The sequence below is a fragment of the Leguminivora glycinivorella genome, chromosome 12 (genome assembly GCF_023078275.1).
Source record: "Leguminivora glycinivorella isolate SPB_JAAS2020 chromosome 12, LegGlyc_1.1, whole genome shotgun sequence".
Classification (NCBI taxonomy): Eukaryota; Metazoa; Arthropoda; class Insecta; order Lepidoptera; family Tortricidae; genus Leguminivora; species Leguminivora glycinivorella.
In genome coordinates this window covers 721,587-865,765 of record NC_062982.1, presented here as the reverse complement: position 1 = coordinate 865,765, position 144,179 = coordinate 721,587, and the positions used below count along the sequence as shown (strand labels likewise).

General features: G+C 37.7%; 2 protein-coding genes and 1 pseudogene across 3 annotated transcripts; 1 reads left to right on the top strand and 2 right to left on the bottom strand.

The window, feature by feature from the left end:
* Positions 1 to 28,888: 28,888 nt before the first annotated feature.
* On the bottom strand, positions 28,889 to 110,336 carry LOC125231940 (annotated as a pseudogene).
* Positions 110,337 to 130,293: 19,957 nt separating this feature from the next.
* On the bottom strand, positions 130,294 to 132,370 carry LOC125231620. 2 transcript variants are annotated; one of them, XM_048137085.1, is made up of 2 exons: positions 132,273 to 132,370; positions 130,294 to 131,672 (listed from the first exon to the last, which is right to left on the bottom strand). In XM_048137085.1, exons 1-2 carry the CDS (start codon positions 132,304 to 132,306, stop codon positions 130,474 to 130,476), a joined length of 1,233 nt encoding a protein of 410 aa, XP_047993042.1. In that variant the 5' UTR covers positions 132,307 to 132,370; the 3' UTR covers positions 130,294 to 130,473. The 2 variants fall into 2 exon arrangements, with proteins under 2 accessions (XP_047993042.1, XP_047993041.1); XM_048137084.1 differs by lacking the exon at positions 132,273 to 132,370 and adding an exon at positions 131,880 to 131,981.
* Positions 132,371 to 135,371: 3,001 nt separating this feature from the next.
* On the top strand, positions 135,372 to 137,604 carry LOC125231621. Its single transcript, XM_048137086.1, has 2 exons — positions 135,372 to 135,438; positions 136,214 to 137,604. Exon 2 carries the CDS (start codon positions 136,581 to 136,583, stop codon positions 137,424 to 137,426), a length of 846 nt encoding a protein of 281 aa, XP_047993043.1. The 5' UTR covers positions 135,372 to 135,438; positions 136,214 to 136,580; the 3' UTR covers positions 137,427 to 137,604.
* Positions 137,605 to 144,179: the final 6,575 nt, after the last annotated feature.

The following is a 144,179-nucleotide window of genomic DNA, read 5'->3' as shown; positions in this document are numbered from 1 at the left end:
AGAGTGGCACTGAAGCTTTAGTAGTTTCATGTGCTCTGCCTACCCCTTTATGGGATACATGCGTGATTGTATGTATGTATGTTTAGAATCGTTAGCAGACGTTTCTGCTTGTTAAAAATAAACTTCGTATGACATTTCAAACAAGACGTTAATTCGACAAGGTACAGAAATCATCACTTATTTATGCCAGTGACTTGACTGTCCAATTATTCCCGTCAGATATCTGCAACAACTAAAAAACTAACACTAAACCACAGTATAATAAAGAGTACTATCGTACAGTATGGCCACTCCCGCTCCCCGCTGAAAGTGCCACCCACCCCCTCTCGGTTACCTCACAGTTACCGCCTGTCAAAAACACGAACAGTCGACCTGTCATATTTCACTCATACAAGCATAGTACGCGTTCACCTACACGAGCTAAGACTGTGTGCTAGGAACGCGCCGTGGTGTGACTAAACTATCGTGTCAAAATAAAATGGAATACTAAACGAATTCCTAATTACAGAATCGTTAACTTGTGTATGTAGTACAATATCCCGCAAACCGGTACATTGTACTGCGGTGTACAATGTACCATTTTAAACAGCTGCGTTGCAAACCACTCGCTTCACTCGCCTTAAGACGCTACAGGAGGGGCCAATTCCCCATACAAACGCTCTCGACTATTTCCTCCCTGGTTTTTGAAGATAGAGCAATGATTTTTTCAACACAGATTATTATTATTTTTATTTGTGTCGGATCGTTTTGATTTTTTTCGATATTATTATTTTTAAAGACGCTAGAGCCAATCAAAAATTTCCAAAAACGGCGTTATTGATTTTGGCATAAAAAAGGTGTGGTGTTCAAAATTGGTGACAATTAGCCAAAAAAACTAAACGGTCCGACATAAATTATTTCACTGTTATTCAGATTCTAAAATATAAAAATTGATTAAGTTTTGAAGGAGGAAACAGTCGATACGCTTTCGACTTGATTTTAAAGATTTTTTCACAATATCTTTTAACTGTGTTGTTCTTAATGGACAATTTTTTTGTGATAGATCTAGTTAATAACACTAGCATATTCAACTAGAATAGGCTGTTTTCTAGTCAAATCAGCTTCTTTTTAAGAACTGTCAAAACGATTTTCTAATATGGAATTACTATGAAATAGATGACTACGGTCATTTCATTTACTTTATATCTTTCTCTTTGACTTATTAAATAGAAATTTTGTTTAAAAATAACTACTGTCCATATTTTTCGTCCAATTATGTGGTACTTTATTTCGTGCATTGCATAAATTATTTTATTTTAAGTATAGGAAACTAGCCTATTCCCAAATTGAAAAGGGGGCTCCTTTCCATTTTAGCATTTTCGCTCCTGTATCGTCTTAAGAACAACTTGTGAATCGGAGCTTATTTGAGTCTATTGTGTACTGTTCTAAGTGCGTTTTCACATTATCCGTTCCCATATTTGTATCTGAGCAAAATCTAAATTCATGTATAAACCAAACATATCGAAAAACATATTTGCCAATTACTTAACAAGCTATGCATGAAACAATTACGGCAAATAAAAACGGGGACATGATACATTTTCATAATTGAATCTCCAATCGGCCATATTGCGTGTTTGCGAACAAGTGTAGTCGAATATGAATATGTTATTTGATTTACTAACTGAGCTAGGGCGTGAAATAAGGGTTTTTTGGAAGATTATTCAGCAATATTATTTTTTCACATCAACTAGTAAAGGCTGTCTTGATACATCAAAAACAAATGACAAATTTGCATTTTATTCACAAAAGTGCAAAGTAATTTCATAGCTGTACAAATTTTATTAAGGTATTTCATTTAAACTTGACGCCCAAAACTGGCTGGTAGAATTGGTGTTCAACTGATGATTTTGAATCATGTTAAAAATATTGATGAAAGTGATTCAATTTATTTAGTTTTATTCCATGAGTAACTATTGCGGTAACTTAAGACTATTTAAAATGATTAAAGTTAAATGTCATTGATATTTGCCAGTCGCTTTTCGGTGAAGGAAAACATTGTGAGGAAACCGGGTTAATCCTAATAAGGCCTAGTTACCCTTCGGGTTGGAAGTTCAGACGGCGGTCGCCTTCGTAAAACCTACGCGTAGTGCCTACGCCAAATCATGGGATTAGTTGTCAAATCGGACCCCAGGCTCCCATAAGCCGTGGCAATATGCCGGGATAACGCAAGGATGGTGATGATGATGCTTAAAGTTATTATTTTTCTAGAATTGGTGTTGTGAAAACTTTTGTGTTTAGTCGGAGGTTTAAAATGAATGGTTTAGTAAATAAAATTAGCCATGCTTAGCCTACGTGCCTTAAAACCCTCGAAACGCTCAAGATTCCACATTCTGAACCATTCGCTACGATCGTAGTTCAAAATTTACTTCGATGCTCATATGTTTTTGTTTCTTCATTCTTTCCCCACACTATAATTGTTATTATTCTTAGTAATAATTAAAATTAAGTACCCTTCGAGCAATTCTGCTTTATTCCATTAGTGGAAACTGGTTTGGCTCGTGCATTAGTCATGTAACCTATAATTCTGTAAAATTGCTGTAAATATGTAGCTGTTTGTTTCGCAATAAAGATAAAAATAAAAAAAAATTGGATTTTTTGTTCGCTCGGGTATCAATCACGTGCTGCGTTTGAGCAACGACTTCGCCCCCTTGTAAAACAAATATCGACGGTGAAGTAACAAGAACTCCTAAGTACAGTCGACTACAGAGATATGTATCCACTTTTTCACCTTATTGCATTGTAATAAGGTGAAAAAGTTATACATATCTTTGTAATCAACCTGTACTTAGGAGTTCTTGTTACTTTACCGTCGATATCTAATAATATTATATTGTAAGTAGGTGTTTTTTGCTGCAGTTTACCGGTATTTTGATTAAAATTCTATTTTAACGTTTCTACCAACTCATGCCTTTGTTAGTCGACTGAAACTAAATGCCAGTATGTTTTACTGCAACACGTACCGAAACTCTGTACATGTTCTGAACTAGGTCGACTAAATTCGAACTACACAGTACACACTAATCAGGGCGCTATTCCGACTAAATGTGTATGATTTAGATTTCGTATTGGTTTAGTACTGGTGTATTCGCTGGCGTATCAATAGCTTACTTTTCATATACTTATACCTAAGAGTTCTAATGGTTCTATTTAATTTTTTAAGCAACTTGAAAATGGTACTTAGCGAGTGCCCACAGCGGTGTAACGCTAAAACAGCTATTCGGTTTTCTTTTATGTCCACTCCATTGTGAGCAATCGCAGCAAATGACTGTTTTTTGTTTTAAAATAATTGTCAAACATTCAAAAATGGAATCCAAAAACATTTTCTTAAAATTATGTTCTAAATTTGAAAATAAGGTGCCAGTGACAGAATTTTAGCACCGACTAAGTATCTCCAACGCATGAATATCGTACGAATTCTTCGTTTATCGACAGATCAGCCAGCCAAAGTCACAATCCGACACTAGACACCGCCATTCGCTCCTACCCTGTGCGATCTGATGCCACTCGGTCACTTTAAGGTCACTCAGGTGACTCAGGTCTTTCTGGACCTTATCGATAAAAATCCGCTTTCGGTCAGCTTAAACCGGTGTGGAGCTCCTCGACCCTGACTAGAAGAACTAAACTGAGGATCTTCAACTCAAATGTAAAGGCCGTATTACTGTACGGGTGTGAGACCTGGTTTATCCGCAAAGACCTAATGTCAAAACTCCAAGTGTTTGTAAACAAATGCTTGAGGCAGATCCTGCGTATCTTTTGGCCTAACTGGATCACAACTCTGGTGCTCATCACACAAATAAATGCCCTTACCGGGATTCGAACCCAGGACCGCGGCTTAGCAGGCAGGGTCACTATCGACTGAGCCAAACCGGTCGTTTGTGGTGGTTTGTGGACCTAATTCTAGCGAGAATGAAGTTTACTCGTATTATTAGAGAATAGATATATCACTACATGTTAGGAACTAGGTCGGTAGTAGCTAATTCGTAGCTGCAGCTAAACTTAATTAAAATACGAACTACACACTAATCAGTGTGCGTAGCCGAATAAACAAACGCTCACGATAATCTCTTTCGTAGCTATCTATCTCTATCGCTCTTGCGTATTGGCGCGACAGAGCCAGACAACATTTCTGCGGCGTTTCGATGGCGTTTCGCGTCGCAGAAATGCCATTCGGCTACGGGGCCAGGGCTCAGGGCGTCATTTCATCTTTATTTAAACTTGATCTTGACTTGATATTGACGGTCATAGGTCACGTCATGGCATCGTACTTAGTAAGTTAAAGTTACTATTAATAGCTCAGTGATTAAATAAATGTTTTAATTTAAGTAATTATTTTGTATGTAATAATAAATAGATAACCACCATGTGGGATCTTGATTCGACGATCATTGTCCCGATAGTCGTTTCAGCGAACGGTCTCATAGCGAAGAGTCTCGACCAACATCTTAAGAGACTCTCGCTAAGTGGCTGGATCAAGGGCCAAATGCAGAAGGCGGTGATCTTAGACACGGCGCGGATAGTCCGGCTCTCTCTGCAGCCCTAACCACCGACAGCTTGGGCCCTGCCCCGCTGCTGGCGGCACCCTAGGTTAGGTTTTTTATAATGTGTTTGTATATTTTGTACTGTTTTTTAAGTGGTTTTGTATTTTACTTTTATAATCATATTATAAAATAGCCTAGCCTAAGAATTAATAGTATTTTATGCAACAGGCGTTTAAAGGAGGTCAAAAAAGACGAGTGGCGTGGGTAACAATTTGAGGCGAAGCCGAAAATTGTTATTAAGACGCCACGAGTATTTTTTGACTCAGTTAAACACCGTTGCATACAATACTTTTTCTACGACCATGCACTTACTTTTCGGTTTAAAGAAACTTTATTGTCTAAGAAATTACAGAAATTTCACTTACAAGACAACTTATAAATACTATCTTAAAAATATTACAAGTTAGGTACGCAATAAACAAGCACGTGTGATAATGTTTAACAATAAACAGTTGCATTATTATAACTAATGTAATAATGATACAATAATGTTAACTAGAAATCGACCCTATGCTGTTATCATAAGGTTTATATGTAATTGTCCACTAGTAGGAACTTACGACGAAGTTATGCACTTGTGCAAGTTGTTTACACTGTTTGCAGGGCCAGTTAAACGGTATTTTTAGGCAGTAGTTAATTGGCGGTTTCCGATATAGACTTTTTTTTTTTTTGGAGTGTTTGTTAATGTGTTACTTAAGGAACTAGTTACAATGTGAGTTATTAGGTATGGTCTTTTAGTAGTATTTTAATATTATTATTTTATTGTATTTTATGTAAATTTGTTTATTAATGTTTTTGAGGTATTTATTTTAACAATCATCAGATTTACTAGGAATAGATGACGGATAAGTCGTTTTTTGATATTTTTATTTAATTTTTAGGAAGGTGTAAATTTACAATACATTATATGTTAATTATATGTTAATTATATATATATATATATATATATATATATATATATATATATATATATATATATATATATATACATATATACTTTTGAATAGTTTTCTAGAATAACTTTCGTGAAATACGCACTGTTTCCTATAAGTATTTTGACATGTCCTCTGCAATCTTTCTGCACTCACCCTGTCGCTCGCACTCCCCCGCGCCGCCGCCAGCCCCCGGCCGGCGCCCCGCGGCCCGCTATATCCCTAAAAGGCATCGTAACAATGCTGTAAGAGCTATATCGTATGCGTGGGTGCGCGGGGCGCCGGCCGGGGGCGGGCATCTTTTATGTAGGGTTTTAACGATCTATGCACGACACGGTAAATGACGAATAACAACACGGGAGTAGAAAAAATAAATAAAGAGAACAACATAAAACTACGGCGAGATATCGGGATGATCTCGACGTATATCTCAGCGACTGGCCGGAGATCACTCATAACCGGGACGAGTGAAAATCGAAGGGGGAGGCCTTTGTCCAGCTGTCGGAACAGTATAGGTTTTTAATAATACTAAATATGACATAACTATCTGAAAATTCCGACCTATAAAAAAATAGGGGACACCTTACACAGATCAACCTAGCCCCAAACTAAGCAAAGCTTTGGACCTACTATGGGTGATAGGCGACGATACACTTTCTTATATAGATTAATACATACTTACTCGTATATGCATAGAAAACACCCATGACTCCGGAACAAATATTTGTGCTCATCACACAAATAAATGCCCTCACCGGGATTCGAACCCGGGACCGCGGCTTAGCTGGCAGGGCTAATACGAGCAAAAGCACGCGTTTTTATTGGCAGGGTGCAAAGCGGGTGGAGGGGGTAACTAAAACGATCACAGCGCTCACTACGGCCAAAATTGACATCTTAGTCGCTGACTTACGCTGTCAAATCCATATTGCAGTAAACATTTTCATATCGTTTTTGAGATAAATTTAATATGGGCCTAGTAAAATTTGTTATGGTGAATTGTAATAACTTCAAGAAAAATATCGACTAAATTTTAGCTATTTCCAAGACCGTGGTGGAAAGGAAACCACCGTTTAAGTGAATAGTTGCCGTAAGAAGAAAAGTGTCGTCCAACCTCTGAAGTTTTACTTAAAAGTGCGTAATCTTTTGATACAAGTACTGAATTGAATTTACGGTGAATTTATAGTGCAAATTTTATTGGAGTTAGAAAAGCCAACGTGGAAGCCAATCCCAGTTATGTTCCAAAATCATTTAATTTGTTTCCTTAAGTGTCCTGTGTACAAATCGAAAAACGGATTGACGAAAATGCGTAAATATCGAGGTTTCAATCGGGCGAAGGAGCACGAGAACAATAAAAGCAGAAGTAGTCCATCCGCTGAAGGCTTATCACATTTTAAATAAAATTCCTGAGAACTTATTTCATCGCATTGATGATTACATATTTGATGTGATATCTGCTAAACCTCCAATATTTTCAAGTAAATGAAACAAGTTTTTGTAATGTATACTATAATTAAAAGTTATAATAGCTAGTTTGTTTTTATTTTACAATAAACCCTGTACCCTGTAAATGATATTTATAATAGGTACCTATAGTTAGCCTATGAAAATGACATAGCATAGCAGTGAACTGATCAACAATTTCAAAAGCCAATGATTTATTAATACTTTATTGCACATAGGTACAAATGGTGGAAAAAAGTCTTCAATCTCTAGAAAATGCCCAGCTAGCACCAATTTCTTGTCTTTATTCATCGTCTTAGGTTGGAAAATAATTTCGTGAGCGATGGCACGAAACCCCGTTTTAGTCACCAGTTTGTTAATTTCTCACTGAAAACAACAATTTTAATGTTATTGGCGATAATGTTGTAACCACCATCGTCCAAAATTGTCTAATATAGTAAAATAAGATTTCATAAATTTTTTTACAATGTTTACTTACTTCTCGCTTGACAGCGGCGACAATATTGTCCATAATGGTCACCTGTCACGTGGCGTGTCGTCGCGCACGGTCCCAATAAATCACACAATCGTATGTATTTTAAATCAGTTTAGAACATCCCAGCGTCCGTTATTTCAGCGCTGCCAACATTATATCGATATAAATTCGAGTTAGTGCCAACATAACCAAAGTTCGAAATTCGAATGCAGGTTTTATCGGTTCCTGTTGGTCTGGAATGATTCTACGGTTGGCACGACTGTATATATTGGCAATAAAATTGAATTGTAGATAGAATTAAATTTTTATTTACGAAGCATGGAATCCATACTATCCATACTAATATTATAAATGCGAAAGTAACTCTGTCTGTCTGTCTGTCTGTCTGTCTGTCTGTCTGTCTGTCTGTCTGTCTGTCTGTCTGTCTGTCTGTCTGTCTGTCTGTCTGTCTGTTACGCTTTCCCGCTTAAACCACGCAACCGATTTTGATGAAATTTGGAACAGACAATCTTTAGACCCTGAGACAGAACATAGGCTACTTTTTATTTCGAAAAAAAGGGATGAAGGGGTTGAAAAAGAGGTTGAAAGTTTGTATGGGATTTCTTAATTTTAAATGATAAAACCATGAAACTTTATATTTTAGCACTTGATAAGAAATCATTAAACATATATTTAAAGTCACATACAGGTCGAACGCGATTAATTAACATTATTTTTACCTTTAAAATAAACATGGTGGGAAATAAACATTAACTAAAAGCGGGTAGATTATATTTATTTGTCTACCCCGAACATTTATATAAATTAATATCGGGTAGTTTTGTGTTGTTTACATCTCCGGTGACATTTTGCTGGGACGTCAGTCTTCCGCGCGACCACGGCCAGTGCAACCTGGCCGAAACGTTGGGAAAAAAGGTAAAAATAATGTTAATTAATCGTGTTCGACCTGTATGTGACTTTAAATATGTGTACAAAGCGCGAGAACTTAAAGTGTTATATCATTAAACATCTTGATAAGGGATAGGGATAGGGATAGCGATAGGGATAGCGATAGGGATAGCGATAGGGATAGCGATAGCGATAGCGATAGCGTTAGCGATAGCGTTAGCGATAGCGTTAGCGATAGCGATAGCGATAGCGATACGGATACGGATAATATGGGTATCGTTAGAGGGATACGGATAATCGGTCGGCGGTCTCTTACAATCAATGTGCTCTAAGACGATCGTTGTTTGCTTGCTTGAAGATTACGTTTGCGATAAGTATAAGCAAAATGTAAAAAATTGTAAGGGATAATAGAAAAAAGTACTTTTTACCCACCGATCATAGTGTCTAAATACGGGCTATGTGGGATGTTTATAAAGGTTTCCCCAGCGTATATATAGAATTACCTACGCTGTGGTGTAATATTTCTACAATCATTGCAAGCAAAAGTATTATGTGCAATCGAAATAATCGCATAAGTAATATTTGGTAGTACAGTAAACCAATTTTGGCCGTAGAAAAAACAAAGAAAATCGTACAAATTTAAATATTTAGGCGTGAATTCTGATTCCGGGCCCTAATAGTATTATCATATTTATCTTCAGATATTCTACCAAATTTTATTTTTAGGTATCGTTAATATCTACAAAATAAATATAAATCTTTTGAAAATTAACACTAAATGTAAATATCAATCAAAAGAAATTACAAAATTCCAACAGAATGTCTGAGTCCGAAACTTTTCGCTTATTTTGAAATCAGTGGAAGGGAACAAACGAAAATGATTGACATCGTTTTTACATAAAAGACGGGTAAAAAAGCGTAAAATGTTTTTATTACAATTACTGAACCATTTTAACAAAATTTCGCAGCTCTATTCTTTATAGTGAAAACAAGTTTAGGTAATATAAAAACGTTTTGTTTTTTTAACACGCAGTCTGCGAGCGATAAGGAAAATTGGAAAAATTCACACCTCCGGCAGGACTCGAACCTGTGACCAGAGCAAGGCCAGAGGTCGCAGCTTCGAGTCCTGCCGGAGGTGTAAATTTTTCCATTTTTCGTTTAATTTAAAAATATGTAAAAACGTTTGCTTGAAAAAATACACAACGATGTCAATTCAAAATTTGATGTGAAAATAGTGGACTTCGCCCGTGAGGCCTATTCTGTACATCTATACTATCTATACTAATATTATAAATGGGAAAGTATGTGTGTCTGTTTATTTGTCCATTTTTCACGGCAAAACGGAGCGACGAATTGACGTGATTTTTTAGGTGGAGATAGTTGAAAGGATGGAGAGTGACATAGGCTACTTTTTGTCTCTTTCTAACGCGGGCAAGAGATAGTACGTGTATAAAATGTTAAATTTAAGTATATAAGTATGTATGATCAATTGATTAACCTCCTACGCAATAACGACGGGGTGTTATAACTTTGAAGTATGTCTGTCTGTGGTATCGTAGCTCCCGAACGGATCAACTGATTCAGATTTAGTTTTTTTGTTTGAAAGCTAAATTAGTCGGGAGTGTTCTTAGCCATGTTTGATGGAAATCGGTCCATTGTGTCGGGGTTTTTTTTTTCAAAATTTTAATTTTCTGTTAAGGTCAATACGGGTAAGTGTGCCATAAGGTTAAGTGTGTCTGTCCTTCCCATTGGCCTGTTTAAACAATGATCAGTGTTTATTGACAGTTTAATTCGTCTAAAAACCGTCCGATCGTCACCAAACCCGTTGTCGAAGCAGCAATGTGTAAACCGTCTGCAATAGACGCAAAGGCCTGTGATGATGAGGAATACGTCTACCACTAATCGTGAGTAGCAAAAGCGTGAACACGCAAACCCGCCTGTGAGAGTAATTACCTAACCACAAAATTAAAATTTTGAAAAAGTCCCCGACACCGACATAGTAGACCGATTTTCATGAAACATGGCTAAGAACTCAGATTTCAGAGAAAAAAAAACTAAATCTGAATCGGTTTATCCGCTTGGGAGCTACGATGCCACAGACAGACACACACACAGACAGACAGACAAACAGACAGGCAGACAGACAGACAGACTGACACGTCAAACTTATAACACCCCTTCGTTTTTGCGTCGGGAGTTAAAAAGGCAAAATGTGAAGGCCAGACACACTTACCCTTATGACACACTTAACCATACTGACCTTATAGTAGAACTATCAAGCTCTTTTAATACACTATTTTTAACCCCCGACGCAAAACGACGGGGTGTTATAAGTTTGACGTGTCTGTCTGTCTGTCTGTGGCATCGTAGCTCCCGAACGGATGAACCGATTTGGATTTAGTTTTTTTTGTCTGAAAGCTGAGTTAGTCGGGAGAGTTCTTAACCATGTTTCATGAAAATCGGTCTACTATATATCGCAGGTCTACTATAAGGTTCTACTATACGAGAATAACAAAATGAATTATTTTTATAACAAAGTATAAATTTGAATTGACCTCACTTTTTCCATTAAGTTGATCCCCTCGAGATCCGGCTAAGAAAAGTCGTTACATTGTTATTTAAGTTTGGAACAGCAATTTCAAAACGATGTAAGTTTGTAGGAAAAACAAGGCGCTTACTGCGTTTTGATTTGATTAGTTTTTAACGTTCTTGGCCTACTGACAAACTGGGAAAACTTACAAGGATGTTGTGACAGTTTCCTCGAGAAGAAATAACATTATAAATAAAGTATATCTGATTTTGATTATCTTTTTGGTGATTATATTTTATAATGTAATAACGTGCATATTAATTAATTAGCAATAATTGTTGACTTGTTATTTATCAGAATAATACATACAATCACGCCTGTATCCCATAAAGGGGTAAGCAGAGCACATGAACTACCCAAGCTTCAGTGCCACTCTTGGCAAAAAGGGGTTGAAAAAAACGAAAATTGTTACATTACAGTGACAGGTTGCCAGCCTCTCGCCTACGCCATAATTTAACCCGTATCCCACAGTCGACTTCTACGACACCCACGGGCAACATCAGAATAAGTGCTTAAATATTGTACATCTTACATTTAATTAGTGTCAAAAGGTCCCCTACGTGTTGGCTTCGACTCCGAAAAGCCCGGAACTATGGTGTATGTAATAAATGGGATAACCTAACAACAAAATTAAACTATAAAACTCCCGTGAGACTCATACATATTTAAAAATATTTTAAGCGGGTTACTCACGTATTAAGTCGATATAGCGTTCGACATGTTTCAGTTCAATTTCGAGAACCTTTCTCAAGAGTAGCGACCTCGCCTTTACATGTCGAGAGCGCGACGCATACTGCGGGCGCTGGCTCGGTGCGCGCGGCTGCTGAGGACGGGCGCAGGGGGGGTCGGCGGCGCGGGCGACGTCACCGTGGCGAGATCGGAGCTACCCACTATGTTACTTTTGTCAAAAGCAGGATTGCACACAACACTTATTATGTCACTTGTTAAGGGTGCGTTTACACTGGGGACCGACGTAGTGCCTAGAACTGTTTTCCAACTAGGTGGCACCGACCAACCACTGTCACGCGGGGTCGCTACTCTTGAGAAAGGTTCTCGAAATTGAACCGAAACATGTCGAACGCTATATCGACTTAATACGTGAGTAACCCGCTTAAAATATTTTTAAACAAAATTAAAATTTTGAAAAAACTCTCGACCGAGACATAGTGGACCGATTTTCATGAAACATGGCTAAGAACACTGAATGAGTATATAAGAGGAAGCCTGAAAGTAGCGCCAGTTACAGAGAAATTGAGAGGAAGTAGATTAGCATGGTATGGGCATGTAATGCGGAGGGATGAAAGCAATGTTATAAAACGAGTGGTAAATATGAAAGTTGATGGATACAATGGTAGTGGAAGGCCTAAGAAAAGATGGATGGAATGTGTGAACAACGATATGAGAGTGAAAGGTATTAGTATGGAAATGACGGCTGATAGAGAGAAATGGAGGAAGATGATCTCCTGCGCCGACCCCAAATAATGGGAAAAGGGCAAGGGAATGATGATGATGGCTAAGAACACTGCCGACTAATTCAGATTTCAAACAAAAAAAAAATATTTGAAATAGTCACGTCAAACTTATAACACCCCGTCGTTTTTGCGTCGGGGGTTAAAACACATAATATATCTGAAATCTGAAGGCGGCAGGACCACGTGACCGGGGGTTATTTTTATGTCATTCATAATATAATGTCATAAATTATGACATTCATATTATGTCATAAATTATGACATTCATATAATATTGTCTTCGGTTACCGCGATAGTTACTCATGAAATAAAAATTTAAAATAAATTCATTATACGCGATTTAATCCGTTTCCATAGTTTTATTTCATTCATATAATGTCATAAATTATGACATTGAATCTCTTATTACCTATATCATATTTTTAACTGTGTGGCGTAAAAAAAGAAGAAAAAGCAATAAAATGAAATATGTAGGCAGTTTATCCCGATTTAAATTTAAAATAAAGCTTTTGATGTCAAGGGAAAATACGACGAGGATTGAATATTAAATATCTGTTACCATAACGTAAATAAATAGTAGTAGTAGTAGTAGTAGTAGTAGCTCTTTATTTAGTAGTAGTAGTAGTCGCTCTTTATTGTACAAAAACACATTAAAGATAACATACATTGAGATGTGAAGTACAAAGCCGAACTTATATTACAATAAATACAATATACCTCTATGGCGGAACAAAAATAATGGCAATATAAGAATAATTATTTATACCCTTTGAACTTCGTATTAGGTATTTCGTTTGTGTTTCGTCAAAAATTGATATTGGATTACGTCCTTTGTTTGAGCGATATTGTAAAGGTACGTTGAGTTTACTAGTAAGTGGGTTTTTTGTTTTTTTAAGTTTTCCCATAGTAAACTGAATAATGTGTGGTGACTGTGAGTTGACTTGAACGCTCCATCTAGTCACACCTCGGACACTGGAGTTCAAATATATGAAAGAGGCGCGTTCCTAGCACACAGTCTTAGCTCGTGTAGGTGAACGCGTACTATGCTTGTATAAGTAAGATATGATAGGTCGACTGTTCGCATTTTTGATAGGCAGTAACTGTGAGGTAACCGAGAGGGGATGGGCGGCATTTTCAGCGGGGAGCGGGAGTGGCCATACTGTACGATAGTACTCTTTATTATACTGTGATCTAAATAGTAGTTCAGGCCCCATAGCCGTATGGCATTTTTGTGACGCGAACCGCCACCGAAAAGCCGCAAAAATGTAAGTAGTCTCTGTCGCGCATATACACACGAGCGATAGAGATAGATAGCTACGAAAGAGGTATTATGCTGCAGGGTTAGCACATGATTGCCACGAAAGTATGTCGCCGCAAGATAGACTGAAATGAAATGAAATGAAATTAAATATTTATTTTTCAAGTAGGCATATTACAATGCGCTTATGAACGTCAAATAAAACTACGCCGGCTCTAACCCTACGCCTCAGCCTCGAGAAGATTTCAGTCCCCCCTCAGTTGGAGGGGGGTATCCACTATGGGACCGGCAAGAAACTCGGCGGGCCACTTCTTTTCAAAACATTACATCTTATAATTAACATGCATTAAAAAAACAAGATACAATTTAATAATCAAAAATATTCATAAAAAAAAATTACACTCTGTGGAAATTAATTTCAAGAAATTATATAAAGTACAAAGCTACTAAAAAAAAACGAACTGATACAAATAAAAGATAACTAAAACAACTTTAGACTTTCCGTCCTTATGTCATTAATACAGTTAGAAGAAGACGTGTCACTAATCTCGCGGCGACATACTCTCGCGGCCATCGGCATTTGTGCATTCGGCAACGCACACAGTAGGCCTAGCACATGATGGCCGCGAGAGTATCTCGCCGCGAGATAGATGACACATCTTCTAACTGTATTAATGACATAAGGACGGGTAGTCTATCTCGCGGCGACATACTCTCGCGACAATCATGTGCTAACCCTGCAGGGTGGTGTGTGGAGAGGAATTACACGCAAAGCGGGGGACGGGGTAGACCGGGTGTACGCCTGACCTAGTTGACGCACTCGACTGTCATTGGCGAAATGACTGTACCTGTGTTAAGGGGAAGGCTTTCTGTTATTAATGGTTTTGCATTGCACTGCACGAGTTCATTTTTAGCGGTAAGTAAAGGTTATATATGTACTATAATATTAGATAATAGTTATTAATAGTTACACTATTGTATTAGGTTTGCCTGTAAAAATAGTTGTAAGTGTGGATAATAAATAAAATAAAATAAATAAAATAAAATAAAATATATAGGTATGCCTATATATACAGGTTTTCGCTTACCAAGCAATACGCGTTATGTCGCAGTAAACCATTGTGTTACTGCTAAACATGGAAAGTGGTTAATTCGCCATATTCTGGTTAAAGACATTTATTAATTCAAATGAAATAATTACATTTCACTTAATGAGTAAAGGTATTTTACAAATGTAGTGAGCGCCTACATGCATATGTACATATGTTAAATTAAATAATTAAACAAAGTTATTATTTAAATAAAACTAACTATTCTACCAAACAATAATTTCTCAAAAGATGTATCACATAAATATGTTTTTTTTTCCTCTTTTGAAAAAAAAAAAAGTTATGTTTGTGGTAGGTACTTAGTTAGGTAGATGATAATATATTAATATTTTAAATATGCATATTACAATATGAAAACACAAGTCGATATTGATATCAATAAATATCAATTTGTTAACTCCGTAGATTAGTCGGAATCGAGTTTGATAGCCATTAAATGGCTCAAATTTTGCGTAATTTACATGATCACTTGCAATCGGCTTACATGTAGTCTGCTCTGCACGTAAGATCATTAGCAGGGGTGCGCAACAGTCGGCACATTATTAACACGTGCACTGCCACTAACCCGCCTAGCGGGTGCTAGCGGATATCTCCATCCTCTTAGTGCGTTTAACATTATCCGATCCGATATCGGATGTCGGAAGGAAGTCAATGGCAAAAATCTAAGATGGATCTATGGGATATCGGTCCTACATCTGATATCGGATCGGATAATGAAAACGAAATCGAGGGTTTACTGGTGAAACCCGATAAGTTGAGCAAACTGGTTTTTGAATGAGCAATTTCCACAATGTTGTCATTTCAATCGGGTTTCACCAGTAAACCCTCGTTATATACGTAAGAGTAACTTAGTAGGTAAGTGACTAAAGTAATTTTGTTCTTGTAAGCAACAACACTAGTTTTCCAGGCTATAAAATCAAATCCCCACCAAACCTCGTTACACGTAACTTTCACATTGTGTTTCACGATGTATATACATCGTGTGAAGCTCGTATCACATCTTCTCAATTTACTAAAGCACATTAACTTGGGAAGCGGCACTTATTGCGAAGAACAACTGTCTGTCTTAACACAAATTGAAGAACAGTGTGTGCGCAGAGGAAAATACAGACCAGTCACTGGAAGAAAACCTGCCGGCCTGGACGAAATTTAATAACAATCGTTGGTGCTAGGTAGATCGAAGAGCGACAGAGACAGCTATAATTTATTTATTTATCGTATGGCTAGTTTACAATCTTACATGCAAATTACAAATAGTCGATAGCGTCGCTCGTGAGGTTTTTGAAGTCCGAGGGTGACCCTTAGTACTTAGTTAAGGGGCATTCGCAAAACGATGTGGTGCACAGTTTGTTTAGGGTCTCCGCAGTCACATTTTTTCAGTAATAATGACATTATCGTAAACGGTTTCCGTGATCATGATTCATTTAACTGCGTCAAAATATCGAGAGCTCAACAAAATCAGAAAGGTAATTGACGGTCTATATCTCAGTCAATATAACTCTAATGAAAACAACAGTGAATTGTTTAAAAAATATTTTTTTGTAGTTTGTATTTTAAACTAGAACATATTCCATTGTACTCAAATGCTTATGAAATGTATATTTTCTTCTTTACTACAGCCAATTTATACTTTAATTTATTTGTTACGGGTTCCCTCTATTTGGCATAACTTTAATCCTCCGAAACGATTTTCGCATAACAGACTTCGCATAATCGATTTTCGGCGAATGTTAATTTGGCAGAAAACTTATTTGTCATAAAATAATTCGAACATTACATTTGTCATAAAATAATACGTCAGGGGTGATTCAAGGATCAATTTTAGGACCACTTCTATATTCTATATTTATCAATGACATTGGAAACTGTTTTAGTCATTGTAAATTCGCGATGTTTGCAGACGACCTTAAAATCTATAAAACGGTCAAAAATCAGCAGGACTGCACTCTCGTACAAGAGGACTTAGATCGGTTCAATCAGTATTGCCTAGATAATAAACTATTTCTTGCGCATGACAAGTGTGTTCAAATCACATTCACAAAAAATAAAAATAAAATCTTATCTAGATATGTTATAGGAGGGCAAACAGTCCAAAAAGTTTCGCTAGTGAAGGATCTTGGAGTGACATTTGATGAGAAGTTAACTTTTGATCATCATATAGACAAAATAACAGCCAAAGCTTTTCAAATGTTAGGGTTTATTCTTAGATCTGCTAAACCTCTAAAAAAATGTTCGTCATACCTAATGCTGTATAATGCTCTTGTGCGCCCGTACCTCGAGTATGCATCAGAGGTATGGAACCCACATTACGCCGTCTACATAAATGCGGTAGAAGCGGTACAGAAGCGTTTCCTTAGGGCCCTTCACTACAGACTCGAATGTACAACATTGTCTTATGCAAAGCTTCTGGATAGGTACAATATGAAGACGCTCGCAAGCAGACGTAACGCACAAGATGCTGCAGTGCTGTACAATATATGTACAGGGCATTATAACTGTGCGGAGCTATTAGAAGCTATTAGTTTTCGCGCTTCTAACCACAGGACACGAAACCAGTCCCTATTCGCGGTTCCAATGACTTCCACTAACGCTGGGGTGCGAGCTCCGCTTCGTAGGATGTGTGATAACTACAACAAACGCCTGGTCTCGGTTGACATTTTCAATAACACTAAAATACGATTTAAGCGTTTAGTAAGCTCATTATTATAGTTCTAAGCCTCCAAAATATTCAATAATATTGTGTAACTAACTTCTTAATTTGTTTCTTAATATTTTTCTGTTGGTAACAATCTATGTAGCTTTATAAGTTAAGTTCAAGTCTTAGTATACGTTTGTTAATTAGTTCCGATCACAATGCTGTCCCTAAAACTACTGTCATACCCTACATCCATGTCATGTCATGTCATGTCATGTCATAGCCTACATCCTAACACAATTCCCACTAGGAGTAGTGGGAATTGTGTTAGGATGTAGGCTATAAGTAAGATTTTATAACTTGTCTGTATAAATATTATTGGTCTGTATCTGTTTTTTTCCCCAATAAAGAAAATAAAATAAAATAAAAATTACTTTGTCCGAAAATAAGTTTGCATATTTCTGTTTACGCCGATTGTTTCTATGAATAAAATGAATTCGCATAATTGTATTTGGCACATTTCTTAAAATCAGAATATCCACCCATACTAAATGCTGTCAAGAGAGTCGGTTAGGTTAGGTTAGAACTGCAACCTATAGTAGTATTACGTATGATAAAAATTCTGCGTGGTAAATTTCGACTAAACCGTGTTATGCATAAATAATTTATGCATAAAAACCATTCGGCGAATAACCTTTATGCATGAAATATATTCGGACAAACAAAAATATGCCTAGACAAATTAAGCGTAACTGTACTATGCCATAACAGATTATGCAAAAGGTGAATTATGCCAATATATATTATGCCAAAAAGAATTCTTGATTGTAAAGTTATGCCAAAACAAGGGGAACCATTTGTTACTTGTAAACGGTTGCTTTAAATCTTGCTCTGGCACATTTTAAATGTATCTAAAATCTTGAACTTCTATAGCGATGTGGCCCACAAAAAGGAGTACCGAATCTTGCAACGCTGGTTAAACTAAATGCAATGCAGTGCATCTAGCGTTTTTCTGATAAATAAATAAATATTGGGGGACACCTTTCACAAATCAACCTAGTCCCAAACTAAGCAAAGCTTGTACTATGGGTGCTAGGCGACGATATACATATTTATATATAAATACATACTTTTATATACATAGAAAACACCCATGACTCAGGAGCAAGTATCTGTATTCATCATACAAATAAATGATTATACCGGGATTCGAACCCAGGACTGCGGCTTAGCAGGCAGGGTCACTATCCAGGCCAGACTGGTCGCCAAGTAATGCAATGCATATCGAGTGCATCCTGTGCATCTAACAACTTCTGCGTTTTTCTGGTAGTGCCCCCGCTGTACACTGTGCCCCAAAAACCGGTTAACGAGCATCGTAGCTTGAAATACTGCGATTAAACATAACGCAATGCATATTGAGTCCATCGAACAACTAGCATTTTATAGTTATAGATAGTTGACCACCTAGCCAAAGGCAAAGACGCTGTACGCTGTCCTCGCTGTACGCTGTACTTGTAATAGCTTAAAGCACTGTGATTAAATGTAATGCAAATCATATTGAGCGCATCTTCAGCATTTTTCTGATAGTGCTCCCGCTGAACGCTGTGCCACATAAACCGGTTAACGAGTATCGGAGCTCGTAAAGTCGTGATTAAAGTGCCCGGTTACGGGCTACAACTATACAAACAACCTCGCTGTTTTCGCTGTGACTAGAGTGGGTATCAACATTTATTTTTAAAAGATTCCTTTACTATGAATTGTAACATGGCAAACCTGCATGTTGCAGCCGCCGCGCGCACTGGCCGCTAAGAAGAAAAAGTACGGCCATATCGCGCGTCTTTTGTTTTTTGGACAAAATTTTCTCTGCCGGGGAAGGCTGATATATATTTCAAGTGCCATTTAGTTAATTGTATTTAAAACTTGTGAAATACTTCTATTGTAAAAACAGTATGTTTGTGTTGGGCTGCCTCTTATGCAGCCCTTTCTTCTACTTTAAAATTTAAGAAGAACTTTGCCGAACGTCGCTGCTTATACTACTCAGCGCTAGAACATCTTCAGCCTGGTTTCTATACGACTCCCGCAGTGGCACCCGCGGACAGACCACGTTATACGGCTTGACGAAGACCAGCATAAGGAACGTTGAGGCCAGTGACGATCTTTTACTTGTAAATACCTACTCGCGTACTGAGAGATAGTACCCATTTTATTGTATATATTAGTTTTTATATTATATTGTTTAATGGAAAACCTTCGTTTAATTTCTCCGCTGCTAGCCGGCTACAGAATTTCAAAGAAATCAATTTACATACAAATTTCAATTCATCATGCCAAAGTATTTAATATGTTGCCTAGTTACTATAGTTAATTATAGTTATTTGTTTTACAAGGGGGCAAATTTGTTCTTTAACCGCACGTGGAGTGGTGAAAAATAACACATGCGGACATGTCAAAGCAACGTCTTCATCTAATTAGCTCTTATGCTCACAGTTTGCTGTACATTGAATATCAGATGTCAGATGTCGGAAGGATTTCAATGGAAAAAATCCAAGATGGCGCCTGTAATGTATGGGATATCGGTCCTATACCCGATATCGGATCGGATAATGTGAAAACGCACTTAGGTGGGTTGGATATTTAATTCCCTGTCTGTGTAAGTCATTAGTCACCATACACAACATTAATTACTCCGGCTTGCCTTAAAAGGTACAGTTCCGAATCCTGGCCACGTGAATATTTAACGCCGAGATGTTGACGACACCTGACGCTGGAAATTGCTTTGTGCCTAAATTAATTTCTGCACCCCTGACGTTCGGAGTTTAAAATCGTATAATGATTTGATCCTCCTCCTGCACCGATTTAAATTTCCTATATAAAATTTTAAATATTTTTTTCTACTCCAGCACTTAAATCTGTCAATTAGATTATTGTCAGCGGTATCCAAATTAAGTTCATTTGAGTAACGATGAGAAAGTCTATTTGTCTATAGGTTCATAGGATTACTGCTAGCAGTAATCATATGAATATAGGAGTTCTGTTAATTTTTTTTTAAAAGCACAACTTCCATTTATCAGGTATGTTTTCATTTACAGTAATAAGTAACTTTTAATAAATAATATAATATTTAGGTACATAATTTAAATCAAGATGAAAAAATAAACTTAAATGCGTTTTACATATTAGATATTGCAAAACAAAGGTAAAAATCATAAGTTTATCCAATAATTTTACATTCGACATTTAAATATTCTTGAACGCAACCACATTTTTCGTAATTGAAAACCGGCTTATTTTCTATTTCTCTTGTCTATGGTATGTTTGACATTTGTAAACTTATCACGAAACTATTTGAACTATTTCGGTGGTGTGTAGTTTGTTTTAATTCGACGTTATTGTGCAAAAACATAAGTAATTATGAGTGATTCTGGTGAAAAATGCACTTCCGAAGAAATCAAGGCTATGGGCGCTTAAAGTGACTGACAATTTGTTACATGAAAAGTCAGATAAAGCGTACCAAAAATGTTATGATTGTTTTGACATGGAAATTGCAAAAAAATGTTTCAACTTTCTCTGAAACGGCGTTGTTGGCATATTTTGAAGAATTGTGCAACAAGTTCTCGCCATCAACATTGTGGACAGAATACTCAATGCTACGACGATCCACACAAATATTCCCATTCATTACATGAAGTAAGTAACTAACCCATTTTATTATTCTCGAATAGGTATGTATGTGGCTGTCGTAGAAAAAGTATAGTATACAATCGTAACATTATGAAGGCTATAAAAGTCTCGTACCTTACTTAGGCCACTCGGCAAGCCTTCGTGGCCTAACCGCGGTACTCAACTTTTATAGCCTTCATAACGTTACCGTTATATAATATACTATAGTAGATGCCCCGGAACTTCTTGAAAATATAGATTTACGCGTACCCCGCAAAACTGAACGTAGTTGCCGTCCCAAAATGTTATTTAGTATAAAAAGCAGTAGAACTAAACATGCGCAGCACTCATACATTAAACGCACATGTAGGTTGTATAATGGAAAGTGTCAAAATGTAGATATATTTAGCAATTCATTAAGAATGTTTAAGAAATTAGTTTATTCTTCATTAAAATAAAAATATGTTAAATAGGTAATTTAATAGCTTGAAATTGTTATTAAGATGTTTAAAAAACTATTTTTTTTCTCTCTCTCTTCTTCTTGTATAACTGCACATGCATGTTATTTTTGTAGTAATTAGTCTATTTGTTAATATTTTGCTTACATACAGGAAACTATAGGTCTATTACTGAAAAATTGTTATCCTATATTCATATTTATTCATAAGACTGTTTGTTTCTAAATAAAAAATAAAAAAAATAATGAATGATTTTTTCCCGCTGTATTTAATCGTTTTTTTTTTTTTTTGCGACATTGTCGGTGACAAACTAGCGTATTATGAGATTGTAATCAGTTATTGTTACTGACTATAATCATTATATTTATACATTGTCAGTATCCGATTTTGAAGGCGAGTGTGCATGCCTCTTCTGGTTTTCGGTTGATAGTTTGAGCAATCAGCGCTGTCACAGGCAGGTAATTGTCATTTATAATGAACCTTAATAACTAGGCCTATGATGTTCAAGATAAATAAAAAAAATATTGGGGACACCTTACACAGATCTACTTAGCCCCAAACTAAGCAAAGCTTGTACTATGGGTGCTAAGCGACGATATACATACTTAAATAGATAAATACATACTTATATACATAGAAAACATCCATGACTCAGGAACAAATATCTGTGCTCATCACACAAATAAATGCCCTTACTGGGATTCGAACCCAAATCACTTAGTAATTCATTTGAAATCAACTCGCGTTAAAACACTTTTATATAATATATAATATTCCTATTTCTTAAAAAATATTGTATTGCTATTTCAGTTGCGCACCCCTGGGAACTTAAAACTACTTTCATATAAACAGCGGCAGGCATCGTCAACCTTTCCACTCGTTTAAATATTCACGCCGTAGACGCCAGTGGTCGTGAAACGCTTTGAAGTACCTGTCAGAGGTATACTATTGAACTACCAATACAAGAGTAATTTGGGACAGGGGTCGTCAACTAGCGACGTTAAATATGCATTTGGGACTCGTGTAGGTAGGTACTATATTATTTTTCAGTACAGATGGTGTTTATTTTACGCACTAGTGCGAGAAGTGGTTCATTATTATGCCAGGTCGAAACTTCGGAGACTCATCTGTACTGAAAAACCTCGTACGATACACGTGCGAAGAGGAAATTCGTAACTCGTGTCGATTTAAAACACTCCCTTTGGTCGTGTTTTAATTTATCGCCACTCGTTTCGAACTTCCTTTTTTTCGCACTAGTATCGTAATGTACTATTAGTTGTTTTTAAAATGTAAGGTGATAAAATCTTATACTTTTAAACGAGCAATTCTTGTATATTTATTTATTTATTTATTTATTTATTTATATATATATATTTATTTACACTGACGATCTCGGAAACCGCTCTAACGATTTCGCAGAAATTTGTTATGTGGGGGTTTTTGGGGGTGAAAAATCGGTCTAACTTATCCTTAGGTCCCGGAAAACGCGAATTTTCGAGTTTTCATGCGTTTTTCTTCGCGCGCCATCTCGTGTGCAGTAGTTGTACTGTTAAGACAGAATTCTTTCGGTTGATGTAAGTACTATTTATTGCAAACACTAGATGGCGACACAGGTCAAGGCTAAAACGAATAGAAAAATACACTATTTGAGTTTTTGTGGCGAAATGCGCGCCATCTCGTGTGGAGTAGTTGTATTGTTAAGGCTGAGAATTCTTTCGCTCGATGTAGGTACTATTCATTTTTGAACTAGATGGCGACACATGCCAAGGATACGAAACAGAACCGAGCGAAGCTCGGTTGCCCAGATATTATAGATAAAATATACATCTGTTCTGTTACTATAGTTACACATGTTGTATTAATTGAAGGTTTTCTGAATAATATAATTGAAACTGAACCAAGTAATGATTTTACTTCCTACAAAATATCATAATAGTGACAGCGGAAAATATTTTGTTTCTAAATTTTTTTTTATTATCTGTTTCCGTTACTGACAGCCTCCGACCGATAAGATCACTTTTTGTATTCCTTTATTGTTGGCGATGCGTACGTTTATACCTGTAGCTAGTTTTTGTTTAGTAAATAGTTTTACTTAAGGTGGCTCGTCTAGGTTACCCGAAGCTCAGGCTGCGTTAGATGGCGTTAATCTGCAAATTACCAGTCTTATTTTTTTTGTGGAGTCGTACAGGCATTTATATACTTTCAATTATGCTTCGCGAACATTTAATATTAAAATTGACGTATTACAACAAACATTCAACTTCTCATTGTAACGTTAATCCCCTTAATGTAAATAAATTTACTATTTTACACTATTTTTAAGTACCACTCACACATACAAACAGTGTTTTTGTATTCCTTCTAGTCGATAATTTCACGCGGCGACAGCTTGTTTAAATAGCCTTGCGGTAAATACGTGCCATCGCATGATTTGCATGGAAGTACTGGGTTCGAATCCAGGACTTTTTCTCTTTTTTTTTAATACTACGTCGGTGGCAAACAAGCATACGGTCCGCCTGATGGAAAGCGGTCACCGTAACCTATGGACGCCTGCAACTCGAAGAGTGTCGTATGCGCGTTGCCGCCCCATTAGAAACTTGTACACTCCCCTTTGCTGCGTATGCACAGCAAAAAGGAGTGTACAAGTTCAAAGGAGGGTTTATTGGGTTGCCGACGACTCAAAGGACAATAGACGGAACAAATTAGTTCCGTAAGTCCTCCCGTCGTCAGCACCCCGCACCCTCGTTGAGCTCTGGCAGCCTTACTCACCGGCAGGAACACAACACTATGTGACACTATTTTTTGTTTTATTATTATACATAAATGTATATGTACTCGTACAGTAGTTACTGAGCGTTTTCCACAAAAAAGATTAAAAACCTATTATCTTACATGGTAATAATTTTTGGGTTCGTCGAACTCAGAATTTCTAACATAATTATCCTAATCTGATATTTTAAAAAATTCCAAAAAGTATAGATAAATTTTAGTTTCTAAACTACGATCCGAATGATTTTTTTTTCTAATTGTTTATTTTGGATGGAGCAAGGGTATTCAAATCGCTTTTGAAATCTTAAATTAGTAAATGAAAATGCAATAGTTAACTGAGTAACGTAATGCTTTAAAAACTCAAGTGGACTTTTTTTATCTAAGGAGTGATTTCGATAAAATATTATATTTAGCGAGGGTATTAAAAGTTGTGTTTTATATCTCAACTTAATAAATAGAAAATCAAAATGACAATAAAAAAATCAATATGTTCTCTAAGATAAAATTGATACCTTCGGCTCTCCATTCTTGCTCGGTCAATAAAAAAAACGAAATTTATATCCAAAAAAATACAAAAAGTTTATAGAATCCTGGGAATCGAACGCACCTTCACGGCGTGACAGACGATTGTTCCCCAACGACGCCATTACATAACACGCTGTTATCGACGAAATTGGGCTATACATATATAATTATTTAAATATAAATAATAATGTCAAATCCATACTAATATTACAAATGGGAAAGGGTGTGTGTCTGTTTGTTTGTCCGTCTTTCACGGCAAAACCAGAGCGACGAATTGACGTGATTATTTAAGGGGATTTAGTTGAAGGGATGGAGAGTGACATAGGCTACTTTTTGTCTCTTTCTTACGCGAGCGAAGCCGCGGTCAAAAGCTAGTTTATTATAAATGGGAAAAGCTGGTTACTCTATAATCTGAAGTGGAAGAATTCGTTGTTTCACCAAAGATAATGTGTGTTTGTTTGTTTGTCCGTCTTTCACGGCCAAACGGAGCGACGGATTGACATGTTTTTTAAGTAGAGATAGTTGAAGGGATGGAGAGTGACATATGCTACTTTTGTCTCTTTCTAACGCAAGCGAAGCCGCGGGCTAAAGCTAGTACAGCACGGGAAGCATGGTCGCGCGATAGACGATAAAATATCAGGCCGTCCCTGTCGCACTATTAGTAAGTGCGATTATAGGGACATTAGGGACGGCCAGATGTTTTATCATTTATCGCGTGACCATAATTGCCTGCCTGGACCAGATTATATTGATGATAATTTGATGATAATTATTATTTGTAACCATTTAGTTAATATTGTCTTCAGTTACCGCGATAGTTACTCATGAAATAAAAACTATGAAAACGGATTAAATCGCGTATAATGAGTTTAAAATTCATCCCGATGTTTCGAACACTTTTACAGCGTTCGTGGTCAACGGGTGAGGGTGACTGAGGAAAAATTACAATGTGCAAAAGCTACCCATATTCTTGTATATAACCATTTAGTTGTTGAAGAAAAACATTCACACAACAATAACATAGGTCAAGCAGCTCAGTAAATGCAATACATTACTAATACTATGCCCACACTTTGACCTATGTATAATGTATTATACCAGACGTGTAATATTTTATTTTATCAACAAAGGCATAATAAAGGATTGTATTGTATTTTTGTATGAAAATAAAAAATAGGAAAGCAATATAGTAATAGTCAAATATTCCATTTAAAAAATATATAAAAAAAATCCAAAAAAAGTTCAAATGATTAAAAAAAACTGCGGGATGGAACTCAGAATCACCTGCTTCATAATCGGTGCATTTGACCAAGACGCCATTTCGATTTACATTAGCAGTGCCGAAATATACGATATGTATCTTTATTGACAAAATGCGTCATTATTTCTGAGTCTGCTTGAGTTAACTAAACCAATATCTTTAATAATTACTTGTCAAGAGCCAAGTGTCACTGATGACAATGTCAATTAAAAATGCGCGAAATATGACGGCTCTGTGTCTGTACACAAAATTTGGCACGCACATTTACGTAAAATTAATAAAAAATTCACATGGATTTGTCCATGATTTCTGTATGAAACAATGTATTTCATTCACTACCGCGACGACGGATAATGTATAGTAGATGTATGCGCATATTTTTATTTAGTTGTAGTGTGCGGTGACTAGATAAATGGTAGATGTTTTTTGTATGGAAAGCGAGCCACCTTAAATAAAACACTGCCATGTAAAATAGATTTTAATACTTTAGACTTAAGGTCGAATATTGTTTGTAGCATAAGCTATGCAATTCGTTGCTATGCGCCGCCGGTCAGTCCGCTGCCGGCCGCGAGACTGTTAACATACGCTCTCGTGACATTTTCTGTAATTTTTGAGTGTCTTTCCGAAATACATAGTCGTGATTGAACCTCGGACTTTCCTTCATGAACCCTACCACTAACACTTATCTTTAAACCTCCTTTTTATTTTGTAGTGTAAATAGTATGTTATATGTGTGGTTTCTTTTCTTCTCGATCTCTTCTCTTTATTGTTCTGTGTGTGTTATCTGTCGTGGCATCACCGAATGGGCCCTACGGAAGACCAGCGCTGGCATTCAGCTAGCAATATGCTGAGTTGGGTCCATTTCGTGATGCGCACTTAATGCTCTGTTCTCTGTTTCTTGTTTTCTTGTTGCTTGTACATGTGCGTACGTGTTGTGAATGTCACGAATAAATGTCTTTTATCTTTATCTTTTATCTAAATAAATATGTTTCTTTCTCCTAAGTTGAATATTTTACCGATGTCCACCAATAAAAGTATTCTGCTCCGTATATTTTTCGAAATTTTCGTCGACGCGAGACATTCCAATATTTCTTACATATTTAAAGACCCAAGAAGTATCTTCGCCCGAACCTTCTTTAGCCATAAAAATGTCCACGTGAAATAAAATAAAAATTTGTCCTTGAGATTTTTTTTATACCACGTCGGTGACAAACAGGTAAGCGGCCCGCCTGATGGAAAGCGGTCACCGTAACCTATGGACGCCTGCAACTCAAGGGGTGTCACATGCGCGTTGCCGACCCATTAAAAACGTATACACTTCTTTTTAGGGTTCCGTACCTCAAAAGGAAAAAACGGAACCCTTATAGGATCACTTTGTTGTCCGTCTGTCCGTCCGTCCGTCCGTCTGTCAAGACCCTTTTTCTCAGGAACGCGTGGAGGTATGGAGCTGAAATTTATATCAATTACTCAGGTCTACTGTCCCTTGAAGCTGTGAAAAAATCAAACTTCTAAGCCAACGCAATCAAAAGATACAGCCGTTTATGCCGCAAATTTTCGACACTTGCAAGGGAATCAAAACCTACAGGGTGCTTCCCGTGAACTCAGAATCTTGAAATTTGGTACGAAGCAACGTCTTATAGCATAGATAAAGGAAAAATTACGAAAACCATAAATTTTTAGTTACATCACATAATATATTTTTTTTTAATAATTTTAACCTTACTACCCATTTTTTTTGCAATAAAAATACCATAGTTATGACTCGATTGTCGTAATGAACGAACTTTGTAAACCTTGCAGGTTTGTACGGAACCCTCGGTGCGCGAGTCCGACTCGCACCTGGCCGGTTTTTTTAAAGAACCCCATACTGTAGTTCACCGGGAATATCTGATTGCAATAACCGCTTACAAAAATGGAACGTCAGTATCAAATACGAGATTATAATATCCCACTTGACAGTCCAGCCCGCGCGACCATATTCCGGTCAACCGTCCGGGTTTTTAAGCGACGCGCGCAGCGCGCTGCGCATTCACAACTTTTTACAAAAACGTCTGTATCTTCTAAACTACACAAGGTATAGTTAAAAAAAAAAATACTTCGGTATAAATGAACGTACAGTACTTGAAATAAAATTATAGTGATAGTAAAATATGTATGATTATATACTATAAATCAAGGTTAAACTTATGTAATCGAAAAAAAAATGAAGAAATGTTTTATTTGACTATTACTTAAATTACAGGAAATTTTGAGCGATGACCCCCTTTTTTTATTACGTATTAGAGAAATATACTATTTTACCTTTATAATGATACCACAACCAACACATACAGTTCTCATGAAGATATCCAAAAAAAATTAAACAAATTCAAAATCAAACACAAACACGCGGAGTTTGACAAGGCACTGCCGAATTTATTTTTTCATTCACTAAGTAACGAGCGTACACTGCCATCTATACTTTTTGTAGCAAACTATGTAGTTAGGCTACGTTATTGTATCAAGAGAATAAGTAAATAATGCCGCAATATTTCGCTAGATGTCACTTTAATCAACTGTGTCTCCATCCCCTCTTTTGGATAGTAAGGTATCGTAGGACTGTCTACCGGAATTTTTTTTTGGATACTATGCTATCGTAGGACTGTCAAGTGGATATAGAAATAGTTGTTTATGCAATATAAGAGCAATATTAATATTTGCATCGAGTGAAGAATTTGAGTCCCGAGGAAGCGAAAGATCCTATCATAGAATCACGAGCATAGCGAGTGATATTTATAGTCTACCTATATATTGATGTTTCAAAGGCTATAAATATCTAAATACCTGTATTATGTGGCCGCTCGCACACGAAGTAGTTGTGCTCCCTGCACCCCCTGTCGTTCCACTTGAAGGTGGGCGCCAGCGGGGGTGGTCTAGGGGGGAGGGAGGGGCGGGCCTCCACGCAGTCTTGTCCGGAGGTGCCATCGTCATTGGGCTGGCTGCTGTGCTTGCGCCAGCCGGGGAACCAATCTGGGGACAAAAAAAATGACTTTTTGAAGTGATTCTTCTAATGCGACTACCAACTGACAGCGTTAAACGTTTAACGCTAATTGACAGCGTTAAACATTTAACGCTCAGTGTTGCCAACTGGAACTTTGAAGTAACCCTTCCTATTTTCATTTCCACATTACGAAGTTTCACTTCTTTCGCGCGGAGGGACTCCACGCACTATTTATTTATATCGATTGGGTTCCTTTTTGAAAGGCTGCCGAAAGACAAGAGTGGGGAAAAATGGGGAAGGTTTTCAACATCAGTAAAACGTACTGGGTTTTAAATAATAATAAAAACTTTTATGGATATACACTAAATACTTTAACTGCTTTAGCTTTACTATAACTGCTCCAAAAGTGACGAATAGACTAATATTTTAGACATTATTGTACACGTTGCATAATATATACAACATAAAACCTAAAGGTTTATTTATTTTGTATACTTAGTCAATTTATTCACCAATACCGAAAAAAAACCAAAAAGATTTTTGTCGTGCCGCTTTTTTTTTTTAAATTGTATTTCCCGCATAGAATATTCCCGGGAATAATCAGTAAAGCTTCGTTATTTAAAAATAAAAACACATTTATAAAAACTACATTTAAAAACAAAATCCCGTTTCGTCTAGGGACGAAAAAATCGCACCGATGAATTAGACACCGAAAAAAAGGTTGGCGTTTTCTGTAATTAAAAAAGCGACGTAGTGAATTGGTAATTTATTAACAAAAGGTCCGGGGTGGTCAACAGTTGGTTTTAATTATATAGTCAGAAGGTTTTGAGATAGGTTTTTGTTACTCAGCTAAATTGGTGAGTAAAAATATCAAAGTTAAAAAATTATTACTCAAGCGAAATTTTTATAATGACAATTTTTTTTTTTTTTTTGAAATGAAACATTACAATTGCATCTTGTTTTTTTGTTAATCTAAGTATCTGTCTTAATCATAATTTGATGTGAAAAGTGCTTTAATCTAAACTGAAACATCAGAATAGTAAGAGTTTTGAATGATTCACGGTTATTTTCATTAGACTTATATTGACCGGGATATAGACCGTGATTACCTTTTTTATTTTTGTCGAGCTCCCGACATTTCGACGCAGTTGCATGCATCATGATCACGGAAAACCGTTTCCGGGGTAATCACGGTCTATATCCCGGTCAATATAAGTCTAATCAGAATAGTAGTAGAATTATAAAAAATAACTAAAATATGTAGAACGATACTAAATAATTTCCATATTGTTGCCATGTTTAAGATTTTTACTTCAGAAAATAAATGTTTGTGAGAAAGTTTCTCCTTTTCTATATAATCAGTTGCCCTGGTTACGGAGCTAATATACAAATGCTTACGATAATATCGTTGCCGTAATCTCTTCCGTATTGGCGCGACAGAGACAGACTGCTTTTTGATCGGCTTTTAGCGTCAACGATTGTCATTTCGGTTAGGCCGGCTGTAAATATGAGTCAAGATGGGGATTTCATAATGTTTGCAGATGATGGATGCGCCATTGTGACTGGTGACACTTTTGAGGAGTTAAGAGTAAATATTAGTAATACGTTAATAAAATTGACATGTTGGTTAAAATATTTTTAAATTGAATTTTTCCATGCCTTTCCTCAATTCTCAACCGCCTTACGGGTAGATGTTTGCTATAACGCCACCCTAAGGCGGTTGAGAATTGAGGAAAGGCATGGATAAATTCACACACATCCAGCAGGCCTTCGTGGCGCAGTTGGTAAGCGCGATGGCCCCGGCAAGGCCAAAGGTCGCAGGTTCGAGTCCTGCCGGAGGTGTGAATTTTTCCATTTTTCCTTTAATTTAAAAATATGTAATATCGCTCGCAGACGTTTCTGCATGATAAAAAACAAATGTTGGTTTAAAGTTAATGGGTTTTTAATTAATCTTACTAAGACATCTATTATGCATTTCTGGCTAAGGGGACATTAGTCGACGCCTCTTGACATTACAATAAATGATATTAGACTTCCACAGGTTCATGACATGCGTTTTCTCGGTTTTATTTTTGACTGTGGGTTGAAGTGGGATAAGCAAATCGATGCACTGACCAGTCGGCTTTACAAAGCGTCATTTGCATTGTCCCGACTTGCTCCGGCACTTACATGTGAAAACCTTCGTGTGGCATATTACGCATACGTAAATTCAATCCTTGCTTATGGCATTGACGTGTGGGGGCTAGCGGCTTAAAATTTGCATGAAATTACTTTGCACTCTTGTGGATAAAATGCAATTTTACTATCTGTTTTCGAATGGCAAAGAAAGCTTTTATCAGCTGGTGTGGTGAAAAAAAAATACTGAAATCGGACCACGGGTTTCGGGGTAATCCGGCAACATACATGAAAAATAAAAAAAAACATTAATCCTAATATCACCTCCTTCTTGTTTATTTTCGGTGAAGAAGTCGGTTAAAAAGGCCACAGCAATGTAGCTACGAAGCTACGCGTTTCGTAGCAGTCGTGCGCTACGCGACGGCTACGAACGTACAACTCGTAGCATAAGAAATTGATCGACAGTTGGACCGACTCAGACTTAAATTCATGACAATAATAACTCTAAACACTGTATAAGATGCGTAAAAATACGTCCTGTCGTATCTAATTATTTGGCACTCGAATCGGTGGATAACATGCACCTTATCATTGAAATAATAAGTATTAGCTTTCAGCTAACATTTTCTTTTTTTAATTCCCATTGAACTAATAGCTTTTAGCTTAAATTTTCTTTTTTTTAATTCCCTCCATTCAATGGACTGCTCACGCCATGACTCGCAAAATTCCAGGTGTAATAAACCTTTTCGAATTCGTGGTATTTTACTTTATTACTGTTTTTCACGGCAGCTTTTTGTTCGGAAATTTAATTAAAACATTGGATGAAGCGAGCGGGAACTGATTTTGTAAATAATACCAGGCTTTTCACAACAACATAATTTATTGTTTTATTAAATCTGGTCGAGGAGAAAAATATTGTTTTATTTTATTTTATTTTATTATAAATGGGCTTACTCTTGGCCACAGACGTTTCCTACGACGGAGTGAGCTCGCCCAGAAGATGACATTATCATATTTCGAAAACTCTTAGTCCGTTTTCACATTATCCGATCCGATATTACAGGAGCCATCTTGGACTTTTTCCATTGAAATCCTTCCAACATCCCATATCGGATATGGGAAAGTCCAAGATGGCTCCTGTAATGAATTTGACGACCGGTCTGGCGCAGTCGGTACTGACCCTGCCTGCTGCGCCGCGGTCCCGGGTTCAAATCCCAGTAAGGGCATTTATTTGTGTGATGAGCACAGATATTTGTTCCTGAGTCATGGATGTTTTCTATGTATATAAGTATTTATATATTATATATATCGTTGTCTGAGTACCCACAACACAAGCCTTCTTGAGCTTACCGTGGGCCTCAGTCAATCTGTGTAAGAATTTATTTATTTATTTGTAATGTCCCATATATTACAAATCGGTCCTACATCCGATATCGGATCGGATAATGTGAATCCGGTCGGACAAAACGGAGCAATAAATTGACGTGATTTTTTAAGTAGAAATAGTTGAAGGAATGGAAAAGTGACATAGGCTACTTTTTGTCTCTTTCCAACCCCCCACTTCCCTAAAATGGGGAACAGACTGTAGATAGGTATGTACGTATTCGTGCGTGTGAATTTTAATCTAATGTTTCAAATGTCAAAGTCACATGTTTCGTTATCAAATTTCACGTGCCACATATGGTTAAACCTTGTTTCTAAGACGATAAGGTCCAAGACAGTAAGGTTGTGTTTCTAACTAAGTCAGGAAGTCATTATAAGTCATACATGAGTAATTAATGAGCGCGTGACAAAGTCCTTGTTATTGCGTAGAGTTGTGTTACGGACTTATATGTTTCATGTGGTCGATGTTGACAGGATTGTCAACTTGAAATAAATTTGATAAGATAACACGTGTCGTAAATAGTTAAATGTACACACAATAGGCTACTAGACTCTTATTTAATTTGACACAAGAAATTATTGTTTCCTGTAGTATTTGACATAAGACTGTATTTGTCATCATCATCATAAGACACATTTTTATAAAACTGTATTTATAAAGTGTTGTCTTGTGTACCTACCTGCTCTAGTATCTCAGTCTGAATAATTGTACAGTTATTTGGTATATTCTGTTATACTGTATAAATTTTGTTTGAATAAATAAATAAATAAAAAATAAATAAATAAGAAATCAATTTTTATAGATTTTGGGTATTAAACGTATTTTCGATTAAAAATGTGTGTAATATTTATTTTAATTTTGGTCACCAAAAACGCTGTCAGACGTGTAGTGACGTCATAGAACCTAACTTCATGTCGAGTCAATCACTGACATGATGAACTTTATGCCTCATAACTTAAATGTCAGAAATTTTTGTGCTCAATTCGATTTACGTCATGCGCAGACAATCTATAGATTAACATGGCTAATGATGTTTTTGCCTAATTAAGTTAAAGTAAACTTTATAAATGTTTTTTTGTGGTTTTCAAGTCGTAATAAAATATGGTAGTATTATTTTCGGTTAATTGGACAGTAATATATAATATAAAACAGACTTTAAAAAAGGGTCAAGTAGCCTATGGCTTTTCGCAGGAGTAAAATGAAATGGTGAATTTATTTTTGTGAACAATTTGCAAAACTGGAGGACAATGAAGATAATGCACGTGCAATTGTTGTGATCGAATGATTGAGGAGGCTCACTGCAAGGTTAGGACATACAAAAACCTTGGTGTTTGTAATCTGTGGAACGAAATTTAGTACGAGAATATAAATTCCATAATTTAAGACCTAAACGGAACTTAATAGAGCAACACTTACGTTTATATTTTGCCAAATACACTCAATAAATAAATTAAAATGAATGAATGAACTGTTTATCCATACTAATCCATACTTCCATACTAATATTATAAATGGGAAAGTGTGTGTGTCTGTTTGTTTGTCCGTCTTTCACGGCAAAACGGAGCAACGTATTGACGTGATTTTTTAAGTGGAGATAGTTGAAGGGGTGGATAGTGACATAGGCTACTTTTTGTCTCTTTCTATCGCGAACGAAGCCGCGGGCAAAAACTAGTCATCGTATAAAACCGCGTTGTAAAAAAATATCAATTTTAAATCTTACAAAGCTTAAGTTTAATTAATTATTGCTACCATAGCGATCCCACTACAATAACAACTATAATAACAACGGGACAATGTTGACTTGTTACTCTCGTTAGCGAGAAATATGGCGGTCGGGTCGCCAACTTATTGTTACGAGAGTTTGACTAATTTTACGCTTTAGTAATTACTACGAAATAGGATATCATGGTTATGTATATCTTGTTTATGGCATGTATTTAACATACTTGTATAGGTATTAAGTTTAATAAATTTAATAATACATTAAGCACTGTTTCCTAGGACAGAGGTGCTGTCTAAAACTAAGGCTTCCGCCGCAATCATCTAGCCGAGAGTCAACCAAAGGTGTAGTCGACACACAGAGAACCTCAGTCGACAGTACATCTCTCTTGATAGAATCACAGACCAACCCCTATAGACATCTATTACAAGACGACTCGCGGTGGCCAGCCTTCCTAGTATTTGCACTGATATAAGCGCGGGCGCTCGCCGTGCCCGATCAGTATCGACCAAGTAACAGACCCGAAAGCAGCGCGTGTTTTTCGCACAAAAAAATTGGAAAAGGGTATTTTGATGCCTTAAAGATGTCCACCTGTAGTGTGAAATGGTGTGGAAAGGTAACAAGAAGCTTAAATTTAAAAACAGACGGCATTACATTCCACAAATAAGTCATATTTATAATTTATTCAGAGCCGGCATAGGTCAACTTACATTGGCCACTTACGCGTCAGTAGAGGGACAGTCATACTTCTGTCCCTTTTCATCTGGCGCGACTGCCCGCCGTCCTTGAAACGGCCAATCACAGCGCGCTTAACACATTCCCCGCCCGCTCCTCGCACCCCAAACAGTGGTGACTCGTATCGCGAACCAAATATACAAGACTGCCACTCTATAGGAGGTTCTCTGTGGATAGAATAGAATAGTAATAATACTCTTTATTTGCACACCTCAGCAAAAGATACAGTGGAGACAAAACAAATGATTATAAATAACGGCAGACAACAGGCGTTCTTACCGCTAAAGAGTGACCTCTTCGGGACAACCTTTAAGTAATAAAAAAAAATACAATCAAAAAGATGATTTTGTAGAAAAAATTATGAGATTGATGGTTCCGAGGTAGGAACGTTTTTTTCTTACATACATTAGTCCTATAGATATTATCCGTATATACATTATCTGTCTATACGGAGTTATACATAAGTATGTTTTCACCACACCAACTGTTAAAGGCTTACTTTGCTATTCGAAAACAGATAGCAAAATTGCATTTTATCCACAAGAGTGCAAAGTAATTTCATACAACTTTTAACTTGATGTCTTAAGCTGGCTGGTAGAATTTACCTATAAATGATGATTTTGAATCATAAATGTTGAATAAATTGATGGATTTGATTCAATTTGATGTTTTATAGTAAGTATTTTGTTCGTGTTGGTGTGGTGAAAATTATTGTGTTTCACTCGGTGGCAAAGTTTGTTTAACCTTCGTGCCTTGAAACCCTCGCAACGCTCAAGATTCCACTTTTTGAACCACTCGCTACGCTCGCGGTTCAATATTGGTATCTTTCGCTTGCACGGGTATCAATATTGGCACGTGCGGTTAAACAACTACTTTGCCCCCTTGTAAAACAAAAAACTATTTTAAGCTTTTATTCAACTTGCCTTGTTAGTATGTTAGTGTGTGTCAAAACGTAAAAGCTAAATTTGACCCACTTCCCGGTTTCCCATCGAGTTGAAATTTTGCACACATACACGGTATGTAAATCACATGGCAATGTAATATTATGGTATCATGGGGCTGATCTGATGATGGAGTTGAAAAGTGGTAATAGGAACTCTGTCATGAAACGTCGTATCCCCATCGTGTACCTAAGGGGTTTTTAGAAACGTCTCGGAGAGCAGTAGATGATTGTTGAAAGAAAGGTACAGTCGGCGATAAAAGCTTGTGCGAAAAATTAAAATTTTGCAAAAAAGATTATTAGTTATAAGGATTACTATAAAAAAAGAGGATCGATTATTATAGAGAGTTACTGTCAAAGTAAGTGTAATCACAGTGCATAGACTGCCATCTCTTGACACAGGCTTAAAACTTTTGAACCTCAGTTTTGACAATTTGGCCCATATTCTTAGCTTGATGTGTGTTAAAATATCAAATATTAATATTAGCGCCATCTAGCTGAGCGTACCCTAAAGGTGTAATGCCATCTAGGCCACCGTATACCTTTTTCTGTATGGTACTGAGGTACGTTTTTTTCTTAGACTTTATCTGTCTATACGGAGTTATACATGTCTTTGCTATAAATTACGTTCGCGCATACTGAGATTCCCAAACTTGTCTTATTTATCTAGTACCTACAGCCTGCAAATCGGCAATAAATTGTAAACTAGCGACAACGCTAACCGCTTTAAGCCTGCTCGCCGAGGTAATTGAGCTTATCAAAGCGCGCTGAGCTTCTACATTGAGTTACTCTGTTACTTGGGTCGAATAGAAACTAAACTGGGATACATGTAATATGTGTGAAAACCTTATAAGGGCGATAAATACCAGACAAAATTCGTTAGTCGTAACTTTATTCTGTTATCCTTTTTATTTTCTTTTTTTGACTGTTCTTCTTTTTGTGACTGCTGTTCTTTGAATGTTTTGTTATTCATACTTATTCTTATTTTCCCCCTTTCTTCCCGTGGGTGTCGTAGAAGGCGACTGTGGGATATGGGTTAAATTGTGGCGTAGGCGAGAGGCTGGCAACCTGTCACTGCAATGTCACAGTTTCATTTTCTTTCAACCCCTTACTTGCCAAGAGTGGCACTGAAGCTTTAGTAGTTTCATGTGCTCTGCCTACCCCTTTATGGGATACAGGCGTGATTGTATGTATGTTGTATGTATGTATGTATTCTTATTTTAAATGTCTTTTTAGGGTTCCGTAGTCAACTAGGAACCCTTATAGTTTCGCCATGTCTGTCTGTCCGTCCGTCCGTCCGTCCGTCCGTCCGTCCGTCCGTCCGTCCGTCCGCGGATAATCTCAGTAACCGTTAGCACTAGAAATCTGAAATTTGGTACCAATATGTATATCAATCACGCCAACAAAGTGCAGAAATAAAAAGTGGAAAAAAATGTTTTATTAGGGTACCCCCCCTACATGTAAAGTGGGGGCTGATATTTTTTTTCATTCCAACCCCAACGTGTGATATATTGTTGGATAGGTATTGAAAAATGAATAAGGGTTTCCTAAAATCGTTTTTTGATAATATTGATATTTTCGGAAATAATCGCTCCTAAAGGAAAAAAAAGTGCGTCCCCCCCCTCTAACTTTTGAACCATATGTTTAAAAAATATGAAAAAAATCACAAAAGTAGAACTTTATAAACACTTTCTAGGAAAATTGTTTTGAACTTAATAGGTTCAGTAGTTTTTGAGAAAAATACGGAAAACTACGGAACCCTACACTGAGCGTGGCCCGACACGCTCTTGGCCGGTTTTTATCTTTATCGTTAATTAAGAGCTGTTTTTGAATTACTCTTAATTTTCACCCCATAATTACTACAATTTTGGTGCCAAGTCTCATATTCATACTTAACTCATACTTATGTAGTTCCCTTGTGATGTAATGAAACTAAACATAAAGACAAGTAAGGACACCCTACGAATTCGGACACCATTAAATTCCAATGCCCTCCAACAACGCCTATAAATCCTCGATAATAGTACAATAAACAATTGTGTAAGCACTTAACTGGCCTTTTCTAAATCTTATCTCAACGTATTAAGGGTCAGGAATAATTCTTAGATAAGAAACGGTTCTCTATCTTATATATTTAGGATAAGGACTGTATGTAAAAAGAAGGAAACGATCTTAGAAATTCAGCTGTTTATAAAACCTTTCCCATAGTGGCAACACAATTGGACAAAATAGTGGACATATCACCTTGTACGACAAATGAAAACAAAACTGAATGGAGATGCACTGTACTCTATTGAGGATTTATAAATTGTAATAATTTAAACATAATTGAATGACATATACGTAATATCTAACAACTTAAGTGTAATAATTTGGATGTAAGTACCTAACCTATTGACGTATAAAATGTAAATTTTATGAATAAATCATTGAATTGAATTGAATTGAATTGATGAGTTCGTTAACACTTACAAAAATTGTGAATTACTTAATTAAAAACAGTATAGTGTGTATTTTGACGGGTTATACCTATCGCGCTAAAAACATTATTTGGAAACATCCCGAAGCGAAAGCGTTGTGTACGATCAATGTGCGGACTTAAAGTTAGGGACAGCTGTGTACCCTTTTTCAAATCACATAAAATCTTAACCCTGCCTTCGTTATACATTCTTGAAGTAGCCATATTTGTGAAAACCAACACAAACCTTTTCAGTAACGTTTCTGATGGCCGGAGATTTCCACCACGTGAACAATACAGTCAGAATCTAAAAACTCTGCAATGTTGCAATACGGCGCTTATGAGAAATAGTATCTTTGGCATGGCTTCGACAATATATAATAGTATTCCAATCCATATTAGAGCACTTGACATATATAATTTCAAAATACAATTCACTTCATTCCTCATTGAAAAATGCTATTATACTATTAATGAATTTATTAATGATAATAATGACTCGACATTGTGTTAGAATTTTATTTTTATGTATTAAATTGACATGTATTGTGAAAATTGTAATAGAATTTTAAGTGTTGTATTAATCTGCCATTATTTCCTTTGAAGTAACATTATTGAAATTTATTGTAATTGTAACTTAAATAATTTAATTTTTTTTCTTTTTAGTTAAGATATGCATGCGTTTAGCTTAATAATCGCACAACAAAATTTTGTACACCCGCATAGTGGGTAAAACATAGAATAGCGCTGCCATTAATGTATTTATCACCTTTTCTGTAACCTATGTTTAACAAAATAAAGAATTGATTGATTGATTGATTGATTGATTGAAATTTCGAATCTTATACACATAGGTATGCATTGTAAAAAAAAATCCTGATGTCCTGCGTTCAAATATCGGGAGCTCCACAAAAATCAAAACGGTAATCAACTAATCACGGTCTATATAAGTGTAATGACCAAAACCGGATGACAGAAAACCAGCGCTGCGGGTTGCCGCGGCATCATGCTGAGCGAGGGTCCTATTCAGCGTTCATTGTATGTTTTGTTTGCAAGCCTTCTTTTTGTGTGTACTATGTTGTGACGTTAAATAAATGAATTCTAAAAATGAATGAATGATGCCCGTGTGGTGACGGGTTAAGAATTTCACCACCCCCTTTCTTCCCGTGGGTGTCGTAGAAGGCGACTGTGGGATATGGGTTAAATTGTGGCGTAGGCGAGAGGCTGGCAACCTGTCACTGCAATGTCACAGTTTCGTTTTCTTTCAACCCCTTATTTGCCAAAAGTGGCACTGAAACCTGAGTAGTTTCATGTGCTCTGCCTACCCCTTCATGGGACACAGGCGTGATTGTATGTATGTATGTAAAAACGAATTCTATAATTAAACAAACCGTGAACCATTCAAATCTCTGACCGTCAATATCTATTGCTCTTCCGTATTAACGTGACAGAGCGCAATTGCGTTTTGATCGGCATCTAGCGTCAACGATTGTATTTTGGCTAGACCGGAGGACTTATCTATGGCCTCAGGTTAGATTCGAAAGCACGTCTGCGAACGGAGACATGTGCCTTCGGGCGATAACAGAACACATGGGTGGAATACGATTTGAGTGAGAAACTGTATCGATCGCAATAGCTCGAACTTAGTTCATATAATAGCCGGTATTAGTAGATTAATGCAAAGTGTAAGTAAACTTTATTTGAATCAATTGTGACAACGTGGAACGGAAGTTGAATATTGCTAACGAGAGCCAGTTCAATCGCGGTGGCTTTCCGGAGCGTTTTAAAAACAAGTGTGATGAAAAAAATTAGGCGTATGAAAATTTGAAAATCGAAACAAAATAAAAAAAATAGGAAAAAAAATCTATACCATACATTCCGACTCACGTGAAGCCACTCGTTTGTATGGAACTGCCAAATGTTTTTTTGTGAATTCAGCATTGGTCACCCTGTATAATGTATTTTTTATTCCAGATTTTTCGTGTAGGCGCCCGGGAATCTCGGGACGGGCCCATAACACGTGTTCGTCGTAAATATCCGGGATACGGACCAACACGCAATCTGGAGCAGCTGGGACTCTTTTAAGAAGAGTTTATAAGAATGGACCTACTAGTTGATTACTGGCATTACACTGATGGTTCAAATTATTATTATAGACGAAATAGGATCGAGTGTATGGAGAACACTCAAAGTAAAATTTTTAGTACACATATCAGTGTTAAAATTGGCACATATTAATATTAGCGCCATCTAGTTGATGGTTCCGAGGTAGGTACAATTTTACGAATTTATCTGTCTATATGGAGTTACATTATCTATGTTCTAGATGTCATTATTCTTTAACGCTTTACAAAATCGATCTAATTACATAACGTCTTTTAGCCTAGTCCAAAACTAATCCAACTTAGACTTTCTAAAAACTTTCTTAAAAGAAACAATTTTAAAACATTTTTTTCTGACCTTTGCCTAAAGCAGGTCATAAATTCAATTAATATCAACTTCAATCAAACCAGTTAACCTTTTGATTATTTAATTAATTCATACCCAATTAAGCCCTTTGGGGATAAAATTTCTGTAACCCTTTAGTTTCTGAGACCTAACGTTATACTCGTAGAAAATTACGTAGGATGGAGTGCCCATTCCGTACATAGTTTTTAACCCCCGACTCAAAAAGACGAGGTGTTATACGTTTGACGTGTCTGTCTGTCTGTGTGTCTGTCTATGGTATCGTAGCTCACGAACGGATGAACCGATTTAGATTTAGTTTTTTTTTTGTTTGAAAGTTGGGTTAGTCGGGAGAGTTCTTAGCCATGTTTCATGAAAATCGGTCTCACTATGACGCGGTCGGGGGTTTTTTTTTTTTACCAATACGCTATTACATTCGTGGTCGAAATTTAGCGTCAAATAGCTATTTTATTTTAATAGTTCTACAATGACAATAGATGGTGTGACGGACGAAAAGTGTAAACTCTTTATTGTACCACCGCCCCGGTATTCTCGCGAGAACAATCACTGAAAAAAAAATTTCTAAGGTAGGTAAATTTCTTTTTTTACCTACTCAGAATCCCGAACCCCTTCGATCTAGGACAAAAAGCAAGAGACAAAAATTTTATATTACTTCTATTATGTTTTAAAAATGGTAACAAAGTGGAAAACATTAATTTGAGACGCTTTTTTCCTCCTGGTAAGATGAATAGGGCTCGTAATTCTGAGTGAAAAACATTAAATTTACATATTTTAGAAAAACATTTTTTGAATCTTTTTTCGCGAAAATGCCCACCAGCACCAACATAAAATATACAAGACATCAAATATAAAAGAAACCCTATCCCTATCCCTAAAATTGATATACTTAGTACAAGTTTTTATAGTTTTGTTTGAACCAGACGTCCGTTGATGCAATGCAATCCGCTCCCTTTGACTACGCATCCGAAATAATCGCTTATGATGAGCAAGTATTACTATATAAGTATACGAGTAACTATAGTATAGTAGAAACTCGAGTATTTTGAATAAATCTTTGATGAACTCATCTTAGTTTTACGAGATTCTGCGGTAAGACAAAGACATAATACCTATAGCTCCATATAGACAGATATAGACTAAGAAAAAAAAATTTTTTAAATATTATATGTTCGAGTGTCAAATATTGTTTTATAGTTAAAACATTGAAACCCTATTTAAAACATTTCTATCCTATTTATAATGAAATGAAATGAAATATTATTTTTTCCAAGTAGGCATATTACAATGCGCATAATGAACGTCAAATAAAGCTACGCCGGCTCTAACCCTACGCCTCAGCCTCGAGAAGATTTCAGTCCCCCCTCAATTGGAGGGAACTCGGCGGGCCACTTCTTTTCAAAACATTATATCTTATAATTAGCATTAATTAAAAAACAAGATACAATTAAACTGTAAAAAAATCATCAAAAAAATATTAACAGACTAGGTACTCTATGGAAATTAATTTCAATAAATTATACATAGCTACTATGATTAATGAGAAATGTGATGTTAGAGATGTATAGAGTCTCTAAGTATCAAAGTACATCTAAAAAAAAAAGAAAAATTACACATGATGAAGAAAAAAAAACGAACTGATACAAATAAAAGATAACTAAACTTGTATAAAAGATAACTAAAAGTATTCACTTTAAGTAAACCTTTTTGAAATGAACTGCAGTGCACTTCCTAGTTCTTGATATAATGAAGTGAATTTCCTAGTTCCGCGGAAGATGGCGCGATTACGACTTAATGGACTTTGAGTTCAAGGGCTTTGCTTTATTTTCTACATGGATGTGGAAGGCTGAATTCAACCGACAAACGAGATTTAAAAAAGGTAGGTTTCTAATGTAAGTAACTAGTTTCATGGGGTCCATGCCGCAAGCCGACCTTGGGAAGGGGTATTTTCCTTATATTAACTGGGTTATTACTGCAGGTAGGTAATTATTTTTATACAGCTCGTAAACCTAATAAGGGCGATAAATGAAACCAGGCATATAATTCAATATTGTTATCATCAATTAAGAGGTGTTTTTGAGTTACTCTTAATTTTCAGCCCATAATTAATTTTTGAAAATTTCCCAGCAGCAATGTACTGTAAACGTGGTTGCGATGACAATCAATGACAACTGTCAACGAGCGTTTAACGCGAGTGTGTTTGCATTACGTTGCGGGCCGAATTAATTTGTATGGATAAAAAAAAATCTATTTTAAGTAAATGTTATCTACTTCCATTTTTTATGTCCTATACTCACCACCGTTAAGAGGTTCGCCCGTATTAGGTTTACACCCTGTATGTATATAGGTATAGTTTGTTATGTAGTTTTTACTTATTTTTAGATTTAACTTTAGTTTTAATGGTATGTTTAATCTTTTATGTTATCAATAAATCAAGATTTGACATTTTGTCTATATTGTCTGTAGTAATGCAGATTTTCATAGTAAATAGAATAAAAACTATTTATATTCATATGTTATTTTTGTCAAAAAAAAAAAGAAGTTTTATATTTTAATTAGCTTTTTCCCGTGGCTTCGCCCGCGTACTAATATAATCTTGTTTCCCCATACAAACTTTGGACCCCTATCCCACCCTCTTAGGAGACGAATTTTGAAAAATCCTTTCTTAGTGCTCCTTTACACCTCATAAGGAACCCACGGGCCTTTGGAGTTTCTAGGACCTAGCAGACGATTGTCGCGAGAGTATGTCGCCGCGAGATAGACTACCCGTCCTTATGTCATTAAAACAGGTTGGAACAGTTAGAAGAAGACATGTCATCTATCTCACGGCGACATACTCTCGCGGCAATCATGTGCTAGGCCTACAGGGGTTTCGGCTGTGCGCTGATACGTCAGCCAGTCAATCAGTCAGTTAGTTTCATCTTTTATATATTTAGAAAAATGATAGATAGGTATCTTGGCATCAAGTTGCACTGGCAAAAAATTGCCAGTCGCTTTTCGGTGAAGAAAAACATCGAGGAAACTGGACTCCTCCCAATAAGGCCTAGTAACCCGTTGTCAGATGACAGCTTTCATGTGAGCCGTGGCAAATGCCGGGATAACGCAAGGATGATGATCAGTGATCGGTTTTTTGGATTCGACATGGGGTGAACGACCTCAATCATTATGTTAGTATGGATATGCTCCGGGAATCCGGGCTTAATGTTGTTAGAAAACGCAAAAAAATATGTACAATGTCCACAATGCCAAATGGTTTTATTGCTCAACCAAAAATATAAAGCAACAACATTAACATTATAAACTTAAACTAAAAATAGTATTTACATAACGTAATAGGCCTTACTAACATGCGATTTCATAACCACTATTATAATAAATCTCTCCAACAATTTAAAAATGTGAACTCTTTAGATTTTGAAGTATTTTTTCCATCATGAATATCATGATAGATGTAAGGTAATACTTTGTGGAGGTTCTAATATATTTTGCTTAATAGAGTGTAGAGATTAGGAAAAGAATAGAAGTTTTTGTCTCAACTGGTTGCCATGTAAGAGTAAAAAGTTCCTTAGAGATAATTTCGTCGTATCAATATTAACTTTTCTACTTGATATCCCGCGAGGGTGAATCCAAAAAACCGATCATTGATGATGATTGATGAGTGATATTTAAAATAATTACTGCACGCTGAAACCAACTATAAATACAGGGTGTAAACCTAATACGGGAGAACCTCTTAACGGTGGTGAGTATAGGACATAAAAAATGGAATTAGATAACTTTTACTTAAAATTGAAATATTTTTTTTATACATACAAATTGATTCGGCCCGCAACGTAATGCAAACACACTCGCGTTTAACGCTCGTTGACAGTTGTCATTGATTGTCATCGCAACCACGTTTACAGTACATTGCTGCTGGGATTTTTTTCAAAAATTCATTATGGGGTGAAAATTAAGAGTAGATAACTCAAAAACACCTCTTAATTAATGATAACAATATTGAATTATATGCCTGGTTTCATTTATCGCCCTTATTAGGTTTACGCGCTGTATATTTTCAAAACAGCCCTGGTTGTCTAAATTGCCCCACCTTACCTTTTATTCAACGATGGCACACCTCGGACAATAGCGACCATGTAGGTGAACGCGTAATATATGAGATAAGAAGAGCGTGTTCGATCGATATAACTTTTTTTGATTTTTATTCGTTATAACGACCATTTGATATAATATACTGTACGATAGTACTCTTTATTATACTGTGCATGGCTGCATTCAAAACGAAGCGAATGAGTAGCTGTATAAAAATTGATAGGCCTCCTCTCGTGACAAGTACACTCGCGAGACAAAGCGCCTCTCGAGGAAAAGGGCTTTCGAGCATTCCCCCGTTTGATAACCCATACTGCCGGATTACTATTCCTTTGTCGACTGTACAAGAATATTATTAAAAAAACCGGCCAAGAGCGTGTCGGGTCACGCTCAGTGTAGGGTTCCGTAGTTTTTCGTATTTTTCTCAAAAACTACTGAACCTATCAAGTTCAAAAATTTTTTCTAGAAAGTCTTTATAAAGTTCTACTTTTGTGATTTTTTTCATATTTTTCAAACATAGGGTTCAAAAGTTAGAGGGGAGGGGGGCGCACTTTTTTTCCTTTAGGAGCGATTATTTACGAAAATATTAATATTATCAAAAGACGGTCTTGGTAAACCCTTATTCATTTTTTAATACCTATCCAACAATATATCACACGTTGGGGTTGGAATGAAAATAAATATCAGCTCCCACTTTACATGTAGGGGGGGTACCCTAATAAAACATTTTTTTTCCATTTTTTATTTTTGCACTTTGTTGGCGTGATTGATATACATATTGGTACCAAATTTCAGCTTTCTAGTGCTAACGGTTATTGAGATTATCCGCGGACGGACGGACGGACGGGCAGACGGACGGACGGACGGACGGACGGACGGACGGACGGACGGACGGACGGACGGACGGACGGACGGGACGGACGGACGGACGGACGGACGGACGGACGGACGACAGACATGGCGAAACGGACGGACAGACAGACATGGCGAAACTATAAGGGTTCCTAGTTGACTACGGAACCCTAAAAAGCGCTGGTAGCCTAGCGGTAAGTACGTGCGACTTTCGTTCCGGAGTTGGCGGGTTCGAACCCCGGCTCGCACTAATGAGTTTTTCGGAATTTATGTGCGAAATGTCATTTGATATTTGCCAGTCGCTTTTCGGTGAAGGAAGACATCGTGAGGAAACTGGACTAACTCCAATAAGGTCTATCACTGAGAGAAATTTGCATTGTGAATTTAACAAGTTCGACTTGTTGCGGTTTATCCGTTTGAATCAGCCAAACGTATGTTTAAAACAATATGTGTCAGGTTGTTTTTATAAAATCGACTTGTTGATTCAAATATATTGCCGATTCAAATGACAAGTAGCTTGTTGTTTGAACCAAAGAGCACGTAGGCGCTATTTTAACCAAAAAACTTGTTGAACGAACATGAAAACTGGTTGTATTTTCTCTCAGTGTACCCTTCGGCTTGCAAGTTCAGATGGCAGTCCTGTCGCTTTCGTAAAACTAGTGCCTACGCCAAATCTTGGGATTACTTGTCAAAGCGGACCCCAGGCTCCCATGAGCCGTGGCAAATGCCGGGATAACGCAAGTAGGATGATGACAAGAATATTATTAAACAACCGGCCTAGCGCGTAGTGACCCTGCCTGCTAAGCCGCTACCCTGGGTTCGAAACCCGGTAAGGCCATTTATTTATGTGATGAGCACAGATATTTGTTCCTGAGTCATGGATGTTTTCTACGTGTATAAGTATTTGTATATTATAAATACGAGTGAGTACCCACAACCAAAGAAGATCGAGTATTATAGAGAGTTACTGTCAAAGTAAAATGTGTAATCACAGGCTTAAAAAAAATTAAAACTTTTGAACCTCAGTTTTGACAATTTGGCCCATATTCTTAGCTTGTTATATGTTAAAATGTACCGTATACCGTCCTTTTTAGGGTTCCGTACCTCAAAGAGGAGAAACGGAACCCTTATAGGATCACTCGTGTGTCTGTCTGTCCCTCTGTTACAGCCGATTTCTCCGAAACTACTGGACCGATTTACTTGAAATTTGGTACACATATGTAAACCTGTGGCCCAAAGACGGACATGTAATTTAATTAAATGAAATTTAATCATAGGGGTCACTTTTGGGGGGTAAACTTGAAAATTAAAAATCAAAGTTATTAAAACTATATTATGTTATATATCAAATGAAAGAGCATTTTATGAGTATTTTAAATATATATTTTTTTAATTTTTAATTTTGGTACTTTAGAAGTAATTTAAGAAAATAGACAAAAAATGACCATTATACAGGAAAACCTATTAGAAATCTACAGTCAAGCGTAAGTCGGACTTACGAGAAAAAAACTCAAATTAAGATTTTCACTCACTGACGCTGCAAGCAGTTACTAAACGTCTTAAAATTTTGTAAGCGTGATGGACAGGTAGAAAGAAATTCATTTCTGTCTTTTTCTTTTTAGAAATTGTTCAATTTTTTTTTTTCATTTGCCAAAATGACTTAAGTTCCTACTAAAAAGGAGGCGCTTAAGACCGTTTGTAAGTGGACTGAGCAAAATTTTGTTCAAATCGGTCCAAAAAAAGATCTCTGTTGACGAAAACATAGAATTTGTGGCAACGACAGCCCAAATCTGAAGTCCATTTTGCTCCATCTCTTATCGTTTCCGAGATATATACGTAAAGTCTTGAAAGTGCGAAAAGTTAACTTTGCCATCACAGTCGTTCAGGCGCTCATGAGTTCTTTGTATGGAAAAGTCGAAAACCGACTCGCACTTGACCAATGTTCATAGAACGTGTTGTGGTTTTTTACGCGGGTCCGCGACTGACGACGTTCGAATGTTTTGTTCGGAAATGTTTGAGGGTGGTTTCTTTGAAACGTCCCCGGTGGCGGGTGGTTCGACGGGCGAAGGTCACACGCCGCATGCGACGGTCTGTATTCGTTTTGTACAATAGCAACGGACGGCGGGTGGCGTCTTGATATGGAAAATGACTGACTTCACTAAAGATAATGATGAACTCATTGAGGTAATACTAGAGAGGACACTGCGAGCAAAACGTTTGCGCTACAAACATAAGTCCATTGGACTTATGTTTCTGCCTGCACACAAATAAAATGTAAAAATGCCTTCCTGCGCAACAAGATGCTGTTTAAGCCATACGAGAAAATCGAATAAAACTGACGTGTCACATTTCATCGGTTAGTATACACGCTATGTTAATCGATCTTTATTTAAGTAATTATTTCAATGAAGGGACGCGCTCCTCAAACGCGAAGCTATCGCTGCCATTTTGTTGAACGAAATCATAGATTAATCGCATCATAATCGCACAGACTTGACATGTAGGTAATGAAGTATAGTAATTGTGATTATATTCTGTTTGTAATATATAAAAGAGAAATGTTAAATTTATTTCACGTTATACTTATGAATACTACACAGTTCTAACACGAGTTGTAATCGATATTTTCATACAATAATAACCTATGTATTTAAAAATATTTTAAGCGGGTTACTCACGTATTAAGTCGATATAGCGTTCGACATGTTTCGGCTCAATTTCGAGAGCCTTTCTCAAGAGTAGCGACACCCCGCCTTTACATGTCGAGAGCGCGACGCATACTGCGGGCGCTTGCTCGGTGCGCGCGGCTGCTGAGGACAGGCGCAGGGGGGGTCGGCGGCGCGGGCGACGTCACCGTGGCGAGATCGGAGCTACCCACTATGTTACTTTTGTCAAAAGCAGGATTGCACACAACACTTATTACGTCACTTGTTAAGGGTGCGTTTACACTGGGGACCGACGTAGTGCCTAGAACTGTTTTCCAACTCGGTGGCACCGACCAACCACTGTCACGATTGAAATTAGGATGACGACTAATTTCTATAGCTTCCCGTATTTTCCGCTGAACGAAGAACTTTTCTTTTCTTTTTTTTTTTTAAATATGTATGAGTCTCACGGGAGTTTTATAGTTAAAATAATAACCTATGATTTTCTTCAAGGGCAATTAAAGTAGGTATATGAAAAAAATCAATAATGTATTTTTGTTTCACTTATTAGAACTTAAACATAGCACAATGTATGATAGTGCTAAAATTAAACTGCTTACCCCCTTATTTATAAACGTTCACTAAAGTTATCAAGCCGATAAAGTTCGTTTGTCCCTTTCTATTACACGAATACGCCGAAAAGGGACAAACGAACTTTATCGGCTTGATAACTTTAGTGTGCGTTTATGAATAAGGGGGTTAGTATTTTACAAAAACTATACTCGTCATACTCGTGAACGGGTGCTGTTTGTGGAGACTGGTCTGTTCAAGCTTACCTGGGCCACATGTTTTGTTAGATTATTTAACTTTACTTTTGAGCGGATTGCGAGACACTACATTCGGTTCTTGTAAGAATTAAACTTAAGTAAGTAATGTCTTAAGGATGACACTAGAGACCATCACGTTGTCGTTTAATTTAGTTAATTTTAGCTTTTGGACACTTAGAGACTTTATACATCTCTGAGATTTTGATTATATTTTATTTTAAAATAGACTCCTTACTTTAATGACCTTGTTGTCGTTTGATTAAGTTAATGTTAGTTTTTTGGACACTTAGAGACCTTATACATCTCTGAGATTTTGATTATATTTTTAAACTTAATTTGTAACCTTGATTGGCCCTTATTTGTAAACTTGATTTGTTCTTTAATGATTGACAACTAGAGACTTGTACATCTCTTGAAATGTGTAATTTAGCTGTTCATTTTCTGTATTTTTTATTTTTTTTTGTATTATTTGACAAAGGTTTTTACTTTTAAATATTTTAATTTTATAAAATTTGACTCTTGGAGACGCTATACATCTCCATGGATTATTTGATTAAGTATAATATTTTTACTTGTAATATTCAGTCTTTTACAACTATTGAAGTATTATAGATTTCTTTTATCTTTGTATCTGTTTGCACTTTCTTTATGTATTGATTATAGTTAGTAATAATATGACATTTAGAGACTTTATACATCTCTAATTCTATATCAGTGTATAGCTACTTTGCTTATGATTAATATTTTTAGTTAATATTTCTATTAATTTCATTTGTTTAACTTTAATGAATACTCTGTAATGTTGACATGTAAAAGTGCCCCCGTGGCCTATTTGCTGAATAAATGATTTTGTATTTTGTATTTTGTAAAAAGTATAAAAAAAGGTCTACACTAAGAGTGTCGCGTCTAGGTGGTCATTAGTCAAGTCTTAGGCCGTTTTCACATTATCCGATCCGATATCGGATGTCGGAAGGATTTCAATAGAAAAAATCCAAGATGGCGCCTGTAATGTATGGGATATCAGTCCGACATCCGATATCGGATCGGATAATGTGAAAACGCACTTACTCTATGACACGGTACCTCCCCACGCATGCGCCGCGCGCTGCCGGCCGGAGCACAGACTTTGTTTGGGGTGTAATTTCTAGTATGTTAGTAACTTAGTACATAGTAATTCAATGGATGAATTGTACTTCTGTGAACTGTTTTCGATATACTTAATCGAATATATGATGTAAATTTTTCTTTACTACAATGAAAGTGTTTGAGTACCAAGTTAAAAATTTCACTTTCTTTTTGCCGGTTTCATACAAAAATATCGTTTGACTGTCTCTTTTTTTGGGTAATATCAATGTTTATATGGAAACGGATTAAGTCGCGTATAATCTTCTTCCTCTAAGAATTACAATGTAAGTATTTTTGCATTCATTTTGATCAGAGCACAACACAACAGTTCAAAAATCAGTCTACCAGAGCTTCTGAGTTCCGTCGCCGACGACGGGTGACCAAGGGTCAGAAAACCCACGCACCCGCGACCGACAGCGTGTGGCACAGCGGCACATGCGGCTCACATCCAAACATTCCAAACGCCGCCGGGCGCGTGTGACGGGCCAGAGAAACCAGGGCCTTAGGGCTAGGTGATTATCGCCGCGCCGCAGAGGACGCGCTGAGGGGGGGGGGGGCGCTGCCTACAGCAGTTGTAGTTGTATGGCTGGCGCTGGCGCCGCCAGGGGCGGCTCACTCCGCTATCCTATCGCCGCGCTACAAGTACATCCTGGCGGCCGCGAGCTGTGGCCGCGAGTTCGCGGCCTACTCAGGGGTGGCGCACATTCTCACGGAATGCACGTTCGCACTTTCTATTGTTACTTTACGTCGCGAGGTTTTTTAAGCGATGTCCGCGGGTGGAATGGCTAATAATACTTAATTAAATAGACATATTGAATAAAATAAATACCAAAAGATATTCTTATACAGATCTACTACTGATTAAGTCCCACGGAAAAGTTCAATAAGGCTTGTGATGTTGGAACCTTGAACAAAAATATATAAATACAGCGTATATACCTAGAAAGTACTCAGGACTTGAATATAATATTATATAATATAACATTTAATGTGAGTATTAATTCGTTTGGATCCATTGGTAACCCTATCACCGGACGCCGCGCACGTACGGCTCGTTTCTTTGTAAGAATGTTGTAGGTATTTAAAAAGGCGACATTTCGGAAACATCAAAGCAGTGGGCCTTCTTTACTTGTGCTATTATATATTCTGTGGCGCCGCGCCGGTGTCCACGTGCGCTCTCTGCAGTGTGCGCTGCCGCTGCCACGAAACGTTTACCTACTCCGTGTAATACTGATAAAAGAAAGTATTGACATGAATTCACACGTTTCGGAAATGACTGTAGGTATTTTAAATATTTTAGCACAATATGTTTTTTGCCTCTTATTGCCTATTATACAATATAGGTATACATACCTACTATGGCAACTCTATCACAGCGCAGAATATGCAGAAGCCACATGGTGGTCTGCGACAGAAACTCAATAGACATTTTCAGAGTTTTTAAAATAAGTACCTAAGTAGGTACGTGAAGTAACATGGTAAATTAAAAATATATCATTAGATACTTATTGCGAAGGTGTAAACAATTTCCTTCGTTTTGCCACATATCAATAATTACCTATCTATATTAAATTCATTAATCCGTATACAACTATACATTACATTTTTACAGTACGGTAATACTCACCCCGTTATTCATAAACGTACACTAAGTTATCAAGCCGATAAAGTTCGGTTGTCCCTTTCCGACGTATTGGTGTGATAGAAAGGGATAAACGAACTTTATCGGCTGGATAACTTTAGTCTACGTTTATGAATAAAGGTGTTAAAATTTATAGCTACGAAATTTTACATAAAACACCTACTTTAAAATAAAATAAAAAATGTTGAATTTGGTTAACATTATAAAAGACCTCACGCAAGCTGCGAATTCGTCGAGAGATGGCGCTAAACACAATTATGCTCATTAGAGAACCTATACTTCTAGCCTAGCCCAGTCTTTAGACTTATGTGAGTAACGTAAAAGTACCTAATAGTTTTGTAGGTACGGAACCCTCGGTGGGCGAGTCCGACTCGCACTTGGCCGGTTTTTTCTGTATGGTTTTGAGGCACGTTTTTTTTAGACTTTATCTGTCTATAATATACGCAGTTACATATGTCTTTGCCACAACACAAGCCTTCTTGAGCTTGCCGTGGGACTCGGTCAATCTGTGTCCTATAATATCGTCACTAATTTAAAAAAACGTATCTTCGTCTGTCAATGAAAAGAAAATTGTAGGAAGTATGTATGGAATGCATATAGACTTACTGCGTTTTAACTTTGATGAACAGCGCGAGATACGAGATTTTTTCAAAGTAGTGACGATATTTATTTCTTTATTTAAAGACGCGATATAAAATTACTCATTAAAGGCAACGACTGTAATAAGGGTTAAAAATGACTTTTCTCAAACATGCAATGAAATATTGTCTTTACGTTCCTTAAAATGGGCTGGGAAGTATCGCTTTTTGGGCGCAACAACTCGAGAGGACTATAAAGGGATTTCATATTATTTTTTAGGCCCAGGCCTGCAAAGTAACTTTTTTTTATAAAATATTGTCCTTTAGAGCATTTTTTTTATTTCATTGTATGTTTGAGAAAAGCACTATACATGCCTCAGCGTGAAAACGGATTCCCGGCCTCGTATCCCTATCCGGGATCCTCATTTTCCCGGCCTCTGATGTAATGTACTATTCCTAAGAAAAAGAGCGTCGAGTGGAAATTTTTGCACACTCCATCCATCAACACAAAATTCTCTTGTCAAGCATGCATTGTGATAAAACGAACATAAATACCGAGTACCAAACTAATTTCAATTACATTAAGAGCTTCGAAGGTCTACAGATAACTTGTAATTGAATTACAGCTGGCTGATAATGGAGAAGGCTCTCGAAATAATTTATTAATTAACGTTGTGCTTATAAGAGTCTAGTTTGTATAGCGCGATAAAAATAATGTTATTCTACTTGAGAAAACGAGCGTTTAGTTAATTATTTCACTAGCCCGATTCCACATTTAAGATAACTCTAAAATTAGCTCTAGATGAGGGCGATTTTTGAATCTCGCATACGAGATTTTGTCACTAAAATACCGGTTGAAAACGGTGACTTGCCTATTATTTTCAGTGACAATTTTCTGAATTCGAACGCGTGAGACTCCAAAATCGGCCCGACAGATCTTATAAAGTGTCGATAATGAGATCCCTTCAAACAAAACAATCACTTTGGCTTTGATATCATAGAGTTCGGATTGTAGACAATGCTAGCAGGATGTAAAAAAAATACATGATTAATGATTGTTATTATAGTGTAATTTAATTTTTCATGATAGATGACACAGTACGCCTAATGTAAGCAACAATTTTTTGTTGACAAAACCTGATAAGTTTTTACCTAACGCAAAGAAAAAGTTTTTAAAGTAGCTGTTATGCATTAAAGTTGAAAAAAAAAAAGAATATTTCTCCCGTCACAATTTTATTTGCTTCTAATATCTTGACTTGACGCCCTTTTAAAATGGAATACCGTAATGTAGCGCCTAAAATAGCAAAACACACAAAGCACAAAAAATGAAACAAATAGTATTTGTAGTCGCCACTAAGTCTAGACAGTCTTTGCAAAACTAGAATGGTTTCATTAACCCGAATATTGCAATAAAACTTAATTATACCAGTTCGCGTTCTAGCATTTGAAATTAGATTATTTGATTAAGTTATAATTCATAAAAAAGTCTGTATTTCATTTGTAAAAAAAATTGTTGGCGAACAAATATTTAGTAAACATTTTATCAAGTGGGTGAATATACTTTTTCTTGCCCGTTATTGCCATGGTTATGGTCTCCCGAGTCACGCTGGTTTTATCCAAAGTTATGCTACTGGAATTATGCAAGCATTCATGCAAGCCTTGTTTATAAGTGGAAAATTAATAGCAGGGGGAAATTAGCTAAAATTACGGCATAATTAATGGAAGGTTTTTTTAAATTGAAATATGTACGTTATAGACCGAAGTTATTTTTCATCAACCCTCCCCACTCCTCCCTCCTCTGCGTCACCCCTCTACCCTCCCTTAAAGTGCCGAAAATGCGGTTTTTCTCGATTTCTGACAAAACTGTTGAAGATACAGAAAAAGCGCGTAGGAACGAAGTAATCCTTAATAAATTTACTACAAATCATTCATTAACACTTTGGTTCTAGCACTTATAGTTTACGCGTGATCCGTCACGAAAGTTGGTCCTTTGCTGCAATCTTCTTTAGTGAATGTTAAGTTTTCGCCCAAAATGCATACGAAATCGTCGAAATTTGTTTGATGTAACTAAAATATTGTAACTCATGACTAAAATAAAATTAAGGGGGAAAAATCACTACCATGGGTGGAATTTCCAATATGTCTTGGAATTCCAGTAACTATTTAAGACGTAATATTTTCACGGTAGTAGTCGCTAGGAGTACCATTGATCTATATAGTGTATCTATGACTGGGGATGAGCTTTTGGTAGCTGTTGGTAGAGCCCTGGAGTATCAATCCAGTAGCCGTGAGTTCAAGTCCCACCCATGGTAGTGATTTTTCCCCCTGAAATTCATTTTCAGTTTATAATATTTTAGTAATATCAAACAGATTTCGTAAGCAATTTGGGAGAAAACTTAACATTCACTAAAGAAAATTGCAGTAAAGGACCAACTTTCGTGATGGATCACGCGAAACCTATAAGTGCTAGAACCAAAGTGTCAATGAACGATTTGTAGTAAATTTATCAAGGATTACTTTTTTCCTACACGTTTTTTCTGTATCTACAACGGTTTTGTCAGAAATCGCGAAAAACCGCATTTTCGGCTATTTAAGGGGGGGAAGAGGGGTGACGCAGAGGGGGGAGGGATGGGGAGGGTTGATGAAAAATAACTTCGGCCTGTAATGTACATATCCCAATCAAAAAAAATCTTCCATTAATTATGCCAACATTTTCATATATAACTTTCCAGAAGCAACGGACTATAAGGAAAGGGCTTGTTAACACCAGAAAAACGCATGTTTGCATAGTTTAAGTAGCATAATGCCCGACCCTCAGCTTCTTTTCCCAAACGAGGTAGGCAGAGCACGTGAAACTTCACTGCCACTCTTGCAAATTAAGAGGTTAAACGAAAACGAAATTGTGATTGTGAATTGTGACAGATTGCCAGCCCTGGCCCCGTAGCCGAATGGCATTTATCCGACGCCAAACGAAAGCGATACGCCGCTGGCTCTGTCGCGCCAATACGCAAGCGCGATAGAGATAGATATCTACTAGCGCTTCGTTTCGTGAGCGTTTCGTGAGCGATTGTGCCATTCGGCTAGTCACCCTGTTCTGGCAACCTGTCACTGTATCACAATTACGTTTGCTTTTAATCTCTTAATTGCTAAGAAGAGTGGCCCTGACCATTGAGTAGTTTCATAAGTTTTGCCTACCCCGTTTCAGAATACAGGCGTGAGGTTATGTATGTATGTGATATAGGTACAAAAGGATGCATAAATTAAAGAAAAATAACAAAAGTAACACCACAAACACAGACCAAATTCGCATTCAAGCGCATGTTGAGCAAGTATTTCCTTGACAAAGTTTCTTCATCGTCATCTTAATGATTCACACTAGGTATAGTATAGGTATATCAATGTAAATATATATGTATGTTTATTTTTATTACGTATATATGTAAGTTTATCTTGAATATGTATAGTTTAATATTCATCTATCCATAGTTTAGGTTACAGTTTCCTTTTCCTTCTTTTTATTAAGACACTGCACCTACTTACTTAATCTTTCTGGTTTAGCCCATTGGTTGACTGGTAGAGAATGCCTTGAGGCATTAAGTCCGCCATATGTACCTTATTTTGTTGTGCAATAAATATTAAATAAATAAATAAATAAAAGTACTTTTCTGCACGTGCGAAGCCGCGGGCAAAAGCTAGTGTTGTATAAAACCAGCGTGACTCAGGGGACGTAACCATGGCAATAACAGACAAAAAAAAAGTTGATTCACCCAAGTGTACTGAAATGAAATTTCACTTTTATTTGATTACGAGTAGATATCAAAAATTTCAAAATAAGTATACAAAGAAAATTGATGTTTGCTAGTAATTTTGACAATATCGAATGTAAATTGAGACTCCAGTGCCTGTTAAGATCTATTCTTACGGGTAGATACGGTACGGTACGGTAGAAGAGGTTTCGCATTCAGAATGAAACCTTTTACAGCAGTCATGGTCGCTGACTGGCAGTCCCTGATTTAAAATTGGAACAGTATAAGAACGTCAAGGAAAACAGACACTTCAATGGGGCATTCATATAGAAGCAGCGATTGAGAGTGAACGGTTGTACTTAGCTCCTAAAATATAAAAAAATATTGATTCAAAGCGTTGTTTAAATGTTTGGATGCTCTCCACTGATAGGCCGACTCTCTTACATGGTGGAGGCACTAACGTCTGAAAGTTTCCCCTAGTTTCGGTTTCAGAGTTTTCAGACAACGAACCCCGACCTCACAGCGCGAGAAGCGCATGCCAAGCGATAAGCCAAACGCGCTTTAAGAAGAAGGAAAATAAAGTGACCATCGTCGCCAATACGAAGAGCTATTCCGGGTGATATATTTCTTATTATCTAATACTCATTATCACCCATTCCGTAGTTAAAATATAGCTGTGCAGAATTGACGTAAAAATGGAATGCGAGACATTCAACAGAGCAACGGGCGCTCAAGATTGTGTTATTCAAGAAACTCTACGACTCCTCTTCAGTGACCATGGGCGTCGACGCAAATTGCGTGAACATCAGCTCCATCATACCTATATACTTAATCATACACATATGCAGTAAATCTTCCTAGATATGTAGGTTACATTAGATAGGCAATGTAAATTTAGTTTCAATCTTTTAATTATACATTATATTGTAGAACTTACGGAATAATTGTGATTATTGAACTAAAATGTACATTATTTCAAAGGAAAAACGACTTGTGACAGAAAATGTCATTTTGCCTATCCCTAATGTTAAAAAGGATAATTATTTGTAAATAACCACATAGAACTAATTATTTTGGCGCAATATATAACATGTAGAATACTATACATATTATTTATGCAATGTTTATATTAGAATAAAAACTATTTGATAGGCTTATTTATTCCATAATGTTTTCCTATAGCTACCAATAAGGTTAAGTTATATGAAAATATGTAAACTGTGGAATAAAACACACCCCAAACTGTAAATATTTAATAAATAGATATAATTGTTTAAAGTTATAGAGTAATACGTCACAACACCCTTATAATTTCCTGACTACAAAGAACAATGTTCATACACATTTCTTTTACATGTATCAAGACAAGGCCGACTAGATGACCAGTTGATCCAGCTGTTCACGGTGTGGCGAGATGGCTGGCGGTCATATGCAACCCCCACTTCGTCGTCATCACCAACGTGCAGCGCACTGCAGCTGCAGCAATCTTCATGAGCCGTTCGGGCTCCACTTCACTTCGCAACCGGCGCGGCGGGAAGATTGGCGGCCATGAGAAGCCCCCACTTCAACGCCACCGCCAACAAGAATCGGCATCTTCAAAATTTATTATGTTTTTTCATGTGAAATAAACGTTTTGCCTTGTTTTTTTTACTTGAAGTTAGGTGAATTTGCTAACAGCTGTCATGTCAATGTCATCTAGTCATGGCCACAGACAATTAGCTGTCAGAAAGTTCAAAATAAAAGGGTTTAGTCGATGGGCAGGGGTTAGGTTTTTGCCATTGGTTTTCCTAACCATAGTCCATATCTGACTAATTTGCGAGGACCTTGGCTATAGTCCAACTATCCAAATTATGGCGGTCTCAACCGTGGACTAGGCAACCACGCAAAGAGCGTTAGATGTTGGCTACCTTGAATGAGGCTGTCACTATTGGGTGTTAGGAGATTTTTTTTTTTTGTGTGTAGGGGGGCCTGGCTTAGGTAGGGCCAACCGGTAGTTAGGGTAGAATAGGATAGGATAGGGTGTAGTATTGTGAACAATGGCTGCTTCTAACATAAGGGGAGGGATATGTAAGAGGTTTCGCATTCAGAATGAAACCTTTTACAGCAGTCATGGTCGCTGACTGGCAGTCCCTGATTTAAAATTGGAACAGTATAAGAACGTCAAGGAAAACAGACACTTCAATGGGGCATTCATATAGAAGCAGCGATTGAGAGTGAACGGTTGTACTTAGCTCCTAAAATATAAAAAAATATTGATTCAAAGCGTTGTTTAAATCAGGGACCGGCCCGCTATCCCTTATACGGGGTTTTGTATGGGTATTTCGTTAGGCTTAACTTACCCTACCCTTTTGACGCGATACCCTTTCATTTTGCTTTTAAAGCCCTAACGAAAGCGCTTACCTAAAATAGCCCAATACCCTTTCAAAACCCTTATCATCGGCTCAGCCTAACGCCATAAGGGTAAGCCTTATATTGGGTTTTATTTGCTTTCCCTTATAGAGCATATCGTGCGAGTTTAAATCCTGTACCTCGCTCATAAGGCACACATTACTCCGAACGAAATAACATACGATCGTTACCTACGGCGGTACTGTGTGTGATATTTGTGCGTTTCTGTTTGATGGAAATGGCTGTAGATAAAATAAGGTTCAATTTTCAATACCAAATACAATAAATAAATAGTTATGATAGGCTCCTGCTTTGCTCAGGTGTCACACAGGCAAACGCTGCTTTTTAGGGTTCCGTAGTCAACTAAGGAACCCTTATAGTTTCGCCATGTCTGTCTGTCTGTCTGTCCGTCCGCCCGTCCGTCCGTCCGTCTGTCCGTCCGCGGATAATCTCAGTAACCGTTAGCACTAGAAAGCTGAAATTTGGTCCCAATATGTATATCAATCACGCCAACAAAGTGCAAAAATAAAAAATGGAAAAAAATGTTTTATTAGGGCACCCTACATGTAAAGTGGGGGCTGATAATTTTTTTCATTCCAACCCCAACGTGTGATATATCGTTGGATAGGTATTAAAAAATGAATAAGGGTTTACTAAGATTGTTTTTGATAATATTAATATTTTCGGAAATAATCGCTCCTAAAGGAAAAAAAAGTGCATCCCCCCCTCTAACTTTTGAACCATAACTTTAAAAAATATGAAAAAATTCACAAAAGTAGAACATTGTAAAGACTTTCTAAGAAAATTGTTTTGACCTTGATAGGTTCAGTAGTTTTTGAGAAAAATATGGAAAACTTCGGAACCCTACACTGAGCGTGGGCCGACACGCTCTTAGCCGGTTTTTTTTATCGGACTTGTCTTGATGAGTACCCGAAGTCTAGCTGATGCTGAACCCTGGCTGCACCTAGGGAAACTCGGGTTTAGTGTAACACAGGCAAACGCTGTTTTCGTCATCGGACTTGTCTTGATGAGTACTCGAGTGAGCAGTACCCGAAGTCCAAATGATGCTGAACCCTGGCTGCACCTAGGGGAACTCGGGTTTAGTGTAACACAGGCAAACGCTGTTTTCGTTATCGGACTTGTCTTGATGAGTACTCGAGTGAGCAGTACCCGAAGTCCAGCTGATGCTGAACCCTGGCTGCACCAAGGGGAACTCAGGTTTAGTGTAACACAGGCAAACGCTGTTTTCGTCATCGGACTTGTCTTGATGAGTACTCGAGGGAGCAGTACCCGAAGTCCAGCTGATGCTGAACCCTGGCTGCACCTAGGGGAACTCGGGTTTAGTGTAACACAGACAAACGCTGTTTTCGTCATCGGACTTGTCTTGATGAGTACTCGAGTGAGCAATACCCAAAGTCCAGCTGATGCTGAACCCTGGCTGCACCTAGGGGTACTCGGGTTTAGTGTAACACAGACAAACGCTGTTTTCGTCATCGGACTTGTCTTGATGAGTACTCGAGGGAGCAGTACCCGAAGTCCAGCTGATGCTGAACCCTGGCTGCACCTAGGGGAACTCGGGTTTAGTGTAACACAGGAAAACGCTGTTTTCGTCATCGGACTTGTCTTGATGAGTACTCGAGTGAGCAGTACCCAAAGTCCAGCTGATGCAGAACCCTGGCTGCACCTAGGGGTACTCGGGTTTAGTGTAACACAGACAAACGCTGTTTTCGTCATCGGACTTGTCTTGATGAGTACTCGAGGGAGCAGTACCCGAAGTCCAGCTGATGCTGAAGCCTGACTGCATCTAGGGGAACTCGGGTTTAGTGTAACACAGGCAAACGCTGTTTTCGTCATCGGACTTGTCTTGATGAGAACTCGAGTGAGCAGTACCCGAAGTCCAGCTGATGCTGGACCCTGGCTGCACCTAGGGGAACTCGGGTTTAGTGTAACACAGGCAAACGCTGTTTTCGTCATCGGACTTGTCTTGATGAGTACTCGAGCAAGCAGTACCCAAAGTCCAGCTGTTGCTGAACTCTGGCTGCACCTAGGGGAACTCGGGTTTAGTGTAACACAGGCAAACGCTGTTTTCGTCATTGGACTTGTCTTAATGAATATTTTGATGAGCTGTAGCCAAGATAGAGCTGATGCTGAAACCTGGCTGTACCTAGGGGAACTCTGGTTTGGTGTAACATAGGCAAACGCTGTTTGCGTCATCGGACTTGTCTTGACGAGGACTTGGGTGCGCAATAGCCAAAACAGCGCTATAGCTGAGCCCTGGCGGTATCTAGGGCAACTCTAGTTTCGGTGCATTATAATATAGAAATATTTCATGCAATGTCAAGTTAGGCATAAAACATAATATTAACTGAACAAAAATCTTACCAGAAGTGAATATTTACATCAAGTAATTAGAACAAATTTATTAATTTGCCATACATGAAACACTTTATTTATATCTAAAAAGATACGTATGTATATCAATTTGAATATCAAAATTAAGTACAGTCGATTTCACTAATAGTAACACAGGGAATAAAGAGAATACTGGAGTTCCAAGCGTCCATAGACTGCGGTAACTACTTACTATCAGACGGGATGTATGCTTGATTGCCACCAGAAAAGTATTTCTGTATCAAACGATCTTCATAGAATTCACAACAATCAACAGAAATAATTTGACATATTCTATGGTACTACTCAACTCAACCAAGTACCAGTCATAAAGACGAGTCTAAGATATTTCACACGAAACATACTATGAACAGAAAACAGCGTTTATTTATATTGCACCGAACCTGAGTTCCCCTAGGTACCACCAGGTCTCAGCTACAGCGCTGGCTTGGGTACTGCGCACCCAAGTCCTCATTAAGGCAGGGCCTATAACGAAAACCGGGTTTGTCTATGTTGCACCAAACCTAAGTTCCCCTAGGTACAGCTAGAGTTCAATATCAGCTTTACCTACTCATCAAGACAAGTCCGATGACAAAAACAGCGTTTACCTATGTTGCACGAAACCCGAGTTCCCCTAGGAACAGCCAGGGTTCAGCATCAGCTCTACCTTGGTTACTGCTCACTCAAGTACTCATCAAGACAAATCCGATGACGAAAATAGCGTTTGCCTATGTTGCACGAAACCAGAGTTCCCCTGGATGCAGCCAGGGTTCAGCATCAGCTCTACCATAGTTACTGCTCACTCAAGTACTCATTAAAACAAGTCCGATGACGAAAACAGCGCTTGCCTATGTTACACCAAACCCGCGTTCCCCTGGGAAAAGCCAGGGTTCAGCATCAGCTCTACCTTGGTTACTGCTCACTCAAGTACTCATCAAGACAAGTCCGATGACGAAAACAGCGTTTGCGTATGTTGCACGAAACCCGAGTTCCCCTAGGAATAGCCAGGGTTCAGCATCAGCTCTACCTTGGTTACTGCTCACTCAAGTACTCATCAAGACAAGTCCGATGACGAAAACAGCGTTTGCGTATGTTGCACGAAACCCGAGTTCCCCTAGGAATAGCCAGGGTTCAGCATCAGCTCTACCATGGTTACTGCTCACTCAAGTACTCATCAAAACAAGTCCGATGACGAAAACAGCGCTTGCCTATGTTACACCAAACCCGCGTTCCCCTGGGAAAAGCCAGGGTTCAGCATCAGCTCTACCTTGGTTACTGCTCACTCAAGTACTCACCAAGACAAGTCCGATGACGAAAACAGCGTTTGCCTATGTTGCACGAAATTCGAGTTCCCTTAGGAATAGCCAGGGTTCAGCATCAGCTCTACCTTGGTTACTGCTCACTTAAGTACTCATCAAGACAAGTCCGATGACGAAAACATCGTTTGCGTATGTTGCACGAAACCCGAGTTCCCCTAGGAATAGCCAGGGTTCAGCGTCAGCTCTACCTTGGTTACTGCTCACTCAAGTACTCATCAATATAAGTCCGATGACGAAAACAGCGCTTGCCTATGTTACTCCAAACCCGCATTCCCCTAGGAATAGACAGGGTTCAGCATCAGCTCTACCTTGGTTACTGCTCACACAAGTACTCATCAAGACAAGTCCGATGACGAAAACAGCGCTTGCCTATGTTACACCAAACCCGCGTTCCCCTGGGAAAAGCCAGGGTTCAGCATCAGCTCTACCTTGGTTACTGCTCACTCAAGTACTCATCAAGACAAGTCCGATGACGAAAACAGCGTTTGCGTATGTTGCACGAAACCCGAGTTCCCCTAGGAATAGCCAGGGTTCAGCATCAGCTCTACCTTGGTTACTGCTCACTCAAGTACTCATCAAGACAAGTCCGATGACGAAAACAGCGTTTGCGTATGTTGCACGAAACCCGAGTTCCCCTAGGAATAGCCAGGGTTCAGCGTCAGCTCTACCTTGGTTACTGCTCACTCAAGTACTCATCAATATAAGTCCGATGACGAAAACAGCGCTTGCCTATGTTACTCCAAACCCGCGTTCCCCTAGGAATAGACAGGGTTCAGCATCAGCTCTACCTTGGTTACTGCTCACACAAGTACTCATCAAGACAAGTCCGATGACGAAAACAGCGCTTGCCTATGTTACTCCAAACCCGCGTTCCCCTGGGAAAAGCCAGGGTTCAGCGTCAGCTCTACCTTGGTTACTGCTCACTCAAGTACTCATCAATACAAGTCCGATGACGAAAACAGCGTTTGCCTATGTTGCACGAAACCCGAGTTCCCCTAGGAATAGCCAGGATTCAGCATCAGCTCTACCTTGGTTACTGCTCTTTCAAGTACTCATCAAAACAAGTCCGATGACGAAAACAGCGCTTGCCTATGTTAAACCAAACCCGCGTTCCCCTGGGAAAAGCCAGGGTTCAGCGTCAGCTCTACCTTGGTTACTGCTCACTCAAGTACTCATCAATACAAGTCCGATGACGAAAACAGCGTTTGCCTATGTTGCACGAAACCCGAGTTCCCCTAGGAATAGCCAGGGTTCAGCATCAGCTCTACCTTGGTTACTGCTCTTTCAAGTACTCATCAAAACAAGTCCGATGACGAAAACAGCGCTTGCCTATGTTAAACCAAACCCGCGTTCCCCTGGGAAAGGCCAGGGTTCAGCATCAGCTCTATCTTAGGAACTGCTCACCCAATTAACTCATCAAGGCGAGTTGAATGACGAAAACGGCTTGTTTTTATGTTGGCAATTAACGTTTTCAATATGTAATGTTAATGGTTAATTGTATTGATTTTCGGCCAACACTCTATATTTAAATGCATACATACATATTTACATAATTATATTCATACATACCTACATACATACATACATACATACCTACATACATTCATACATACCTACATACATTCATACGTACGAACAAACATACTGATCTATGGGCGACGACGATCATTTACCAGTCATCAGACCCTTGTCTCCCAGTTCATTAAAAATAATTTCTAGCCGTGTTCTACTTTTATCCAACGAAAACATGTTTCGTTGCAAAATTAAAAATGGGGCGCATAGTGCGGAGTGGCAACAGCGCATTTTCCTTCCTGTTCTTACAATAGCTTAGATTCATAATCCTGTCTCTTTCACGCAAGGCTCGACAACGCTTTAACAAAAGGGAAAGCCTTATAAATAGCGCTTAAAATAAGGGTGACCCTTATTAAAGGATTGCAAGCCGTATCGGATAGCGGTAAGCCAATGCACAGGGCTAGCTTTATTGTTTTGCTGAGTTTTTTGTAAGGGCTAGTCAAATGAATGGGCTTGCAGTTCGAAAGGGAGAGTCTCTCGATTGGGTCGTCCTTACGTTAGGGATTCCCAATGAAAGGCTTGTAGCGCGGAAGGGGTTGTCCGGTCCCTGGTTTAAATGTTTGGATGCTCTCCACTGATAGGCCGACTCTCTTACACTACGCCACCCTAAGGGGGTTGAGAATTGAGGAAAGGCATGGATAAATTCGCACACATCCAGCAGGCCTCTGTGGCGCGTGGCAAGGCCAAAGGTCGCAGGTTCGAGTCCTGCCGGAGGTGTGAATTTTTAAGTATTTTTAATTTAGAAGTATGTAATGTCGAATGGGTCAATATTAAATATAACTATCACTTTACTTTCTTTAAACCATTTTATAATGATGTACTAATTTTGTTATGGACGAACAACGTCTGAAATAAATCATTTGATTGATGTCAAACTTATTGCTCTTATTATCGGTGTTTCCCCATTCACATTACGCTGTCCCTGTCACACAATATTACATAACATTTAAACAGCCAGCGTGGGAGCATTATTACGTTTTTTCATTAGTTTTACTTTCCACTTTTGATCTCCTCTGTAACATATTCATTATTCATCATAAATCTAACCGCATTAATCCTAGTTTCAGTCAGACTAATTCAAATCAGCACTAGACAGCATAAATAACAAAGATCTGGATCAAATGAAAAACAAAGGATCTCATGCATTATTTATGTTGTTTGTATTCAATCGGCGAATTTGATTTGACTTGAGCCAAGAATAAGGCTTTTGTGGACTCGCATTGTGAAAGTTTTATTCAGTTTTTATTGATATGAGGGTTTTCGAGTGTGTGTTTGGTTTTATGAAGCTAGTTAGATGTAAGTTATGAAGAACTTTGTCTATGGGTTTCTAAATCTATAGACGCGGATTCGGCTTTCGTGGACCAAAAATCGCTCGTTAGTATAAAGAGGCTTGGTACATGTCGTCGTCGCTAAACTCATGCGTACTCATGTTTTATTTATTTTATTTTATTTGTCGATACGTTACCATGACATTACAGTGAACTAATACGTCATGAAACTTAAATAACATATAACAACGTATAAAATTAGATACGCAATATAAAGCTAAGTACATCATATTACACTCGATAGCCTAGCATCCATCACCTCCCAAAACCTCAAGCATTCCTTTCTCACAGCCGCCCATCGCCATGCAATCAGATCGCACTCGGGTGTTGACGCCAAGAGCGCATTCAGTAGTGAGAGAGCGAGGCAGTGGAGAGTTCCTTCGCGACACAGTTCGCGCAGCCGGCACCGCTAAAAGAACGCTTCGCCGAGGCCTGAGAACTATTTTGGACTCCCGGAACATACAGTCGCATGAGGAGGCGGCTAACTAGTTCATACTAACGGTATACTCTTGGGTTGACTCGTTCGTTTTTCGTCACGTTCCTAAAGTCCGATTCTGATTTCGTCAGATGACAATGTTAGATACTCACGTGAGTAAGAGAAGGGTAGGCCATCCGACCACCGGAATTCGCCCTCGTGCACCGCGTCGGTAGCCCCGATCCAGTACACGTCGTCCACTCCCGCGCCGGGCCTGCAAATGTAACAAGGTTAATGGCTACATGCAAAGACTAGCTTTTACCGCGGCTTCGCCTGCGTACTAAAAGTAATATTATTAAAATATTGAAATTTGGACCCCCTTTAGTGCGTTTTCCCATTATCCGATCCGATATCGGATGTAGGACCGATATTCCATACATTTAAGCCGCCATCTTTGATTTTTGCCTTTGAAATCCTTCCGACATCCGATATCGGATCGGATAATGTGAAGACGCACTTAGGATGTGAATTTTGAAAATGCTCCTCTATACCTTATAATGAACCTACCTACGTGCCAAATTTGGAGTCTCTGGGACCAGCTACTTTAAAACTTCAAAAAAATATACTGTAATGCTAATGGTAATGGGAATCTGTCAATCATTAACAAAAGGTACCGTAGGCACAGTCTGTATAATCATAGAGATTATGAACTTTCTCAGCTGAAACTGACATTAAAACTCAACCATTATTTAATGAGATAACTTAACATAAATCTAGTTAATCCTATGAAATTTAAAGCTTTTACTACCTAAGCAGATTAATTTTTGATTAATAAAACTGGTAAGTTATCAAACATGGAGGCTATTATGTTCCAAATACAAAGTTCGATGTTGATATTATCTAGATGAAACAAGTTTAATTTACTTTCTGAACTTGGCTATTTAAAATCGTATTTAAATTCGATTTAAAGTTTAAGGACTACTTAGTGTTAAGCACGGACTTTGTTTATTAAAATTCGCTTTTTTATGCCTTTAATCTGTTATAAATGACTAAACGATAAGTTTTGGGGTTTACACGCAAATTGAAAGAAAAAAAAGGGATTTTTATTACCTATTTGAAACAACTGTAGTCTGTGCGAAATCAGAAGAGAAGAGTAGTTGATAATAGTATGGATTCTCTCACATTTCACTATTAATATCTAACTGCAGATACCTAGGTACTCAAAGAAAAGGTGTCTAAAAATAAAAAGAGGCAAAATTAAGGGTCCTTATCATGTACAAATAAGGAGAAATCAAAGAGTACTCACGCATTTATAAGTAGTTGATCCAAAATATGCTGTTGCCTCTCATTGAGCACACTAGCCAAATGCCCCCCCAGCCTTACGCACTCCGCCTCGGCTTGCCTCCACGCCCGTTTCGCCTCCCGCACCGCCGTCACGCAGAAGTCATCCGACACCACCCACCCGTAGTCACAATGCCCCACCACCTCCTCTATACCTTTGTCCATCCACCATACCTTCAACCACATGGCTGAGGAATTCTTCTTAGCTAATATCGAAATGTTTAGTCTCACTGAGTTTCCTTCAGATATAATTTGTACGGAGCGTAAAGGATCATTAGGTTGAGAGCAATGCTTCCACCTCGAATCCCCATCTTCCAAATTCAGCTCCATCCCTTTACAGAACTCCTGATAATCTTCTTGAATAATATTCGACAGGTCATGTTTAGCCGCGATTGGTCCCGTGCCCATTTGTAAGCGCAGCGCGACTTTGTACCCATAAGGGAGGTGTATTCTGTAGGAGCAGAAGAGTTTGGTGGTTGGTCCGATCTCGAACGAGCCGTTTCGCTGCGTCAGTGTCACATCGTGGCAATGGTCGACTAGACGGTAGGCGACGGCGAACGTAGGTCGGCCGTGGAGGTCTACTGAGTTCTTGGAATCGTGATATATGAATTTTCTATTTGGGGGAGGGATTTGTTCGAGCTTCCCGCAGAGAGGGGGGTGTTAGGGGCGAAGCGGATGAAGCCGTTGGAGCAGGGGACGTTGAGCTTGTGCAGCTCGAGCAGGAAGGCGTGGCCGGGCGCGGGGGGCGGCGGGGGAGGAGCCGGCAGCCGTGCGTGCGCGGGAGCTGGCCGGAGTGGATGCGCCCGCGCGGCCCTTTTATGTGTAACGCGCAATCTGGGAACAAGGGAGAATTATGGTTAATACAAATGGTCAATAAACTGAAATAAATGTCATATACAAAGAAAATATGACCAATGCTTGCAAGCTAGTGCTGAATACAGCTTTGGTCACTTGGTCATTTTTTCTTTGTATATGAAATTTGTTTTAGTTTATAGTTTAATAGTAGGTAATGTGACCACTAAAAATACAAAACATATTTTTTTGAAGAAGAGAATTTAATTTGTTCTAAGAGGACAAACGGCCAAGGCCAAATTTACATAGAAACTATAAATGTAAGGACAGAGTCAAACTGCTTGTGAACAGTTAAAGTACGAGTACAGTTGAATTTCTTAACCTCTATCTAAATAATGGTGTCACATGAAAAAAAAAATCGTTGTAATACCTATCTGTATGGTTTAACGGTGTATAATTTTCTTCACCACTACAATTCGATAATTACAATAATTACGTCTCACTCTGATCGACTTGTTTCATTATATCGATTTCAATTTAGCTATAGCTAGTTATTTCAATGGCTACATATGAATGACACGGTATCAATTTGTTTAAGTGTGTGACACGCGATAATTATCACAGGAAGTCGAAAACACGCCGGTAATTGTCTGTTATTATATAGAAAAAGTAGTCATAAAAAAGAAAAAACAAAAAAAGAAAAAGCATATAAACTGATATCACTTAAATAACATTTCAAATCAATCTTAAATTAGTTTTAAATTACTCGAAAATGGCCTATTCTGCCTGTCACGCCTCCGGACAAGCGCACTTCTATACGTGGTGGAAAACGTCGTTTCACTATTATTTTCAACAACTTTCACGTCATTTTTGACTTGGATACGATTGGGCTAAATACCCAATCGTATCCAAAGTCTAATATTTGTCACACATCATCGGTCTGAATCGGGCCGATTGCACGTTCAAATTATATTCGACTCGATATCAATTTAGGGCGGACCAAGTGTCACGCGATAATTATCACACTGGGTCGAAAACATGGCGTCGATGACTTATTATATCGATGGGCTTCTAATTACGATGCTTGTGAATGGGAGAAAAATATTATTTGAATATCATTTAGCATTAATATTTCGGAAGTTTTTATTGTTTCCTTTAAGTAGTATATTTGAAAAACATTAAAGTTCAGATCAGGTCTTAGATTCGATTCAATTAGGGATTCGAACGCAGGACCGCGGCTCAGCAGGCAGGGTCGCTACCAACTGAGCCAGACCGGTTGTCAAAAAAACATGTGGTTAGGTTTTTCCCCTAAACCATAAAAAGACGTACATAAAATGATAAATGAGTGAAAACATAAATTCTCCGAAGCCGATACCTCTCAGGCGAAACTAATCCGAACTCGCGGAAAGTATAATTAGGTATTAAGCCAAATCCGACCGCAAGAGTTTTCTACGTTTCTGTATGTTTTCCCCTAGATCGCCGTTTTTAGATGCCGTGAAGTTTATAATGATTGATGATGATATCACACATGATGCTTAGATACAACAAATTCTGAACATCAAATTACGACTCTCTAATAAACATTACGAACAAACCAACCCCAGTTAAATTAAAAAAAAATTCTTAAAGCCTGTATAAATATTAAAATTAATTAGAACCCCCGTGACACGCCCGTGTGGTGACGGGTTAAGAATTTCACCACCCCCTTTCTTCCCGTGGGTGTCGTAGAAGCTAGGCGACTGTGGGATATGGGGTAAATTGTGGCGTAGGGGAGAGGCTGGCAACCTGTCACTGCAATGTCACAGTTTCGTTTTCTTTCAACCCCTTATTTGCCAAGAGTGGCACTGTAACTTTAGCAGTTTCATGTGCTCTGCCTACCCCTTTATGGAAAACAGGTGTGATTGTATGTACCTATGTTGTATGTATGTATTAATTAGAACACAGATTATTTATACATAAAATACTAGCATTTTGCCGCAGCTTCGCTCGCATTAGAAACAGAAAAATAAGTAGCCTAAGTCACTCTGCATCCCTTCTTCAATTATCTTCACTTAAAAAATTACGTCAATTCGTCGTTCCGTTTTGCCGTGAAAGACGGACAAACAAACAGACACACACACTTTCCCATTTATAATATTAGTATGGATGGTGCTTATTCATGGGAATGTTGAATTTGCTAAATATATTTTTTGGGTTTACACTGTTCCGTAGATGAAAACACAACATACCTACTTGTTTGATGCTTTGCACTGATGAGCTAAGCTGACAAGAAATTTGAGAATATCAGTAAAGTACAGCGGGGCAAATCTCGACTGGAGGGCAAATGTAACTGGTCAATTTTATCCATGTTTACAATGTTTGCATTATGAAATGGAGTGTCCACCGGTTATATATGGTAGGCGTGTTCAGTGGATACATGTAGAACTCAACATCATAGTGTAATAATGGAAAAAATGCATTAAATACAGTTGCCCCGCTGTACCTTAAATTATAATTTCAATCAAAGCATTTGGTTACGTACATAGGAGTGCAAAAGAAAGTAACATCCATGCAATTCATTTGTTTCCGACCATTTTGTTATAGTACGCCTCCATAACTAAATATTTTGGCTCAATTATTCCAAAATGCTTTCTAAAGCCCCTAAGGACCCCCTCACATCTACCGTCTCGCGAGCGTAGCGTCGGGTCAACTGTACGGAAAAAGACGCCGCGTCGACACGGCGTCAGGCTTTGCCACACAGTTGGCCCGACGCTACGCTCGCGAGACGCTATGTGAGGGGGCCCTACGAGCGCGAGCCACCTGCGCTTCAGTACCTAACTGGCAGAAAGCTGACACCATACTGTCGTAAAGCTGACGCAGGTCAAAAAAAAAACCGCCGTCATACTCGCATCCCAACGATACCAGGGTGGCTAGCCGAATGGCACAATCGCTCACGAAACGCTCACGAAACGAAGCGCTAGTAGATATCTATCTCTATCGCGCTTGCGTATTGGCGCGACAGAGCCAGCGGCGTATCGCTTTCGTTTGGCGTCGGAGAAATGCCATTCGGCTACGGGGCCTGTGACGACCCTCCGGACAGTCTAAATGTCTCTTGTGAGATAAAAATTGCTCGAGTTGTCTATATGCATCATCTGATGTGTGCAAGTCTTCCCTTTCTCGGGGTTTCTCAGAACTCATCAATTCCAGTCCCGATTATAAATTACGCGGGAAAGACAAATCTCTCACAATTTCTACTTGTACTATTATTCAAATAACACACGCACCGTTTATTTGGGCCAGATAGATACACGTGTGTACGTCTTGACTGAAAACGTTTGGATGAAATCTGCACGAGTATCATGGTCGCACGATAGACGATAAAATATCAGGCCGTCCCTATCGCACTATTAATAAGTGCGATAGGAACGGCCAGATGTTTTATCATTTATCGCGCGACCATAATTACCTGCCTGGTAATAAAAAATAAAGTATTTAAAGTATTAATAATAAAACTTTAGGTAGCAGTCCTGTCTCCTGTCGCATGGCACTTTCAAGAAAGAACTTTCGAGTCATCGGCCCGACTTACTTACTTACTTCGATTACTTACCTTCCTCATTGCATCGCTCAAGTCGAAATTGAAAAATCTATGGCTATCTGATTGCTAATCTAAGCGATCGGTTATGAGTTGTGTTGTGTTGTCTCACTGTCTCAATGTCTGTATTATTTAAATTCTCAATTGTTCTTTTACCATTTTTAGTGTAATTTCTCCATTCCTTTTTTTTATGTAATATTTGTTCATTCCCATAAATCATGTGTGTATTTCGTGTATTTATTTAATTATTTGTCTTTCTGGTACCATGTTGTACATGTTGCTGCATTTGTCACCCTCATCTATTTTTATCCTCTCATTCACTCAAAGGTTAACTGGAAGAAATCGCTCAAAGGGATAAGTTCGCCTTTGTACTGTTCTTTACTGTAATTACTGTGTTTTTTTGTTATTAATTGTACAATAAAGAGTTTACTACTACCTACCGATCTATGGAATGAGCCATGCTTCGTGCATTTACGCGCAAATTGAGACTTCTCTTGTTAGATAACCCTCTGTAGGTACTCTGTAAATGAGTACCTACTTACATTGAATTTACTTTGTAATGACATAAGAAATTTCTCTTTAATTCAATGAATTGTTTTATTTAACGTGATTGTATTTTAGAATATGGAATTTTCTTGTTTTGTAGTATTTTTATTATTGCTCGACATTTTAACATTACGATAGCATCGGGTGTAATGTAATTTATTAACTTTATTTTGCTTGACTTGCTTCTTTCTTTGTAAATGACGACCCGACACAATTCATTTTATTATTTAGAATGTAGGTATATCTAGGTCGGCTGATTTTGTTTACCGATTTAAAATTCATGTAGCGCTGTTTGCCAAGTCATAGTCATAGCCTATAAATAAACTAACATACCTATGCGATTCAATAGTAACTTTATGAGGCTGTTTAGTTATACAATAATTTTCTAACTTTTCTGTCATTTCAACTAGAACGGGCAGCAAAAGGCCAACTTCGTATATTTGTACAGTTTCGCATTGTTATTCGCCGTGGCGTCCGCAAATCTCGCCCAACTTTGTTCCCTCTTTGTTTGCTGACTGTATTGACTTGCTGCCCACTGGTGTGTGTGGGAGTGCCATGATAATACCTGTTAAGTTAGGAACTATTAAGGTGTATTGTATGCAAAACTTCTACTTGATATGTGTAAAAAGGTCTGTGCAAAGGTCCGAATGCACAGACGCTCACGAAACGCTCACGATAATATCTCTTTCATAGCTATCGGCGTGACAGAGCCAGACTACATTTCTGCGGCGTTTCGATGGCGTTTCGCGTCGCAGGAATGCCATTCGGCTACGGGGCCTGGCCTAGTGTGTAGTGACCCTCCTTGCTAAGTCGCGGTCCCGAGTTCGAATCCCGGAATAAGCATTTATTTGTGTGATGTATACATTTGTTACTTGTCTTGTTGTTATTTGTTACTGTCCCAAATTCTGAAAATGCCCTATAATAAAATGTGGCCAAGAATAGACTGTTAAAATGTTAACGGGATATACGGGCCCACATTATATTATATAAAAGAGATACCAAACTTATACTCCTGATATGCTCACATCTGAGTAGATGATGGGGCAAAGTTACCTAGTTCCGGCGATATCGACGCAACTTTGCCCAACTTGGGGGTGAGAACATCGAGCCAGCTTTTTATCTAGATTATAACGTACTATTAATGGATTGATAAATAGTTTTAACCTTACTGACTTATATTAAAAGTTCTTAGTGAATAAAGAATTAAGATTAAAGAATATAAATATAATTGGAATAAAAGACCAACCTTGACATTTAGAAACTACTAAATAATGCATTAAACTCTTTGGTAAAATGAGAAGTAAAATTAATAAGAAAGTAATTTTACTAAAATGTAAGTCAGTTGCAGCCCCTCTAGCACAACTTGCCTTATCGCGCGCGAGTCCATACTTGAAGTCGCGCTTGATGTATGGACTCGCGCGCGACAAGGCAAGTTGTGTTAAAGGGTCAGGAATGAATATAGAGCGCGCAACAAGAATCAAAAGGTGAAATATACTTGAATCGCAAGTTATTATAATAGGGATGACGACTACATAAAAAAATGGCATTCTGTTAGTCTGTCAGTTAGATTTAGATCGTCCAAAAATACTGAACACATATTTATCGCTTTTAATGAAAAAATACAAAGATATCGAGCATCAAAGTTCCGGAGTGGGGGCTTGTGACGTCACTTCTAAGTAAAAATTGTACCTTGTAAAATTCTTTGATAATTTTTTTTAGTCGTCTCGCCTATCCTGTTTAGGTACTTACATATACACATTGGTATGATGATTAGGTATAAGGAACATTCACTAAATTGGACAGAAAAAACAGACTTATTAATATTATAACACAACACTTTCTATTCGTAATATTAAATATGTCAATTTTCCTAGTCACCTATTTTTGGAAGAATAACGTTCAACTCTTGTAAAATGTACCTATAGACTACTGAACCGCCACCGTGAGTTATGACATTTTAAAATAAGTTAGTCTTATAGGAGGTAGGGCATAGCGAATGATATTCCGCTTTGTGTGGTAGAAACAACACAGCAGATATCATCTCGCTCGAATCTAGAGCAGAGCCCAACTGGAGAAGTACCTCCGCCTTACAGAAGACCGCAGCCAAATAACACTAGACCCTACTCATTTACTTGTGTTCCTGCCGGTGAGTAAGGCTGCCAGAGCTCAACGAGGGTGCGGTGTATTAGCAACGGAAGGAAATACAGAACTAATGTGTTCCGTTTATTGTCCTTTGAGTCGTCGGCAACCCGAACCCTCCTTAGAACTTGTATACTCCTTTTTGCTGTGTACGCAGCAAAAAGGAGTGTACAAGTTTCTAATGTGTTGCCAACGTGCATGGTGACACTCCTTGAGCAGGCGTCCATAGGTATGGTAACCGCTTTCCATCAGGCGAACTGTATGCTTGTTTGTTACCGACGTAGTATTAAAAAAATGTTATACGAAAGTGTAACGCCAGGAAATATGTATGTTATTTTTGATTGCTGCTTGGTGCTGTGTATTTTCTACATAGATAACGTCATAGATAATGTCACAGTTTCGATTTCTTTCAACCCCTTATTTGCCAAGAGTGGCACTGCAGCTTTAGTAGTTTCATGTGTTCTGCCTACCCCTTTATGGGATACAGGCGTGATTGTATGTATGTATGTAGATAACGTCATTTTCCATCACGTACATATTCTAAACACCTCTAAAACGTCAAAAACGTGGTAGCGGCTCTGGATTATACGGATTACCTTGGCATGTACGTGGATACATTTGTGTAAGTGTGTAACATGACCGCATCCAACGCCGCCATTACGAAGACGCACTAATGGACTACACCCGTAGAGACAGAAAACAGTAGATACGTCACTAAGCGAGCTCTGTCAGTGAAGTCTACTGGCAACGTGTGTGAAGAAGTGGCGCTTTTTGTCACAAATAGGCGACACGACAAAAAAAACTATTTAGTCCGTCAGATTATCAAAAAAAAAAATTGGACACATAATTTTTCTTTTTTCTCGTAAACGAAAAATTACGACAGTACAACGCGTTGAAGTTTCGCGTGACGTCACGCCTAGGTACAATTTTTAATTAAAAGTGACGTCACAAGTCTCCGGAACTTTGATGCTCTGTATCTTTGTATTTTTTCATTAATTATAGATAGAGAGAAAAATATGTGTTCAGTACCTATTTTTGAACGATCTTACCGACGGACTAAACAGAATGCCATTTTTTATGTCGTCGTCATTCCTATTCATTTAGTCTTATAGAGTTTTAGATATTGGATCGTGTTATGTTCCCAGTATACCAGCGTGCCTATCAGGGACGCTCCGGGCCTTTGGCCCTACGCGGAGCTTGCCCATCGGCCTTTGCTTTTCGGTGAAGGAATACATCATGAGGAAACCGGACTAAGTAATCCCAATAGGGTCTAGTTACCCCTTCGGGTTGGAAGGTCAGATGACAGTCGCTTTCGAAAGTCTGGTCTACGCTAAATCTTGAGATCAGTTGTCAAAGCGGACCCCAGGCTCTCACGAGCCGTGGCGCCGGGATAACGCAAGGAGGATGATGATAAGAGTTTTAGCTGTTAATGCAGCCGCTTGAAATGAAATGAATTTATTTGCACTAATTCTACACCAAGAGATTTAACAAAAGCTTACAAAAGATACTTGTAACTTGTTAAATTCACAATGCAAATTTTTCTCAGTGTATGTATGTATGTATGTATGTTGTTAGAATGACGTCCAGTTGTCAGATCTCTGATAATGACTGATGCATAAAGTCACTATGCAGTAATGCACTGGTGGCGAAGCCGGGAAACGAACTCGGGTCTCCAACTATCGCGACTGACGTGATAAACCGCTACACCACCTCGACCGCCGAGGTACCTGTCGTTTCTCTAGTGTATGTTATCTCGGAAGGCTAGGCCCTTTGACCAACTCTAAGGGCGAGCAATTTGTGCCTGCACCTCCTATATGAATCCTTTACAGGATTAGGATATTTTGATCGCTTTTTCTATAGTGTACCTATGGTATCTATTTCAGTTTATAATTTATGATGATGTCCTCACAGACGTATCCATCGACGGCGACATCCTGACAATTTTAATTAATTTATTATTACTATTTATGAAACAAAATTGTTACGAGCATGAGCACGAGCGTGACTTCCAAATCCAAATTCGATTTTGGAAGTCCGACAGCACGGAGCACAGTAGAGCTTCCCAGAAGAGTTGTAATTATAGTTGTAGGAGGGCTTGGGCCGAGATTTTCGGAGCTGACGTTTGGTGTCAAGGTCTTCAAGTCGGGTTAGCTCAAAGTTATTAAGTCCCATTTTGACAGCAGTTCGCCAGTCCGAGTTGCAAGCTCCTCCCACGAATAGCATGATATGCTGCAGGCAATTTATATATAAGGTCCTAATTTATTAGTTGCAGATATTTTAACACATGATACTTTACATTAAAATAATTAACTTTAAATATAAATTAAGAAATCTTTTCATGTAACTTTTTTGATTTCATTTTCCTAACAAAAAAAATTAATTATAATTTCGTCTAAAAAAAAATTACATGTGCATTATCACATGTCACAATAACACTGTCTGTCATGTCAACAATTGTTTGTTGTAAATGTCGTAAAGGTTCGGCGGGAAAACTGCACATGTCATTGAAGTGGCCAGTTACAGTTAAGTGGTACGTAAAAGAGGTACTAGAATCTGTTCAATGAGTTTTCATTTAATAATCACATAAACAGGGTGTTTTTACGTAGCAAATTTGTTTTTCCGTTTTCTCCAATAAAACATCGTAAAAGCTATAATGTTTCACGGTTTAACATACTCCAGAGACCGAGTACTATCAGCTGTAAAAATATCTGCATCTAATAAATTAGGACCTTATATAGTTACTAGCGAATCAAAAAATATTTATGAGTGTGTTTAGTAAAACGTCCCACTTTGTCGGTTACCATTAAGGCGAGATTTACCTCTACATGAATCTTTATATTAATGAACTGACAAAGCGGATTTATAGCAATCGACAAAGTGGGACGTTTTCCCGTGCACACTCACATTTAATCAAATAATTTGATTTGTTACATTCTTCACTACGCAAAGTTTGGCTGGTACTTTTCATTTCACCCTGTATGTTTATATGTTTTTTCACTAGACGCATCTACCATAACGTTTCTTTATTACAAATGATCCTTCCCCGCCAACACCGGATATATTATATGGCGCAGTATTAAATGAAGGCAGTGCATGTTTTACTTAAAACGTGCTTTCAAAGGCTCGGTGACCCAATTTGCGTATTTAAGCAAATATGGGTTTTAAAATGTTTTGAAATACAGGTTATTCAATTCAATTCAATTCATTTACTTCAAGGACCAACTGAGATCATTGTTGTTAGTATGCAATTACATAATAATTAAATATATGGTTAGTATTCTACAAAACTAAATTTTCTATCAATGTCATTACAAAATTAGAATAAATAAATTAATTGAAAACCATGGAAGCGAAATTAAATCAAATATAACTAAAATAAATGTCAGTAAAACAATATTAGTAAATTAATTCACGTAGAATCAAATAAAGTATGATCGGTTGTAAGATAAATCTTAAAAATTTCTCGTGAAAAATAAAGTACAGCTTAGAAACCTAGTTGACTACGGGACCCTAAAAAGAGTAGGTAGGTAGAAACGGAACTTTTTTTATCAAGTTTTATCTACTTTTACTTTTTTCTCATACAAAATTGACTCAATAGTTGCCACATCATGCAAAACGGTTTACATAGACGGTGGTGCCTATTACTTTCTACTAGAGCAACAATCATTTTTAACACCCGACGCAAAAACGACGGGGTGTTATAAGTTTGACGTGTCTATCTGTCTGTCTGCCTGTCTGTTTATCTGTCTGTCTGTGTGTGTGTGCCTGTCTGTGGCATCGTAACTCCCGAACGGATGAACCGATTTAGATTTAGTTTTTTTTTTCTGAAAGCTGAGTTAGTCGGGAGTGTTCTTAGCCATGTGTCATGAAAATCGGTCTACTATGTCGCGGTCGGGGGTTTTCTCACTTTTGGTTAGGTTTTTGACACTGATACACTGACAGCATCCTTAACAATACTTGACATAATTTTAAATTACATTAAAGTTCCAATCGCGCTTTAATTCATTGGTACAGTATGCATAATAAAATTACCTATTTATCATGGTTCATGGTGAACTAAAGTAATAACTTAGGGTAAACGTAGGTCACATTTCCCTAACGATCCTAAAAACTAGCAAAGAAAGCAAAACACGACAAAATACGTCGTACAAATTCACGACAGCATACAAAAATAACACTGGACAATTCGCTTTTATTTTTAAAGCGGTGTTTGGCGAACGGATGAAACGTCGTGAAACGGCAAGATATTTAGCTCGTTTTAAATGTATTTACAATTCTGTTCGGTAAAACTGTGCTTTAGTGTTTTGTTTTTGTGAGCGTTTAAGTCGGTTTACTGTTTAAAGTTGAGTAAAAAAGTTAAATGACATTTAGTTCAGTTTAAAGTTTATTTGAAAAATGTAGAGGTATGTTTATGATCACATAATTCACAAGAGCACAGTGTGTGTAGCCGAATGCCCAAACGTTTCACGATTCGCTCACGATTTGTGCATTCGGCTACGCACACTGATAAGAAATCAATTACTTGAACTTACTCCCCGCTAGTCGAAATTTTCGCCCCTACTGTGCTGTATTTAATATTTTTCTTTTCATCATACGTTATTATTATTTATTATTATTTTTTATTTTATTCGCAAAACCAACAGCTTAAGATCTAAAACTAATTAGCAAAAATGTGTATCTGAAAAGCCAATTACTGGTTTCAACAAATAGGATATATACAATCACGCCTGTATCCCATAAAGGGGTGGGCAGAGCACATAAAACTACTTATATTTCAATGCCACTCTTGGCAAATGTGGGGTCATAGCTGGGCACCGTTAATCAAATAGTTAACTTCGATAATCGCTAATCCGTTACTATAAAAGTTAACTTCGTTAATCGTTAAAGCGATACATTTCAACAAATTTAACGGAAGTTTAGTTAATCGATAATCCGTTAATCGATGTAAAAAAAAATTTACTGTTGCTAATTGCATCAGTTATCAACTATTTAGTATTTGCGTAAGTTTATATGTTACTGTAAATTCTGTAAAAGCCCGAAGTTCGCCAAAATCTGTTAAAAAATCCCAGCTGCCAATTGGTAACAGCGAAATTTTAATAAATATTGTTCTCTTTGGACTTATATCGACATTGGTTAGGTCAATTCTAGGTTTTATATGTTTTATTGGGTCAATCATGCGATCGTAGTCATGGTGCGTAGGTTCCTTGGATTGAGACACCTCTAATCGAAGTTGTGATCTACGGTAACTTGGTAGATAGCGAGGCCCGCCGAACTCTGCACTCTGGCTTGTTACGTCGGTTGCGCGATTTGTGTGTTATGCCTGATGATTTACATTCTATTTCGCAGTTAGTGATGGGTGCAGTATGACTAATAAACTTTAGCAGGCTTCGAACAAGTGATCCAAAGGCACCAATTTGTCTGTAGACTGTGAATTTACGTGAAAATCCTAGGTTTCGCCGTACTCCGGGCTTTTACAGCAGCGGTCAGAGCAAGTTTTACTCGGCGCGTGCAGAACTGGATTAACGATTAACGGACTCGAAGAAATTTAACGGAAGTTAACGAATCCGTTAACATTTTTTAAAGTTAACTTAAAAGTTAATCCGTTAACCGAAATGTTAACTTCGTTAATTAACGATTAACGGATTAACGAGTTAATGCCCAGCTATGTGTGGGGTTAATTGAAAACGAAATTGTGACATTGCAGTGACCAAGCCTGCCTTTCGACTACGCCACAATTTAACCCATATCCCATAATCAACACCCACGGGAAGAAAGGGGGTGGTGAAATTTTTAACCCGTCACCACACCGGCAACCATATTAGTTATTCTAAACTATAACTTATAATTGATTGTATTTCACATCCCCACTCTTCATTTTCTTTTTTTCAGTTGAATCTGTTGGTCGGTGTTCGACAAATTGTATTAACATCACACCGACAAATCTGATAAAGAACTTTGTAAACATCTCGGGGATGAATCCAATCTCGTTTAAACGTGACCACGAGTTCTTTCAGTTATTTCAGCGAAGGAAATATATTTTTCGGTATAGAGATGGTGGTTTTTGCCCGGAGTAGTGAACAGGCATCTTCTGGGCGAGCTCACCCCATCATAGGCCACTTTGCCTTTGGCCAAGAGTAAGCCCGTTTATAATAAAAAAAAAGAAGTGGTTAATTTTTCTTGTTAGGTCAAAACTCCACATCTGTACTGAAAAATAAATGTTACACGTGCGAAAACGAAGTTCATAACTCTTGTCGATTCACACACACACACACACACTTTTCACTCGTGTTTTAATTTATTGCCACTCATTTCGAACTTTCTCTTTTCCGCACTCGTTTCGTAATGTACTATTTTAAATGAATCTTTGACAGTCTTTGAAACCAAACAAAGATTATTTTTTTTATGAGGAACAGGTAAAACATTTGACCACAATCTCACCTGATGGAAAGATTGGAAAGTGCCGATGCAGTCCGGGATGAAGCATGTTTACCCAAAAAATGTCTATTCACTCTTGATTTAAAAAAATCCTAATTATAGTGGGTTGGAAATAGACATGCAGGAAGTGAGTTCCACTCCTTAGCCGTTCGCATGATAAAGCTAGATGCAAATCGTTTAGTGCGAATCAGTGGTAAAGAAACGGCGTAAGGATGAAACGCAAATCCGCGCCTAGTCCGTTGACAGAAAGGAGACGGGGGGATTAGATAGCCAGAAGTGTACCCATCCAACACCACCCGAATGGAACGTTCACTCAGGAAATTTTCAATCCAGTTGCACAGGCCAGCTGGTATCCCGTATGCTGGAAGCTTGCTTATTAGACTAGCGTGCCAAACTCGGTCGAATGCTTTAGAGACATCGAAAGACACCGCAAGGGCTTCACCGTGCCTCTCAATTGCCTCACTCCAAAGATGAGTAGCATGAACCAGAAGGTCACCTGTTGCACGACCCCGCGGAAGCCATACTGAATCTTTTTTTAGCACGTGGAATATATTAACATTAGTTGAAATTGCCCCGATGCACTTTATACCAATCTGTATTTCTGAGTTACATTTTTATGTAAAAGTAAGCAAAAATAGTTATTTGTTATACAATGTTATACAACAACTTTGCCCGTTGTATTTTAACGCCGAGTGTGGAATTGAAAAACGAGCAAGTGAAAGGATTCTATAGTTGAACCACGAGCGAAGCGAGTGATTCGAGAATAGAATCCTGAACTTGCGAGTTTTTTAACACACGAGAAGTAAAATACATTTGCACCCGCGTGTAACACAAAACTTTTCCCCTCACTATAGCGAGGAAACTACAACGCAAAAAATGCGTTTATCACTGCTTCCAGTAGTTCCACAGGTGGTAAATCATCTTTATTACTAGATTCACTTAGTTTTATCAATTTTAGAGCAGTTCATTTGACTTTATTCAAGGTCAAATTACTTTACCCACTAGTGGATAAAATGCGTTTTTACCCGCTGGTATTAACACTTTCGAAACCGGGCTCTACGCGGCGCTACGACATTTTCGCTACATACGGGGAAACCCATGTAATCGGCTACGCTTCTACGAGCGGTGTACCCGACAGTCGGGTTCTTGGTAGCGAAAGTGTTAAAGGACAAAACACGTGTTTCCGAGCTAGTGACGGGAAAAGTCATTAATTTATTGAACAAAGCGTAAGATGCTCAGAGTCGTATCAAATTATTATTAACACTTTCGCTACCAAGAACCCGACTGTCGGGCACACCGCTCGTAGAAGCGTAGCCGATTACATGGGTTTCCCCGTATGTAGCGAAAATGTCGTAGCGCCGCGTAGAGCCCGGTTTCGAAAGTGTTAAACTAGCTTTTGCTCGCGACTTCGTTCGCGTTAGAAAGTTCCCATTTATAATATTAGTGTGGATTGCAAAGCCAGAATGGGCCTTTACTGGGAACTCGTCAAGAAATGTTCGAAAGGGTTATTTCAGAAGTCGGAAATGATGATCCGATCTCAAACAATGTTTATTTATTAGTGCTGCCGGGGAAAGCATTAAGATTTATGAAGGCAGTGGTTTTGCTATATTGAACGCCAATATTTTTACAGTCTTGTGCAATCCCTTCTTTATTTCTATTCTATTCTATTCTAACGCCGTCTTGCGTGGTGTCCGTCGCGTCGCGTCGCCATCGCGTCTTATACTTCCATATCGATAACGTCGCCCACGCAAGTCACGGCGTAAGGCCGAAAAATGTACTTATGTTATGACGCGCTAAATACATAATATGTATGTTTTCTATACGCGTAACCTTAATTGTCATTTACAGGGTCGAGCACATTATCTTTAAAACCCTACCCCATCATCATCATCCTCCTTGCGTTATTCCAGCATCTGCCACGGCTCATGGGAGTCTGGGGTCCGCTTTGACAACTAATCCCAAGATTTGAAAACCCTACCCCATATGAAAACAAAACCATGAACAACAGATAATTATTAGACTTATATTGACCGGGATATAGCCTTAGATTACCTTTTTGATTTTTGTCGACCTTCCGATATTTCGATGCAATTGCATGCATCATGATCATGGAGAACTGGTCACGGTCTATATCCCGGTCAATTTAAGTCTAATGAAAATAACCGTGAATCATTAAAAACTCTAAAGATAAAATTATGTTTCATTTTTCATTTTCATGTCTCTCGTCCGTATTTTTGCTAGTTCTTGAATGTTGTTCTACCCTTAAATAAATAAAAATCCCGGTCAAAGACCCTTGCTGTATTACTACGCTTTATTCACGTTCGTAATTTACTTTTTAAACTTTATTATCGTAGCTGAAATTGAATTTCAAAACAACGAATTAAAACAATAAATCTCGTACAACTTTGACAAAACAAAACTTTACTAAAAACCCACCTTCTGCTAAAACTACTTAAAACAACAACGGATTGAAAAAATAAGTGAGCTAAAATTAAAAGTAGTTTACAAAATTATTAGCTAATGTAGTAATTCAACATTTATGTTATTTAACCATTTTCGTACTGAATACGGCAATGAAATGAAGTTTTATTTTAATTTGGCCGAAAAAATGTATTAGTTTTATTTTAGTTTGTCCTTCTTTGTTTTTCTTTTTTTTAAATGGGATAACCTGAAAATTCGTTGCAGCTACAACAAACATTTAAAAAATTACATAAAACCCCAAAATAATTCAAATTATTGGTTCCTATTTTTAAATTAAAGGAAAAATGGAAAAATTCACACATCCAGCAGGACTCGAGCCTGTGACCTGTGGCCTTGCCAGGGCCATCACGCTCCCAACTGCGCCACGGAGGCCTGCTGGATGCGTGCGAATTTATCCATGTCTTCCCTCAATTCTCAACTACCTTAGGTGGCGTTATAGCAAACATCTACTCGTAAGAATATATCTTAACAGGCACTGGAGTCTCAATTTACATTGAGGATTCGCCAGTAACAATGTGCTAACCCATACTTTGTTTTTTATTTTATCATGCAGAAACGTCTACATAAATACGTACTGGTTCCTGTTCCGATCCCTGCCAAAAAGGGTAGTATTGTATAAATAGAATGACCCATATAGCTTTTAAATTACGAATACTGCAAGTCAAATAAAAACCTCTAAAAACACTAAAGATAACCATCAAAAGCATGGAGACTACCACGAGGTTTCAACGTTTTACAATATGTTACACGATTGCATAAAATTATAGTTACATTCTAATTACATAATTATGTCTATTGTTAATTTAATTTAATTTATAATTTAATCTAAATTTAATAAAATTGTGATTTAAACTTGTGGTATTTATTTATGGCGGACAAGAACCCCTCATCAAGGCTTCAAAGGCTTTGATGACCCGAACTTATTATGTGAGAAATTTTTGTTTGCGAATGTTACAATAATTTACGGGAATACAAAAATAAATGTTGTCATAAATAAAAAACTACGTCTAAAACATATGGTAAAGGTACTGAAAGAGGCGTTGTTATTCCTATAAAAGAGGTTGTATTTTTTGACATATTTCCGTAAGTGGCCGGATGCGGGGCTCGGGGTCGCGGATTCAATTCCGGGTCGCGCCGGGGAGGATGGCAAACATTATTGATATATTAGGTTGGTGGAATGACAGTTTTCTTATAGTTTTGGTATTTCACATGAGATCAAAAGACCGAAAGGAACTTTTCATAAAATCTTTTGGTTGTTAATTTTGCTGGGCTCTGTTAAGTTTTTTTAGGGTTCCGATATTTTGGAGATAATCTCAGTAACCGTTAGCACTTTTTTAATGTTGGGTAAAAAATGGAAAAAAGTAAATTATTTTATTTTAGTTAAAAAGGAAATATTTTTAAAGTCTGAAAATGTTGTCACAAAAAGCAGTTTTGTATTTTTTTAATGATTGTACAAGGTTCGAAATTGCACGTAGAAAGTATGAACCAATTCATTGATAAATTCACCATGCACTTTTGCAGCACACTGTAATTAATATACTGTAAAAAAAATTGTAAAGTTGTGATCAATTAGCCTATTTGAAAGCATGCCGTAAAAAGTAAAGGATAAACTCACCTAGTCTTAAATATTTAGTAAAGAACACTTGGTATATGGTGGCACTCGTTATTTTCCTATAGCGTAACCTGCAACAAAAAAAACACACACATTAACATCATTTCCATCACAAAAGAACATTACGATACAATACTAGTGCGATAAATAAGGAATTCAGAACAAGTGACAATAAATTAAAACACGAACGTAGATAGTTATTCGCGGCATCGTACAACGTTTTACAGAACATTAGCACAGTATAATAAAGAGTACTATCGTACAGTATGGCCACTTCCGCTCCCCGCTGAAAGCGCAGCCCACCCCCTCTCGGTTACCGCCTGTCAAAAACGCGAACAGTCAACCCGTCATATCTCACTCATACAAGCATGGTACGCGTTCACCTACACGAGCTTAGAATGTGTGCTAGAAACGCGCCTCTTTGATATATAATCCGTAATAGTGTCCAAGATGTGACATTAGGCCATACATTTTTGACATAAATGCGTAATGTGCTCATTATCGCACTCATCGTTCAGTCAACAGCGCAGCTGGAAATACAGACAAATATGTACACAGAACTTTATTGCCTGTACATTAAAGTGTATATATATATTTATGGCACTTTGTCTGTATTCATAGCTGTGTTGTTGACTGTACAAGTGTACATTAATAAAGTAGTAGGTAATCGCATCTATTTTTTTTGATTTTGCGTCATAAAACAACGGTACGTTTCAAATACCTGACTGTGGCCCCTAAATACGTCAAAGCCTAAATCCCTTAGCCGCATCTGATGCCCAGAGATAAATCCTATTCATTTTTTATATATCCATCAGGATTACACAGATTAGGACTTTGAAACGCCATTTATAAACCGTAAACCACGTGTCATATTCATGTCGAAAAGGTTATGACAGGTTTTTAGGGTTCCGTAGTCAACTAGGAACCCTTATAGTTTCGACATGTCTGTCCGTCCGTCCGTCCGTCCGCGGATAATCTCAGTGACCGTTAGCACTAGAAAGCTGTGGTACCAATACGTATACCTACAATCACGCCGACAAAGTGGTAAAATGTAAAAAAAAAATGTTTTGTTAGGGTACCCCCCCCCCTACATGAAAAGCGAGGACTGATTTTTTTTTCATTCCAACCCCAACGTGTGATATATTGTTGGATAGGTATTTAAAAATGAATAAGGGTTTACTAAAATTGTTTTCTGATAACATTAATATTTTCGGAAATAATCGCTCCTAAAGGAAAAAAAAGTGTGTCCCCCCCTCCCTCTAACTTTTGAACCATATGTAAAAAAATATGAAAAAAATTACAAAAGTAGAACTCTATAAAGACTTGCTAGGAAGATTGTTTTCAACTTGATAGGTTCAGTAGTTTTTGAGAAAAATACGGAAAACTACGGAACCCTACACTGAGCGAGGTCCGACACGCTTTTGGCCGGTTTTTTATTTATGGTCTCTGTCAGACCCAATATCGATTGTATTACGATGTCAAACAATTGAAGCTCGTACAAGTGAGTCGACGCTGCATAGGGTGGACGCTCACTCGCCCACCCCATTGCACACGTCGCCAAACAGAACGCTCCCAGCGTCCACTCAGGCACTTAGTAATCGAAAACAAGAAAAATTGTTTAGTTTTAAAACACTATCCCCCGTATTCATAAACGTACTCTAAAGTTTTACGTTTAGTTTTTTAGGGTTCCGTAGTCAACTAGGAACCCTTATAGTTTCGCCATGTCTGTCTGTCCGTCCGTCCGTCCGTCCGTCCGTCCGTCCGTCCGTCCGTCCGTCCGCGGATAATCTCAGTAACCGTAAGCACTAGAAAGCTGAAATTTGGTACCAATATATATATCAATCACGCCAACAAAGTGCAAAAATAAAAAATGGAAAAAAATGTTTTATTAGGGTACCCCCCCTACATGTAAAGTGGGGGCTGATATTTTTTTTCATTCCAACCCCAACGTGTGATATATTGTTGGATAGGTATTTAAAAATGAATAACGGTTTACTAAGATCGTTTTTTAATAATTTTAATATTTTCGGAAATAATCGCTCCTAAAGGAAAAAAAAGTGCGTCCCCCCCCTCTAACTTTTGAACCATATGTTTAAAAAATATGAAAAAAATCACAAAAATAGAACTTTATAAAGACTTTATAGGAAAATTGTTTCGAACTTGATAGGTTCAGTAGTTTTTGAGAAAAATACGAAAAACTACGGAACCCTACACTGAGCGTGGCCCGACACGCTCTTGGCCGGTTTTTTTAAGTTTTAGTGCCGTTACAAGATGTAATAGTCTGTCGGTAGATGGCGCTAGACGTCACCCCAAGACGTGTGTACAAAAGGAAAGGCATGGAAAGATTTGCGAAGTCCGGCGTGGCTTCCGTAGCTCAATTGGTAAGAGCATTGCACGGATTGCAAAAATGGTGCGGGTTCAAGTCCCGCCGGAAGCGTAAATTTTTCCATTTTTTCCTTTAATATAAAAATGTTTAGAATCGTTAGCAGACGTTTCTGCTTAATAAAAAAAAATTAAAAAGTACTCTAAAGTTATCAAGCCGATAAAGTTTATTTGTCCCTTTCCGACGTATTGGGCGATAAAAAGGGACAAACGAACTTTATCGGCTTGATAACTTTAGTGAACGTTTATGAATAAGGAGTATGTATTTTTGCTATTCCGCAACTTGAGTGAACTGCAAAAATTTTGAGTGAATGGCTTCGCCATACGAAAGTCCGGAAAAACGGTGAAACTAGACATATATTTGAAAACACGAACGCGAAAAATTTACAGTAGGCTTGTAGGGTAATAGTACATTAGTACAGCGGGCGTATTATACATTCAATTTTATTACTTATGTATGTGGATAGGTATGTGGATAAAGTATCCGTCACGCTTTGGCAAGTATGTTAGTGTGAGAATGACAGATGTCTTATCCACGTGGATAAGTAATGAAATTGGAAACATCGCCGGCAGGCTCTATGAAATTTTATTTTTTAGTAAATTTCCAAAATGATGTATTATTATAGTCCTTATAGCACCTGCTATTTTAATATAATAAATAGCTCTATAAATGTTATTTTTGTCGTTATGATTTTTTAGTAAATTTTCAAAATAATAAAATTTTATAGTTTTAGCACCTGCTATTTTAATATAAAGCGGGGTTGTCTTGACAGTTTGGGGTCAGGGTTGATGAGGCGTATTTCCACTGGCGATCACGCGTTGATGGATGGAGGCCTTGCAGGCTTTGTGACGGTTGTGCTGCCTTCACTAGCTTGACTAGCGGGACTAGCTTCAAGTAGAAGATTGCGTACTGATTGACTAGCACGTTATTGGGCCATTTTTTCAAGTTGTCCATGTCCACCCCACTTTTTTTGTAACATGGGTATTTTATACGCGATTCATGCTCAGAATCGCTAGGTCTTTCGATCCTGATATAGGAGAAAAAAAATTCCCAAGACTTCCATTCATTTTTCTAACCTTCCATTCCGTTACCGCCATAAGTTATTAAAACATGGTTACAGAATGGGAAAAAACCTTGAGACACTTTTCTCCTACTAGTACCTATTGAAAGAGTTTGCGATTCTGAGTGGAAACCACATAAAAAATCCATAAAATGTGGGGGGGAGACAACTTTGAAAAAAAAAATGGCCTAATGGTGCATAAAAAAAGTAATAGAGACCATTCACTTTGGATCACTGAACCAAAATAGTTGAAACTATGAACACGGATTAAGTACATCGCGTATAATGAATTTATATTACATACGCTTCCAAATCCGTTTTTATAATTTTATGTCTTGAGTACCTATCGCGCTAACCGAAAACAACAATATATTTTCATTGTCAATGGTTTTCCTTGAATGTAATGATTGAGCTTGCGTTGCGTTATGTAAAATCGAGATCGATTAATCAATCATAACGAAATTTGAGAATCTGAATAACAATGAAATAATCTGTGTTGAGCCGTTTAGCTTTTTTGGCTAATTGTCACCAATTTTGAATACCACACCTTTTTTTTTACGCCATAATCAATAACGCTGTTATTGGAAATTTTTGACGGGCTCTAGGCGCTCTAGCGTCTCTAAAAATAAGAATATTAATAAAATCAAAACGGTCCGACACAGATAAAAATAGTTATAATCTGTGTTGAAAATATCATTGCTCTATCTTTAAAAACCAGAAAGGAAATAGTCGAGAGCGTTTGTATGGAGAATTAACCCCTCCTGTATTGTCTTAAAGGCTTCTTGCGTATAAATATCTCATACAAACATAGTGTTTATTAGTAATTATTCTTTATTAATGACGGCCTACTTTATTATAGACGGATTTTGTGGCGTGCTACGTACACATAGTTATGGACAGGCAAGTTACTCGCACAGGTAAGTAACTCGCATCGCTTAGTACGGTCTAAACGCAGCACGGGCAGTAACTATAGTGTTTATTGATGGGGTGCCGTGCGTTGACGTACATATAATTATGGACAGGCAAGTTACTCGCACAGGTAAGTAACTTGCATCGCTTAGTACGGTCTAAACGCAGCACGGTCAGTAACTATAGTGTTTATTGATTGGGTGGTGTGCGTTGACGTACATATAATTATGGACACGCAAGTTACTCGCACAGGTAAGTAACTCACATCGCTTAGTACGGTCTAAACGCAGCACGGGCAGTAACTATAGTGTTTATTGATTGGTTGGCGTGCGTTGACGTACATATAATTTTGCGTAAATAAATAAGTAGATACGATTCAGGTCAGCGCGTCCGTTACCCACGGTAACAGGTGGATGGGTGTTTTGTGACACTTTTATATATTAATAGGTTTTTTACAGTTAGGGCATAGCGAATGATATTCCGCTTTGTGTGGTAGGGCACAGCACAGCGGATATCATCTCGCTCGAATCTAGAGCACAGCCCAACTGGGGAAGTACCTCCGCCTTACAGAAGACCGCAGCCAAATAACACTAGACCCTACTCATAGTGTTGTGTTCCTGCCGGTGAGTGAAGCTGCCACACTCCTTAAGTTGCAGGCGTCCATGGGTTACGGTGACCGTTTTCCACCAGGCGGACTTGTTTGCCACCGACGTAGTATAAAAAAAAGTTTAGCTCACACAACTTGTTAGCTTAGAAAAATTAATAGACTTTTTAAAAACTGATTCAGAGGTGGGCTAAAGTAGCCACAGTATGGATGCTGAAAGATGGATGAGGATCTAGCACCGGCGGAGGTGGCGGGATGACCAAGCCCCGTAGCCGAATAGCATTTCTCCGACGCGAAACGCGACAGGTAGTCTGGCTCTGTCGCGCCAATACGTAAGAGCGATAGAGATAGATATCTACATCATCATCATCATCATCATTATCAGCCTATCCTCGTCCACTGCTGGACATAGGCCTCTCCTAATGAACGCCACTGCTCCCGATCTTCAGCTAATCTCATCCAGCCAACACCAGCCAACTTGCGGATGTCGTCACTCCATCTTGTCACAGGGCGTCCTGCACCACGTTTACCGAGTCGCGGTCTCCACTCAAGAACCTCTCCACCGACCGTCTGTCCTGCGACTAACGTGACCAGCCCACTGCCACCCTAACCAGATATCTACGAGCGTTTCCTTTCGTGAGGGTTTGTGCATTCGGCTACGCACACTGGACGTATAATCTCAACCACTGGCCGGAGATCGCCCAGAACCGGGACGTGTGGAAATCAAATTGGTAGGCCTTTTCTCAGCAGTGGGACACAGTGCAGGCTTGTAATTTTTTTTAATAGCCTATATTGTTTCCCACTGCTGGGCAAATGCCTCCCCTGTTTTCCGCCACTCGTCACGGCTCTTTGCATGCTCCCGCCAATCGCCACAAAACGAGTCCAGGTCTTTCCGCCATTTAATTTTTGGCCTACCTCGGCCTCGGGTAATTTGTGGTGCCCATTCGGTCGCTATTTTGGCCCATCTGTCTGGATACATGATAATGCTTGCAATAATAATAATTTAAAAACTGAAATAGGAAGTACACATCTACAAATCAAAGACATATCCATTGGTGGCGAAGCCGAGAGTCGAACCCCGGTCTTCAGCATACACGGATAACGTGGTCAGTTTATTACCAATCTGTTGAATATTCTCTGATTAAAGTTTCTACAGACAGATATGTAGTCACGCCTGTTTCTTGAAGGGGTACGCAGAGACCACAGACTTCCACTTGCTACGGTCCTGACTGTCTGATCTTGTCTTTACAGACTTCGAATATAATCTTTCACCGTCCCGTAATATTGACTGCACCAGTAAAGATCATTTTTTATGAGATAGGAGGCAAACGAGCAGATAGGTCGCCAGGTGGTAAGCGATCACTGCCGCCCATAGAGACCCGAATACCAGAATGGATGGAGGTGCGTTACCAGACTTTTAGACATCAAAAAGGTAATACGATATACTCAAGTTCAATTTAAATATTTACAAAGGATAAATATGAATATTTTGAGGATACATGTTTTTAATAAAAAGCGCTATTTCCTCGGTATTTCCGTATGAGAGTAAAATCAGATCGGTGTCTCACCGAACAGACGTATCTTCTCATAAAAGTTGCGTTGTTCCGAACGCTTACCTCACTTCGTCAAAATCCAGATACTTAATTATTATCCAAAGTTACAGTTTTTTTTATACCACGTCGGTGGCTAACAGATATACGGTCCGCCTGATGGAAAGCAGTCACCGTAACCTACGGACGCCAGCAACTCAAGAGGTGTCACATGCGCGTTGCCGAGCCATTAGAAACTTGTACACTCCTTTTTTGAAGAACCACATACTGTAGTTCATCGGGAATACCTCGGCCTAATACCTAAACAGCCGGAGTGTCCGCGGGAGGAAATTTCACTGAAACCGCACGGTGTGCGGCCATTTAGGTTGCAAGGTGTGTGGATGAGCGCCCTGTCGATGGCGAGCGGTGTGATGATGAAAAGTGGACGTTGGCATCATGTCAAACAGTTCCTTAGAACACAACCCATTGTACAGGCCATAGAACACACATAAGGAGATGAAGTTTCTCTTTAGACTTAAGGGTTCAATACCGCCTGTAAGTTTGGGATCGTCGACAATTCGCACAGGGCGTCTCTGGACCGAATCAAAGGGTGCAAGTTTATAGTCATATTAGATAAGAAATTACCCTGACATTTTTTATACTGTGTTATTGACGGTTTAAGAACTTCACCACCCCCTTTCTTCCCGTGGGTCGTAGAAATCGACTGTAGAATACGGGTTCCATTGTCGTGTGGCCAGTGGGCTGGGTACCTGTCACTGAAATATAACAATTTAGTTTTCTTCAAACCCCTTATTTGCCTATAGTGGCATTGAAACTTGAACAGATGTGCTCTGCCCACATTTGGGCACTGGTCCCACGAGCTAGTAAGCTATGTCGAGCTACCGGCTATAAAAACGATTAAAAGATAATCACTCCCGTGTAAATAAAAGAGACACGGCGATGTTTATATAGTTACTCGCCCAGCGGTGAGCTATCAATATCGCCGTGTCTCTTTTATTTACACGCGGATGCTTATCTTTTGTTCGTTTTTATAGCCGATAGCTCATAGCTTACTAGCTTGCGGTGGGACCAGTGCCTTGGAAATACAGTCGTGAGTTAATTAATGTATGAGCAATTCCCGTTAAGTTTGTTCATTTGGGTCACGTCTCCGATTTGGATAAAAATTGGTAGGCTGATAGAGTCCGTGATGCTGAGCAAGATCCACTAGGTTTCCCAAAATGTCCTATGTAGTTTTTATGAAATCTTCCTTTTTTGTTACCAAATTTCTATACATTTTAGGTAACAAAAAAGGAAAGTTTCATACAATGAACCTAGTGAATCTTGCTCAGCATCATGGACTCTATCAGCCTACCAATTTTTATCCAAATCGGAGACGTGATTCAAATGTACAAACTTAAAGGGAATTGCTCGTATATAATTTGTATATACTTTTTTATAATTAGCGTCTTCCTACTTTCCTCTATCTGTGCGGCGTTGGGAATGAACCAGCGAATATGCTTCCACAATCACAGTCGTAAATGGAAAGCTTTTTATGAATCAAAGTCACAAACAAAATCAACCCTTCCAACCACGGCTTTAAAGCTCAATATCATTTGTGGGAAAACAACCGACTGCAAACTTATCTCTGCGGTTAATAAAATGATCAACGCTTATAAAATAAACCTTATTTATAGATACTTAAGATAAGAAAAAGGTTTTTAGAACGGTAAATAAAAAAGTCGATCTTGTAGACTTTTACAGAAAGTAAATAAAAATATTAAAGAAATTCGTCTTGTGTAAAAATGTAGATTACCTTAGGATATCAAAAACATTATAATGATGTACCAATATCATTACTCAAGATTATCCAATTTATTTTTTTAACCTAAATAAGGTTCTTTTCCATTAAAATCTACTTGAAAAAGTCTCTTTATCATCTAAAATGATTTAATGTTGCGTTGTTTAAAAATATAATGTTTTTTTGTATACCGCAAAAGGTTGTCGTCGTCTGATGTTACATTAATAGGTTTAATATTAAAGACAAAAAGGGTTTGTGATCACTGGTATCAAATAAAATCCTACATGTATTTAGGTAGTTTGATCTTAAATAAAAATGTTGGGGACGCTAGGTATTAATGAAACCTTATATTTTACTGTAAATTAGTCATTAAGCACGAACATCGCTTTTGAACATTGGGAGTTTTTTGCGGCAAATCACGCAAAAGTTGATAACTTCTGATCCCACATTAAAATGTGCAGGACTGAGCTATAAAAAAGAGTAATAACGTTGTTGGTCGTAATTAAACCAAACTTTTAATCATAAATAAGCTATTTAACATGAACATGTACTATATGCCCACAGCCAGTTATAATGAACGGGCAACCACAGGGCAGTCGGACACTCAGCGCGATGGCTGTTGAGCGGCGAGGGCGCTCGAGCACGAGCGTCGTTGTCGCGACACACCACGCAAAAGGTTGGCGACGTCTGATCTCACGTGTATAATGTTAACGACTGGCATGAAGAAGAAATTGTGAAAAAAAGGTTGGTGACAACTGATCTGAATAAGGTCGGACCATAAACGACTGTCCACAAATCACGGATTCACGGAACCACCGTGATTTTCAATATTTAAAATTTGTGTCGAGAAAGTTAAATAATTATCTAAAATCACTGAATTCATGCAAGTTGAAGTTTCTTAAATGAAAGAATATAAATTTATTAGACCAACCATCTTGCAAATGTAATACGAAAAGCTTTTTTTTTCCTATTTTTCCAGAAACGTTCGGTTCGTATTTGTCATGCTTGTTCAGACAGTGTCAATACGTCTTGTATTAAGACTTTAAGACTGACTGAAATAGCATGACATGTTCGTACGTTTCGAAATACGAATTTTTCAAAATACGAAGGGAATTCTTTTCGCACAACATTCTGTACCCATATTTAATATGTACCTATTTAAAACTGTATCTTTCGGTTTTCTGTGAAATTGTACCTAATTTGTTTTCTTAATAGTAAATCGACATTAACTTACTGTTACTGATAACGTTAATCTACTGTTAGCACAAAATATAGACCCAAAGAGCTAAAAATACCAATGATTTAATATTATACTTCTAATTTAAGATCAAAACTCCATACTAAGCAATACTTATTATAGCATTAATCTAAGTATTATAGTATATAATTATGTCTGCTCATACTTTGGCTTACCCGGCTAAAACGTTAATATTTACCAAAGATAATTAATCCGTGGAAAAGCAAACAATCGTTAACGAAGATATCCGGATATCCGGTAAAATATTACCGGCTTGTTATTTATAGAGAGTCCGAGCCACAAAACATTTGATTAATCACTAGGGGGGGAAAGTGCGAAGTCTTAACTACTCGTAGTAGTCGATACAATACTCTTTGTGTAACATCTAGGACGATATTATTATTCAGCAAAATTTCATTGTTGTACTTATGGAAGTGAGTGCTGGGCCACCAAGACGAATGATGAGAGAAGACTGCATGTGAATGAAATGAGAATGTTGCGATGGATGTGTGGTGTGACAAGACTGGATAGGATTCGGAATGAGTATATAAGAGGAAGCCTGAAAGTAGCGCCAGTGACAGAGAAATTGAGAGGAAGTAGATTAGCATGGTATGGGCATGTAATGCGGAGGGATGAAAGCAATGTTATAAAACGAGTGGTAAATATGAAAGTGGATGGATACAATGGTAGTGGAAGGCCTAAGAAAAGATGGATGGAATGTGTGAACAACGATATGAGAGTGAAAGGTATTAGTATGGAAATGACGGCTGATAGAGAGAAATGGAGGAAGATGATCTGTTACGCCGACCCCAAATAATGGGAAGGCAAGGGAATGATGATGATGATGATGTACTTAGTTGGGCCATTCTTTTTCAAAGTTGTCGACCCCACTTTTTTTTATTTGGAAATTTTTATTATAATTTTGGAAATCGCGTTTTTATTATAATTATAATATGGTTTCCACTCAGAATCTTTCTCATGTCCTCTTTCACACAATCCATCCATCGTTGTTTGGGTTTACCCCTTCCTCTCCATCCATCAACATTCATCTCCAACATTCTTCAATTCTAATCTAGGTAGGAAAAAAAGTGTCCCAAGGTTTTCCATTTTGTATGGCGGTAACGGAATGTAAGGTTTGAAAAAAGTATTCAAGTCTTGGAACATTTCTTTTCTACTATCAGGATCGAAAGACCTCGCGATTTTGAGTATGAATCGCGTAAAAAATACCCATGTCACAAAAAAAGTTGGGTCCACAACTTTGAAAAAAAAAGACCCAATTACAAGAAATACTCTTTTAATTTTGATTTTATTGAGTGTGTAGGAATACGATTTTTTTTGCTATGATAAATGGCCCTAGAATAGAAGTTTGATTTTACAGTCTTATAGAAAAAGTATAAGGTCTTTTTGAGGTACAAACGTTCCTTAAATAAACCTTTGCATTAAACCACAATGCCACATAAGTTTTTTATATTAAACTTTTTAAAATAATAAATAGGCATACTCTTGGCCACAGACTAGCCAAAGGCAAAGACGTGGCCTACGATGGAGTGAGCTCGCCCAGATGCCTGTTCATCCTTTGCTTTTATTTATTTTCCATTGGTATTTTGTAATGTAAACCATTTTATTTTTCTTTTCAGTGTTTTATTATAAATGAATAGGCTGGTTTTTTATTAGCATCACAACTAGTCTTAATGTGCGACGTTAGACCTTAAGGTGCGTCAACACTCGCGTCATAAATCCGTTCAGTGTGAACACTCCTTAAGCCTCCGTGAGCGACGGAGCCTACCTACGTCATAACTAGTCAAAATATAACAAACAACTGCACCGTACGGCGACCTTGGACTTTTTTCACGTAAGTGAGAGCGAGAAACAAATCTCTTTCTTGCTCCCACTTTGCAGGATAGTATGTAGATGACCTTGGTGAGGTGCGGTAATGTATTAGCAGCTTTACTATCCACCACCATATTACACATTAAGGCGCGTCTACACTCGCGTCATTAACCCGTTCAGCGAGAACACGGCCTTGCTTCTTTAAGGCGCCGTGATTGACGGAGACAAATTACTAGCGAGTCTGTTACACACGGTCGTAGTGGATACCTACGTACTATTTAAGGATCATTCCCTTGTATATAATAGAATAAATATGTAACAAACACAGGCTTAACAAATTACACACTATAACCAAACAGAAAGGAATGTACAGTCAACCAATTGGAACCCTAGGCCACTGTAGAACTATGTCATAGTGGCGTTATAAATCAGATTGTAAGAAATCTCCTCCTGTTTGTCATTTTGACATGGTTGTACAGTGGCCTAGGGTTCCAATCGGTTGACTGTAGTGCCACGAAATGTCTTCGTCTCAGCGTGTTGCTGATGACCTTTAGCGCTGATACATCCTTGTTAGAATCGTGGCACTATAGATTTTTTTAATTTATTATATTACTGTAGATATATATGTATTGTTGGGAACAGTTAATATATTATAAAATAAAGAAAAACAATAAAAATTAATACCTCAAACAGGATTCGAACCTGGGACCAATTGCTTTTCCGGAGCATTCGCTATGACCATTGACCAATTGAGCCCCGGAGACCTGGGATGCATGAGAATTCTTCCATGCCTAATATAATTATGTACCATATTATCTTACATCAAAATCATATAAACTAGTAAGAACTAAAACAATAATAAATAAATAATAATATTGGGGGACACCATACACAGATCAACCTAGCCCCAAACTAAGCAAAGCTTGTACCATGGGTGCTAGGCGACGCTATACTTACTTAAATAGATAAATACATACTTATATCATAGAAAACATCCATGACTCAGGAACAAATATTTGCCACACACAAATAAATAAATGCCCTTACCGGGATTCGAACCTGGGACCGCGGCTTAGCAGGCAGGATCTCTATGCGCTAAAAAACCTATAAATAAAACTAAATAACAAACGCCTTCTGAGCCGTGTGTCACAATGAGAGAATTACTTGGCACAATTTGCGTTAAACAATATCGAATAATAACTTCACTGCGCCGACTCACGGGCAATTCTATATTTAGCCAATCCTAATGGGTTGTAGAATTATTCAGTAATCAAGAGCTAAATATTAATATCTTTCCTGGACATGAGAACAGGCATTGATATGGCTATTAAACAAATAATAAAAACAAGTTTTTTTTTATTATAAATGGGCTTACTCTTGGCCACAGAATAGCCAAAGGCAAAGACGTGGCCTACGATGGAGTGAGCTCGTCAGCTCGCCCAGACTTGAAGGTTTATATGAGCTCGGGAATATAGCCGCTGGTAAGGAATTCCAGGCAGTCAGGCTGTATATTATAAACGGCGTTTTATCGTGTATTTTTTTTTATTTAAACTAACCATAAACTAGAACGTTCCTTTACTAATCCGCGAATTGATAACGTGCAAGTCAATCAGTGCTAACCTGTTGTACTTACTTGCGTATTTTTTACATGCAATTAATTTTCCCACCCTCCCACCGCAAAAATAAAAATAAATACGCAAATAAATACAACAACCCACAACCAAAAATACGAAACTCGACACGTGTTTCGCCTCTCTACGAGGCATGCTCAGGAGCTGATGTTGACGGTCCGAAGTTCCACAAGTTGGTCAGTTGCGGAACTTCGGACCGTCAACACAACAATTCGCGGATTAGCAAAGGAACGTTCTAGTTTATGATTAATATGGATTTCCGCAAAGTAACGCCTGATTCCATCGATTATTTAAACTAACCTCCGACGTTTCAGAGACGGCGTTGTTTCCGTAGTCTCGTATCAGACTCCAACAATATATCTTGAAAGTTTAAGAGTCGGTTACATCAAACCGTTTGTCACTGATTTAGCGTTCGATAAGTTGTATAATTGTATTGTATGGAATTACCATATCTTAAAGATCCACGGTATAATAAAGAGTACTATCGTATAGTATAGTTACCCCCTGTCAAAAACGCGAACAGTCGACCTGTCTATTTTAGTAAGTATGTCGTCGCTTAGCACCCATAGTACAAGCTTTGCTCAGTTTGGGGCTAAGTTGATCTGTGTAATGTGTCCCCAATATTTATTTATTTATATTTACTCACTCATGGTACGCGTTCATCTACACAAGCTTAGACTGTGTATATTTGATCGCCAGTGTCCGAGGTGTGATAGATCTCTGATGTGTGACTTTAATGTGTCTGTCAGATGTGGTTATGGAATCACATATTTTTCAACCACGTGAAACTCAAAACCATTTATAAAACAGTACAAAAAGCATAAAAATATTAAATACAGTGAAACCCAGCCCTCGTCAACCTTTTTACCACCCATAACAAGTTGAACACAAAAAGAATCTCACTATTCGAGGCGCGACCCAGTTTCTTTAATATAATGCAGGGATCGGCAACCTGCGTGCGGTTTATTCCGTGATTTTAATGTAAAAATGTTGCTTTGAATAAGCGGTCATCAATTTCGTCTGAAGTACAAAAATGTACTATGGATCATTGTATCTACATTGTTTGGGCGAAATATTTTGATTTTATGTTTAGTTTGCACAGGATAAACTAACCTTAAAATTTTATACATTCATTAGCGTAAAATATTGTACCCATTTCGATACACTTGGGGTAATGAAGTGTGATTTGATTTTCTACTTCGACTATCTAACAGCATAAGAAAATGGGTGAGTTTGCAAAATTAAATTTAAATATTAATGTGCTAATATATGACTTAATCAATAAAATTGAGTAACAGCAGCGTTAAAGTGAGCCCATTTTAGACGTTAACTATTTCTAGTAAGCACAAAGGTCAGACGTCGCCAACCTTTTGCGGGCTGTGTCGTGACAACGATGCTCATGCTCGAATCATTTATTTATTTAAAATTTATTGCACAAAAGAACAACTTAATGTACAAAAAAATGCGAACTTAATGCCATGAGGCATTCTCTACCAGTCAACCTTTGGGCAAAGCAGAGAAGATTGTAGGCGGTGCATTAAGATACCAATTTTGAAAAATCAATCAAAACCTTAGACATATAATATATTAACTTACATATAATTACATAGTATTAAAAAGGTCTAAAACTTTTGCTTTATTTCCCATCAACTAGCATTAGTTTTTCAGTGCATATTTATTTATTTATTTAAACTTTATTGCACAAAATATACAAAAATGTACAAATGGCGGACTTAATGCCAAAAGCATATGGTGCTTTTACTGCCGCACCAGAGCGCAATGTAGTTGAATTTTTGTCACGTCGAAACTTCAATGGGCCATTATGTACTCGTGAGACTCGTGTCGATTTAAAGCACTCCCTTCGATCTTATTTTAATAAAATTTATCGCCACTCGTTTCAAACTTCCCTTTTCTCCACTTGTATCGTAATGCACTATTTTCGCTTTCGCCAGCCTCTTATTTAAGAACAGTAATTGCCAACATTTTCTTCGAGTTCAATTAACTTTAACTTTTTTCATGTCAGTCGTGAACATTTTATTTAAGTTTATTGGTTGGGGACTCAGCGGGAAATCAGCGGTCTCGCTGAGTCTCATCCATTTTACTGCACACACATCTGTAATTTTACTTATTAAGTTTTCATAAGTTCTTATATTTCTATATCGTGCTGTGTTGGTAAATAAATATCTTTTTCAGTACAGATGGTGTTTTTTTACGCACTAGTGCGAGAAGTGGTTCATTATATGCCAGGTCGAAACTTCGGAGGGCCATCTGTACTGAAAAACGTCGTACGATACACGTGCGAAAAGGAAATTCGTAACTCGTGTCGCTTTAAAACACTCCCTTCGGTCGTGTTTTAATTTATCGCCACTCGTTTCGAACTTCCTTTTTTACGCACTTGTATCGTAATGTACTATTTTTTGTTTTTTTTTTTAAACGTGTGATCAGACGACGCCAACCTTTTGCGTGGTGTGTCGCGACAAAGATGCACGCGCTCGAGCCCCCTCGCCCGTTCAACAGCCAACTGAGGGTCTCACTGCCCTGTTGGTTACCCGTTCATTAAGGCATAGCTACGATTAAGATCATGTGTCGGGTGTATAGTAACTATACACCGTGTTTTTTTTGTCTTCCGTTAAATTCGACACGTCGTTAGGTTTATTATCAGGAACCATCCTGTATATCACTTTTAGTTAAATTCGCAAAAAAAAAAATTCATCATTTTCATACAATACATAATAAATGAATTCATTAGTGTGAGAGACCCTTAAGAATAACATTCAAGTTAGAGTCAAGTGATTGACGGCACATGTAATAACAAATAACATTAGAAATTGGTAAAGGCTGTCACACACGTGTTCAGTTATTTATTTTTTTTAATAACTCGATAACCGCAAGAGTTAAGCAGCAATTCCCGTCAACTTTGTACAATGCCACGTCAGCAAATTTTAATTGATCCTATTTTGTTACCAACATTTAGTAATATAATTCGACTTTCGTAAGATATATACAGGATAATTGTTATAATTAAGAAAATATAGATACTAGAGAACCTTAATGACGAAATAAAACTTAATAAAATCTCAATTCATTAACAAAATCTTGGTAACAAAATAGGAATTAATAAAAACAAATTTAACTTTTCCCTTAATTTTTGTACAAACTTTTCGAGAACTGCTGTAAGACGCTAGTTTCTTAGAGAAATTAATTGTATTTGATATAAAGGATCTTCCCTTAAACTTAACGGAATTCAATAAAGACAGGGTGTAGTATAACGTCATAGATACGTGTATTTGGCAGTTATAATTAGAGATGGGCTGAATATGGACTGATTCGGCCGAACATTCGGTTCAGCTCTTAGCATTACTTAATCAAACTTCAGTCAGCCAGTTAGACCATATATTTAAACCGGATTTCAATTTCAAAACTATTAAATTGATAATGACTACATATACCTACAATGTTCCTTAATACTGTTATAATTCTAAATAAATTAAGAACGTAATTGGAATAACATTTAGAATATTATTTAGTATAATGGGATTGGCGAATATATCGTTAATTAAACAGTACCTGCGGTAAATAAAGATACAAATATAGGTAGATTAGGATTAATAGACACCACCATCACAAACACAGAACATCCCGACATCCGTTATTCAACAAACCGCCATTGCTACAAAAGAGAAACGATACAAAAACAGTTTCCATTGTGCTTTTGTTTCATATGCCATACCCACGTGAGGGCCACAGAGCAGTGAAATACCAGAGTAACAACTTAATTTTGGCCCATTCAGTGTTAACCACGACACGCTGTCGTTTTGCCTATACGACCTATTTTCGCTACGTATGGAGAAATCCATGTCATCGGCTATGACCGTAGCTCAGAGGTGAATGTGTTAACTAACAGCTTCCTAGTCTAATCAGTAACCATGATGCCTAAATGTGCAAGAAGTCCAAGCTCAAATAGAACTTATATTTTTGTGTATTTACTTATTATAGATTTTTGTTCTATTTGTCACTTCAGCAGCGAAATGGTTAGTAAGATAAAATTTCAGATTCAGATTGTGCCTTTGTGCCTTTTATTTCATGTGCCATACACACGCGAGAGCCACAGAGCTAGAAGTCAAATTAAATTTAACTCAGGTTAAATTTAACTTTTGACAATCAGAAAGGTCACCAGTCGATGCCAACTAAGGTAAAACCGGCCAAGAGCGTGTCGGGCCACGCTCATTGTAGGGTTCCGTAGTTTTCCGTATTTTTCTCAAAAACTACTGAACCTATCAAGTTCAAAACAATTTTCCTAGAAAGTCTTTATAAAGTTCTACTTTTGTGATTTTTGTCATATTTTTTAAACTTATGGTTCAAAAGTTAGAGGGGGGGGGACGCACTTTTTTTTCCTTTAGGAGCGATTATTTCCGAACATATAAATATTATCAAAAAACGATCGAAGTAAACCCTTATTCATTTTTAAATACCTATCCAACAATGTATCACACGTTGGGGTTGGAATAAAAAAAAATATCAGCCCCCACTTTACATGAAGGGGGGGGGGGGTACCCTAATAAAACAATTTTTTCAATTTTTTATTTTTGCACTTTGTTGGCGTGATTGATATACATATTGGTACTAAATTTCAGCTTTCTAGTGCTAACGGTTACTGAGATTATCCGCGGACGGACGGACGGACGGACGGACAGACAGACATGGCGAAACTATAAGGGTTCCTAGTTGACTACGGAACCCTAAAAAGACAATAGAAAATTTTACTGCCTTTCTGGTGGATGACACCCATAGCAGTTATTTTCTACTTTTAAATGTCGTTTTTGTTAAGTTATAAAGTGGTTACTCTGCCATTTTGTATCTCCGTGGTATTACCAACATGCCGGACCTAAACCGCGACTTGCAATTTCCGTAAAATTCTTCGATAACTTACAAAACAAGCCAATATGAACTTTAGACTACAGCAATAAAACCAGTTTTCCAACAAATAATAAAGGTTGGCTTTGTCTTTGGTATTAATTTTTAAGTTTAAATTTTCGAATTCCAATAGAACGAACGCCGAGCGGCTTTGCTTCGATTTTTAAAAGTGGCCAGTGTTTTAAAAAGGAAAAATCACAAACTTTTAATTAAAACAGGTTACCTAAGTCAAACATTTTCGCGCATTTTTAGTCGATTTTAAAAGTAATACACATTGCTTAGGGCCACTTGCACCAACGAAAATGGAGAGTTAACCCGAGGTTAACCCACCGCTTTATATGGAATTTGACAGTTGATAGCCCACTAACCCTGAGTTATGTGGTTGGTGCAAGTGGGCCTTATAGTTTTAAACTTTCGTCTTCGTGATAGGTTAATTATATAGGTATTAATAGGAAAATATGCGTTAAAAATACAATAATATCCAAAATTATAAACTGAAATAGATACCATTCACTAAAGAAAAAGCGATCAAGCCGACTGGTGTTACTACTTAAAAAAACAAATCAAAAAATATTTATTACAATTAGTTGATTAGTTCCCTACGTCAATATCCAAAACCTGGAATTGGAATTACATACGCTGGTCCTGCTTACCATGGAAAAGGGGGTTAGGGGGTTACCATGGAAAACCAGCGTCAAAGTATCCAAAAGGTACCTTGACAAACCGAGTGGAAACCTTTTCAGTGACGTTTAAACGCAATGATATTGACATATTTTTGTAATTGTTTAACCCTTTATAGGGCACCGGTCTCAAAAAAGACCACCCTTTGTTGTAGAGAATTTTTTTACAGGATTGTTTGAACTCACGATTTTTTTGAGTCTTGCCCGTTAAAGGGTTAAGCGTTCTGAATAAATTTTTATTTCTATTCTATTCCATCCATACTTAATATTATAAATAGGAAAGCGTGTGTCTCTGTTTGTTTGTTCGTCTTTCACGAAAAACGGAGCGACGTATTGACGTGATTTTTTTAGTGGAGATAGTTGAAGGGTGGAGAGTGACATCAGCTGATTTTTGTCTCTTTCTAACCCTCCACTTCCCTAAAACCCTTTCCCTTTGTATAGAGCATTCAGCAGTTTTGCAAAAGATATATATAATGCAAAAGATATATATATAAGGAAAAGATAGTTTTAAATATAGCAAGATGACTTTATTTAAAATTGTATGGATCACTTTTAAATACTAAGTATAAGGAAAATATTTTGATCTACTTTCTAAATAGTGCCTTTAAAATATGCCTTCCTTAGTTTCATAATTTCATCAGCTACAATAGACGCTGACTGTACAATTTATGGTCTCCGCTTATCCTCGAAAAGCCAAAAAATACAATAAAAAACTAACAATGTCATCCACACAATCGCGAGCCGTAAAGATAGAGCCGAGATGCGGGTGTCACCATAAAGTCACATTTCCAGGCCTTCGCACACAGATCACTTGTCTCCTAGATTAACCACTCTTGAACTTAACTTTGAGGTCTTAGCACACTATGTCAAGACTCACTTTCTATGGACACACGTGGATGACGCGTGGTAACGCGTAAATGTGCTGTAATTAATTCAATTCAAATTCAATTCAAAATATCTTTATTCATGTAGGCCTAATTACAAGCTCTTATGAATAGTTCATTACATATATATTATGATCTAATCTAACCTAATTATCAGAGCAATTTATTGTTGTAATTATTGTTCATAATAATATTGAGTATATAATATACAATTTCATATAAAAATAATCGTTAAACAAAAAATATATAATTAGGTTGTACCTTGTATATATAAAAATACATGAATTGTCTAGAATATTTCTAGGAAAAATCCAATGTCCAAAAAAATACAATATTAATTTCATCAACAATATTAATAAAAACATAAGTGCCACGCTCTATTGGGATCGATCTATTATCACTGACAGGACTATTGTAGCCAATAAGCCTGACATTGTGATAATAGATCGACCGCAACGCCGGGCCGTGCTCGTCGACATCACCATCCCCCATGATGAGAATCTCGTGAAAGCCGAGAAGGACAAGTCGCTGCTGGCTGCACCCTAGGTTAGGTTTTTTATAATGTGTTTATATGTTTTATATTGTTTTGTAAGTGTTTTATTTTATTTTACTTTTATACTCATATTGTAAAAAACCTAATCTAAGAAAAGAGATAAATAAAGGAAAAACATAAAAATAAGAAACCATTTCGAATAACAAATAATCCCACGTTGTTTTATCATTCATGTATATAATTATATTATACTACATAAGGGTTAAATTTCAATATTTAGCTTTGAATCGAGTTGGTGTTGGAGTTGATATAGTGTGCTAAGACCTTTATGGTGATACTAGCTTTTTCCTGTGGCTTCGCTCGCGTTAGAAAAAGCAAAAAGTAGCCTATGTCACTCTCCATCCCTTCAACTATCTCCACTTAAAAAAATCACGTCAATTCGTCACTCCGTTTTACCGTGAAAGACGGACAAACAGACACACACACTTTCCCATTTATAATATTAGTATGGATTCTTCAATGTAACAGTGATAAAATATTGCGAGTGACTAAATTTAAAAAAAATGTAAGAATTTAATAGGTATTCATAAAACAATTTTGTGGAATGTGGAGTCCATTTGAAATAGTCTTCGCCGCCGACAGCGCGAATAAATATGGAATTTTATCCGCACTAAGGAGGATCGAAGGAAACGCGTTCCCATTTATTTTAATTTGAACCTATTTCATCTTTTCTGAGTTTTTTTGGACTTCGTTTTTCTAGTAGTGTTGAATGCTTATTCCTTTATTCATCTTTCGTCTTAAGTTAGGCTGTTTATAATATGAATATAAAAGTAAAATACAAAACCACTTACAAAACAATAAAAAAAAATTAAACATATTATAAAAAACCTAACCTAGGGTGCCGCCAGCAGCGGGGCAGGGCCCAAGCTGCCGGTGGTTAGGACTGCAAAGAGAGGAACCGTCGGACTATCCGCGCCGTGTCCAATATCACCGCCTTCTGCATCTGGCCCTTGATTTAGCCACCTAGCGAGAGTCTCTTAAGATGTTGGTCGACACTCTTCGCTATGAGACCGTTCACTGAAACGACTATCGGGACAATAATCGTCGAATCAACATTCCACCTGGTGGTTATCTCGTAAACCAAGTCTAGGTAGTTACTGGACTTGTCCTTCTCGGCTTTCACGAGATTCTCATGCTTTATTATTATGAAGGTTGCAAAATACAGGGTATTAAACTATTTGGTAAATATTAAACATTTTGGAAAAATAGAAACTGAAAGTATTTCGGTCAAACATTTTTTATAGAATGGTCTCTCCTGAAGACTCCTGAAAAAGCGCTGGTGGCCCAGCGGTAAGAGCGTGCGACTTTCAATCCGGAGGTCGCGAGTTCGAACCCCGGCTCGTACCAATGTGTTTTTCGGAACTTATGTGCGAAATGTCATTTGATATTTGCCAGTCGCTTTTCGGTGAAGGAAAACATGGTGAGGAAACCGGACTAATTCCAATAAGGTCTAGTTACCCTTCGGGTTGGAAGGTCAGATGGCAGTCGCTTTCGTAAAACTAGTGCCTATGCCAAATCTTGGGATTTGTTGTCAAAGCGGACCCCAGGCTCCCATGAGCTGTGGCGAATGCCGGGATAACGCAAGAAGGATGATGATTTTTTATAGAATGGTCTCTCCTGAAGACATATCGAAGTTTAATATTATCAATATCAAAATATTATAAATGGGAAAGAGTGTGTGTCTGATTGTTTGTCCGTCTTTCACGGCAAAACGGAGCGACGAATTGATTTGATTTTTTATGTGGAGATAGTTGAAGGGATGGAGAGTGACATAGGCTACTTTTTGTCTCTTTTTCTGACTCCCTACTTCCCTAGAATGGGGGGTGGAAGTTTGTATGTAGCAATCCTCAATTTTAGAATTTGTCGCGAGCAAACCGCGGGCAAAGGCTAGTGTTTTTATATTGAAACTGTGATGAAAAACATTGTGTGTAACTAGGCGCGTAAGAATATTGCAAAGTCGGGTCTTTAAATAGCTCCGGTAAGCGATTTAACTTAGTCACGTTATCAATATTCTTCCTCCTCATGTTGCATAATTTTGCAACACATTTGCTAACGATTATGTATGTATGTATGTATGTATGTATGTATGTAAACACTTTATTGTACATAAGACAAGTTAGGACATAGAAATACAGTATAGTTATGGTGTACGAACTTATTGTTAAGTTGACAAGTATAACATGACCTATAACTTTCGAACTTATAAGTTGGTTGAATAAATAAACCAATAAACTTATCCTTATAAGGGATCTCTTCCAGTCAACCTTTGAGCGAATTGAGAGGAAAAATTAAAACATGATAGACAAACGAACACTATGTACAGAAAAGAAAAATTTATAGTTCAATTATTAACCCAGTAATAAGTAGAACCTGCAGCCTATTATACCAATATATACAAATACATATAAATATATACACCTTATATTATTAATGAATGAAGTTCAAATCAAACCCGAGGTGAGGCTGCCTACGAGGAATGCCCAGTGAACTCTAGCTGGCTTTGTCGCGAGTTGAGTAATCCGATTGCGTTACAAAGCGCGCGTTTAGTTCACACCAAATCCAATTACACGAGCTAGGCGTACAACTGTTGTACCACATATCGGTTAACCTTTACAAAATGTAGAAAATTAAGGGCATTTTCTTCTAATCTATTCTATGAGAACATAGAATAACCACAATACAAAATTAAAATAAATAAAAACCCACACACCCGATTCAGCTTTCAAACAAAAATAAACGAAATCTAAATCGGTTCATCGGTTCGAAAGCTACGATGCCACAGACAGACACACACACAGACAGACAGACAAACAGACAGATAGATCCGTCAGACTTAAAGATAACGGCTTACATACTCGCATTTCTCTATGAAAACGTGGACAACATTTTTTCTAAACATTTTTATATTCACGCTTCCGGCGGGACTTGAACCCGCACCATTTTTGCAATCCGTGCAATGCTCTTACCAATTGAGCTACGGAAGCCACGCCGGACTTCGCAAATCTTTCCATGCCTTTCCTTTTGTACACACGTCTTGGGGTGACGTCTATTGGGATTGCAAAAATGGTGCGGGTTCAAGTCCCGCCGGAAGCGTAAATTTTTCCATTTTTTCCTTTAATATAAAAATGTTTAGAATCGTTAGCAGACGTTTCTGCTTAATAAAAAAAAAAAAAAACTTTTTTTCATCATCATCCTCTTGCGTTATCCAGGCATCCGCCACGGCTCTTGAGAGCCTGAGGTCCACTTTGACAGCTAATCCCAAGATTTGGCGTAGGTACTAGTTTTTACGAGAGCGACTGCCATCTGACCTTCCAACTCGAAGGGATACCAGGCCTTATTGGGATTAGTCCGGTTTCCTCACGATGTGTTCCTTCACCGAAAGCCACCAGCGCTGTAGCTTTTACCGCTACATAAGTAATTTGACAAAATAATAGTACAAAATGTTGAAACTAAAAAGCTAACATTTTTTTTATCCAGAAATAGAAAAAATAACCGCTGTTGACATAATGATCGTTAATATTTTGAAGTGGATACATAAATCAATTAAATAAATAATCAGTAATGCTGCTTCGCTCGGAGTTGCGAAAGAAAAACGAATAAAAATAAAAATTCGCTTTTTTTTTGGGATCTAAGACTAAGCTAGATCGATTGTTCACCCCCCAAAACCCCCACATAACAAATTTCAACGAAATCGTTAGAGCTGTTACCGAGATCGCCTATAAACATCCGCTTTCGCTTCAGTCAGTAAGATATTAAAAATCCGAAATTCAATCAAGGTAAACATCATCAGTATTCAGACAGTAGCATGTTATTAACTTATTACTGGAACTTTCATCGAAAACAAAATTATATAAATGTAAATCGGTTGAAATAAGTTTAATTAATGAAAATTTTATAATGGGTTGATGTTTGGAAATGCAATCATGATATATAATGTTACAAAGCTATTTAAAATTTCAGGGTTTCGTTGCATTCCACATGAAACTGGTGACCACAAAGTTGGTTTGATTGTGCGAAAATATTACAAATTAAATTGTCTTTTACATTATTATTGTATATTAGCAGTGGGAACATTAAATAAATGTTTATACTTTATACTTAATTAAAAAACTGTATTAGGGTGAATCAACTTTTTCTTGTCTGCCTTCTCAACTTCTTCTTTTTATTGCCATGGCTACGGTCTCCTGAATCACGCTGGCTTTATGCAAAAATATGCTACTTAAACTTTGCAAACATGCCGTTACAATAATAATGATATTATTGTTTATCATCATCATCATCATTTCAGCCATTAATCGCCCACAGCTGAGCATAGGCCTCCCTTCGTATACTCCACTTATCCCGTATCTTATACTTATTATTATAGTTATGTATATTTATTATTAACAAGCTCTTTCCTTAATTTCCACCTATAAACTTGGACTACATACATGCTTGCATAATTTCAGTAGCATAATTTTGCAAAAAAACTGTGTGACTCAGGGGACCGTAACCATGGCAATAACAGACAAGAAAAAGTTGATTCACCCATTTCCATTTCATGTCATTAAATATTTATCTCAGAATTATAATTAGGTATTAGTTTAAAAAATACCACACGAAAAAATTACAATGAAATATTAGATACTCGAGGTGCCCAGTATATATGTGACAAGAATTCACTATTTCTGAAAAATTTTTACAACTCCCTCCCCCCTACTCATTTGATTATCTTCTACCTATTTCTGTCTGATTTCTACAAGTTTAAGTTATTTCAAGTGAATATATTTGTTAGTTTAAATTTTGTCACTTATCTATTAAAAAAATGTATCACTTACCTAAAAACAACACTAGCATCCTCCCCCAACCGCTCCGCTTCCCCAACGCTCCACAGCAGCCGCACCTCCCCTCTCCCCCCCAACGGCCCGCTCACCACCCGAGCCGGCACAAACCTCCTATACCGCACACTTTTCACCACCCGTGGCCTAAAATACACACTAGACCACTTATCACTACCGAAACCGTCACTTGTTTCGTAGCCGTCACTTGTTTCAAATTCAAATTTGGAATAGCGTCGTTTGTGCTTGTGCTTGGGCACGAACTGGGGGGTGTCGTCATGGCAAGGGCGCTCGAGGGGGGAGGTAGGGGTGAAGTTGCCGCGGACGAAGGGCCCACGATGGAGTAGAGCGTGTAGTCCCGGAGTGTGTCGTCGAAACGGAGGTGGACTGGAAAGAAAAGATTGAATTAGCACTACATAGTACATCGTCTTAAAAGCCACACTAGTGTCCCCTGAGCATTGGAGACATGAGTGGACGCTTGGAGCGGAACATTCGGTGGGGCGTGCCTAGTAATGTAGAAATTGCAGAACATTCCCAAAAAGCGGAAACATTCTTGAGAATGTTCGCAGAACATTCTTGCAACATGAAATTTATTGTTTAAACGAGAGAATATACTTAAAATAAAGTTTAAATGGGCATAATATAAAACTATATGTTATTATACATATAATATTGTCTATTACAGTTAGCTATTTTGTTGATAAGTGATAAGTTTGTGATGGTCGTCGCAGAGGGCGAGCCACACATTTGGCGCCCCACGTTGGGCGCCAAATGTGATGGTCGTCGCCGAGGGCGAGCCACACATATCCTTCAGCCTACGCGCCTTTTATTTATAAAGAACTCTTAGGTCTAATTACACTGGTATCGCTCCAGACGGGAGCGAGCTATATCCAACTATATATATGAATATGATACGTATATGTGATAACCCGAGGTTTGGCAGCGTGCCCTGGAAATAGTGGATAACGGAACGTTCCCCGGGGAACAGGGTCGGGATTAAACCGTCCTGGCTGACTACGCGTGACTCCGCGCGGCCCGGATAGGTAGAAGGGTGCACTGGGGATAACTTGCCCTGGCTAACTACGCGTGACTCCGCGCGGCCCGGGAAGCTATACTACTGGGGTAAGGGGGGGGAGGAGAGTCTCCTGGCTAACTACGCGAGATCCACGCGGCCCGGAGACTTATACCTAGGGGACACCTGGGGCGAACGCGAGGTTCCACGCCGCCACACCAGGCGGAGCAGCCGTTGTGCCTTGCTCGGGCTCAGCACACCGACTGACCGTCGGTCCGCGCTCCGCGCGGTTATATGGGCGCGCGGCGCCGGCGGGCCGCGGTGGTGTGTGTAGCCGGAGTAGTCTGCTCGTCGCGCGTCGCGCTACACCGCTCCGGATGCTGTCCGTTGTGACGATGTAGGGTCGTCACAAGTTACCAATAAGTTGCTTAAATTCTCACTATACTTTAGGGAACATTTCGACTTTCTTTTAGTCCTGACTTTTTTAAATTGGGTACCGAACTATTATTTCTTGATTGATTGATTGATTGATCTTGATTTGGTCATGTCAAAATATAAATTAGAATAATTAAAAATATACTTGTAGACAAAACCACTAAAACTAACTGTAAACAAAATTATTTGTTATTATATAAAAAGTTAAATATATTACCAGTTCATGAAAAAGTTAAGTACCTAATATGTTTAGAGAACTACGGCCTTGATAGTTTTAAAATATGTAGAAAAACAATTCGTAATTTTAGGCTAAGCACAAAACGGAAATATGTACAATATAATGCTAATAATTACTACGGCCAAAGAACTCGCAAATACATAATACCTAAGATTCTCAATCAGCTAAACAGTTCAATTGATCGATGTAATAGTAAACAGATGTTTAAAAAAATATTAAAGTCAACACTATTAGATAATATAACTGCCTAAGTAGTGGATTTTCAGTTAACATATCATGTCATGTAAATATTAGTGGGTAGGAATGCGTAGATATTTCGTTTCACGAGAGCGACATGTTGCAGATCGTAAGAACATATAAATAAGGTTCATAGACACTGCTGTCGTGAGACGAAGTAGGTACGCAAACGCATGCTAGTTGTAAGTTGCATTGTGGTTTGTGGTAAACAACTTAATTAAGGTAAAATATGTTTGAGAGCGCACTATTCGCCAACAAACTGGTTCCAGTTTGGCGAAAAGAAAAAAATGTAATATAGTCATAAGTTTTTTTGAAATAAATAAATAAAAAAAATAAATAAATAAAAAAAATAAAAAGGATCGCTGTCAGGATCGAACCTGAGAACATCGGCATACATCATAGTATAAACTACGAAGTTACTAAGTATTCTGGTAAATTCTCGTTCTCAAGAACATTCTCAGAAGTTACCGAAAATTCTCATGAGAAAAGTTTTGCAACTTTGGAAACTTCTCGTCCGTGCATTGCTAGGCGTGCCTATTCCATCCCATATCCTAGCGTCTGCGCCATGTAAAATATGTATTGCGACAGAGGAGTAAATAACACACGTAAGTGGTTCTAACTGGCTGGACTGATCTTTATTTGTCTGCCTACATATATACATACATACATGCAATCACGCCTGTATCCCATCAAGGTGTCCGCAGAGCACATAAAACTACTCAAGTTTCAGTGCCACTCTTGACAAATAAGGGGTTGAAAGAAAACAAAACTGTGACGTTGCATATAGGTTACCATTCTCCCGCCTACTAATTAAAAGCTAATACTACGATACCCACGGGAAGAAAAGGGGTGATGAAATTCCTAGCTTCACATACGAAAGTATATACATATGACAGGTGCGGACGAGTGTGCGACCACCCTATGCGTCGATTCAGGACTCTTGTATGAGCTTCAATAGTTAGATATGCACGTCACACGCCTAGTGCGTGCTCTCAGACCTTAGAATAAGTCAACTCTTTAGTAGCTGTTTGAAGCAACGCTCAAAAGATCAGCTACTTGACGTAGACGTCATTTGCTATAGCGCCAACTGCGTCGATGTTCAAAAGACGCTAGTGTGGGTTTTAAAGCACAAACTTAAATCTATTCTGCAATAAAATTGAGTAGTTACCTAATAAAAGTTTCTAAAGTAAGAACTGCAATAGTAATAAAAGAACTTAGGGGCATGTTATTTAATTTTTACTGTTAAATAAATTTAATCCATTTAATATTAGTGGTTCTAAAATAAAATACCTGAATGCTTAATCAAATGTTACGCTACGCTAAAACACAATCACATAAGAAATGACAGCAATTAAATTATCGCATTAATATTGGGACCATAATTGTTAACTCATTAGTCATAAGTCTGATTAAAAATACATATATGCAATGTAAACTCAGTATTATACTTCAATAATAAATGTTCTTGTTATGATAATGTTCATGTTATCACGAGTCAACACCAAGTATTAGTCACAAAGACATTACAGAAGGCTTTGTCACCCAAATAAATCCCCAGAAGATGAAAATATTAATAATGCAACATTTAATCAACGGCACTAATCACCTCCAAAATTGAATACTCAGCAAGTGGTTTTAATTATCATTGTCGTATCAGATATATCGGAGCTGCTGAGGAAACATGCTAACGCGGAGGAATTTTGCGGTGAGGGGGGGGTTGGGAAAATTAATTATCTATTCGCGGATTAACATTGGAATGTTTTAGATTTTGATTTTCACGCCTCGATTGTAGAGGATTCAGATATTTTGTGAATGGCTTAGTGCGTTTTCACATTATCCATACCGATATCGGATGTCGGACCGATATCTCATACATTACAGGCGCTATCTTGGATTTTTCCCTTGATTTCAACATCCTTCCGACATCCGAAATCGGATCGGATAATGTGAAAACGGATTAGGCGCTCCTATAGCTATAAATCGCGTTGTGCCTAATCAATTTATAGATGTTCATGGATAAGAAATAAAATCCATACTAATATTATAAATGGGAAAGTGTGTGTGTCTGTTTGTTTGTCCATCTTTCACGTCAAAACGGAGCGACCAATTGACATCATTTTTTAATTGGAGATAGTTAGAGGAATGGAAAGTGTCATAGACTACTTTTTGTCTCTTTCTAACGCGAAAAGCTAGTGTTGCATAATTATATTTTCATAGTTATCTATTATACGACGTATGTTATTTGATAATATGATGAAAACCAGAAATCAGATCTATCCCACCGGTGGCCCATTTCTCAAAACTGAAAGTTACAAGTTACAAACGGAAGTCTCTTTCCAACTTGTCATATTAGACAGTGACTACCACTTGTAAATTGTAACTTGTAGCTTCGAGAAATGGGCCCCTGGAATCATCATAAAGAATATAAATTCCAATAGCATTGCCGATTCCTACAGCAGCGCGTGAAAGCTAGCCTAATACCGAATCCGGGGCAAGTAATCCGTTGTCACCCGCGGCTTAGACTCGTTGCGGTTTGGAACAGGGAAAAATACGAGGAGGGAAAAGTAACAGCGAGTTTTTACGGCAAAGTAATGGTAAACTCGTTAAAAAATCGTATTATTGAAAACTAAAATATATATATATCATATACTAAAGGAAAAGCGATCAAGCCTATGGGTTCGATTCCCGGCTTCGCCACCAGTAGGCTTGATCGCTTTTTAGTGTATCTTAGTTTTTTAACTTTTTTGTTTTTTGTCGAGCTCTCAATATTTTTAGTTGCATACAGCATAGTCAGGGATTTGGTTTTGCAAGTCACGCTCGTGCCCATGCACGTAAAAGCTGATTCAAAATACCAACATACTTTCTTTATATAAAATTGATTATAGCTTGTTAGGCCGTCGCCGTCGAGGGATATGTGGAGGAGGTCATCATCAGTTAGGAATAACTTTCAGGTTTGATATTAATAATGAGTTTGTATCTAGTGTTTCCTACTTCTAGCATAGTGTAGATTTTTTTGTTAGTCAATCTTCGAGTGTAGTGTGAGCTGCAATGTGCAATTGTGCACCGAATTGAACAGGAAGCTGAATGCGATTATTATGTGATATTAACGATAGAAATTTGACATTAATAATGAGTTTGTCACATGACCACACGGAGTTAGATTGTTCCTACTCTTAACAAAAATACTAAGTACTTTAGTACGAGTACGCAAGTCCAAGTATTTCCATTCCCTAACCGCAGGAAATTGCCCCCGGCGGACATTTTTGGGGCACGCCTTCGTTTCCTGGGCCCGATGGCAGGTTCCGGTTCCATGTGAAGTGGAAAAAAAATTTGGGACTCTTTTTTTCGCCTAGTAGGATAGAAAGGGCTCGTGATTCTGAGTAGGAAAACCTTTAAATTTACCTATTTTGGAAAAAAAAGTTTTTGAGTCTTTATTCGCGAAAATGTTCTAGCTTTAGCAGCATGATTTTGCTCTCGAGCGCGAGGTACAGTCGCCATCAAATATATACGTATTGTATATCGGAGCCATCGGAGGCAAGACAGAAATATCTAAACATACTCTGTTAAATATGTGTTCGGATATTTTTGAGCTCCTCAGCATCTTTAATATTATGGCGACAGGACTTTACATAAATAAATATAAATATTTGGGGACAACTTACACAGATCAACCTAGCCCGAAACTAAGCAAAGCTTGTACTATGGGTGCTAGGCGACGATAAACTTATATAGATAAATACATACTTATACGAAATATGTGTGTTCATCACACAAATATGCCCAATGCCCTTACCGGGATGCGATCCCCGGACCGTGGCTTAGCAGGCAGGGTTACTACGCGCTAGGCCAAACAGGCCGGTCAAAACTCAAAACGCAGTAGGTAAGTATAGTTATTTCCACCACACTGCTCTTGATATTTCTAATATGGATGAGAAATTTGCTTTTTATCCCCAAGAGAGCAAATTCATCCCAAGTGCAAAGGTTAATTCTACCGGCCAGCTTAGGAAATCAAGTTCAAATTTGTAGGATATTAAGTACCAAAGACATATAGCTACAGTCTAGGAAAAAAACGTACCTCAGAACCATAATATAGGAAAAGGTACGGTGGCCTAGATGAGAGCGTTACACCTTTGAGGGACGCTCGGCTAGATGGCGCTAATATATTATTAATATTTGACATTTTAGCACATATCAAGCTAAGAATATGGGCCAAATTGTCAAACCTGAGGTTTAAAAGTTTTAAGCCTGTGTCGAGAGATGGCAGTCTATGCCCTGTGATTACATATTTTACTTTGACAGTAACTCTCTATAATACTTGATCCTCTTTGATATTACTTAGCACTCTTGTGGGTAAAATGCAACTTAGTCATCAATCAACTTTAGACGATAAACGCACCCACTACTTTGTCAATAACAATGATTTTATCAGTTAAATACAATTCTGCTGTAAAATACTCAGGAAACGTGCCTTAAGTACTTTTATGTACCATAAAAGTTACAAACTCGCATTGTTACAAAGTTACAAATTTCTTCCCGAACTCCAGGAAAAGATCGAAAACAAATATTTTTAAAAGGTTTTTTAATGTGCGCACATCTCTCACGTCTCCGAATATGCCTACATGCCTAAAGTGCCTCAGATAAAATACTTACCTACTGTGAAAAAGATTTTAACATAAAAACTTGTTTCAATTTAGACTTTATGAAGAAGGGTATAAAGTTAATTTTTGTGTTTGATGGTTGAGTTTCGAATAATTGAACAGTGCCAGTCTTTTGCTAGATAATCTCTATAAACGTAAAACTGATTGCTTTTTCTGAGGGGAAGTCGGGACGGCTTTATGCAATTTTTAATCTTCTGAAACTGGGAGGTTTAAAAATCACTTGTATTAATCGATGGAATCAGGCATTACTTTGCGGAAATCCATGTTAATTATAAACTAGAACGTTCCTTTGCTAATCCGCGAATAGATAATGTGGAAGTCAATCAATGCCAACCTGTTATTTACTTGCGTATTTTTACATGCACTTAATTTTCCCACCCTCCCACCGCAAAAATTAAAAACGCAAATAAATACAACAACCCACCACCAAAAATACAAAACTCGACACGTGTTTCGCCTCTGCGAGGCATCCTCAGGTGCTGATGTTGACGGTCCGAAGTTCCGAAGTTGTGGTTCTCCACTTAAAAATCACGTCAATTCGTCGCTTTGTTTTGCTGTGAAAGACGAACAAACAAACCAACACACACACTTTCCCATTTATAATATTAGTATAGATGCAAGCAGTAGGTACTTCAGAGTGCAATTATTTTTCCTGTGCGGCCTGGAATGCATCAAATTCAGGCCGCGCTTCCCGTCTCTAATAGAAAAATAGTATACACACCTTGGCCTGAAAATAAGGAAGCCTTAGATCGCATGTTTGATAACTTCGGGACAATTAGGTACATGTGATCTTTTTTTTTTACTTTACTGGCTGGTTGATCGCTGATACCCAATGTAACGTTATTATCCTCCTTTTCGCACTTGTATCGATAAAGTATTTGCATTGTTGTATAATATCGTTCCTCTCAAATGAATAATAGGGATTTCAGGGTAAAATTATGGAATCAATTCATTACGGGGACGGAAAAATACAATTTTCCTCATCCTGATTTTATTTTGTGGAGAGTTCTGACTCACACGAGTGTTACTGTAAGACCTTCCTAATGTTATTTATTTTGACGTAAGACATGTGACGTTGCCCGTGTGGTGACGGGTTAAGAATTTCACCACCCCCAGTCTTCCCGTAGGTGTCGTAGAAGTCGACTGTGGGATTTGGGTGAAATTGTGGCGTAGCCTCTCGGCTGGCAACCTGTCACTGCAATGTCACAATTTTCGTTTTCTTTCAACCCCTTAATTGCCAAGAGTGGCACTGAGACTTTAGTAGTTTCATGTGCTCTGCCTACCCCTTTATGGGATACAGGCGTGATTGTATGTTGTATGTTGTTTTGTGACGTAAGATATTTGACACTTGCTTTTATTTTATTGTTAAGGGTCTTTAATCATACTTATTTTGTAGGTATAAAAAAAAAAAATTAAAAAAAAGATATACATAATAGGTAGGTTGATGAGCCTAACGACGTGTCGAATTCAAATGTGAATATATAAGTAACATAAAAAAAACACGATGTGTAGGTATTTTTTACTTAATTGCAGGTAAGTACATTTTTGCCCTCTGTTAAACCCGGGTATGCTAATAGATCACAATTATCTCTCCCTCGTGGGTCCTAATGACTGCATAATGACCTTAAACGAGCGAGGATCAATCCACCGATGATTTACTGTACCGTGTCCGTAGTAGACTGAATTAGCTGTATTACAGGTGTTTAGTTACAAAATCAGTCGATAGATGGCGTTTTTTCATCTTATAATGACTGCATAATGATCTTAAACGAGCGAGAGTTCAATACACCGTTGATTTACTGTACCGTGTCCACAGTAGACTGAATTAGCTGTATTACAGGTGTTTAGTTACTAAATCAGTCAATAGACGGCGCTGTTCTATCTTATGTAGGCTAATGACTGCATAAAACCTTAAACGAGCTGGGGACAATCCACCGTTGATTTACTGTACCGTGTCCATAGTAGACTGAATTAGCTGTATTACATATGTTTAGTTACTAAATCAGTCGATAGATGGCGCTGTTCTATCTTATGTAGGCTAATGACTGCATAATGACCTTAAACGAGCGAGAGTTCAATCCACCGTTGATTTACTGTACCGTGTCCGTAGTAGACTAAATTAGCTGTATTACATATGTTTAGTTACTAAATCAGTCGGTAGATGGCGCTGTTCTATCTTATGTAGGCTATACTAATGACTGCATAAAGACCTTAAACGAGCTGGGGACAATCCACCGTTGATTTACTGTACCGTGTCCATAGTAGACTGAATTAGCTGTATTACATATGTTTAGTTACTAAATCAGTCGATAGATGGCGCTGTTCTATCTTATGTAGGCTATACTAATAAATGCATAATGATCTTAAACGAGCGAGGGTACTAAATCAGTCGATAGATGGCGCTGTTCTATATAATGACTGCATAATCATCTTAAACGAGCTGGGGACAATCCACTGGTGATTTAATACCATTTGGTTGTTTCTCACAATATTTCGATTGTCATGATGTCGCTCATTTATATTTAACAACCAATTTTTTTTGCGATTTGAGCATTGGTCCCACAATAAAAGTTTTTCATTATGACATACCCTCAAAAGTTAGTTTGCAAGGTTTGAACGGTCCTTTTTAGGGTTCCGTAGTCAACTAGGAACCCTTATAGTTTCGCCATGTCTGTCTGTCTGTTCGTCCGTCCGTCCGTCCGCGGATAATCTCAGTGACCGTTAGCACTAAAAAACTGAAATTTGGTACCAATATGTATATCAATCACGCCGACAAAGTGGTAAAATAAAAAGTGAAAAAAAATATGTTTTGTTAGGGTACCTTTATAAAGACTTTCTAGGAAAATTGTTTTCAACTTGATAGGTTTAGTAGTTTTTGAGAAAAATACGGAAAACTACGGAACCCTACACTGAGCGTGGCCCGACACGCTCTTGGCCGGTTTTTATTTCATTTTGCATACTCTCATGAAAGACATGACATGAAAGTCAAGGCACGCATTATCATTATCAAATGATACGGTCTGTCCGTTTTCACATTATCCGATCCGATATCGAATGTCGGAAGGATTTCAATGGAAAAAATCCAATATGGCGCCTGTAATGTATGAGATATCGGTCCTACATCCGATATCAGATCGGATTATGTGAATACGCACTAAGGTTAATGTTGGAAACTAAATAAAAAGCTTTTTTTATGAAAAGTACATTTTAAGAAGGCGTCTTAAATCTACTGGATTTAATTCATTGCTAGAAAAATGTCATCATATTTTCACAATATCCAACAAGAAAAATAATAAAAGATAAGCAAGACAAATAATCTTTCGCATTTGAAAAATATCTTCAATAAAACCCAGTGCTCCGAAACCATTTTGTATGGAAATATTTAGATCTAGAGTCTAGTTTAAAGTACATTGGCCTGAGTCGACTGGCGACAATCTCTTTAAGGGTTAAGCCCGTCATAACGAGCGGCGCGTGCTGAGACTACGAAGCGACATTGAGTATAAATCGATTTATAGCACTAGTTTCTTTTTAGGGCTCAGGCTACCTAGGACGTTTCAGTATTAGAAATAGAAGTAAACTGAAAAAGACAACTTGCGCCAAAGAAAAAGCTATCAAGTCCACTGGTGGCGAAGCCGGGAATCGAACCCGGGTCTCCAGCTTTTGCGGCTGACGTGATTAACTGATTACCTCTAAGGGCCAGTTGCATCAAAAGCAGTTAACAGACACATCATCGTCACGCAGCAGAGGTCTATGGAACTTCTCATACAATAAAATTTAGCGAACGTTTTGACGGTGACAGACGATTTAGTGCAACCGACCCTAAGCCATCGCCACCTCTACTAGTACCTACTATCCATATTTTAATATGGGAAAGTGTGTGTGTCTGTTTGTTTGTCCGTCTTTCACGGCAAAACGACGAATCGACTAATAACTTTTCCTCTAACGCGAGCGAAGCCCTAGTTACCATATGTGGTTTTGGCTATTAGAATGAAAACTGGCGGGAAGGCATTCCGGTACCTAATTATATGAAAACGTCCCACCGGCGGCGCCGGCTAATAATCATTTGTGCAAGCGTCCATTTTTGTGTGGCCAATGTTCTTCACCACAGACATATAAATAATAAATAAATAAACATTACAGAACATTTTTTACACGGATTGACTGAGTCCCATGGTAAGCTCAATAAGGCTTGTATTATGGGTACCCAGACAACGATGGTATAGAGGTATAGGTACACAGAAAACATTTATGACATAATTCATCATTAATTTCCCTGGCTGTGTACATGCGAACTACCAGGGGCCCATTTCTCGAAGTTACAAGGTACAATTTACAACTGGTAGTCAATGTCTAGTATGACAAGTTCCGCTTGTACCTTGTAACTTTTACGAGTCGTGTCATCACGCATCATGCACACAACGACAACTGCATGGCAGCTTATCAGCTCTCTATATTATTTGCTCTGAAGTTCATATCTTGCCAGTCAGACGCCTCTTTCTAAACGTTGTGTCTTAGTGTTAGTTCTTATTAAAACAAAGCAGTTTCATTTCCAGCCAAACTGTCTGTTAGTACAACCACACCTCGGACACTGGCGATCAAATATATGAAAGAGGCTCGTTCCTAGCACACAGTCTAAGCTCGTGTAGGTGAACGCGTACTATGCTTCTATGAGTGAAATATGACAGGTCGACTGTTCGCGTTTTTGACAGGCGGTATTTACTGTGAAATAACCGAAATGGGGTGGGCGTCACTTTCAGCGGGGAGCGAGAGTGGCCATACTGTACGATAGTACTCTTTATTATACTGTGGTACAACGGTCTAATTTGTAAAACACACCACAAATCTCCCGTGTCGGTCGGTCCAGAGCAACGAATTGCTATTATTAATTAGTCCGAGTACCACGAGTTAATATCTAGGGTCTGTACGTGATAATATTGCGATACAGCGAGGAAATGTCGCCAGTACCCTTAGTACAATGCCTCAAGGGCCTATTTTAGACATTAGCTAGCTATTAAGTTTAGTCTTAATTTCTTATATAGTCATGTGAATATGTTCATGTAAATAAAATATTATAAAAGTGATCATAAATATTGAATAGATTGCTGGATTTGATTTAGTTTAATGTTTTTTAGTTTTTGTATTGGTGTGGTAAAAAAATTTGTGTTTCACTCGGCGGCAAACAACAACTCCCCCCCCCCCTTTGTAAAACAAATAAATATTAAAAACAGAGATAAAGTATGCAAGTGTCTGCGGCGGCCGACAGGTAAACTACGTAGCCAAAACCATTTTAGTTACGTACGGTACTTTTAGATTTTCATTTAAAATTTAAATTCCAAATTAAAGCCAGATAACCAAGAAACACTCAAGGAAACACATGTCTGGATACGTTTTAAATAGAACTGATTTATGAAGGTCTGAAAGGTTGTTAACTGTTGATCACGTCACCCTATAGATTTATTTATTTTGAAATCTTTTAAGTATGTAGGGTTTTAAAGATCTATGCATGACCCCGTAAATGACAAGGAGTTGAAAAAAAACACAAATTACGCCCTTTTTAGACGTATTGTAAGGTACATACACAATGTACTAAATCTACTTAGTGCACTGAAGATATTAGTGCGATGAACACGATGTCTACCGCCGTACACACACTAATCACATTTGGAGGTTTGATGTGAGTTGTGTGTACTCTAGTCAACTACAGCACAATACAGCCTTTCACACTGAGACGAGAGATTTAAAAAAATAAATAAATACTCCTTGAAAGTAACCAAATTGAGCATTATTACGAGCATTTGAGCAAAATATATTTTTCAGATGACAGTTATGTCGCCAAATTATGAAAACTACATACAAACCTTCCAGATATGTGCTTTGCTTATTTTTATATGATTAAAGTAAGCATCTTGTGGTGTTTCGGGTGTCCATGGGCAGCAGTGATCGCTTACCATCAGGCTTGTTTGCCTCCTATCCCATAAAAAAACAATGATCTTTAGATTTTTCCTATTAAATAGTGCATATATCGTACTTTATTAAACATATTTTTCTTTATTTTAGACCTTAACCTGACTTTTGGCAACTATCAGTTGAAAAAACAATCTTCATTTTTATTCATACAAAAGTGACATACCTACCCTAATGAAAATCCTTGTAGGTATAACGTGATAATACTATCTCAAAACAGACATATCGTCACTACTTAAAAAAAAACTTGTATCTTCGTCTGTCAATGAAAAGAAAATTGTAGTACGTATGTATGGAATGTATATAGGCTTACTGCGTTTTAACTTTGAGGAACACCGTGAGACGAGATTTTTAAAAGTAGTGACGATATTAATATGGACTCTTTGACTGGTGTATTAAGTTAACATCATCAGATCGAACCATAGACTATACTCTATACCTATCTATGTTTCAGAGATTCTGTGTGGTTTCCACTCCATGATTTGTAGTCCTGTGGCTGCTTATGTGTAGTCTTGCGGTTGTTCGATTGAGTTGAGGCGTTTGCACAAATTCATATTGAAGTAGGTATATATATGGTGTACATGAGGTTGCCATATAATTTTAACATCGTATTTCAATACATATTTCAAGAATTAAATGTCATTTAAACTCTTCGGAGTTCCACCTAGTTTAAGAGTTAAAAAATTATACATATTATTGGGTAAACCTAAACAACGCTGGAGAATAAATTGAGGAAGAAAGATGTGAGTGTTGAGATGACGAAAGAAAAGTGATAAATTACTGCCTTGGTTGAGCTTTGAACTCACGGTCTCTGGATCGATACTCCAACGCTCTGCCAACTGAGCCACCAAGACATCAACCAAGCCAGCGAAAATTTCCACAAGTTTTTCATTAGTTTATGATAATTATGTATTGTATAGGTATAAATTTTTATATAAGTGTTATATTGAAATAAAAAGATCATTCAATTAAAGACCTCTCAAGTCTCACGACTTTAGTTATAATAAATGTAACCTACTAGTATTTAAAATCTACAGTTAGAGTTAGCAATAAAAGCTCGTACCAGAAATAACACTTTGGCCAAAAACTTATTCATCAATAGGTACAATACAACACATTAAAAAAAAAAAAAAAAAAAAACACAAAATACATAGTGCTAATGCCCGGAATATTTAGTGTTGCCAACGTTCGAATTTCAAAAAGAGTCTGTTAAAAAGATAACTTTTTAAATTGTGAGTACAGCTACAACCTACGTCTGGCGGGTTGCCAGCGTAGAAATATGGACCACAGCTTAGTAGATGGATCGTAAGACGTTTCATAATAGTTATTTGTGTGATTGGTGCATAATGATAGACTCGTGTTGCCTTATTATGAAACTCGCCTTTTGGCTCGTTTCATAAAACAACTCTCGTGTTTAATGCCTAATTATGTACAGTTATAAACATACGAGTACTCTTATTTCAAATGCATCCATATAATAAGTGTTCTATATAATAATAAAAGTTAAACGATAATATTTATTTACAAAAAGATAGTTACAAATATTACAAAATATAATAATTATGTGCAGATATAGGCTAATTTTGAATGTAATTATTTAAAGTATCGGTGAGTGATAGCGTAAAACAAAAAATACGATCCACTAGAACATACAAATATCTTAATATAGGCTATTTCGTCACTACTTTGAAATAATCTCGTATCTCAGACTGCTCGTCAAAGTTAAAATGCAGTCAATAATATATGCATTCCATACATACTTACTAGATTTTTATTTTCATTGACAGAAGAAGATAAAGTTTTTTTTATTAGGCTTTTCGATCCGCTACCGCAGCGAAAGTGTGAAAAAGTTATTTTAATATCTGGATCTTCTTGGACGATTGAAAATGCAGCGTCTATCAGTTGTAGTCTGGTTCCACAAATGAACACAAATGAAAAACAGTTTGTCCCGAGCTATTGTTGCTTCAGTACTAAAACCAGTTTTTTTTAATACGGCTGCGTTTCCAAGCTTTTGAAAGATTGTTTGAAAAGAAATATGATCCAACTAGAAATTATAAATCAGATTATTTTATAGAAGTATTTTTTGCAACCGGCGTTTAAAGGAAGTCAAAATAGACGAGTTCGTTGCTAACAATTTGAGGCGAAGCCGAAAATTGTTAATAAAGACGCCACGGGTATTTTTTGACTCAGTTAAACACCGTTGCATACAATACTTTTCAGTACAGATGGTGTTTTTTTACGCACTAGTGCGAGAAGTTGCTCATTATATGACAGGTCGAAACTACGAGGCTCATCTGTACTGAAAAACGTCGTACGATTTTCGTAACTCGCCACTCGTTTCGAACTTCCTTTTTTTATCGTAATGTACTATAACTTAGTTTTCAATAGTTTTGAAAACTTTCGTGAAAATCACACTGTTTCCTGTATTTTGACTCAATTTTTTCATCACTGCACGCATGCGGTAAATACTTTTATGTAGAGTTTTAAAGATCTATGTATTCACGACCCTGTAAATGACCAATAACAGTTCGGGAGTAGAAAAAGTGTATTGTCAGCACAGTTGCTCATAACATTAAGGATATTATTGAACCGCTGACCCACTGAACGCCACACCGGGGATAGAAGACCTTAGACGGAGAGCTGGCAGGATTTTGGAGTAGGTCCTTGAGGCAACCTGGAAAGGTGCTCAGATGCTTCTCTGATCATAGCCAACATCAGGTCTGCAAGTCTGGCAGCTGGGGAGCGGGGCTTTATCGAGCTATGAATTTTTGAAGATTTAATTTTTTGAGGCCCAAAAAAGGTGTTTGAGGCAACCTGGAATTATTAAAAAGTGAAAATAGAGTTCCTCAGAAGTCGCCTAGTATTTATGCCAGATCATTTGGCCGGGTCCTTCACCGTGCCAGAACGGTACAAAGTGGTAAAAAAAAAAATTCCAAAAAAGGTTCTTGAGGCAGTCTGTCATTTTTACCAGTGAAAGATGAGGGTCTAAATAGCCATGGAAAAATAATGCCATGACATGAGGTGGGGTCCGTACCCTGCCATTCGATCTTGAAAGTCAATTTTTTAGTTTTTCGTAAATAACTCGTAAACGGTGGCCCGCAGCAAAAAAATATGTTAAACAGAAAATATCTACATAAAATTTCCTACAAGAAAGGTTATGTACGTTTTTTCGATAGGATCAATATATAAATGGATAATTTAGTAAGAAAGTTTTTTTTAATCGATTACATGCTCCGTTTTTCGTCAATACCTCGTAAACGGTGGCCCACAGCAAAAAATTATGTTAAACAGAAAATATCTACATAAAATTTCCTATAAGAAAGGTTATATAAGTTTTTTCGCTAGGGTCAATTTTTTAGTTGGAAAGTATTTTTAAATAGATTTTTGGGCCGTTTTTTGTTGATAACTCAAAAACGGTGGCTCACAGCCAAAAATAATGTTAGACAGAATTAATCTACATAAAATTTCCTACAAGAAAGGTTCTATAAGATTTTTCGCTAGGATCAATATTTTAGTTGGAAAGTATTTTTAAATAGATTTCATGGGCAGTTTTTTGTTGATAACTCGAAATCGGTGGATCACAGCCAAAAATAATGTTATACAGAATTAATCTACATAATATTTCCCACAAGAAAGGTTCTATAACATTTTTCGCTAGAATCAATATTTTAGTTAGAAAGTATTTTTAAATAGATTACATGGGCCGTTCTTTATTAATAACTCGAAATCGGTGGCTCACAGCCAAAACTAATGTTACACAGAATTTATCTACATAATATTTCCTACAAGAAAGGTTCTATAACATTTTTCGCTAGAATCAATATTTTAGTTGGAAATTATTTTTAAATAGATTTCATGGGCCGTTTTTGTTAATAACTCGAAATCGGTGGCTCACAGCCAAAACTAATGTTACACAGAATTAATCTTCATAATATTTCCTACAAGAAAGGTTCTATAATATTTTTCGCTAGGATCAATATTTTAGTTGGAAAGTATATTTAAATAGATTTCATGGGCCGTTTTTTGTAAATACCTCGTAAACGGTGGCCTACAGCTAAATAAAATATTGACGAGAAAAAATCTACATAAGATTCCCTACAAGAAAAGTTCTATACGTTTTTTCGCTAGAATCAATATTTTAGTTGGAAAGTATTTTTAAATGGGCCGCTTTTTGTTGATAACTCAAAAACGGTGGCTCACAGCAAAAAGTAATGTTATACAGAATTAATCGTCATAATATTTCCTACAAGAAAGGTTATATAAGATTTTTCGTTAGGATCAATATTTTAGTTGGAAAATATTTTTAAATAGATTTCATGGGCCGTTTTTTGTAAATGCCTCGTAAACGGTGGCCCACAGCTAAATAAAATGTTCACGAGAATAAAATCTACATAAAATTTCCTATAAGAAAGGTTGTACATATACGTTTTTTCGCTAGGATCAGAAATTATTTCCAGAAATAATATTAAACAGAAATAATCTATATAATATTTGCTACAAGAAACGTTATGTAAGATTTTTCGTTAGGATCAATATTTTAGTAGGACAGTATTTTAAATAGATTACACGAGCCGTTTTTTGCAAACAACTCGAAAACGGTGGTCCACAGCTAAATCAATCTTCAACGGGAATAACAAACATAAAATTTGCTACAATAAAAGTTTTGTACGTTTTTTCGCTAGGATCAATAATATTTAAATAGATTTATTTATTTATTTACTCAAAGAAAATTACACAGTATGACAGTATACAAAACTAAAGCACCGTGAATTTTAAATAAACATTACAACAAGTAACACAAAATTAAATATTAAATAAACAGCAAAATCAAAACATTACATACCAAAACATAAGTAATAAATAACAGATGCCTTCATTCCTCCAATCCCACACAAAACCTCATGCATTCGTCACGTATAAACGCCCATCTGCTCGCAAGAATATCAACATCAAGTCACCGCTAGTTCGTGCACTGCAAATAGTGAATGAGTTTTTAGACGTGGCGCCTACGTCTAAAAACTCATTCACTATTTGCAGTGCACGAACTAGCGGTGACTTGCGGCAAAACACGGTTCGAGCGGCCGGCACCACCAGTAGGGGCAGTAGGGGTGCCTACATTCACGAAAAGCATATGGGTCTCTATTGGTTCCCATAATTTTTTAAGTCCGATTTTTACTATCCATAACGTTTTCCGTCATAATTTTTCTTAGTCATATTATCACCAGTCATAAAATTAAACGTCAGAAATTGTAGTGCCGATTTTTGAAAGTCATAATTATTGTTAGTCATAAAATTTATTAGCCATAATAATCAAAGTCCATAGTTGTACAAATCCATAATGTTGAAGGAAATAAACTTATTCGGAATAATTGTTCTAAGGATTTTATCACAAGTCATAATGATTAATAAGCATGTGTTTCTTCGCTAATAGCATTCAATGGGATCTCTTTTGTTTCCCATAAAAAATGTTGCAATGTTTTTTCGTCTGCATTTTCGTAAGTTGTAATTTGGCTTACACTTTCCTCTTTTGTTACCTTATACAACATGTACGGAAAATGGTAACAAAATAAGAAAAAATGTATGGGACAATTTTTTTAACTACTAGGATTGAAAAAGCTAGTAATTCTGATTAGAAATAGCATATTTTTTTTAAAAAATATCACACTACATAAAAGTGGCAAAAAAAGAAATGCTCACGCCATGGCTTTCGGGGGCGACGGTCGCGCGATGGTCGCGCGACGGAGATGCGACGCATACGAAATCAAACCTTATCGATATGGAAGTAGACGATGCGATGAGACGCGACGGCGACGGCCGCGACGGTCGCCCCTCGCAAAACGGTTTACATAGACTGTGGCGCCCCTAATAATACTTTCTATTTCTACTCTTTTTTGCCAAACTATTAATGCGGTAAATGTCACCGGTTAAAACTTTGCCTCAAAAAGATTTCAAAAAAAGTTTAAGCGCGGAAATTTAAAAAATTATACCTATATTTGCTCGGATTTATCAAATACCTATGCTTTTCAAATTTCAAAATGAGTTCAGACAAAAGTGATGTGGATGTGGATTTAAACTGTAGTAACCTATAACTGCAGTAACCTTTTCTTATAGGAAATTTTGTGTAGATTTTTTCTCGTGGACATTTTATTTAGCTGTGGGCCACCGTTTACGAGGTATTTACAAACACGGCCCATGAAATCTATTTAAAAATAATTTCCACCTATAATATTGCTCCTAGCGAAAAATCTTATAGAACCTTTCTTGTAGGAAATATTATGTAGATTAATTCTGTATAACATTATTTTTGGCTGTAAGCCACCGTTTTTGAGTTATCAGCAAAAAGCGGCCCATGTAATTTATTTAAAAATACTTTCCAACTAAAATATTGATTCTAGCGAAAAAACGTATAGAACCTTTCTTGTAGGAAATCTTATGTAGATTTTTTCTCGTGAACATTTTATTTAGCTGTGGGCCACCGTTTACGAGGTATTTACAAAAAACGGCCCATGAAATCTATTTAAAAATACTTTCCAACTAAAATATTGATCCTAGCGTAAAATCTTATAGTACCTTTCTTGTCGAAAATTTTATGTAGATTAATTCTGTCTAACATTATTTTCAGCTGTGAGCCACCGTTTTTGAGTTATCAACAAAAAACAGCCCAAATATCTATTTAAAAATACTTTCCAACTAAAAAATTGATCCTAGCGAAAAAACTTATATAACCTTTCTTATAGGAAATTTTATGTAGATATTTTCTGTTTAACATAATTTTTTGCTGTGGTCCACCGTTTACGAGGTATTGACGAAAAACGGAGCATGTAATCGATTAAAAAAAACTTTCTTACTAAATTATCCATTTATATATTGATCCTATCGAAAAAACGTACATAACCTTTCTTGTAGGAAATATTATGAAGATTAATTCTGTGTAACATTAGTTTTGGCTGTGAGCCACCGATTTCGAGTTATTAACAAAAAACGGCCCATGAAATCTATTTAAAAATAATTTCCAACTAAAATATTGATTCTAGCGAAAAATGTTATAGAACATTTCTTGTAGGAAATATTATGTAGATAAATTCTGTGTAACATTAGTTTTGGCTGTGAGCCACCGATTTCGAGTTATTAACAAAGAACGGCCCATGTAATCTATTTAAAAATACTTTCTAACTAAAATATTGATTCTAGCGAAAAATGTTATAGAACCTTTCTTGTGGGAAATATTATGTAGATTAATTCTGTATAACATTATTTTTGGCTGTGATCCACCGATTTCGAGTTATCAACAAAAAACTGCCCATGAAATCTATTTAAAAATACTTTCCAACTAAAATATTGATCCTAGCGAAAAATCTTATAGAACCTTTCTTGTAGGAAATTTTATGTAGATTAATTCTGTCTAACATTATTTTTGGCTGTGAGCCACCGTTTTTGAGTTATCAACAAAAAACGGCCCAAAAATCTATTTAAAAATACTTTCCAACTAAAAAATTGACCCTAGCGAAAAAACTTATATAACCTTTCTTATAGGAAATTTTATGTAGATATTTTCTGTTTAACATAATTTTTTGCTGTGGGCCACCGTTTACGAGGTATTGACGAAAAACGGAGCATGTAATCGATTAAAAAAAACTTTCTTACTAAATTATCCATCTATATATTGATCCTATCGAAAAAACGTACATAACCTTTCTTGTAGGAAATTTTATGTAGATATTTTCTGTTTAACATATTTTTTTGCTGCGGGCCACCGTTTACGAGTTATTTACGAAAAACTAAAAAATTGACTTTCAAGATCGAATGGCGGTACGGACCCCACCTCATGTCATGGCATTATTTTTCCATGGCTATTTAGACCCTCATCTTTCACTGGTAAAAATGACAGACTGCCTCAAGAACCTTTTTTGGAATTTTTTTTTACCACTTTGTACCGTTCTGGCACGGTGAAGGACCCGGCCAAACGATCTGGCATAAATACTATGCGACTTCTGAGGAACTCTATTTTCACTTTTTAATAATTCCAGGTTGCCTCAAACACCTTTTTTGGGCCTCAAAAAATTAAATCTTCAAAAATTCATAGCTCGATAAAGCCCCGCTCCCCAGCTGCCAGACTTGCAGACCTGATGTTGGCTATGATCAGAGAAGCATCTGAGCACCTTTCCAGGTTGCCTCAAGGACCTACTCCAAAATCCTGCCAGCTCTTGGACCATCAAATAAACAAATATTCTAAGGACTAATGTAAGTATATAATTTAGATAATATATGATGATGAACATTATTTTTCAAATCCTTCTGTCAGAAGATGCTTGCGGAGCAGTCGTTTGAAAACGAGTTTGCTTGAGGCTTGTCGAATAATAAGTAAGTATAGCCAACTAAAGCACATTGGCGCCCTCATTTATTTTTTCTTATTATTTTTACTCCTATCTTTGGTCGCACTATAATATTTTGAACTGGGCTTGGTGGGTGGTTTATAAATTCTATCTTTTTCGTCTTCATGTCCCATCCTCAATCTCTCCCTTCGCATTCGTTCGAACTCGAGCGCCCTTATGTAATTACATATTTCACTAAACTCCACCCTAATCCGCAACATCCTTTCATAAACCTTCAGCATGTACATCATTTCTTCATTATAAGACAATTTGATTTTAGTTTTCCGAAACTGCGCTACCGAAAAATACCCCATGTAAAACTGTAGGTTCAAATTCTCCAAAACAGCGAAAGAGTAGCCCATTTGGTATCGGGGCACCTCCTTGTACCGGTCCCTGAGTTTCTGCGCGTATAAAAATTTGTTTTGAGCGCCGTAAACGAACTGCGCCATGAGTCCCACCGTCCTCTCCAACGCTCTGCGGTCTTTGTAATATAATTGGACGGATTGTCTTATCAAATCATCAGACACAGAGCTCGAAAGGCCAAAATGACTGGCCAAAGCTTGTAACTTCTCAATGTTATGCTCCCGCACTACCGGAGCGATCGGGTCCCGCTTGTAGGGACGCAGGTTCATGAGCAGATTCCTGTTCTGTCGCCGCGGGTTCTCGGAATATAGTCTGCGAGACATGCTCGTGTCATCTGTACTGTTCTCAAACAGAGCATACAATTGGTTGAATCTTTTTGTAGTTTCGTTAAACTCGTCAACTGTGAAGTCGGGGACGGTAGGTACCGGCTGCTCGAGTATTTGCTCGAACTCGTATTTGGTTTCAGGGTTTTTGTAAAGGAGCTTGTAGATGTTTTCGGTTCGTTTATTTTGAGTTCTGAGAAGCGTCCATTCCGGTGGTCGTGTGGTGTTTTCTTTTTGGGTTTGACCACGATTTGCCGGACGTCTTTGAGCATAATTAATTGTGAGCGTTGGAGCCTCAGTTTGTGTCGGAGTCTCAGTTGTGGGGGTTTTAGAGGTTTCATCATCATCATCATCGAACAGTGCTAGTAGAGGTGAGAGAGTGCGAATCTTGAGCACGCGAGGGTCGTCAGAGAGGGTTATGTTGGAGATGGAGTGGGGGGTTCTCTGGTTGAATATGGGGCCGATGACGCTGCTGAATATGTCGTCTGATTCTGTATCGAATAAGTCCAGATTGTCCGCGCTGTAACCAACGCGAAATACTGCAAAAGAATGATTAAAAATTGTACGGCACTGATGGATGAATGTTAAAATCATTTAGGTAAATTGATTTTATTTGATTACATTGCTACCTATAGGTAGGTAAATAATAATATAAACTTTTTTTATAACATCAGCGGAATACAGTATGAGTATAATTTTCCATACTCGCTGCATTGCAAAGCCAATGCGTTGAGCGAGGAACGAACCAGCCTTGCGATCAATAGTGGAGTTTAAATAGGTACCCATTCCATCGCTAAAGGTACCCATTCCATCGCTAAAGGTACCCATTCCATCGCTAAAGGTACCCATTCCATCGCTAAAGGTACCCATTCCATCGCTAAAGGTACCCATTCCATCGCTAAAGGTACCTATTCCATCGCTAAAGGTACCCATTCCATCGCTAAAGGTACCCATTCCATCGCTGAAGATACCCATTCCATCGCTAAAGGTACCTATTCCATCGCTAAAGGTACCCATTCCATCGCTAAAGGTACCCATTCCATCGCTGAAGATACCCATTCCATCGCTAAAGGTACCTTTTTGAGCTGTTTAGTCTGGTAGATAAAAATGCTGCCATTTTAAGAATTATTTTTACTTACAAATGAATAATATGATAAAAGGTATTACAGACATTGCAGTCTCCGTACACTTGAATTTTATTACATTTTACTTAATAAACATACTCATTAAATTTAAACGACTGTGTGCACTGCCACATTAAATTAATGTGTTTTAAATTAAAAACCGCAATAGGTATACTTAGTTAAAAATGTAAGAAATTGCAAATCTTGATACATCCTAAAGAATACTTTTTTATTTCTTTTTTTAGGGTTCCGTATTTTTATTATAAATGTGCTTACTCTTGGCCACAGACTAGCCAAAGGCAAAGACGTGGCCTTTCCCTTTGTTTTGATTTTACTGTTGTAATTGTAGCACCGCTCACAATCTTTCTGTTTAGCCTCGAGGTTGACTGGGAGAGATTTCTTTAAATCATTTAAATTAAATAAGTAAATACACTTAAGCAATTTAAATGTATATTGCATAAGTAGCAGCAAATCTGAATGATAAGTATAGACATACATACTACTTTTTTTTTACTGAGACTGAGGCCCATTAGGTAGAAGTGTAAGATTATCATATTATTGCGTACCGCCAGTGGACGCTGCGAGTATCAAGAGTAGCACTGAAAAGAGTAGTTTCATGTGCTCTGCATACTTTATTCTCAAAACAGGTGTATATAAGTATGTATTATTTCTTTTTATTCTTTGTAAATGAAAATGAAATGAAAATGAAAATGAAATGAAAATGAAATATTTATTTTTCAAGTAGGCATATTACAATGCGCATATGAACGTCAAATAAAGCTACGCCGGCTCTAACCCTACGCCTCAGCCTCGAGAAGATTTCAGTCCCCCCTCAGTTGGGAGGGGGGTATCCACTATTGGACCGGCAAGAAACTCGGCGGGCAACTTCTTTTCAAAACATTACATCTTATAATTAACATGCATTAAATAACAAGATACAATTTAACATGCAAAAGTATTCATCAAAGAATATGAACAGACTAGGTACTCCCTCCATGGAAATTAATTTCAATAAATTATATTATTGCTTAATAATACGTCGTTCTTTTCTCTACAAGTATTTCGTGTTGGCTCCAACATGGCGACGATAAGGGCTGATAACGAGCGCGGGGCACGCACTGTTAATGGCAATCGATTCAAGTCTGTACTTATATCTCACTTAAGTTTTAACATACCTACATTACCTACCTAAACAAGTACATTAAGGGCTACTTGCACCACTCGCTTAACTCAAGGTTAGTGGCCTGTCAACTGTCAAATTCCATATAAAATGGTGGGTTAACCTCGGGTTAACCCTCCATTTTCGGTTGTGTAAGGCCCGCTTGCACCAACCACTTAACTCAGGGTTAATGGGCTGTCAACTGGCAAATTCCATATTAAAATTAAAAACCCGAAGGTTAACCCTCTATTTTGGTTGGTGCAAGTGGCCCTAAGTGACTCTTACAGGCATTAACATCATAAATGAAATAGATACCGTACACCAAATAAAAAGCGACCAAGCCCACTCGTGGCGAAGCCGGGAATCGAACCCGGGTTTCCATTTAACGATATATTCGTACATATCAGACCCGTATAAAATTGTATATTGTGAATAATATCCTACCTATCTATTTTTTTTTATTGAATGAAAGATCGCATAAAATAACACGCAAATTGAACTTTATGTGCGTATTATGTATTAGTAATGTCTAGACATTAAAATAATCACAATAATTGAATAAGTGATTAGGTATATACCACAAACGGATAACAAAAATATAATTATAGTACTAATGTACTTGTACTAAGGTTAGTATTCTTTCATTATAATAAATTAAAACCGTTTTGCTACCCTTGTTGTCTAAACCTTTCGTGTCCCACTGCTGGACAAAGGCCTCCCCCAATCTTTCCACTCATCTCTATCCAAAGCCTCGATCGTGTCTGGGCAATTGGCCGTTTGTTCAAAGAGAAGTCTAGTTGATTCCGCCAACTCTGACGGGGTCTGCCAGATCCCCGATTCGAGTTTTCGAGCTTCCACTCTGTAGGTAAAGATTTAGTATGTGTACATATATCTAAATAAAAATGATATGTCCCAAGAACCAAGAACCTAACATTAAACATAGATATCACTTACAAGGCCAGACGAATTAGATTTTTTCCAGGTATATATGTCAATCCAAGCAAGCTGGAACTCGTCTAAATACCTTAATCATGTTCTAAATTAATGTAAACATAGATAGATAGATAGATAGAATACTCTTTATTGGCACACCTCAGCAAGAGATACAGAAAAAAGATACAGCGGAGACAAAACAAATGACAACATAATTACATAATTACATTATTACAACCAAAAAGTTTATATTCAAATGATTTCCAGCTTACTGGAAAATAATTTCTAGAAATATTTTTTTTTATCTAAATTGCTTGGCCTAATCTGTGTGTGAACGAAAACCAGAGTTTGTGGATGAAAACTAGCAAAATGGCCCTACATACCCTTTCTCTTTTACTTTTATATTTTAAGCGGTGGTGGCCGAGAGTGGATATGCTGCCCGACTTTCAATCAGAAGGTTGCAGGTACAAATCCTGGGTCGTATCAATGAGTTTTTTGTATCTTATGTACGAAGTATAGTATATTTACCACTAGCTTTTCGATGAAGGAAAACATCGTGAGGAACCTTGCATACATCTGCGAAGGAATGAAAAAGGTGTATGCGAATGCGGAGTGCCCTATCCGCCATGGGCTAGCGGACTTATGGCCCGGGCCCTCTCATGCCTTTTTTTTAATTTTTTTTTTGCAAAGAGGGCCTTCTCATGTCTGTAACAGTATGGCTACTTCCTGGAAGTGCTGCCCACCCACTCTCGGTTACCTCACAGTTACCGCCTGTCAAGAACGCGACCAGTCGACCTGTCTTATCTTACTCATACAAGCATGATACGCGTTTGCCTATCAAGAGCTTAGACTGTGTGCGTAGAAACGCGCTTCTTACATATATTTGATCGCCATTTTCCGAGTTGTGCCTGAGAGGAAGCCTGTGCTCAGCAGTGGGTCGTATTTAACCTCCATTTTTTTAATTTATATATTTTTCTATATTTACAGAAAACATATACAATAGTGAAAAGCTGTACGGTTTTATCTTTTCCTATGAGTTGGCAGTCGGTATGGCTGGGCGCCAACTATTTGTTTGGGCATTCTTGCTTTGTGAGTACATGGGTTGTTCTGACATTTATGTTTTTATGTTAGTATCATTTCAGTTAGCTGTTTTGGGATTACGTAACTTGTATTAAAATTATTAACTATAATTTTAATAAATATTTTTAACGAGGAGGCACACTCAAAGGTTATGACAGATGGCCCTATTAGTCCATTGCACTTGCATTGCACAGATAAGGAATTTCATACGTGAGAGCGAAAAGATGATATATTATTTTTCTCTCTCACATATGAATGACAGTGACATGCCTAGACACTTGCACAGGCGCCGCCTGGCGGGATAAAATGTCAGTGTGCCTCCTCATATCGTTGTCTGAGTACCCACAACACAAGCGTTCTTGAGCTTACCGTGGGCCTCAGTCAATCTGTGTAAGAATGTCCTATACTATTTATTTATTTATTTTATTTATTGTTTGTCAGTAAGTGTCAATTTTGTTTTGACTGAAAATATTAAAACACTGCACTGAACTAGAAAGTTATTTAATTCAGGTTGTGACTCAGCCGCCCAGGGTACGTAGCCGAATGGCACAAACGCTCACGAAACGCTCACGAAACGAAACGCTCGTAGACATCTATCTCTATCGCTCTTGCGTATTGGCGGGAGAGAGCCAGACAACCTTTCTCGGCGTTTCATTCCATGCCATTCGGCTACGGCACCAGTCCCTCCATTTTAAATTGGTTTTGTCAGACTTGTTAAAATTAACAATTAACACATTTTAATATTACTTCTATCAAATACTAATGTAATATTGTGACTTTTCAGTATTAACAGCATGCACGGGAGACGACAATCTAACATCAAACAAAACCAAACATGCGGCAAACATAAAGTTAAGAAACACACCCAACCGTACTGGGCCCGTTTCACTTAACTTTACCACACGTTCACCTATAAATTTAATAACAACAGTTTGAATTCCCAAAAATTCACTAACACGTTAAATTTTTCTTCAATCAAAACTCGAACGCTAAAATATGCTGCGTATAATTCGAGAAAGTTAAACCTTCAAAAGACCAATAATCATAATACTCGCCATTCTCCAATACTTAAGAATCGGCCACTAAATTCATCAACTTTTCACCCTCAAGAACTCGATCACGATGTGCTCAATCCTACTATCCCTGACAGTATGCTAATTTATGATAAAAACATGGAAAAATGGCTAGAAGATACAATAGTAACGTTACCAGATAGAAAAGCAAAAACCTCCCGACACATAAACGAAGGACTTCATGATCATAAAAAACGAGTTAACAAAGATAAAGAGGAATCAAGGAGACGCTCTGAACTGTTCGTCGATAATGACATCATTCTAAATAATAAATATGAACTGGAAAAATTGCGGATCCACGATCCAGTTTTGCCGAATTTTGATGAAAACGTAGCTGATATTGCCGCAAAAAAAATGCACCAAATGAAATCCGAACATTTGAAACTGAAATTGGATGAAGAAATGTCAAAATCAGCTCGTAGAGCGGACGATTTTAAACCTGGCAAACTGAGGATTAATCCATTGGATAGAATAATAGATCTCATGGACCAGTTTATAGCTCAAGCGCATCACAAACTGATAAATGGAGAGTTACTAAAACTAAAATACAAAGTGTTTGTGAAGTATAAGATCGGTTATGTGTTCGGGTTGCTCAGGATTTTGAAGCAAAATCAGTTTAGGATGTACTCGAGCATGCATTTCTATCGCTTCTACACGCCGAAAGTCGAAGGCACGAATTATCTCACGTCAATGGTTGACATGAGTTATTTCTTGAATTTGTACGAGAAGCTGACGCGGCTTGATGACGATATCCTGACGCTGGTAAGATATCTGTGGCAGCTGAACGAGAAGCGTCTGGTGGAGAAGGCGATTGAAGCCACGAAGTTCCCGAAGAGGTACAAGTCTACGCCTGGCAGAGAAGTTTATTGGTGGGATACGTTAAAAGTACCATCATATAAATATAGATACCAAATAGGTAGATAATATTTATCCTGATTTTCACATGGTTTCTCAAAATTTACTATTTTATTATTAGGTTTAGGTACATACCAAAAACAATAAAAATATTCATTCAGAAAAAAAAGTTCTTTAAAATATCTTCTAAAATGAAACTTTCTAGGTATATTTAAATTTATTTTTTAATCATGCAGAAACGACTGCGAGTGATGCTACATATTTTTAAATTAAAGGAAAAATGGAACAATTCACACCTCCGGCAGGACTCGAACCTGCGACCTATTGTTTTGCCGGACCCCCGTGCTAAGTCATGCGATTTCTCCGACAAAGCAGTAGCGCAAGTTTGAGTCCTGCCGAGTGTGATTTTTTTCATTTTTCTTTTAATTTAAGCATAGGGAACTTGACTCCTTAAAATAAAATATTTTATACCATGCATGAAATAAAGTACCCATCATTTAATTATAAGAAAAACATGGGTAGAAATTATTTTTAAATCCAATTTCTTTTTAATAAGTCAAGTAGAAATATACAAAGTAACTGAGATGACCGTGACGTCACTCAATTCTATTTCACATTAATTCCATATTAGCAACACGTTGAAATTCGTTTTGAAAGTTCTTAAAAAGAAGCTGATTTGACTAGGAGGCAAGCAGCCTGTATGTTGCTGTGTTTATATGTCGAAGGGGTACAAAATATACCGAAGCAGCCCCCGTCTGCGTGCGGAAGGTGATAAAACTGATAAAGAAAACGTGAAATAAAAATGGCCGCTAATGTTCAGGAACACGGCATTTGTCATTTCCGCGAGAGCCCGTAATTGGGCCACAGTGAATGGCGTTTATTAAAAAAAATATCGAAATAATAGTACCTACATTACCGTGTATCGTACGACGTTTTTCAGTACAGATGAGCCTCCGAAGTTCGACCTGGCATATAATGAACCACTTCTCGAACTAGTGCGTGAAAAAACGACCATCTGTACTGAAATAGTACATTACGATACAAGTGCGTAAAAAAGGAAGTTCGAAACGAGTGGCGATAAATTAAAACACGACCGAAGGGAGTGTTTTAAATCGACACGAGTTACGAATTTCCTTTTCGCACGTGTATCGTACGACGTTTTCCAGTACAGATGAGCCTCCGAAGTTTCGACCTGGCATATAATGAACCACTTCTCGGACTAGTGCGTAAAAAAACGACCATCTGTACTGAAATAGTTATTTGTTATACAAGGGGGCAAAGTTGTATTTTAACGCCGAGTGTGGAATTGAACAACGAGCCAATGAAAGGATTCTATAGTTGAACCACGAGCGAAGCGAGAATAGAATCCTGAACTTGCGAGTTTTTTAACACACGAGAAGTAAAATACATTTGCACCCGAGTGTAACACAAAACTTTCCCCTCACTATAGCGAGGAAACTACAACGCAAAAAATGCGTTTATCACTGCTTCCAGTAGTTCCACAGGTAGTAAATCATCTTTATTACTAGATTCACCTACTTTTATCAATTTTAAGCAGTTATTTTGACATTATTCAAGGTCAAATTACTTTACCCACTAGTGAATAAAATGCGTTTTTACCCGCTGGTATTAAAGGACAAAACACGTGTTTCCGAGCTAGTGAGGGGAAAACTTATTTTCAACGGTTAGCGTTCGGTGGGGCGAGCAGCGGGACGGGCAAGCGTTGCGTCCACATGCAGCGTCGACTCAAGACTAGTCAGGACACTTGTATAAGTTTCAATAGTTTGACATGCACGCCGCACGCCCCGCCCCGCTGCACGCGCAATATAAGCGTACACTCTGACCTTACACTAGTGTCACATTTTGTTTTTTTTTTTTTTTTTTTAAGTTGGCTTTCACTCCTCGGTCTTTTTTCCGAGGTGGATTTTGCCAATGACGACGTTTCTCAACATACAACGCACGTAAAGAATGTTCGGTGAACTGAGAATTTTGATTTTGGGAAGGATTGGGGACCTGACATGGACATGGAAGAATAATTGTTATTTAGACGTCACAGACAAAACAACACTTAATTATGAAGGGCATTGGAAGAAGATAGATTCAGATTTTGTTTCTATTTATTTGTCGCAGTATGACGTCTGCGGATGTTGGAATGTCAATATATAGTCTATGGAAATAGTCTATGCTTGAGTGTGCTTGACTGCGACACAGCGTCTGTTATTTATATGGGGACTACCTCTACATTCCTAATGACGTTTGTTCGAAAATCACTTGGCCTAACTCATTTGGCCGAATTATGAAATGCCTAACGCTCTTTTGGCCTAACGATCGTTTGGCATAATTTAAATTTTGCCCCAAAAATGACATTACCCAGAACCGATTCGCTGTTAGAAAGGTAGGTTTAGGTTAGGTTAGAACCGTGACCTCACACAAATCCGAATCGCTTCTAAAAAAGTGGGTTTTAACGGCGTTAGGCGAAACAATATTAGGACATTTAAATTAGGCCAAATGAGACTATAATAGGTAACTCTTGGTGTACAAGGTATCTCCGTTAAAACTATATAAGCCACCTATCGTAAAATGCGAACACGTCCTCTATTCTAAAACCTTAGTTTTGTGGCGGATGTTCGTTGGAAGCGGTCCAAACATAGCTCTGGCTGGAACAGGTACTAATGGAAAGTATAAATACCCGGTATTTTAGCACAAATACTGGATATTTGGAGCTCGGCGTGCTTGTTGATTTTGAATAAATGTTGATGCATTTGTAGCAGGTTGCTGAAGAAGAGAGTTAAATAAATTATCATATTTTATGATACATAATTTTATTATCGTATTTATTACACTTCAGTGGCACCCGTATACAGAGTATCCTTTTAAGCCTATGGGACACCCTGTATAGTATTTGGAAACCCTGTATACTCTTATGTAATATTTTAGTAAATAAGGAACTGAGCTATCATATCACACCTTTTAGAATAATAAATTAGTCACTTTGAAAGTACATATCGTAAGCCTATTTGAAAAAAAAAATACCTACTTTTAGAATAATTAAAAGTGCTTATTGTAAGCCTATTTGAAAAAAGAATATAACTTTGACTTGACTAGCGTAAGCGTTTTCACATTATCCGATACGGTATCGGATGTCGGATCGATATCTCATATATTTACGCCGCGATCTTTGATGTTTTCCTTTAAAATCATTTTTACATCCGATATCGGATCCGATAATGTGAAAACGCACTTACGCTAGTCAAGTCAAAGTCAGGAAGGAAGGAGAGGAATTCCTTGCCAGCGGCAATATTGAGCTCATATAACCTGGCAACCTTCAAATAAAGAGTGAACAGGTATCTTCTGGGCGAGCTCACTCCATCGTAGGCCACGTCTTTGCCTTTGGCTAGTCTGTGGCCAAGAGTAAGCCCATTTATAATAAAAAAAGTCACGGAAAATTATATTCACTGTATGGAGAAAGTGTACAGCGGCCCCAAACCAAACATTTTTACTTCCTAATAGAAGCAAACACACAGTCAACCAAGTTGAATCATTGTACACTATAGAACCTTTTCACAGTAAACGTCAATGTGACTTCTTATGGCAAATATAACACGGTTTAAATGAGACAGGGTTCTAGTGGCCTAATAGGATTTATTGGTTGACTGTACATATGGCGTAACGTTTACATTGCCAAATAATGGGAAAAGGGCAAGGGAATGATGTTTACATTGCCGAGTAGCATATTTTAAAACATGGAGAAGTCATATTCGAGTCTCTGATTATTATTTGAATACTCATGGATAATATTAGCATTAATTTGTTAATCTATGTATAGTAATTATATCCAGTTATGCATGTAATTAGGGCGTATTAATTAATATGTATGTGTACAACCCTATTTGTTGCCGAAGCGTGAAGTAGCTATACATTTTCATAGCATAGAGAGTATTCGCCTCAAATATATCCCATCAAAAACAAAACTTGTAAAAAAAGTAAGTCTCGCAACTATTGATATTTTCGGAAATAATCGCTCCTAAAGGAAAATTAGTGCGTCCCCCCCTCTAACTTTTGAACCATAAGTTTAAAAAATATGAAAAAAATCACAAAACTAGAACTTTATAACGACTTTCTAGGAAAATTGTTTTGAACTTGATAGGTTCTGACCGTAGCCCGACACGCTCTTGGCCGGTTTTTTTTATCGGACTTGTCTTGATGAGTACCTGAAGTCTAGCTGATGCTGAACCCTGGCTGCACCTAGGAGAACTCGGGTTTAGTGTAACACAGGCAAACGCTGTTTTCGTCATCGGACTTGTCTTGATGAGTACTCGAGTGAGCAGTACCCGAAGTGCAGTTGATGCTGAACCCTGGCTGCACCTAGGGGAACTCGGGTTTAGTGTAACACAACACAGGCAAACGCTGTTTTCGTCATCGGACTTGTCTTGAGTACTCGAGTGAGCAGTATCCAGTACCCAAAGTCCAGCCGATGCTGAACTCTGTTTGCACCTAGGGGAACTCGGGCTTAGTGTAACACAGGCAAACGCTGTTTTCGTCATCGGACTTGTCTTAATGAGTATTTGGGTGAGCTGTACCCAAGATAGAGCTGATGCTGAAACCTAGCTGTACCTAGGGGAACTCGGGTTTGGTGTAACATAGGCAAACGCTGTTTGCGTCATCGGACATGTCTTGACGAGGACTTGGGTGCGCAGTAGCGCAAGACAGCGCTGTAGCTGAGCCCTGGCGGTATCTAGGGCAACTCTGGTTTCGGTACATTATAATATAGAAATATTTCATGCAATCTCAAGTTAGGCATAAAAACATAATATTAATTGAACAAAAATCTTACCAGAAGTGAATATTAACATCAAGTAGTTAGAACACATTTATTAATTTGCCATACATGAAACACTTTATTTGTGTCTAAAAAAATACGTATGTATATCCATTTGAATATCAAAATTAAGTACAGTCGATTTCACTAATAGTAACACAGGGAATAAAGAGAATACTGGAGTTCCAAGCGTCCATAGACTACGGTAACTACTTACTATCAGACGCGCTGTATGCTTGATTTCCACCAGAAAAGTATTTCTGTTTCAAACGATCTTCATAGAATTCACAACAATCAACAGAAATAGTTTGACAGATTCTATGGTACTACTCAACTCAACCAAGTACCAGGCATAAAGACGAGTCTCAGATATTTCACGATGACGAAAACAGCGTTTGCCTTTGTTACACCAAACCCGCGTTCCCTTAGGAATAGCCAGGGTTCAGCATCAGCTCTACCTTGGTTACTGCTCACTCAAGTACTCATCAATACAAGTCCGATGACGAAAACAGCGTTTGCCTATGTTGCACGAAACCCGAGTTCCCCTAGAAATAGCCAGGGTTCAGCATCAGCTCTACCTTGGTTACTGCTCACTCAAGTACTCATCAAAACAAGTCCGATGACGAAAACAGCGCTTGCCTATGTTAAACCAAACCCGCGTTCCCCTGGGAAAAGCCAGGGTTCAGCATCAGCTCTATCTTAGGAACTGCTCACCCAATTAACTCATCAAGGCGAGTTGGATGACGAAAACGGCTTATTTTTATGTTGGCAATTAACGTTTTCAATGTGTAATGATAATGGTTAATTGTATTGATTTTCGGCCAACACTGTATGCATGTAAATATACATGTATATTTACATGCATACATACATATTTACATATTTATATATTTATATTCATACATACATACCTACATACATTCATACATACCTACATACATTCATACGTACGAACATACATACTGATCTATGGGCGACGATGATCATTTACCATCAGGCGATCCATCAGTCCCTTGTCTCCCAGTTCATTAAAAATAATTTCTTCTATCCAACGAAAACATGTTTCGTTGCAAAATTAAAAATGGGGCGCATAGTGCGGAGTGGCAACAGCGCAATTTCCTTCCGCCTCTTACACTAGCTTAGATTCATAATCCTGTCTCTTTCACGCAAGGCTCGACTCCAAAGACATATGTAACTCCGTATAGACGGATAAAGTCTAAAAAAAAAACGTACCTCAAAGCCATAGAAAAAAGGTACCGTGGCCTAGATGGCATTACACCTTTGGGCGACGCTCGGCTAGATGGCGCTAATATTCATATTTGACATTTTAACACATATCAAGCTAAGAATAAGTTCAAAAGTTTTAAGCCTGTGTCGCGAGATGGCAGTCTATGCACTGTGATTATACATTTTACTTTGACAGTAACTCTCTATAACACTCAATCCTCTTTGGTAATACCTACCTGGTTAATTTATTCAGTCCTTACTTAAGGGAGCTTTTGCCATAAGTTATTACAATTATTACATAGTTTATAGCCCCCACCCCCGAAAAAAAAAGCTAAGAATTTCACCACCCCCTTTCTTCCCGTGGGTGTCGTAGAAGGCGACTATGGGATATGGGTTAAATTGTGGCGTAGGCGAAAGGCTGGCAACTTGTCACTGCAATGTGAAATGTCACAGTTTCGTTTTCTTTCAACCCCTTATTTGCCAAGAGTGGCACTGAAGCTTTAGTGGTTTCATGTGTTCTGCCTACCCCTTTATGGAATACAGGCGTGATTGTATGTATGTATCGCTAACTAACATCTTATAGCGATCATATCAATATTAAAAATATTTTGGACTAAATGGACTTGGCCATCGCATGAAAATAAAATATGTACATAGGTATCTCACAAGTTATACCTATTCATATTACTTATGCCTATTAATATAAGATTGTTATATGAGATATGAATACCTGGGGCCCATTTCTCAAAATTAAAAGTTACAAGTTACAAGCGGAA

What these genes read in the sequence shown, in the direction of transcription:
- LOC125231620 (XM_048137084.1), bottom strand. Translation starts at nt 131,961, where the DNA reads ATGGGTACCTTTAGCGATGGAATGGGTACCTTTAGCGATGGAATGGGT. An exon ending in CACTATTGATCGCAAGGCTG is followed by an intron (nt 131,673 to 131,879) that starts GTTCGTTCCTCG and finishes ATTCTTTTGCAG; the next exon opens with TATTTCGCGTTGGTTACAGC.
- LOC125231621 (XM_048137086.1), top strand. Translation starts at nt 136,581, where the DNA reads ATGCTAATTTATGATAAAAACATGGAAAAATGGCTAGAAGATACAATA.